The following is a 143,666-nucleotide window of genomic DNA, read 5'->3' on the forward strand; positions in this document are numbered from 1 at the left end:
AGAATAGTTATCGCTTGATGAGACTTCTCTCTTCTTTGTCAAGAATGCTTCACTCTTCAAGGGTGGATGGAGCTCTTAATGACTCTTGGAATCTGCTCAACCACTTTCTTTTGACTCTTGAATGAAGCACTTGGATGAAGAAGATTAGGGCACTTGTCTTTCTTGTGTAATCTTTGATATTTTGCAAAAGGATGTTTTCTCTGATGAATAGTGCCACTTTAAATAGTTTCCTTCATCCATTGGACAAGCCCCAATGGTTAGAATTCAAAAACTAGCCGTTACTCACTGTTGGAAGGTCAAAAAGTACTTCTGCAGAACTAGCCGTTATGCTTCTGCTCGTGCTTGGGTCGACTCAATTTTTACTGGGGTCGACCCAACTTTCACTTGGGTCGACTCAACCTTTTCTTGGGTCGACCCTCTCAGAACCACAGAACCTTGCATTTCAGCCTTCCTTCACTTGGGTCGACTCAACATCTTTTTGGGTCGACTTAAGGTTCAGTTGGGTCGACTCAACTTCCACTTGGGTCGACCCTCTCAGGGTTTCCAGAGAACCTATTTTTGAATGTTATTGCCTTTGGGTCGACCCTCTCAGTGTTTGGGTCGACTCAAGTTTGGGTCGACTCAACTTCCTCTTGGGTCGACCCTCTCAGGGTTTCCAGAGAATTATTTTCTTGAGGCTTGAGAGGCTTGAGGTTTGGGTCGACTCATTCTTTACTTGGGTCGACCCAACTACTGTTCATCCGTGCCATTTTTGCAGAAGTGTGCCAGATGCTTTCTTGATGTGCCGGGGTCGACCCAATCAATCTTGGGGTCGACTCAATTCACACTTTGCTGCAACTTAAGGTTAGATTCATCCATATAAACAATGAAATGCATCTTTATCTTATTATACGAATGTACTGAGAGTAACAGACTTATAAATGATGTATCGAATTAACTTGTAACATACTCTTGATTATTGTATTAATCATCAAAATACCACTATCATCCTCACCCTCTAACTATCAAGTTGGGGCCCTAGCCACCAAGCCCCGGAGGTCTAGAGCGTTTACTCTTGACCTCCCAGAGCCACTTTAGACCTTCCTGTCCGCTTTCACCTCCGCTGCTATCGATAGAGCCAGGACTCTTTCAGCCAGGGCCTCCCTAAAGGCTTGCCGAATGAGGCCCTCGTCCTACCTCCGCTTTTCTGGAATGAAGCGATCATAGACTCTACGCCCTGCCAGACACCCCGAATCAAAAAATGTGGGCCAACCACTCAGCGGCATCTCAGCCATCCAACTGTCCTCGAGAATATCAATCACTTGTCTGTCTCCAATCTCCCACTTGATCGCAACGAGGATAGAAGGGCCTCGAGCACAAATCTCTCTCTAGATAAACGAGCTATAGCGTCCGATGTGGACGGTGGATGCCTCAACTGGAGTCTTGTACTTGGCCCTCATCAAAGAACTCCAAAGGCGGTTGCTGGGGGAATTTCGTCGAACGGGTGCTTGCTTGGTGCTATGGCCGAACCGGGAGCTAGGACGTCGTTGTCGACGTCGTCGGCGCCGGGGCAGGGGACGGCCGAAGCTCCGAGGAACGATGCCGCGAGGAGTCCGGTCAGACCCCGGTCGTGGGCGGAGGTGGCTAAAGGAGCTCCGGGGCAATCATCGGCGTGGACCAATCATCGCATTTCTCCCCGCGAGTTGGAGGTGTTGCAGGAGAGGTTCTCGGAGGCGGTCGAGATTCCGGAAGAGGAACTGGAGGAGATGCGGTCGGAGTGGCACAGCTCCACGGTTCTGGTAAGGAGCATGGGGAGGTTCATTCCGGCGGACTGGGTGGCGAAGGAGGTCCGACGGGTGGGAAAGCTAGACTACGACGTCGGCTGCTTCTCGTTGGTGGATGGAGTCATCGCCATAAGGTTTGCCAACGAAGACGACCGGGAGGCTGCAATGGCGAACGGCCCTTGGATGGTGGCCGGTCAACTGCACGCCATGGAGAGATGGCGTCCCAACTTTGTTCCGGGCACTGAGGGCGTCGGGCGGGTGGTAGTCTGGATCAGGCTACCGGGGCTGCCGCTCGACTATTGGAAGAAGGAGACGATATTCCGAATCGCGGCGCAGGCGGGGAATCCTCTGGCGTTGGATGAATGCACGGAGAAGAGGCGTCGTTTCGGCTTTGCGAGGGTGAAGGTGGTGGTGGATGCGGCGGCTCCGCTCAAGCCGGGGACGATGGTGCTAGGGAGATCTGCGGGCAGAGAGACTAAGTTCTGGCAGGGTTTCGTTTATGAAAACCTGCCAGCTCCATGTCCCAAATGTGGGCGGCTAGGGCACCCAGCGGCGGCTTGTGGTTTCTCTTCCTCGGCGGCGGCGGGTGTGGACCCGATGATGGAGGCTTCCGGATCTGAAGGGGGTGCTAGGGGAAAGCCGTCCGAGGATGTCCCGGTTAGTATGAGGGAGGACGGTAAGCGATCTGGGGCGGAAGGCCTCTATGGACCTTGGCTAGTGACGAACCGCATTGGTCCGTCCTTGAGGGCTTCTCGGAAGAAGGAGGCGTCGGGCAGCGGTGCGAGGAAGAAGCCGGTCAGCTCCCCTCCGAGCCCTGGATCGAAAGGAGATACTCAGGCAACGGCGGCTTCTCCAGTGGACCTGGATGGTTGGCAGAAACCGTCTAAGGTGGCCCGCCGGAGAACGCCGGAGAAGGACGTCTCGGTGGCGAGCGCGGGCGGGACGATGGGGGAGACGAGTCAACTCGGTCTGCCATCCGAGGTGGAAACCGAGTCAGGGGCTGGGTCTGACTCAAGCCGGTCCGTTCTGGGCCGGAGTGAGGTGAGGCCCAGTCCGAGTGATGGGCTGCGCCGTGGTGGGCCGGGCCTGAGCCCGCTGAAGCGATCCAGGAGCATGACCGGATTGCCTACGGTGGAGGGCTCGGTTGATGGACAGTTGAAGCCGAAAGGAGGGAGGATGCCTTCACTTGCGAAGGGCGGTCGTCCGGTTCTTCGTCGGCGGAGCAAGAGCTCGCCACCGCCCCTCGCGCCGGCGCACGGGCGACCTCCGGTCGTGCCAGGTGGAGGCTGTTCACGGCAAGGGGTGGAGGAATCCCACGGACGGCGGCTGTTCCGAGCTCTATCGGAGGCGACGGGACTGCCGGAGCAAGTTCCGGCGGCGACACTCGGGCTGTGTTCGACGGAGGCGACGGGGAGGTGGTCCGATGTGGATGGTGGTCTCGGCGCTGGTCGGGGAAAGCAGGTCAATTCTTCATCCCCTGTCTCTACTCCGTGCCATTTGGCACGGTTGAACAGTCCCAGCTCCTCAATTCTTAGCAAGGGGAAGGGGAAGTTGGTTGAAATGATGGAAGGGATTAAGCCGGATGTCTGTGAGAAGGAGTTTGGTGAATCTGGGGTTGGTGGCACGGTTTCCATGGGCACTGTGGATTCTATGGCACACGGGAACAGTGGTGGGCAGCATCAGCAAGTTCTTATCCAATTGATGGCTGTGGCGAAGGGAGCGAGTAGGGAATCTCAAGGTGTTGAAGAGGGTATGGTTGTGGACACAGGTGGCAGCAACAGCTCGGGGGATGCGGGCTGTGCGGTCTCATCCGGTGATTTATGAAGATCCTTTTGTGGAATTGTCGTGGTGCGGGGAAACCATCCTTTGCCCCGGCTTTTCGCAGGATGGTGCAGCTGCACAATCCGGATATTTGTGTATTATTTGAGACCCGGCTTTCGGGAGGCAGTCTACAGAAGGCCAGAAGGGCGATTCCGAGATCTTGGGGGTTCTATGCTGTAGAATCCCAAGGCTTGTCAGGAGGCATTATTGTTACTTGGGGACAAGGACGGTGTCGATTGGATTGTTTCAATGTCTGCAATCAGGAGGTGATTATGGTGATCACAGAGAACAACCGCAGCCCTTGGGTATTGTCAGCGGTATATGCGAGCACTGATTATAGGGTGAGGAGGACTCTGTGGGAGGAGGTTTCACAGATGATTAGCCAGGGCTATCCTATGATGGTGGCAGGTGACTTCAATTGCATTGTTGATCCCCAGGATAAGATGGGGGGTAAACCTTTCTCCCATGAAAGGAAGATTAAGGAGTTTCAGGACTTTCTTATATCTAATGGTCTGATAGATTTGGGATTCACGGGCCCTAGGTACACATGGTGCAATAATCAGCAGGGACAGGCACGTGTGTGGGAGAGACTAGACAGAGCATATGCAACAGCTGGGTGGATCCAGAGTTTTCCTGATCATCATGTTAGACATTTGCCGAGGATAGCTTCGGATCACAGTCCACTGTTGGTTTGCACTGAGGTACACATCCCTGTTCGACCCCCCTTCAGATTTGAGAAGTTCTGGCTATGCTACCCACGGTCCTGGGATATGGTGCGGGAGGCATGGAGTACCCCAGTGAGGGGTGATGCTATGTATCGGGTGTCCAGGAGGTTGGAGTTGACTAGGAGGCGGCTGCGTAGGTGGAACCGTGAGGAGGTGGGGAACATTTTCAGGAGAACAGAGGAGGAGGAGGCGGCTATCGACAGATTACAGCATCAGGAGGTACAGAGGGGAGGGTTATCGGCGGAGGAGATGGGGGAGCTCAGATCGCATTTGGCCTTGCATGATTCCCTTCTCAGGCAGCAGGATACATTATGGAGACAGAAGTCCAGGGTCCAGAGATCGGAACACTAGATTTTTTCATCAGGCGACAGTGATCAGAAGGAATCAGAACAGGATCAGAGTCATCAGGAGTGAGGATGGGCAGCTGTCGGAGGACCCGGACACGATCCGGAGGATTATGGAGAGTTTCTTTAGAGTGAGGTGGACGGAGCCGTTGGGTGGGGGGAGTCGAGTGGAGATGCCGATGCCTACTGTGAGGGTGTCGGAGGAGGAGACAGAGGCACTGATTAGACCGGTATCAGAGGAGGAGATCAGGGCGGCAGTGTGGTCCCTCGAGGGGGAGAAGGCACCAGGGCCAGATGGTTTTCCACCATTGTTTTTCCGTAGGTACTGGATGGTAGTGGGATAGGATGTGACGGCGGCCATACAGCAGTTCTTTTCCACAGCTGTGATGTCACCGGACTGGCAGAGGACCTTCGTCACCTTGATTCCGAAGCAGCAGGATGCTACTGAGCCGGGTCACTTTCGACCGATCAGCTTATGTTCTACTTTGTATAAGATAACGGCGAAGATTCTTGCTGTCAGGATGAGGGACTTACTCCCGAGATTGATTAGTGTGGAGCAAGGTGCTTTCATAGGTGGTCGGAGTATCTCTGACAATGTATTGATTGCTCAGGAGTTCATGTATGATCTGGGGAGGGCCCCGATGAGGAGGAGCTTGATGGGGGTCAAGCTTGATATGGAGAGGGCCTATGATAGGATGCGGTGGGACTTTGTCCACCAGTCTCTGCATGTGTTTGGCTTTCCGGAGATTTGGATTCAGTGGGTTATGGGTTGTGTCAGGGCTCCTTCTTTTGCCATCTTGGTGAATGGCACACCCTCCCGCTTCTTTGTGTCGTCAGGAGGTTTGCGACAGGGGTGCCCGCTTTCTCCCCTATTGTTTATTATCTGTGCGGATGCCTTATCCAGATTCTTGCATCAGGCTGTATCTTCTCAGGAGTTGGATGTTTATAGACCGGCAGTGGATGCTCCCTCGATCTCTCACCTGCTGTTTGCGGATGATCTTTTGCTACTGGTCCGGTCGACACGACAGGATGCCCGAGTGCTGGGTAGGGTTCTACGGGACTACTGTGCTATATCAGGTCAACGGGTTAACTTATCGAAATCGGCAGTCTGCTTCAGCCCGTTGACCAGACTTGAGGAGAAGAACTCTATCATGGAGATTTTGGGGGTGACAGAGCAGGATGGCTTATTGAGGTATCTGGGGGTTCCGCTGTCTGGTCGGAGGCTACGCGGCAGGGACTGTACTTTCTTGGAGGCTAGCATTCGGCAGAGGGTGGAGGGTTGGCAGAGGCACTCACTGTCCATGATGGGGAGGATCACGCTGGTTCGGTCAGTCCTTTCCTCGATCCCTACCTATCTACTTTCTACTTCATTCATCCCGGTGGCGGTGCTGAGGACCATTGAGCAGCTTCTCAGGAGTTTTATATGGGGGAGGCAGGATGGTAGAGATGGCATTCATTTGCTGGCATGGGGGGTGGTGTGTCAATCGACAAGGAGGGGTGGTTTAGGGGTGCAGTCTTTGTTGGTGAGGCGGGAGGCTTTAGCGGCGCGATATGTCGCTAGATTTGTTATGGAGCCCGATTGCATGTGGTCCTCGTTGTTGAGGGCTAAGTATGGAGCTTTGATTCCTGGAGGGAGAGCAGCCCGTCACCACTCTCCAGTGTGGAGGGAGATGTGTGCCAGAGCGGGGGCGGTACTGTCGGAGATCAGATGGGCTGTTGGCGACGGACGCTCGATTGATGTGCTGGAGGACTGTTGGGTGACTGCTCAGCCGATTAGCCGCTTGCCCACTATGGTGGACTCCGGACGCTTAGCCGGACGCAGGGTCAACGATTTGATATTCCCGGATGAGAGCAGATGGAGGGAGGGGTTGGTCCGTGAGGTGTTTGGGGAGCAGCTGGCAGAGATGATCTTGGCTATTCCGGTGCCTTCCAGAGGGGAGTCTGATAGGTTGATTTGGGTACCGTCGGGGCGGTCACAGGTGCGGGCTCGGGATCTTATGGTACTTTTCAGTGGGGAGCCAGTCAGGCAGATTGAGGGGGGATGGATTTGGAGGATGCGTATCCATCCGCGGGTGGCACTTTTTATCTGGAAGGTGGCCTGGGGTTGCCTACCTACCAGATGTGTGCTAGTCAGGAGGGGAGTGCGGATTCCCCAGTTTTGTGTGTTGTGCACTGATGTCGTGGAGACTATTGAGCACGTCCTCCTGCAGTGTCCCAGGGCTAGGGAGATATGGACGAGGTCACCTGTTCCTCTTCCCAGTTCTGTGGAGTCGGCTCAGGATCTGTTACAGCTGCTGCAGGCTTCCATGCGGAGCCCTAGGCTCGCCCAGGTGGGTATTCTTAGAGCATATCTGGCCTACCATATATGGTTGGATCGGAATGCACGTTTGTTTGAGGGTAGGAGGCTCACGACGAGGATGGTGGTGGACAGAGCTGTACTTCAGGCTGGGGAGGTTTCTTCCAGCCTCGACTTGTGTCCTCCCGGGACGGCCAGGGACATCTGGGGTACTCATTGTGCTGTTATAGCGCCCAGGTTTGTGCTTGCTTCTTGGGTGCCCCCACCCTCCGGCTATCTCAAGGTGAGTTTTGATGGTAGTGTTGCATTAGAGGGCAGGTCCGGCGGGGTTGGGTTTGTCATCAGAGATCATTTTGGATGGCTGGTAGTGGCGGGTGGCCGATATACGCCTGGACTCACAGTAGTGGGAGCTGAGTTACGGGCAGCTTGGGAGGGTGTGTCCTATGCGAGGCGGGTGCTTGGCGCTAGGCGGGTGCACCTCGAGGGGGATTCCTCTATTGTGATCGACTGGATTCAGGGTGCGGACAGATATGGAGATGGACATCCTCTCATCAGGGAGACCCGCAGGTTGGCCCTAGAGATGGACGACTTCGAGGCAGTACATGTGTTCCGGGAGGCGAACAGTGTGGCAGACTGGGTCGCCTCTTACGTTGCACGTCACTCAGGGGACTTTTGTTGGACTTCCACGGCAGGGCTCCCGCCCCCATTGTATTTTTTGCTTTCTTCTGATATGGCAAGGTGTACTCACGTTAGAGTAATATGAAGTTGCCGTTTCCACCAAAAAAAAAAAAAAAAAAAAAAAAAAAGAACTCCAAAGGCTGTCAAGCTCAAGGAGGAACCTGGGCGCAAGTATGGTAGCAAGAACCTCCCACTGCTCTAACAATAAGTGAACCCCAAACCACCCCACTAGTCGGCTGACAGATCACGTCCCAGGCTAGCAAATGAACACCTCTTCCTTCCTCTCGATGGCTCTAGATGAAGCTTCTAAATAGCTGCTCCATTGCCCTTAGTGGTGCAAGGGGCACAATGGTGTTGGAGAGGAGATATATCGAGATCAAATTGAGGACCGACCGCATCAAGGTAACTCTACCCATCATGGACAGGGAGCTTTTTTGCCACCTGTCCAATCTGTGCCTAATGCCCTGCTCTCAGGAGGCACACTCTCCCCAGCAAAATCAACGCTCAGTAATCGGCACCCCAAGATACACCAAGGTGCCCTCCTACTCTCCTAGCCCCAGGATCTCCATGATGAAAGACTTCACCTTTGGCTTGCTCTTGGAGCTGAAACAAATAGGCGACTTGGCCAAGTTGACCTGCTTCTCAGATGCTGCACAATACTCCATAAGAATCCTCTAGATCGCCTGCGCCGAACATCTCGTCGCACGGGCCAGCAGCATGCAGTCATCAACAAAGAGAAAGTGTGAGATCTGAGTCGATCTTGATGCTGGGCTATACGCCTCCATCATCTAAGTCTCCATGGCATACCAGAGCACTCTCGATAGTGCATCCATACAGATAATAAATAGTAGTGGCGAGAGTGGGCACCCCTATCTTAAGGATGGGGGAGCCATTCACAAGGATGGCGAAAGACGAGGGCTCGATGCAGCCCAAGATCCATTTGATCCACACCGAATAAAAACCGAAGGACTCTAGAGAGTGGACCACAAAGTTCTATCTTATCCTGTCATAAGCTCTATCCACGTCCAGCTTGACTCCCGTCAGACTCCTTCCCTCGGGGCTTGTTGGAGGTCGACCATAAACTCGTAGGCAATCATCATGTTGTCGAAGATGCAGTGCCCCCCAACAAAGGCCCCTTGCTTAGGGCTAATGATTCTGGGTAGGATACCCCTCAGCCTGTGCACCAGAAACTTTCCAATGACCTTATACAGAGTATTACAAAGACTAATCAGACGAAAATGGCTCGTCTCCGTAGGACCCTGTCTCTTCAAGATCAGAGTGATGAATGTCTGCTTTCAGTCTCGAGGCATCTTGGAGGTAGTGAAGAGCTGCAAAACTGCCGCCGTCACATCCTGCCTAATTATGTGCCAATACCTTCTAAAGAAGATAGGGAGAAAACCATCCGGCCCCAGGGCTTTATCCTCACCTAGGGACTAGAGAACCTCCTAGACTTCCAATGCTCTGACCAAGGCTTCATTCTCCTCCTTCGAAACTCTCACCACAGGTGCCAGCTCACTCGCTACTCCTTCATCACCCTTCTAATCTGTCCACCTGGATCTAAAGAACTATTCTAGTATCCTCCTAATGGCGTCCGAATCCTCTATCACTTGACCGCTAGCATCTCTAATGCTGCTGATTCTGTTTCTTTGTTTTTAGATGATGGTTGACTCGCGGAAGAATCTAGTGTTCCAATCCTCCTCCACAATCCACTGTATCTTAAATTTTTACCTCCACAGTACCTCCTGCTGCCTGAGAAGAGAGTGGTGTCTGGCCAGCTGCATCCTGAGCTCTCTCTGCTCTCCCTCGGTCAGCGCCCCCCCCCCCACCGCGTTCTTCATAAACCTTTTGTCTCCTCCACCCTCCTAAAAATATTGGTCACCTCCTCCCGGCTCTACCTACGCAGCCTATGCCTGGGCATAGCTAACTTGCAAGTCAATCTATGCATAGGATCACCCCGCAGAGGCAGCTTCTAGACCTCCCGAATGACATCCCATGACCGACGATAGGAGAGCCAAATCTTTTCAAAACGAAAAGGACTATGATGCAGAGTAAGGGTTGAGGTACTCACCAAGATTGGACAGTGGTCCGACACAATCCGAAATAGGTGACTCACCCAAAAATTTGGGTAGCACTAAACCCAACTAGTCGTGGCAAAGGCCCACACTAGGTGAATTGCGGTCCAAAGAAGCCAAGGTCGACCAGCCCACACCATAGGAGAAAGTCTTGGAACTCCCTGACTTCAGCTTTGTTGGAGAGGGCCTTCTCCCACGTTCTCCTCAGGGTTGTCAATGCAGTTGAAATCCCCAACAACCAAGGATGGGTACCCCTGCTAGATCAAATTTGTTACCTCACCCCACAACACCCTCCTTTTCCTGTAGTCCGTGCTAGCATAGACAGCAGACAGGACCCACGGTGTTTTGCATCCTTCAGAAATGACCAATGTGACATGCTGGTTGCAATTGTGGAAGGATCAAGGTTACAGGAGCCCACTCTTCACGTTAGGATTATACCACCAGATAACCTTTGGGACTCCAAAGCATAGAACCCCCAGGATCTGGGAATGACCTGCCTCGCACATTGGAGACTATCCTTGGACAGGCGGGTCTCGAACAACACACATACCTTAGGATCACGCAATTGGACCAGTCTTCTAAAGGCTGGGCTGAAAGAAGGTTTTCTAGCTCTCCGACAATTCCAAAGTAAGATCTTCATTCAGAGTGGGTGGCAAGGGGGTGTTGCACCTTGTCCTCCGGCCCCAACCCCTCCACAGCCTTCATCACGCCCTCTAGGGCCCAAGCTCTTGGTTGGCCCCTGTAGGGCCCACTATGGCACCTAAACCGCCTGTTCATAAGTAGGCCCGCTTGGGCCTATTTCGGCTCGAGGAGGAACAGGGTCCCCACACACAGCCATAGGTCCCTACAACGAGCACCCGCCTTCCAGGGTCCCCCCGATGGCTGGCTTCGGCTAGGCTGATGCGCACCGGTTCTCCGCAGCAGCCGACTCCCCCAGTTCGAGACCGAGTCCGATCACACCCTCTGGGGGAGGAGCCCCCTCGGTGTCCGTCCCAAATTTTCTTGACTGTGGCTGAGGAGGGAGGTCGGCCTTCTCGCCTTGCTTGACGTCCACGCCACTAGTCGCCTCTCCCCTCACTTCTCGTGGTCCACCCCCTGGGTTACCGCCGAGGGGCTTTGGCTCCAAAGACGAGGCCGATCGTCCCTGAGTGCCCTTGCCCGCTCTCCCGGCCTGGAGGATGCGGGCCTCTATGGGCTCAACCTTGATACCACTAGCCCACAAGCTCGTCATTCCTTCGGTGGGCTTTTGGCCCGCTTCCATGGGCCCCAACCCGCAATAGCATCCGCCATAACCTCGTTAACCCACCTTAGCTCGGCTTGCTCCAATGCTTGGTCGCCCGTGGTCCAGCTTGCGATGGCCTCTCCACTCAGCTGACTTGGACTGGACTTCGAGTTTGGATGGGCCTGAAAACCCTCCACAGATGACCTCGACCCACCGACTGAAAACCCTTTCTCCAGCAAGCTCCTCCGAGCCACTTTCTTCGACTTCTACCAGCCGTCAGAATCCGGCGGTGACTCGGGGGAACTTGGTTGATTCCTCAAGGAACTTGGCTCCGACTGGGAGGAGGCCGGCCCTAAGGTTGACTAGGGGGAGGGGACCGCCTCCTTCCTCAACTTCGCCTTGACGTTGACCATCCTTGGCTGGCGGATATGGTTGGTGGCTAGCTAGGGGCCATGCACCGCCCGTCACCCTCGTCCGGTTGCGCCAATTCTCCAATCGGTGCCTCCTTTACCGTTGGCTAGCAGGGGGGGACAAATCTGCTTCCTCCCTTGCCTTCGGCATGAGGGTGGGCTGCTAGCAACTACTCTCCAAGTGGCCGATCTGAGTGCAGGAGAAGCAGAAGGCTGACAAGTTTTCGTACACAAACACCTGCCAAAACCACTGCTCCTCCCCTTGGATGAAAATCTATGCCTTTAAAGGGTCGAGCGTGCTGATCTTGACCTTCACCCGGGCGTATCCCAACTTTCTGAGTTGGGTGGTGCAGTCGTCGATGGGCAGCGGCCGGTTGGCTGGCCGCTGCCGCAATGTCCAAGATGGACTCCGGCTCCCAGTATTCTAGAGGCAAGCATGACAACCGGATCCAGACCATTGTCCGGGTGATCGTGTTGACCCCTGTCATAAAATCGGCCTTCCACTCTTCTATGGCTAGCAGCTAGCCCACCACCAGCCATGGCCCGTTCCGGAGAGCGGCATCCCGATCCTTCCGACACCAGAAGCGGATGGTAGGAAGCTCCACTGCCATTGGGAAGACATCACTTCGTACTCCAACTTCCCCTTGGCCCGTAACTCTCGGGCCACCTAGTCCGCCGGCACCCTCTGCCCCAAGCTCCGGATCACCACTGTCATCATCGCCCAGGCGCTCCGGGCCCTCTTCACATGCTCCGACGGTAGCTCCAGCACCTCGGTGAAGTGGCGCTGGAGCACCTCGAGTTCCTCCTTCGAGATGCGACGGCTGGTCCAAACCGGCAGCAGAGGAGGAGCCTGCGCCACGTTCGACCACAAAGGGGTGGTCTCGGCCACTCTCGGCACCGGCCTTGCCCCGCTACCAAGCGGCCTCTTGCCCGCCCGCTCATTGCGACCCTCGTCGGCCTCTTCTTTAGCCCTCGCTTCCATCCTGCTCACCATCGCCGATGATTAGAAGCTATTCAATGAAACACTCCACTCAATGCACGAAGATTGAAGCAACAATGGTTAGTTCGCACAAGGCATATAACTCCAATACTTGAGAATCCATCTTCTCTTCAGAATAGAGAAAACCCTAACCCTAACCCTAATCCACTATGGTTGAACTTTCTATTGCACGAGCCTTTTCTAGAGTTCAGTAAAATAGACTAGTTGCAGTAAAATTGCATGCAACTCCTTGGCTATGTTTGTCCCTACCGACTCACCGGTCTGCATTAAAATGAGAACTAGTCCCGTCAGTGACAGTGCCAAGACTGGTTCATTTTTTTTGCGGGGTTAAACTTACTTTTAGGTCAAAAAATGGACCTCAAACTATTTTGAAGTCCAGTACCAAACTACCTGGCTAAGGGTTGAACTAGTCTCGGCCCACCAGATGGCGAGGTCGGTTCATTTTTTATCACAGGGAAAAATTACAAATAACCTCCTTCTTTTAACTTAAATTGCAGATAAGTATAGTAACCAAGCAACAGCTAGAAAAGTTAAACTAGTTCCGGCAATCAGGTTGACGGGACTGGTTTTGCAAGGATTAAATTACAAAGCATCTCTAAGTGCACATAAATTATTGTTTGGTCCACCAATCAAACCAGATATTGTAAAGTCGAGCCAGTACCCAAAAAGTAATCGCTAGGCCTACCTTATCACTGAAACCCCCTAAATTGACTACGAATTACTTTTAAGTAAGATAATAAACTTACATCTAGAGTCCTCAATATCTTACTCTCCGAATACTATTTTAAGGACCTCTTCCCTTTTGTTTATTGTTTAAAGAAGCAATAGAACAAAGAGGTCTTACGTCAGGAGAAAAAAAAATGACTCCAGAAGTCCTGAATTAGAAATATTCATCTTCACATAGAAAACGAACCTTGTGAGGTTCGAAGCCCAAATAGATGAAATATTCTTCTCTATATATATCGCACCAATAGGAGAAGAGAATCTCCAATCCTCTCTCTAGAATATTCAGTCAACATCAAGAAAAGCAGCTTCTCCACGTTATCATCGAGGAAAGGAGGCTGTTTGAAGTCTTTGTCATATTCGAATCGGAATCCAAGTGGCTACGCTCTTAGTGTTAGGATTCTAGCTAATTTGATACGCTTTAAAATTACATAAATAAATGGGATACTTGGTCTTTGAATTAGTATATGATGTAACGGGTATCTCGGAATCATACTATTTCTTGTCACAAATCGTATTGTTTTAATATAATGGAGTAGGTGAGATACATGGTGTTGAGTGTTGATGCTTTTTGCCTCATTTGTGTGGTCTTGGCCACATGGAATTGGGATCAATAAGCCTGGATATAATTAGTGAATGATGCATCTAGTGTTGTTTAACTGTACTAGTTTTGACCCAGCCAGGGGCGTTCGGATACTGGTAGTTATCAATTGGGGTTATCTTATTCCCTTTGGCTTCATGTTTGTGATGTGAGACAAATAGAAAAACAAGTTCTATAATTTATGATGTTGCATAAGATGAGATATTTTTTCCTACATACAGCAGTTTGTGTATCATTGTGTTTTTTATGTGAGGACTTATGGTTTGAAGGTGATAACAAGAGCAATCTCACCCACAAAAATTTGTATGTAAATACAGAAAGGGAAAAGTTCTTTGCTGTGCTGAAAGGAAGCTCTCTTGATTTCTATTCATAGTTCCTCAGTGTTCTCCTTCAATCCAATTTAAATATGGGTTTCGAAATTTAATCCTTTTGTTCTTTCTTTTCTTGTTATTTTTTTTATATAGTTTCCTACTGAAGACAGTTAAGGAAGTTGGCTATGGAGGATACTGATGAGAGTGGGAATGTTCCTTCTAGCTGGAGTTGGGAAGACAATAAGTTGTTTGAGTTAGCGCTGGCGGCGGTCGATGAAGGAAATCCTGATAGGTGGGAGGCAGTTGCATCCATTATTGGAGGCAGGAAGAGTGCAGAGGAGGTGAAGAGGCATTATGAGGTCCTTGTAGAGGATTTGGATATCATTGAATCTGGTAGATTGGATCATGCAGTCAGTGCAGTGCTCAATGACACACAAGATGCCTGTTGGACAGATGAAGACCAAGAGTAAGTTACTTCAAGGGAAAAAAAAGGAAAGAAACTGAGCATTAATTTAGTTGCTGTATTTTTTGTCAAATTCAAAGCTTAAGCATGTTTGCATGATTTGTTGGCTGGTTTTTCTTATTTCATCTAAATAAATCAAAAGAACTTCGATTCTGCTCTGCAGTATCCTGGCCACCATAATATGCCCTTTTTAGTTATTCCTCTTTACATATACTTTTCCACCTTTCATTTTGTGTTAATCCACTTTCTGACAATCATAACTGAAACTACCTTTCAAGCTATAATTTGCTTGGTTGTCTTGATGACGATCCAAGCGATTTCAAGACGAAGATCACGAATTATTCTTTTTTGCTTTTCGTATGCCCTTTGCCCTTTTTTGACTATGTCATGCATCTAATCAGGCTTCCAACAAAACAAAATTTTCTCTTATGGAATTCAAGATTCATGCACTGAACAATTTTTATGTTGGATGGTACATATGCGCATAAGTTATTCTTGCTGTCAACACTTTGTCGCTGCCTTGCTACTTTGGACCTCGTTCTCTTAACCTATGCCCCAGAATGTATCTAACAGAATATCTGCCTTAAATATAGGTTAAATACTTGAATTGGAAGTTTTCTGCTTTTCATGTTCTCAGCCACTCATAAGCTTGATGCTTCTTTATTGCTAGAGCATCGCATAACAATTTCATACTTCGGATTTTCACGAATCTGGGAAAAGCTTGTAGTAACATTTGTAGTACTTCTTATTAGGAAAGGTGCAAAAACAAAAATTTATCGTCATAGTCTGCATGGTGTTGCTTCAGTTATAACATCTCTCTTTGTTATCCCCTGTATTGTTCTTGTTCTCCCCCAAGAATAATTCTCTATGCACTACCTCTGATTGCAATTCTTCTAAGAGTACCTGATAGTTCTTCACTTAATATGTCCTATAGGAACTGCCCTTCCTTTCATGTAAGGCTGGGATTATGAAGAGGTACCCTCCTAGCATGTGCTAACTGCTGCTCTATATCCTTTATTCTGCTATGCATCTTTAACAAGCCATTTTCATTTGTGGCAGCTCCTTATTCCATCTAGATATATGTTTATTCTTTATAAGTTCTGTCATACATCTTCTCTTGAGCATTATTTTCTCACTAGATCCTTGATGAAGTTATCCAAAATGGTACGAATTGATCTTACATTATCTATTGCTTAGCCTTCGCCGACTGCTTTCTCGTTTCTCGAGAATGACAACGTCAGTTGACTCAGTTCTCTATGTTCTTCTTCCATTCATAACCTTTACTTCATCCTTATCATGATTTTCCACTTTAATTTGCTTTGCTTCATAATTCAGTCATGGGCAGGCTCATATCCTATTCTGAACTTGAAATAATATGTAATTGCCATGTAACATCTACATGATTCACCTCTTTGTTTGTCATGAAAAAAAGCTCTATATCCAATGATGCTATCAACAGTGTACTAAATTCTAGTTTGATCAGCAAAGACTCATTCTATTTCTCAAATAATTCTATTCTTTTCCTTATGTGTGACTCACTATCCTAAACCCCCAGGTTTGTCAGCCTTGTGAGCCATTTCTAAGATGTGCTTTCAAAAATATCTTTGTCAAGATTTACTCACAGTTTTATGAGCAAGCGTATAACATGTATTCTTGTCATGTAGAAGCATCCTCTGTATGCTGTTCCTGTTTCTTCAAATACTTCTCAGTTTCTGTGTTAAGACAAACTGTTTTTAGAGGCGCATGGCAATGGCAGTATGAGCATTCGTGGCCCTGAAAAATTTTCTCAATGACCTCAGCGTGAGGTTTCCTCATCTAATGCCTGCCTATATCCCATTCATTCCTTCATGTGAGACTAGTTTGTGTTTCTCATCGAACTTGTTTCACACTTGACATTCTTATGTGTTACGAAACCATGTCTACATATGCACTTCACCTGTCAAACTGAAATCTTTTCTGTCCAAAGAAAAGAGAACTTTTTTGTCCATATTTTGTAAAAATCATTGTAGTTTTTTGGACTTCTATGTTTTCAAAACAAGTTCATCATCAGTGTCCTTTTAATAAATCACGGTAGCCTCTATAAAGTGTCTCATGCAACCTATGTATGAACTCATAATGCTTGTTTCACCAAGACCACTAATTAGGACGGATGTCAAGTAAAATATTATTTTTTTTTAATTTGTTATATTTATCAGGATATATATTCCACTTATTTATCCATATAAGTTAAGAAACTAGACATTTATCGTTCGAGGAGACCCACACTATCTCCTGTTTTTTCTTAAAGATAAAAGAGAGAGGAGAAAACTCTTTTCCCCTCCCATTTGATAATGTGCGTAAGTGGACAATCAGAGAAGGTAGTATTTATTATATAAAAGCAGATTAAATAATACCTATTGCTTATTAAATTAAGATCTGCACCCAAAAAAATCTAATGCCAATCAAACACATCTTAACATTTGTTTCTCAAAAATCTATGATGATCCTAAGTTCCTATTGAATGTTGCATCATCTTCTCTTATTTCGACAGTCTTCCTCAACTATCAGGCTGATATATCACTGGTTTTTTCCTGCAGGATGCTTGCTCAACTGAATATAAAATGATCAACTGCAGCCACAAACTCAACTTTGCTGCTCTTCCGAATTGCAAAAGCCGATCACTGATTTACTGTATACAAGTAATTTTGCTCAAAGCTCAAGCTTGGCACTTCATTCATTACATATCCTTGACACTTGTTTAGGCAACACTGATATACTGACATGTAAGTTGTGAAATTCATCCATCAGGTTGAGGTGGATTCCAATATCAAAGTATAAATAAATGTACACATCTAAAAGTTAAACCACGCATTGTTTAATACTTGTTTCAGTTTTCGATGATGAAGATCCCTTCCAACTGGTGCCTGAAATGTTTACAGTGCTTGCCAAAACCCAGCAGCAATAGAACTATCCAACCATATCTAGTTGTTGAGCATGTTGCCTAATTTGTTGAATTGTAAGCCACCGAAAGATTGGTAGGAGTTGAACTGGTGAGCAATGGTTTGTAATAATATGACAAGATGAGTGAATTAGGAAGTCATACAATGAATTATCTTATTAAAATAAATTTCAATACTAGATGAAAATTCAATGTCAGATTTTCTAAATTTGTCCCTAGTTAACCCAATTCATTGGAAGCAAATTGCAGGTTACAAACCTGAGAGGTTGAGACCCTCCAAGTAAAACAACATGCTAGCTTGGTGTGACCCTAAGTTTAGAACTCTCAATATGGAGGAATTTGTATATAACTTGACCATAAAATCTTCAGAAAATGGCAGCGTACAAATGTAAGAAATGCAAAACCATCCCAAACCGTCCGATTCGGGATATACCAAATTATATTGGTGGTAGATCAGGACAGTTCCGGCGTTTTGACTGACGAACGGAGAAGAGAGAGAAGGAAAGAGAGAGAGGGAGGGAGGAGGGAGGGAAAGGAAGAGGGAGGGAGGGCTGCCAAAATATTAAAAAGAGCTGCAAACAAAATAAAGGTCCAAAGGGCAGAACTCCTCTAACTCTCTACGGTCCTCCGGCACCCTTCGGAGTCTTGAGAAACTCTCTCTTCCTCCTTTCTTTTCTCTCCCTCCTCTCTCTCTTTTCCTCTTTTCCATTCTCCCTCTCTCTGGCCTTCTCAACTATATTAGTATGGCATGAAACAGCACAGCAATCTTGTACCAAACTGTACCATTGGCCAACCGATACAGACTTCGGTACAAGCACAGCAATCTTGTACAAATGCTTATATTTGAGATGGGACAGACATCAAGTTTATACTTAGCATCTTGTTGCATAAGCCCTTCTTTTGCCCAACAAGTGCATTGTTTTTTATCAGATAAAAGCAACGTTACCTGTGCTACATATACAAACGACTGAACTGCAGGATCAACAGGTGGGTCGTCCTTTGAGTATCAGAGTGATGCCAATCGCTATCTACAAGTTCATGAGATACATTGCTCACTTTGCTTCATCTGATCCTCACTGAAGCAGATGGATATTCTCACAAAAATATTTATATATATAATAAATTCTGGGGCAGAACAAAACAATTCATCCTTTCCAAAATTTGTACATGTCACACCATAATTTAATACGACAATCTGCTTACCAACTTTTTTGGGAGGCAAATGACATGAAGATTCATCTTTGTAACATTGAACAAATGAAGCAGTAGAATTTTTGATGTATATTTCTCAACAAAAGTTAATAACACAGCCACTCCTAAGAAATTGAACAATTATGTTGTATTTCCTTCTTGTATCTTAATCCCATATAATCCCATAGATTTTCTTTGTTTTTGCTGTCGGCCCCATAGACTAATGATTTGTAGATACATGATATAGGATCGACATAAACCAATAAGACGAGGCAAATTCCCATCAAACGAATTTTTCCGATCTAAGTTTCATCCTCTGTTAGGATATAATAAAGCCCCAGGAGCAAGACAGACCATGAATAGCATATGATTGCTCATTTTAATAACAAATTGTCCCAACAATTTGCCCCCCAGCTTTTTAAATTTATGGAGTATCATGTTTTACATGAGCTCTATTTTCTCCAATGTGTCTCACAAATCATCTAGACGTTCCTTTCCATTACAGGAGGGCAATGAATAGAGTGCATCAAGAACACCTAAATGATTCACAGGATGCTGCAAATTCGGGTGACCCTACCAAGTGAAAGAGACTAGCAAAATTTCATACAATTACAGATACAAATTAGGTGAACTTTTCAGACTGCATAGGCATAGCATTGCCGTCAACACTCAAGGCTTCCATATTTTCATGGCACAGTCTTCACCATATGTAACAACCATATTTCTATGAGGATGATGGGTAACACCAATCACATCTTTGTCATGAACCTACACAGAACACCAAAAGAGAGAGAAATCAGGCAAGGGATCGTGAATTTAACATCTATCACCATATACCATATAATTGCAGTAAAACATGACCTCTAGCCTAACTTTGTTTGAGGACTAACATACATGGAATCGTGCAAAAAATGTTTTGGCATAATCACAGATCAATTTGCTGTATAGGAAAAAATTGGTTGTCTCAAAGATTGGCCTGCTGTCTGTCAGTACCAAGAAGTATTTGGAACAGTCAACCTATTCTGTACAACTAATTGGATTCTATGTTACCTTTCTAAAGAAGGTAGCTATGTCCAACAAACGTATAAAAATTTCTGAAGAAATTCTTTTCTAAAGTGAACAGACTAAAAAAAGTGGCCGTGACTAGTAATTTGGCTGCAACAACATCACTTTTCAAGTTGTTTTCACATGAATAAATACATTTAATAGTGAAAAAACAGACTTCAAGGTATGCAAGTAAGTGAAAACAAATATAAGCACAGCAACAAAATTAAGATCCCAATCAACTGGAAAAATCAGATAGACGATGCATACCTTCATAAGATGTTCTAGCTTACCAGACTGATGGCTAAAACAATACAAATTCCTGCACATTATTGAAAGAAATTTCGTAAGCAAAACTAACTCATGCCCCAAATAGATCAATGCATGAACCAAGACTAAAAAGATAAACATATACAGAGGGGGGGGGGGGGGGGGGGGGGGGGGGTTGCGGGGGAGAGAGAGAGGTGAAAAACAATTGAAACAGAGATCACCAAATGTCTATCATACAAATCTGCCTGGGAAATCATCTCGCAGAATAACATCTATAATGATATACATAAAATACATGTAGAATAAATGTAAACAATAATCTTATGCATGACTGCAAACTCTGAATTGACCAAAGAGAACGAGGCAGTGTCAGCGTCATACATATCTTCACCAACGCAGTAGATCCATTCTCCTTTAGGAGATACACAGGCTGCAACAAAATCTCCTCCCTCCCGCTTACCAGAGGAGAAACTCTTTACAACCTGCATCATATTTTTATTTTAAGAAGCATGACATAATGACATACGAGCCTTCAATCCACTAAGAAAATGATTACAAGAATTCTATGTCGGAGAAATATTTATTTGTGAGAACGATGTGAGGTGTTTCAGACAGTAAAATAGCCACCTACTGTTTAAACATCATTGTAGTATATGCTCTAGATTCTGTTTCCGTGTCAAATCGCTTTCGACATTTACGTGACAGCAATCTTCCTGCCCCCAGAACAAGGTAATGGTGCTGAACGAAGCCGAACACTCATTGAAAGATAAAGTCATATTTTTTAAATCGATTTAGTTGATTTAGCCATGATGGTTTTGGCATGCTAAAATGCCGTTACGTATACTGAGCTGGTAAATATCAAACACTCAATGCGTCATGGTTTGTTGACTTTGTGCAATTCCTTTTATATTTGATTTGTCTTGATAAAAATAAAGCATTCATTCCAACACATGCTTGTTTAGAAGGTTCAGGTAGTTACTTATTATTTTTTTCCTCCAGATCTATTTTTCTATCCTACCTATATTCATGATTAGTAATCACAAACCCTCTTACAAAAGGATAAAAAAGTGAATTTCTCTCTTTGAGAAATTAGAATTAAGGAAAAAAATCTCCTTCTTATGTATTAATATAAACAATAAAATCCAAAATTAAAATAAAAAGAAATAAATATAAAACAGAGAACAGATTATGTTGTTACATAAAATTGGAAAAAGAAGATATCCACTTCAAAATAGAAATTGGCCAATAGAACATGACCACATCTCTGTATAGCTTTGTAAAATAAAAAATATACAAATACCTGTAAGCAATTATCTCCATTGATTTTGCTGAATCCATAATTAGGTTCAAAATAACAATAAATGAAAAACCATGTTTAATCCAAATAGCAAAATAAAAGCTTATATACATGTGCCAAATCTTTTCATCTATAGAGCACAAAAGTATCGGATAGGTTAGTGAACACAGATAAAAAAAGGGAAGCCAATGCACTTTCCCATACATAACACAGTTAAGCAAATTTCTTTACACTAGTTGAACCTCCAATTAACATGTATAGCACCAAAGTGACCAATCACAAGTTAAATTGCTAAGGCTAAGACAGGTAGCATCCTTCAGTCGCCTACCCTTGTTCAATAGGTAAGTTTGTAATTTTCAGATGAACTAACACAGGAACTTCTATAGGTATGGTGTGATTTGTAAGTGGTCCAGAAGAATTAAAGGAGGAAGTGAACTTGTTTAGAATGCACAGAAAATAAACAGAAGGGGTTATTGCTAAAATTACCACCACCCTGTGGAATCCTCTACCCACAACGAATGGTCAGCTGGTTCGGTTATACTCTTTCTTTGACTATCTAAGCACAAGAAGTTAGAGGATTAGGCCAGGCTCTCTAAACACAAACTATTCTCCATGTTATTGGTGAAGAGAATATCATGCCCTTCAAGCAGTTTCCTATCAGTTTTTTTCCCTGTAGACATTGCACCAGTTTCATTCAGCTGACCACACACAAACTTCCAAGTTTGCATTGTATATTTGCAAAGATCATATAAATCTATGTATAACGTAAATTTTTACAGTATTCATTAAGTTAAGTGTGTTTATTTTGTAAGGATTAATTCTTCAAGTAATTATACTGCCCTAATACCATCTAGGGACCACCAAAGAAACCATTTTGTGGCAGGAAAGCTCATAACTATAAAAATTCCAGCCAAAGTTTCACATACGTCAACAAATGATGCGTAGCATGCAAACAAAGGGAAAGTGCATTCTTAGATTAGTCACATTCCATTGTTTTAAGAGCATCAAATACCTGTCCTTGGAGAGTCATGATGTATATTGATGATGTTTTGTTGCACACTATTATGTGCTCAGTATTTTTTGGAAACAAATGGACAGAGTTCACAGATGCATCACCCCCCTGAAAAAGAAGATAGAACAAGTTACAGATAAGAATCAGTTATACCGATCAAGGAAAACAGAAATAGGAAAATACATATTTGGATAGAAAGCAGAGTAGCAGAAAACAAGGTGCACGTATGAGATACAAAACAATACCCTCAAAGGAGGTGGTGGCTTGAAAGTCTGTAGACAATCTGTAGTTTTCATATCCCACACCTAAAGCAAGCAATAAAGTATGGAAGAGATTGTGACAGCAGTCAGATATAATGTAAGAGAAAAAACAAATTTTAAAAGGAATAAGAAGGTTTATACCTTTACAGTACAGTCACTGGAAGCAGTAATAACACGGCTACCATCATTTGTAAAGATCGCATCATTAACATAAGAAGTGTGTCCTCGAAACTCTTTCAATAGTTTTCCCGACTTGAGGCCATGGATTCTGCCATTTATGATAAAACGAAATTGTAAGACATTATGAATATACTGATGTAAGCAATACTAAGTTTGCACTCATCAATCCACCACTAACATAACGAGAGACAGCCTGACACTTGTGCATGCTTAAACTCATAATTCTATCCACAATGATTAATGCTTGTCCTTAATTTCAAAGTATTGCTCATTAAACTTCATTCCTTGATACCCCCATCAAAAAAAATACCCATGACACTATCATGTCTTCTCAAGGGTCCATAAGAAAATAGAAATGGTTTATAGGTTCCTTTCTTTCCAAAATTGTCTAAGAAAGGAGCATGGTTTACCTTTGGCTTAGATCCAAATTGGTTTTTAGCAGAAAATTAAAAAACAAATTCAAAGTATATTCCATTGAAGTCATATGGTAATATGAACTGCTGACACTTGGCACCATTGCTGTGCCATGTTAATAAGAACTACTGAAGAGTGCTCTTGATTAAAAGAAAACCTGGCAGTACTGTCAAAGGATGTACTTAATAGCTGGCTTCCATCACGAGAAAATGTAAGACTAGTAACACCTTGAGAATGCGCTCGCTCAAGACGTCGCAAGCATTGACCTGTTCTAATACGCCAAACCTGGAAATAAATAACAAAATTATGGATTGTAAACGAAGGGAAGTTCAAAATCAGAACAACACAAATTTCCAGAAGCTACAACATTAACCAGGTCAAGATATATAAACCAAAGTGAACCAAAAAGCTTTTGATAAATGGTTAACAAATTATCTCCCAGGAAATTATGGGCTCGTTTGGTTCGCAGGAAAGGGAGGGGGGAAAGTGTGGTCAACGGGAAAGTAATGAAATGCCTCTTGTTTGGTTGGAGTTTTCAAAGAAGAGAGATGGAAAAGTTGTATTCCCATGGGAATATGATTCCCACATTTCATGGGAAAGTCTTTCCCATGAGAAATATGGGAAAGTTACTTTCCCATGAGGTGGGAATCACTCCTTTTTTATTTTTTCCCAAAAAGACCCTTCAGCATTAAAGAAGCATTAAAGAGGCATTAAAGACCTAATTTTTATTAAGGGCATAATAGGAATTATACATAACTTTCCTAGGAAAGTGGATGGTCAACCAAACATAAGCACTTTGGAAATTTGTCACTTTCCTATGGTTAACCAAACATGCCAAAAGTGCTTTCCTAGGTATCCTCTTCCTAGGAATCTGATTCCCAGGAATCATATTCCTAGAAGGGAAAATACTTCCCGCGAACCAAACGAGCCCTATGTGTATTTACAACCAAATTGATTAAAAACAGTTAGATAGCAAGCATAGTATGATCAGGAGCCAAAGAAAACCATCCAAAAGAATGTTTGACCATCACAACATATAGTGTAATACCTCTCTTCACGACTCTGGAGTTATTTAAGTGGCCTTTCAAGAGGTTAGATTAGGCAAGAGAACACCAAATTAAAGAAAATACATCAAGCATATTATTATATAGAGACACTAAAACCTTATGAAGCAATGACAAGAAAAATATCTAACCAGAAGGCAAAAATCACTTTTCGCCTTGAGCTCAAAGTTTCAGCCATATGCAATATCTTCAATGCACACATATTCTGAGTAAAATAGCAAATTTTCTAAACCTTTCTAAGCTACTTATTTTTAAGTTACTCCATCACTCAAGAGGTTCGATGCCAAGCACTTAAAAAGTAATAACAAAAGAATGTCATGGGATCAGTCAACTGTATGTTATGAACCTGATAATGAATGACTGAACATTTCATTACCCCTTCTTGTTTCATGTGAAACAAACTGAAACTATGCTATTCTCTTGGTAAATGAAAACACAAAGCAAAGTACAAGCTGATAGATACTATAAGATACTATTTCTGAACTACCTCACCCCCATTACTTAGATGCGAAATTATCCAGAATAATTGGTCAAAGTGATAGTTTGAGTTGCCAGAACATTTTCCTTGTTCGATAAAAGTGGCTGGAATATTTTTCAAGGCTTACCTTACTTGCACCTGTCATATTTAGTGCACCTGGATCAAAACTTTTGCCTTGGCCAAGATATCAGTTTTTGTCTTGATATCAGGCACTCAGAGCCAAGATACTTAAAATATCAGCCCTCACAATCTCAGCTATTAGCAAAAGAGATATCCCAAAATTTCTACTAATACAATGTATAAACATATGCTCACATATGGGGTGGTATTTTCTAATGATCATCACAAAGACTAAGTGCTCCCTAAGGATGGCTTCCGAGCCATCAGAAATGAGCAGGTTGAGGCTAAAGGGAACTGGCAGAGCTTGAAGATGACATTCTCTTCGTTGAAGCACCAGTGAATATAATTGGGCATTAGGATCTGGGAACCCAATGGTCAGATCTAGCGATGCCTTCGGAATGTGAGGTGGATAAGGAGGATAGATGGTGGAGGGACGACCACTACTATGTAGGTGGTGGAGGAGAAGACTACCCTTAAAGAGGATAAAGTAGACATGGTGGTTGGTGGACAGCGTTGTGGTGTCAGCGAAGGAAAACATTATGGCTGGAGGGAAGGGAAGGTTTGAAGGTAATGAAAAGGTGAAGATAGGTAGGATACCAACAGCTGTGGTGATAAAGGACTGCAAGTCCCCATGGCTGGTTGATGGGATGGAAGGTTGTTTTGGAAAAGGGGGAAGAGAAGGGGAAACTGAAGGAAGAGTAAAAAGATCCCATCGAGGAGGAGAAAAAAAAACGACCAATAATATGTCTTCCCAAAGTCTGGGGCCTTGTATATTGCTTTAATTATCAGAGATTGCAGTCGATTTAAAAGATGTCCAGCATTCAAACTCAACTGTGATAAACCAACACCTTGTTTCATCTTGGTATTGATCTCACACCTAGAGTAACAGGATTCAAGCTAATCAATAAAACAGCAGCACTTGCACCGACGCTTTGTTTTCAAAAAAATCTCAAATTATTATAGCTTTTTAATCACTTATACGGTACCATTCACTTGACTGCATCTAGGAAGATGCATTGCCCACTTGCATCCGAGCATAGCAGAATCATAAAGAAGGATCTCTGTATTCAGAAACCAAAATAAATAAGTAATTTGATACTAAACTGCAGAGTTTGAGTCTATGAAAAAAGAAGACTAACAACAAGAAATTCCGACAATAGAGAGAAAACACTGATAGGAAGATGACGGTTATTGACTCCATAACTAATTGCAGGCAGCAATGTTATGAGCCTAACCTGTCGAAAACAACATGAATAGTAGTGCTGGAAGCACAAGATAATAATTGACTCACACAGGCATACACAAATCAACATAGATGATACCTTAATCTTTCCATCTTGTGATCCAGATGCCAGCATCTCCGAGTCTCTGCTAAAATCAACACAAAGCACAGCATCATCATGCATCATGAAAGCATCCTGCATGGTTTTAAGAAAGCCAGGTGCAAAAAAGCATCATTATGTATCGCATAACCATGATATAAAATTTTGAAACTATTTAAAAATTTTACTATCATTGACATATATGAACAAATGATGAAAGAAAAAAAGATTGCCAGCATCCATTTTTACATGCCTTGGATGTGGTATACAGAACAATAAATGTAAGGCGCCGGTCAAGACAACACCCACTTGCTTGAAACTACAATAACATATTGGATCTGGTACAACTAAATTATTTTACTATATTAAAACATTGCTTCTTTTGATGTAGCTAATATAATGGTATGTGTACGTCAATAATCTCACAATTCCAGCACTCAGACACTTGACGAAATCTTATTAGGGCTAATTTGCTATTCATGAATGCACACAACAACTATATGTGAATCGAAGAGTTATGTTCTTCTAAGCTGTGACAGTTGACAAGTTTAAAAAGTTACATCAGCCTGATACTGCAGATCCTTCTTAAGCTTCCCACTTATGTAATCCCAAACCTGCAAAAGAGTCCCTAATTCAGAAAAGGTCCGCATATCCTCTTGTATGACCTTATCAAAAACTAAAATATTCATTAGACACCTCACCTCTACAAATCCATCAACCGAACATGAAACTAAGTACTGACCATCTGGAGAGAATCGAGAACATTCTGGGTGACTTCTCTTTCCAAACTGCAACAAGCCAGATAACAAAGTAAAGCCCTAGAAAGAATAATGCAACCCTGAAAAAAATACAAATAGTTGCACCTATTCAGTCTAACTGGCAAGGAAAAGAAGATATTAGGTTGAACTTTACCTTTATTTGATGCGCTAGGGTTGTCGGGTACATATCATCTTCATCTTGCTTCATTGCAGCTGTTCCTCGAAACAAATCAAATTGTGTGCCTGGGGGCAGCAATCCTAAAAACAGTAAAAGATAAGAAAAAAGCACACGTCAGCAATGAGAGTGGGTACAACTTAGCCCCAGGTCATTATGATAATATTCAATCAGGCAAAGGTGGTTATCAAAGTCCAATAACCTTGGTGTTGCTGCCACTTCAGAGCCTGACCAATCAATGCCATTAGTCGAGATGGCGGTACCACAGAAACTTCAGCAGCAATAGCTGGAACATGAGTGAACAAAATATCAAATTTGGCTGAGGAAGCATAAAGGATTTAGATGGAAGAAGCATATACGACAAACTATGACTATTGATTTCAATGACCATAAGCATGTCGGCAGAGTATGATATAATATAACAGCAAAATTTGATGACGGGCAAAAGTATGGCTTATAGATAAAACATGAGATTGAAGACAAATAGAACATTTAGATCAAAAATTATTTTTCCAAAATTGCCTCATCATCTTGTGCTTGTCCAGAAGCAACTAATAGTCAAGATTCACTTTTTAAGCAAGGAAGAAAGAGGCCACTGTTGCCCTTTTAACTGCTAGCCAAATAAATCCTGGTTGACAAATTTCTGGTTAGATTAGTAGATGAATCAGTAATAGCCAGCCCCTCTACATAATTACGGCAAACACAGTTAACAAAAAAGTAAAGTAGAGAAAGCAATTCAACAATCAAAAACTTAGCAAATGCATGTTTATTGAGGAAGCAGTTCCACAAGTATATAGGAGGTTTGATTCAAAACAAACCTTGAGCAATTTGTGCCCGCCGCTTCTCCTTAGTTGACTCTTGGTATGCCTGTCATGTGCCATTGCATGATGACAGAAGGATACTTAGAAAAAAGTTATTCCCAAAAAAGTTTTTTAAAAAATAAATTAGTATAGGTAATTTCATTTACAGTTTTAATCAATCGTTTCTATTAACCAAAAGAAGATGCAATAAAGTTGGATAATATTTATCATAAATAGGAAGTTTAGGTATGCTAGAACAATTGACAGAAACTGGAAACCAGCACAAGAGCCAAACTATATCAGACAAATATACTGCTGAATATTAAACCAAAGAAGTTGAGGACCAGTTTAGATCCTCCCCCTCTTACTCAGGATAGCTAGCGAGAGGAATACTACTGATTATCCGGCTTTGAAGAATTAAAACAGAAATTTCATATTATAACCATAGATATTACCATGACATGTCACCGTGAACAAAATGGCATTGACTTATTGAAGCCTCTGTTGCCATCTATGCCTACTAATGGCTAGCACATTTCCTGGAACAATATATCCACCCAACATCTAACTAGGTCACTTAGCATGTCCATTTGTCTTCTTAGATCTTTAAAATGACAAATCTAATCCCTTTCCTTATAGCAGTCTTTTCTGATCTCTGTTGCACATCCACATGACAGCTTAATAGACTTTCCATTATACTATTACTTGGGGTGTTTTGTACACTTAATATAGTCATCTCTAACAATATGCTTCATGATTTTACAACAAAATCATCTTCTTTAAACAATATATCAATCCACATTAAACATAGACGCTTACCATGAATATATATTTATATATATTTAACAGAGGCAAGCAACTATCATGCACATGCCACAGGCACCATGTACTTCATCAATACTAACCAGATTCTATATTCTCATCAATTGTAGAAGTCACGTATACTGTATTGACAATCCATGGCTTGTAATAGTTAATCCCTAATAGATGAACTATTTCACTCTACTCAACATGAATTGGACAAGTTAGGCATATTGACAAAACATTTTGTATATCCCTGCTAGTATGCAAACTTCTGCACAATGTTATGTATGTTACCATCATAAAATAGCAATTTAGCAGAAGTCAAAAGTATCTGGGCAAAAGTAACCTGGCAAGTGTAATTATGCACTAATATATACATGGATTTCAGATAACTAGATGAGAGAATAAACATTAGAGGACTGAGTAGTCAATAGCATCATGAGAAGTTATGTATGTTAGATATAATGCATTCAGTGAAATCCAAGGATCATAAAATCAGCATATAATTCTGGAAGTTCCAGATTCAGGTAATCTATATGGGAAAGAAACAGGATATAAAACATGCGAAAGGTCAGCATAGATATATCAGCAGAGAACAGCTAATAATAAGAATAGATATGCACACCTCATTGGGGTCAAAGTATGTTCGGACCAAGAGATGCTCAAGACGTAAATATCTCTCAGGTTGCTCTTGTTTCATAACACCCATGACCTGAGTTTGTCTAAGAATAGCACGTGCTGTGTCTAGCTCACGAAGCTCAATCATTTCTAAAACAATCTGCCATAAAAGATATATATAATCAATCGTCACTCAAACCATAAAATCAAAAGGAAAATGAGGAAGAATGGAATGGGTGTTTAATAAAAGCCAACAACTTAAGTAGTTCAATTTTGCAAACAATGAATACAGTCGAAAGGCAGAAAAGAAACCAGTATTCTAGCCTATATAGTCCAAGCAACAGTGCATGATTTTTTATGATGTAGGAGACCCGATTAAAAATATATTGTTTGGGGTGGGTTGGGGGGGGGGGGGGGGGGGGGGGGGGTGCAGAATTTAATCAGTAATAGTCAATTCAGGAAACTTTTGTTAAAATGTGATAAAATTAAGTAAGCACTCTAGAAGAACCAAATCTACAAGAAAGCAAAGAATTCACTGCTTAACATAATCAGGCAGAAAGAAGCATGCAGTATATGAAATTTGTGCTACAGACCTGTTCGTATAGGTCTTCTAATTTCTTCCTAGGAAGCTTAAGCTGCGCCACTTGAGGCAATATTGCATCCCACCTTCCACTGTTGATATCTGCAACAAACGTTTCAAGGCTGTCCACTGTATTCAATGAGACTTGGCACTCACTCTGTAGCGTCTGGAAGGTCTGGTGCAATGAGTTCTCTTTGCAGAACTGCAGGACTATTTTGATAACGCTGCAAATGAAATATATGATTAGACAATTTACTTTAATCCAACAATTTGAGTAAAAAAAGAAAAACAAAAGCATTCCCAAGGATCCTAGGTAAATTAACTCATGTCAAATTTTTAGCTCATAACCAGCATATGAAAAAGAAAAACATGTCAGATAAACAAAAGCATATGATTGATAAAATAATCAAAACAAATAGCCCATTTTTGTCTATCTGAGAATTCAAGATTATTTAGAAATGTAACCGCTGGCTGAGACCTTCCCTCGTTCCCATAGAGTTTTTTTCTCTGAATTCTATCCTCCACTGCAATAAAAACCCTAGCTTTTCCGCATCAAGCCGACATTTTCCCTCTAACCAACTCCGAGTCCACATTTCACACCTTATACTCTTCACTAAAAGTAGAATTGAAAAACCAGTTCTCTTTTCCAAATCCGTCGCTTCAGTCACCTCTTAGAAACAACCACTCTCCGCCCCAGAGTTAATGCCAAATCCTATTCCATAATGCAATTAAAACCCTAGCTTTCCTACATCTCATGCATCGTTCTTTCCACCCAACTCCAAATCCACGCAATACACCTCCACCAACGGTAAAATTAAAGAATCTTCTCTCTTAAACGACCAAATACCAAGCTTCATTCGACCCCAAACTATCATCCATCAAGACGGACAGAGATAGAAAGAGAGAGAGAAAGTAGATATGGGCTTAGGGTTGAAGATACGAAAAGCAGCAGGAGGAGGAGGACTTACTCCCGAGCTTCGATCTCCAGCGTCGACATGGCCGGTCCTCGCGGAGGCCTTCCTGCCTTTTTCGCCGGGGGAAGAGAGAGAGGAGGGAAAGAGACGGAAAACCCAAAGAGTCCCTCTTCTATTCTAATACTGATAGCGTGTTTATTATCTAAAATGGCGTCAAAATATCATCATCCCAGAAGATCCATCAATCTCGACCGTTCAATTAGCCCGAATCGAGAATCACGTGCTTGCACGCGTTAGCGTTAAATAAGCTTCGATGGCTCTATCGAAGTTAGGGTTTTTCTTATTAGGGTTTAAAGACGAGAAAGGGAGAGAGAGAGGAAGACGACGAAGAAGAAGAGATGGGGAAGACGGTGTATATGAGATTGAAGGGGAGCCACCACCTCCGGCAGCGGCTGGTCCTGGCTACGCTTTCCGCCACCCCGATCGTTGTCGAGGAGATCCGGGCCGACGACTCCTCGCCGGGGCTCCGCTCGCACGAGGTCTCCCTCCTCCGCCTCGTTGAGAAGGTCTCCGACGACTGCACCGTCGAGATTAACGAGACCGGTCCGTAATAAAACCTCTTTCCCTCTATAAAGATTTTTCAATATCTAAATTGTCTTGGGGATCTCTGGGTGCACCAGGAACGAAGCTTAGGTACAAGCCGGGAGTTTTGATTGGAGGAAAACATTTGGTGCATGACTGCGGCCTGAGCCGTTCCATTGGGTACTTCCTCGAGCCACTGATTCTGCTGGGCTTGTTCGGGAAGAAGCCCCTTTCCATAAGGCTCAAAGGTTGGAACACATTTTTTCCTCCAAATTTTTGCTTTCATATCACAAAAAATTGAATTCATCAAGTTATTTCAGTCCTGGATTACTACATGTGCCTGGCTAGTTGATTACTTACCGCAGAATATCCAAGTAATCTCTTCTTGGAATGTGTTTATAGCTAAGTTTAATGTTATCTAAATATATCATGAGTCTCAAAAATGTCGCCAATCTGCAGTAAATTGTTGGATTCAAAGACTTATCTGAATCTTTTTCACTTCCCGTGTTTATTTGATCAATTATTCACCAATATAAACAGTTAACTTTTGAGTGGTAGTGGTTTTATTTAATAGCAACCAAGTTGTAGTGCATCCTGTAATTCTGGAATTAAAAGTTGAGGAAATTAAACTTTCACTTCTGGCTTCTCCTACTATTTAGCTGCCTCATACATCACCAGTCATGAAAATTGGAATATTGGTGAATCTATTTTTGTAGATAGTTTACTTCTGCCTAATGCATATGATTTATTTTCTACCAGTAACTACCAGTGTTGCCGATATTTCAAAGAAAAAGAGAGAGAAAAACTGAAACATTATGCTTTACTTGCAGGAATTACAAATGATTCGAAGGATCCAAGTGTTGATACTTTTAGGACAACCACATTGCACATGCTCAAGCGTTTTGGTGTTCCTTTAGAAGGATTGGAGTTGAAAATTGAAAGCCGGGGTGCTCCTCCTCTTGGTGGTGGAGAGGTTATTCTTGGAGTTCCTATTGTACCTAATACTTTATCGGTGAGTATAGTCTCTGTTTAAACATATGTTAAAAGTTGTTTTGTTTGTTCTTTTGATTTATTGTTTGCTTTCAAATGAACTGCTGACAGGCAGCCCATTGGGTAGATGAAGGAATGGTAAAGAGCATTAGGGGAGTAACATTCTCTACCAGGGTGTCTCCTCAGATTGGGAATCGTATGATATATGCTGCTCGTGGAGTCTTTAATCGCTTTATTCCAGATGTTCATATATTTACTGACCATAGATCTGGTCCATCTGCAGGGAGGTTCGTGTCCTATACCAGCAAGTCCCCTGTCTGTTAACCTTTTCATTTATCATAGCTGATGCCAATTTAAATGTCTTTTAAGTTACTGGATGGTCCTATAATTCTTGGAATTACATGACAAAAAGCATTTTTTCATCTATATATACTTTGAGAACGTCCCAGCAAGTCCCCTGTCTGTTAACCTTTTCATTTAACATAGCTGATGCCAATTTAAATGTCTTTTAAGTTACTGGATGGTCCTATAATTCTTGGAATTACATGACAAATAGCATTTTTTCATCTATATATACTTTGAGAATGATAACCAATTCAGCTATGTTCTTTTATTAACACGTGTTAAAGTTCTCTTAGAAAAGTGGTATAACATCCAGGTCTAACTTGTTGTTACATCATGATAATGAGATATAAATACCAATTATGAATCAAAAATTTCCCTCATCATTATTTTCATACTGAAGTTTTTATATGTCTAGCTCATTAATCAGATGGCACCTGAATATGCATGGTGTAATAACAATCACTTGTCATAAGCAGGAAGAATTTAGATAGAGCTGAAAAGGCATCAGAATTCATAAATATGTTTATAGTTATTAACATTATGTTCAATATGTGTGGTTGTACCTATAGTTGCCATTACCAAAAGAGACAAGATTTCAATATTGAAAAGGTTAAGGTGATTGCCAAATCATTAGATTCATGATTCACCAACATATTTTGGAAACAAAATATCAGTTTTATGTTTATCATGCATAAGTAGTTCATGTATTGATATATTTCATGCTTTCAGTAAATACGTAATGCTTGAGTTTCTTTCATGCTAATTCTTTCTTCTTCTCTAGTTTGGTCCTTCTTTCTACAAGAAAGGGTATAGTGGGGTACTTAATAGTTCTCCCTCACCACATAAGCTTTCTTTGACACGTGTATCATTAAGAGCATTCTTAGGCTATTGTATCGGGCTATAGAGGTTTTTAGGAATGCTTGTCATCCACTAGTCTTGAATCTGAGCCTCCTGCTGCAAGGACATGACAACCAAGGGCAGGACCACTGGGTGCATGGCTCACCATAATACAAAAGCCCTTTGAAGCTTCCTGACATACATCTATATGAGTCTGTGTCTGTGTTGTTTGTCTGTCCATCTGATTTTCCCCTGATAACTTTTTATTGGCAACCTAAATAAATCAGGGTCCATTTCCTTACTGTATTCCAAATGCCTGCAAAATTTGTTATTTGGAACCTTATCCAACCATTTGGAGAAGTGGTCGTAAACCTTTCTTGATAAATCAGATCACCTAAATTCGTGGAAGTATTCTCCACCTAAAAGTCACGAGATAACTTTGTGACTAACACCATCCCAAATTAAACAGTCAAGGGACTATGTCAAACTTTAACTCATGGTGGAGAGCTTAGCTTATCATATATTGGCTTAGCCTTCGATATTTCTTACCTAAATGGCATTGAGTATTTTCCGCATATACGTCTCGCCACCCTCTCTGTCTCTCTCTTAGCAACTCATTTTGCAAATGCATATCATGATCCCCATTTCTTTAGCCCAAGGGTTTCCTTTCGGAGGTGGGTTTGAAGATTCGCCATCTTGCTAGAAGGTTATGGCTAATATTACTTGAGGTTAATGCCCTGCTTTTTGGCCAATATTCTTCCTATATGGAAAAGAAGGCTTGTTTTGTCATTTCCTCCCAATGTGATTTATATTATATATTTTTTATTACTGTTTTAGTTTCAAGTAGCTCTGGTATTTGTTTAATTGCTATAATAATGTGTAAAAGCATGATATTGAAGGTAGAGAAAAGATGTTGATGTTGTGTATCCCTTTAAGAGCAATTTAGATGGATCTTTTCTAAGGGGAATGAATATCATGTGAGTTGTTAAAGTTCCATCACCAAATAAATGGCTGTTTGTCTTGACCTCACAACATTTTTGTTGGATTTTTTGGTCTAATGACTATCCGATTATGGCATTGATACAGCATCTGAAAAATGAGGTTTGAGTTCACAACATTTTACGCCTGTTTGAGGTCAATGTTATCATTATTCATGATGCTTCACTAACAAATAAGATATGCCAGACAAGTAGATCTTTCCCCCACATAAATTGATCCAAGTAACTATCACTGTTTCTGCCCTTCATGCCAGCTGATTATTTGATACTAATTATTTGTTATTTAACCTTAGAGTGAAATCTCCAGTTTTAGTTGAAATGTAAATTTATCTATGCCCCATGCTTGCTTGGTTCTTAAATTAATTCAACGTTGACAAGTAGCTCCATTATATGACAGGTCTCCAGGCTATGGCATATCTGTAGTTGCGGAGACTACTTCAGGCTGCTTGATCTCTGCAGATACTACAGTGAGTTATCCAAAAGCTGATGAAATGGAAGAATTTGAAGATTCTGATGAGAAACCAGAGCTGATGCCGCCAGAAGATGTTGGCGTTCAAGTTGCTTCAATGCTGCTTGGGGCGATAGAGCAAGGAGGGGTGGTAGATTCAACACACCAGGTCTGCAATATGCTCTTCTGCCCCTTGTAATAAGCATCATATTGTTGCATAAAGTTCCAACGATTTTTTCATGTAGTGAAACTTTTCATGATTAGGGAATCAACGGTTCATCAGAAATTCAGGAATGCAAACATGATATTCTATACACGGTCTGATGGATGATATCCTTTTAGATTGTGTTCAGTAATAGGAAGTCAAATATAAAAATGATGTTTAAGGCTTCTCATGATTAAATTGAGAAATGAAAGTACAATCTGAAAAAAGTGCAGACACGAAGTTCATAGTCTGTTAGTGGTTTCATATTTAGACATTTGTCTTTGTCAGGTTTACCTAATAACAAATAGTTATATCTCTGATTATATTGCTTGATTAGCCTGAGCTTTATGTGAGATCTGGTTACCAAGGTTAAAGTTTATCAGAAGGCATGTATGTTTGGACATAAAGCATTGGAAATTTTCTTTTTAATTAATGTGTGTTTTGATGTTGTTTGCAGGGCTTGCTATTTCTTCTTTGCGCACTATGCCCACCGGATGTGTCCAAGGTTCGTGTGGGAAAGCTCACACCATACGGTATAGAAACACTTAGAAATATTAGTGATTTTCTTGGTGTCAAGTTTGTAATCAAGCCCGACCCAACGACAGACACCGTCATACTCAAATGTGTTGGATCTGGAATGAAGAATCTCTCGAGAAAGATCTCGTGACCAGCCAGTGATGCTCATGGAAGGTGTTTTAGATGCTCTCAAAGATGTAGCAACGTTGGCCCGATTTTCTCCTGACTCTTCTTGTACTAAGTATTTGCCTTTTGAGGCTTGGTTATGAATCATTATAAAACTGAGATGTTATTTAAAGAGAGTGTGTCCATTGTATAGTAGCAGTTGCTGCTAATGCTAGGAAAGAGGCTTTAATGGGTAGCAGCATGGTGGTTAGACGAATCTCTTGCTACTAATTTCTGTGTCAACTTCTGATATATTCTTTTCTACCTATTCTAGTCGTTGGCGGGTAGAATCTTTTGTTAACGAACTTTATATTTTCTTTAAACCAAGGTGATTTAACTCATATGAGTTACAAGTAAATTCATTTGGCCAGGTTCCACTCTATGGAAGCATGTCTTTTTGAAGTTTGGAAGGCTTTATTGGGCATTGCATTTGGAGGATTAAAAAATATATTTTGGAGGATTAGAATTTTTTTGGATAATTTTAAAATGTTTAATAAGTATTCTAAAACAACATTTTGGCTCTTCCAAAAATTAAAAAAAAATCTGCTAGGAAAATCTTGCGTTGTGCAGATAAAAGCTCAATTGGAGGAATGCTGCAAAACTTTTTTTCTCATATGGAAAATTGAGTTTGAATCCTGGCAATAATTTTTTTTTAAAAAAAATAATTTTAAAAAAATAAATTAACAATACTTAATAATAATAATTTTTAATACGATAATGTAATAATAAAATAATATATATTATATTATAATAATGTAAGTATTATTATCGTCATCACTATTATATTATAATAATCATATTATAATAATAGAACACTATTATACCATAATAATATTATGATATAGTACTTCCATAATAAACTAAAAAGTAATATCATATTACTATATTTTATAATTCTATTATAAAAATATAATTATATTCATAATAAATTTAACAACTATTATGTATTATATTATTTAAATTAGATATTAAATAAAAATATTCATTAAGAATACATTACAATAATAATTTTTAATGGCATAAAAAATTAAATAATTGAAGCACTATTTAGTATCCTTTTTATCATTCTAGACATTAAAATCACTTTCTTAGGAGATATATATATATATATATATATATATATATATATATATATATATATATATATATATATATTTCTTCTCTAGTACCTGTCTCTAACACCCTGCATGCATGCCCGTGCACATACTCGTAGATCATGGCTATTTGGTACCATTTTCTATATTTTTACAAATAAAATTAAAATTTTAATTCTATTTTATTTTATACTTTTAAAAATATAAATATATTTAGCACAGTCAATTACTTTTAGACACAAAAAATAATCATGGTAATCGGTATAATAGTAAAGGCTATAATGATGGTTGTGGCAATGATGGTGGAGAGGATATATTAGGAGGATATACTAGCAATATGGTGATGGCAATGGCAGAAGGGCACCAATAATACGGTGACGGTGGTAATGATAATGATGGTGTTACAAAGACCAAAATGGCAACAATAGTAATAGGATGGCAATAGTTATGGTAGCATAGACAATAATAGTTACAACAATAATGATGGTGAAGAATGATAACGATGGTAGTGCTGGTGTCATTAATAGTGATAAAAGATAAATTTCTTATTTTAAAAATAATAAAAAGAAAAAAAATTCTTACTTTTATTTTTCTAAAAATAATAAAAATGTCTTTTAAAAATATAAAAATAAAAATAATAGCACAAAATATATTTTTATCTTTTTTTTTTAGTACACCGGCTTCTCACACTACACGTAAATATTTTTGCCTTGATTTTCATATTTTTATTCTTAAAAATAAAAGTAAGAAATAAAATCAATACCGAACATTATTAATAGGACAAAATAGTGAAAATCAAGAGATGCGTATGCACAAATTGGACTCTTTGGTTGCTTTTTTTTTTCTTTTATTTTGCACGAAGAGGCCGATCCAATGAAACAGGGATAAAGCTTTCTACATCTAAGCTTTCAAAATCCTGCAGCGGCAGAAACTTTGTGCACTAACAAGAGGCACAACAGTTTTCCCATAGATAGAGTAGATTAGGGCATATAGACCATTTAATATGGCGATTAATTGGGGATGGTGGAACATCAACTGCAGCCCATGTCAAAGAGACAGCTCATATGTCCATCAGTATGATATCATCTGAGCTTGTACATTTTTCTTTTTCTTTTTTTTTTCCGCTGCGATCGGCTGCATTATGGAGCACACAATGAGCTCATGCATTGAGCCCACAAATTGATGTTATCCTGATATGAAAAAGCTTAACCGGTTAAGCTGTTCACCAAGTCTCTCCCTTCAGAATTTGCTTGGCATTGCACGACTTGGATTTATTACTATGATAACATTTGCCATGTCCAAACAAATAACAGGGTGCTCCAGGATTCAACTCCTGCTGTGCAAAATAAAGATTGGAATCCCTTCCCAAATAAGATTAAAAACGTTAAAATACTGATCACAAAAAGGAATAGCAAGCGTACGCTCGTCCTTGGAGAACAGAAATGCTTCAATCAACATCGAAGAAAAACGAGCATGGCGAACCCATCAATCATCTATTAAAACTTACCAAAAGTTCCGACAGCATGCAGAATCGTAACTATATAGTATTTAATCATTGACAGTACGTATAGTGCTTCATGCTATGTCAGAATGAAGGATTTGAAGATTTGATGATGTTCAGCTGAGCAATTGGGAAATTTAAGCTGGATGCAAATTCTGTCTTCACAGATTATGCAATCTACTGCATTTCTATTTTAATCCGTAAGAAAATTACTGCAGCATAATCTTCAAGCCCAAATATATCTTATTCTTTATATTTTCTTATCATATGCACGTACAGAAGGATAAGGAAGAATTCTATCACAAGGAGGAACCATAATTCGTCTTCATTACATTAAAGAAAAATCACAAAATCTGCATATGGAAACAGAAGTACATATTCAAATGCCATCGAACCTGTCAACACTGACTTCTGATGAGAGTGTCTCAGAAATGTGAAAAATATCCCTTTTTTTTTAATCAAGATTCATCACTCTTCCCTGTTTTGCAGATTCTCAAATCTAGGCGAATTTCAGACGGTTGTTCCTTGGTGGCATGAGATTTAACTGTGAACAAACAGGTAAATCTCCTTCCCTACCATCTGGCCTTTCTGGTCTAATCTTGCCCCTTGTTAGGAACTTAGCACCAATTTCTAGAGGTTGGGCATCAAATTGACAGTTAATCATAGGATCTGCCTAGTATTTCTATGTAGAACCTTCACAATTTATAGTTGTGCTTTATAGCCAACCTTGTGATGGTAATGATATTGGGTAAAACCTAGGTCTTTAAGTGAATATTAATATACTCATATCACATCACTTAATATATAACTAAGCAAACTAGGTGGGCCATACCTAGGCAACAAATCTTGTGTTAAGTTCCTAGGAATACTCTTGACCACTCCTATGAGTAGTGAAGCCAAGGGAGAGAGGTTAAAATGTTAGGATTCAATTCCCTCTTTACTTACCAAAAGTGCAGGTGTGGGAGCAGATTCAGGTTCAAATGTAGGGAAGCAGGTCTTTTATTAAAAAAATGATAAGAAGATGGAGGGACAAGTTTCCAAAGGATATCAAGAAGCAGGTGCAGTATCCTACGTGAAGACTTCTACTACTGAGGTTCCCACTTTGAGACTATTCTTAGTGTTTTACAGTAAAGATAAAGAATCAGGATAAATCTCATGTCCATGCTGCATATTAATCTATGCTACAAGCCTATATAGTGTATACATGGTACATAACTAAACATTATCCCAAACTAGTTGGGCCCGGCTAACATAGTGCATACCTATATTAAAACAGAATACGATCCATACAGATACAGTGGGATGCATTGCAACAAGTAAACACATTCATCAACCATCTCTGACAATAAAAATGGTTGTTAATATTCGTAAGATTATAGTTAGAGATGACTAACAAAATATTGGTAGATGTTAGAGAATACTAGTTTTCAATCATAGAAACCAACATGATTCCAAAAATATAATAAACTGTCACAAACATTAGAGAGATACAAATACAAAATTGATGTTTCCTAGGAACAGTGCTCTAGTTCATTTCAGTAATGCATCACAAAATGATATAGAAAATAGAAAAGAAAAAAATAATAATCCTAAGAGAATAAATCACTTCCAGCTATGTACATAAATGCTCCTGCATTATTGCACCAGAATAGTTTTATAGATGCGGCCATCAAGTACAGAAAAGAGAATAGGGCATGGGGAGACTCATAGAAGTAACAATAAAATGAGTCCCTTTGTTTTAGAATTCATGATACTAAATCCATGCCCTAGTATGAAAAAAGAAACTAAAACATGGAAAAAGAAAATGATTTTAACGAACTACCAAACATAAGAAATATATTTTGAAGTTCAAAGCATTAACTAATGAAAAATGGCAGCACAATTAGGAAACTCTAGTTCAATTGAAAGATGCAATTGGATCAAATTTTGACACTTGACTACGAAAAAGAAAAAATGGAGTACATACAAAATGTTCTCACCAATCTCCAAACGATTGCAGGCATCCATCAGGGACTAAAATCAAAACATATAAAGACCCACAAAACCCACTCATGAATGCAGAGTCACGTTGTTCGGCGAACCCATGAATATATCTCTGAAGTTGGTCCAAGAGATTGATGCATCTGCAGCAAGTGTAAACAATTAAAAATTGAACAATCTCTCAGATAATCAATAAAAAAAAATGATGCTGACACGAAGTCAAACTTCTATATGACTTCACATATTTGCAAAACATACCAATTACTTCCATAGACACAAACAAGAGCTTTGTAAAGGAGAAGAACACATTTTTCCCCCAATAATAATGAACTAGTAAACTAACAATGAAATAATAATTATACTATTTCTTAGTATTCACAAGATACTAATATTTGAAGCACAAAATAGTGCAATATAAGATGCCAAAGTCTTCACCTTGAGTTGGTTGAGGGAACCTAGGACCACTATCAGCATCTACCCACAGCACCATCCTCCTCCTTAACAAAAGCACCCTGAGTACCAGAAAGAACTCCCCTTTCCTTGCTCTCCATTTGGCCAACATTATTTCCAGCATGCGGCACACTCCCTGAATTGCCTTTCATGTCACCATTATTAGCATGGTTGTGCATCCCAGTTAAAGAAGCCACCTTGCTTTTATCATCTACAAGACATTGAACTGGCTTCGGTGCCATTGCCACAGGCTCCTGGAACTTCATCCACCTATCAGTATCCCTGTTCTGCACGCTCTTCTGCCCCACCATGGTGAACACCGTGCTGCTCAACTTTGGCATCTTCTTCTTTGGCTCCGTCACCTCCGGCACGGGAACCACCACGGCCTCATTAGCTTCCTTCATCTTCTTCTCCTTCTCCATCTTCGAGAGCGTGAAGACCCTCTCCAGCATCTCCCTCGCTCTCTTCCTCGACAGTGCCGCCTCCCTGACCTTCCTCTCTGCTTCGGCCCTCGCAGCCACCGCTGCCCTGCTCATGGAGGCCACAGACAGCCGGGTGGCGGCGAGGAGCACCTTCGCCGACGTGAGATCAAACGATCGCTGCCGTCCATCCTTGCTGACGCGAAAGTAAGAGAAGCCGTCGGGGTCGGCGCAGCTAGGGCAGAGGTAGGTGGATGCGCGCTCGGCTTCCGGGAGGCAGGCGGAGTGGGCGATGGACGGGCACCTAGAGCAGCGGACAAGGGCGGGCGGAGCCGCCGCCGGCGGCGGTGGGAGGGCGTCGAGGAGCTCGAAGCAGGCGACGCAGAAGGATCCAGCGTGGTACTTGAGGACGCAGGAGGTGCAGAGGCGGCAGAACACGGTGCGGTGGCGGACATGGTGGAGCGGCCAGGGGTCCTGGGCGTCGCAGCGGTCGCCGCCGCAACCGGCGGGGCGGGGCGGCGGCGGCGGTGGATCCAGCCTCAGCGTCGTTGCTGCCACCTCCGTCGTCATGGCCGCCACGGCATTGGCCGAAGCCGTGGAGCCGGACCTTGGGCAACCCTAGAAAACCCTAGATGGACGATTAGCGTTTCGAAATTCGAGATCAGTGTTATAAGGATTCGAAATCGAGAGAAAGAAGCGGGATCGGGAGCTAGTGGGAAGATTTGGAGGGGCGATGGGGGGAAAGAAATGGGGGGAATTTGTCGAAATTTGGGAGATTTCCTCTCTCTTTTTCCCTTTCCCTCCAAGAAAAAAATCGTCCTTTTAGGGTTTGGGTTTTCTCGTCTCAAACGCCTCTCTCTCTCTCGGGTTTGTCCTCTATGCGATCTGCCGCTCGAATGCGGAGGGTTTGGTACGGTGGGCCTCCGCGGCCGATATGATAAAGCTGGTCCGTCGGATCCGTCCGCTTTGAAATTTTAATAACCGGTTTATTTATTTGAAACTGGTTGGGCCGGTTCAGTTAGCTAAGTGGGGTCTAGAGTGATAATATTTTAATTCTTCCGCAATGATTCTGTAATATTCCAGTCCTGTGAAATTAATGTAGGTGTTAGTTTACAAATAGCAGATTAGGTGCCTATGAATGTATTTTTTTTTTTTTTTGGAGATTAAAAATTTCAAAATGGATCAATGAAGTTACTTGTTGGATTGGTTTAATTGTTTCAAATTTGTGGTGTTTGAGGACAAATTATCATGATATCAGTCAAAAATCTTATGCTCATCTCCGCTCATATGCATGTGTTTTTTTCACATGAATTCTTATGAACATACATTACTTAAGCTCTTTTCCAACTTGGACTTTTTCTTGAGACAAACAGGGGAGGTTCTACCCCAGAAAATTGGTAATAGATCCACAATCTAATATGAAAATCTCGTGCCATAAGGATGTCATAACCATCCAATCTACTACTCACATACATTGCATAAGCTCAACTCTAGTTTACAAAAGTAGCAAGCAGCTGTTTTTTTTTATAGGTTTCCTTCAAAATCAAACAATTAATCTTCTATAAGGATGCAAAAATCTCTAAAATTAATGAGGTCCAAGGATCTTGCAAACTATTTGGGGACTTTGCCCTTTTGAGATCAGCGATCATACGAAAAAGCAAAACCTATAAAGTGGAATCTAGTACTTATCATAAGAACAAGGAGTTTTTAGAGTCACATCTTGTTATCCAAAGATATCATGTTTTGAGTAATAACTATATTGCGAAGCTGCCAATACCTATATCATAACAGCCAAGACAAAAATGTACTAATGTAGGTGCATGGAAGCATGCCTTTTTTTTTTTTTTGCCAAAACGAATGATTCATGCCATTCTAGTACGGACATATCTAAAAAAAAGTTAGAAAATGGCAAATCATGGAGTACTTCAGGCAACTTTCTTTTTCCAACTCACAGGGCACCCCCAAAATGATTAACCACATACGAGGCTACTCAGTCTGTAGTCCTGCTAGCCTCTCTATAAATATGCTTGGACTGAAACACCACACTGTGACTAGTCATGGCTTGGATGAAAGCATGTCTTTTTGGTGATACTTTTTTGCTTATCAAATAGAAGTTTCGGTGTTGACACTTAAGAGATGTATCTCTTCTAAATATATAGATGTGGATAATTATAGTTTAAATAGGTCTCCTCTCTTTTTTGGAAAAAAAAATACTCATCAAAGGATCGAGAGTACACTATCTTTTTCTTTTCAGACTCAAAGGTCTCCTATCATTTTTGCTATATAACACAAATTCAAAAGAATGAGGCTCAACGAATTTCATATATTATTGTCAGACTATCAAATATTCTTTGCTTGAGTAGGTCACAATGCACCCCATATGCCAAATAATAAAAAGGTACAATCATTTGAGTTGCAACTTTGGGCAGGACAGCCATGAATAATAAGATAGATTGAATGACAAACTAAATATTTTTCAAAATTGTTATCGAATAGATGATGGATATCGAAGAGAGAAAACTAAGCCTAAGCTTGAGTAAATACAACTCCATAAGCATCCGCTGCAAGAATTTCATCCAAAGCTTTAGCAACCATCCAATCTAGAAGATTAGTCAAAATCTTGTCTTGAAATGTTTACAATGTTACTCATACGTGCTGGTTGATAGTAGCGACCCTAAGTTTTATTAGGCCTATGTTTTATCCTCATGTGGCTTGACCTCCCTCCCTTTCTCTTCCTTTATATGTGTTTGTGTGTGTGTGTGTATATATTATATAATTTAATAAATTAAATATATAATATGGAAGCAAATTTAGGTGGACTGATATTAGAAATTTACTATATTTAGGAATTAGTGAAATTTATACTATGCCACCTTTTAATATTATTAAGCTGTACCATAAATTGATTGATTTATATCAATTGGCATTTCAAATTAAATATACAAATTAGGTCAACTATTCAAAATACCCAACTTGATGATTTTTAGCTGATATTTGAACCTTGATATGATTCCCGTGCATTTGTGAGTGGACTGGAGTTAAATCCTGTAAATAATGGGTGTTTTAGATACTTCCAGAAGTGAAGGATGTATGAGATATCTGATATAAAACTTTTAAAAGTGTCAAAAGTGAATCCATGTATGCATATGGCCAAGGAAAAATCCTCATACAAATTTGATACAATGTCCTATATGATTTTCTTTAAAAAAAACTGAAAATGGTTTATTATATACTTTGTCAAGTATGCATGTAAAGTTTTTATCTTCATTTTTTTTGGGGGCTGCCACAAATTATGATGTCCATTCATTCCCCAACAGCAATAAGGGCTGCAAGGTCACCCCCTTTATTTGCAAGCCCAAGGCCTCTGCATGGGACTAAATCCACTTATTAGCAATTAAATCAACCAGATCCATTTGAATCTATTTTTATATTCGAATCAATGTTGATACGGATACAAATTTAAACATCTGCTTAATATCCATATTTTTATATATATCAAAGATAAATAGATATAAATATAGATAGATACTTATCCAATTTGAATACCTGATTCTATTTGTAATACTATTTAATTATGTAGAGCACTTATAAACTTTTAAAGAAAATAATTGACTATATTAATATGATATGAACTTAATTTACCTTCCACCCAGTGATATTTTTGATTTGGTATTCATAAATCTTTTAACTATTCAAGTTATATCTGTATTTCTAAATATCTGATTTGTATCCTTATTCATTTAAAGCAAATATAAATATAAATTTTTGTATTTAATTAACATCGTATCCGTATCCATATTCATCAAACAAAATGGATATTGATATAGATATAATGATATCTGATCTGTATCCAATCCTGTTATAGCCCTAGAATCGACTTCAATAATTAGTGATTACTCCCATCCGTAGAACCAAGGAGCCAAGAAGCCAAGGAAGCTAAGAATACTGCCAAGAAAACCAGTATATATACTAGGTGACCAAGACTAGTCAGTTGATTCAGGAAAAACAAAATAACACCACAAATAAAGGAATGAAGGTAATAGAAAATAGAAATTGGATTTCCATCTCCATTGATGTAAAGCTTTCCGTGCATCTCAAGTTGCAACTCTTCCAATATTTGTCTCACTGGATATTTGGTATGCTAGTTTACTAATAGGAATGGAAAAATTATTTGAGTTTACAACAAAACTAAATGGCCATTCGACACCCAACATGAGATAGATCCCTATTTAAAGAAGAACAGCTTGTTGCTCATTCTATTAATTTCAGATATCAAAAGATCGAGCATATGAGGCACATATAGATCGAAGAAGAGTAAAATTTGTGACCTTGATCATCCTGGAACTAAAAAAGATGTAAAATTTGAATAGCTTCTCAAAAAATAATCTTTATTTATATCCTAAGATTGTTCAATATCACAAAACACCAAAAATATGCCCTGTAGAGAAGACGAAAGGTGGGATCTTTGAAGCCATCTCGGTGAGCTTCTCTCATCGAAATGAGAGAATATGGATGAGAAAAAGGGGTTAGAGTTGAAAGCTGAACTGGACCGCTCATTTTCCATGCAGATCCTCTCTTCAGAGTCTCCAGCTTCACTTGCTTTTCTTTACTGTAAATGGTGTATTGGTGCTCCAACTACATGGGCATAAAAAAATTGTGCATTGCCACCAAAATGATCATTTCTTGATGCCTGCATTTCTTCTTCATTTCCTTCCTTTGTTTCTTGTATTGCAATTCTGAACAATCATCTTAAAATCATAATCATAAAAAAAATCACCAATTTTACGAAATCCACAGTCAACTCCTTCAAAGTTTGTGGTGTCATTGCTCAAAATATTGTCTTAAGATTGTAGAAACTAGAGAATGAAAAAGTAAGAAAGGAATACGACGTCATTTTTCTTAAGACAATATTTGCTTCCAGGACTTGTGTGTAAAAGGGATAAGCAAATTTGTCTCCAAGATACGATGGAGCCCAAAAAAATTTGTTTGTTTGATAGCATTTTGCACTACCAATATCAAGCCAGAAAACTCTAAGAATTTGGCTATGATGACAAGACTAAAAAGAGACAAAATTTGAGAAGGAAAGAATGAATGTGTTGCCATCCATTTTTCTGCAGTAAAGAGGCCATTTTTTAGTGTTCTTGGTGTCTCTTCAAACAATCACAATACTTGTTGGAATAGTCATTACTTTTCAGACGGTAAAGTCACCTCCTTTTAGCCTAAAGAATCATGTCTTTTCATATAACTATCATTTAAGTCTGTTTAAAGAGACATTTCTAAAATTGCTGCTATAAATATGCACTAGTTCTCTTCATGATTGTTTTGATCTTTATAGGTTTGGGTTTGCTCTTTTTCCTTGTTGCTATCTTCATAGGTTGTTTGGTTTTTTTTAATTAATTTTTTATTTTAATATGGAAAGGTGAAAGAAATCCATCCAAAAATATTCATCTAGCAAAAACCTATAAAAAAGAACAACAAGAACACATGATTTAAACAGTAAAAATCATCCAAAAGCATTGGATATGTGTTCTATTTCTGGTCAACCAATCAAGTTCAACGCGACTCCATCTGTTTTTTTTGAACCAATTCTCTTATATATACTTCTTTCTGTTAAATTATTAGCCATGGGCTAGAGGCAACGCTAAACTCGCTAACTCGTTATTAAATCGGGCGGGTCGAACCGGATGGTCCAGTCTTGGACCGGGTTCGGATGAGATCCGAGTCCACAATCTCTAGTATTGACTCAGCCTATATCCCCTTCCGAGTCAACGCGCGAGAACGAGAATCAGCGGCGATCGAGATGGAGGCCCCCCGAGGGGATGGAGCGCGGTAGGGCAAGAAAACCTCCGATTCTGAGCCAAATCTTCTCTCAGGTAGTTACAAAAATCTCATCTTTTTGAGAATTTCTATGATCTTTGAGTAGTCCGCTTCTTCTTCCTTTCGTTTAATTTGGTTCGGTTTTGGGAGTAGTTTCCATCTCTTTTTTCTTCTAGGGTTTCGTTTTACTTGATGTTCTTGGTTTAGGTTTTGCTTTCGTTGAATTGGGGATCAGGGGTCTCTAGTTTTGGAATTTAGAATGATGGTTGTCGGAGGTTTGGATTTCTGGGAGAGATTTGAAGGATTGGAAGCTACTTTTGGTGCTAGTGGATCTAGATGGCATGGGTGGAGAGTTGCAGTGGGATTTTGTTGGTAGCACCAGTTGAGGATTTGTCTATTAAAGATCGGGGCTTGCAAGTGGCTTTGTGGACTGTCATCACCATAGATTCGATCACAGTTTAGTCGGATTTGCGATTAGGGTTTTGTTGTTCTGAATTCCGTAACGAAAATTTTTTCAAAGGTTTAAATTTTAAGGGAAATGTATAATTTAAAGCTTCTCTTAGAGTCCAATTCATATAAATAAAGGGTTGTGCAGATCATAGTACAAATTGGGGATTTAGGACCTGCTGCAAATTGGAGCACATGACTGGGTCTTCTTATAGTGTTATCGAAATAACTGCATTCAGTGTTGGGAGAACACCTACCTGGCCCAATCAGCTCTTGTGGGTCAGAATTTGGGAAATCCAGATATTCAATTTAGAAGAATAAAGCAACACTTTTAATATCTAGCTGCAGTTGAGTTGTAACAGTGTAGCTAGATAAAGGAGTATATGACGAGAGCTTGAGCTCAAGCTTGCAGGATAAGATCACCATGTAATGGAATTTATACTTATACAAGATGTGGATGTCTTGTTTGGTGGGTCATGGAATGACAAATTTCAAATGGGTACATATTGCCAGAGTTAAAGATACGTGAATAGGAGTGACAATAATCATACAGGATACCTAGGATAGGGACTTTGTCATGGGAACAAGCCTCTGCTAGTGATAAACTTTAAATCCATATAATTTTTGACTTTTTCAGTGCACTAACAGCTCAAATGCTAGAGGAGACTCTTTGGTTAAGGTTATTTGAGAATGATTTACTATTGGTTGATGAGAGTATTGGAAGAAGTGCATATGGACTTGAATTATGAATAGAATTTTAGAGAATAAAGGTTCACAAATTCTTATTTGGATGAAACTAGGGTGGGCATTGGCATAATGGTAAGGTTACGCCATTGTGACCTATGTGTCATGGGTTCAAGGCACAAAAATAGCCTATTTGCGCGCGGCCGGGGGGTGGGGGGGCAGAAGGGATGCAAGGCTTCATACATTTAACTCTCCTCAAACTCGGCAGAGGAAGGAGCCTTGTCCATCGGGATGGCCTTTTTTAAATTCTTTTTTGGACCAAAAACATATTTTATGGAGTGCTAGAGTAGGAAAGTGGATGGGCCTGGAAATTTAAGGATTTAATGGACGACTGGTAAAGATCATGCTATGTAAATTAGACCTTAATGCATGAACAAATTGAAAAGTTATGATATTTGCAACCACCATTCTCCAAAGTGTATGCTTCTCCATTAAACTGAACTACCACCACAATTTGCCCTAGGAAGAATAGTTAAGAGGGATACACTCCCTTGGAAAGAGATTTGCACGTTAACTCATCAATATTTGTCCTCCGAAAATAGCTGAAGCCTTTGAAAGCAAAGCTATATGATGCTAATGGTTTACCGGTGCATGATCATTCTTTTCCAGATTTGCATTATCAATTTTAATAACTGTATTTGTTGATCATATTAATGTCTTGAGTGTAATTTGGTTTGCCTCCATCATCATCTCACTCAATGAATGGTGCGTTCTTCATAATGGTCATAATTGGCAGCAGTCTTTTGTAAGAATGTTTCACTCAGTCTGCTTCCAATAAAAAAATAAATAAATTCCAGTTCAGCTGTATAATGATTATACAATGTCAGCTAGTTATGTACTTGCACAGAAATATTCTTGTTGGTAGGTATCTACAATAGTTACTTTACGTTCCTCTGAGTTTTTAAGTTACACTCAAATGGACTTAATAAGGCTCTTTGGTTCCTTTGTGTTTTATGCATGCTTAATAGAAAATCGATCACATCTGAATTACTGACCTGAAGCAGTGAACATAAGAACATTAATGGACTATATTAATTTAGTTTTCGACTTTTTTGAAATTGCAGTTTGTCAGAAGGCTGTAAATTTCCATGCTGTTCAACATGTTCCATTTTTATCCTTTGTTATCTTCCATTGTTTCTACTGAGGACTTGTGTTTCTTTTGGCACATTTCACATTGATTATGTCTGTCAGTTAAAACAGGTTTAAGTGAGAGTTTTCAGCTTTGCTCAAGGGTTTTCAGCTTTGTAAGAATGTTTCACTTAGTCCGCTTCCAATCAAAATATAAATAAATTCCAGTTCAGCTGTATAATGATTATACAATGTCAGCTAGTTATGTACTTGCACAGAAATATTCTTGTTGGTAGGTATCTGCAATAGTTACTTTACGTTCCTCTGTTTTTAAGTTACACTCAAATGGACTTAATAAGGTTCTTTGGTTCCTTTATGTTTTATACATGCTTAATAGAAAATCGATCGCATATGAATTACTGACCTGAAGCAGTGAATATAAGAACATTAATGGACTATATTAATTTAGTTTTTGACTTTTTTGAAATTGCAGTTTGTCAGGAGGCTGTAAATTTCCATGCTGTTCAACATGTTCCATTTTTATCCTTTGTTATCTTCCGTTGTTTCTGCCGAGGACTTGTGTTTCTTTTGGCACATTTTGGATTGATTATGTTTGTCAGTTAAAGCAGGTTTAAGTGAGAGTTTTCAGCTTTGCTCAAGGGTTTTGTTTGGAGAATATACCTGTTTCTTGGCTCCCGGATTTGCAAAGTGGAGGTGTTATTCATCAAGGAATCTGCAATAGTAGAAATACCAGAATATCAACCAAGCAAAGTACAATACACAAGAAGCAAGGAACTGGTGATTTTTCAGGCTGTATGAATTTTTTTCAACTTCCACTATATTGAGGTCTTTTTGTGGATATCTCCACCTTAGAGATCTTAGTATATATATTGCTGGATGGCTTCAGGTCAGGGCATGGTTCACCTTGACATTTCACTTGTGAAGTCTTGATGTCAAAACAATATTACGCTCATCTTAAAATCTCCACAACACTACATAATATTTGTGATGGATTAATCTGGCAGAAAGTTGGCATGAACTGGAGCAGGTAAACTTTTGTATCATGTTTTCTTGCATAAATTTACTTTCACTAATTATGATATGCAGAATTTAACCAACCAATTAAAGGTGGCTAAATTTGTACATCAAGCAATGGAGCTTCTTCTCTTACTTCTGTTTCATGTTTTGCTTCTCACTTTTAGGATGCAAATGACATTTATAAACCAAAAATCATAATATCTAAGTTTTATTTCTAGTCCCCAATGTAATACCCAACACATGAACACTGGTATGACGCTCAGACATGGAGATGGACACTGGTATGACACTCAGATATGGCTCCACGAGGAGAAATTCATAGGTATTGAAAGGATCAGACATGAACATGCAGCCGCACCCAGCACATGAACCCGAGTCCATGTAGTATAGCTCTTTCCTCTCTGTTTAGCAATCCAGATACTTTTCAGTATACACAGTTGCATATTCCTTGACAAACCATACATGAATTAAATGTTAGTAGCATCAGAAGAGTTACAGTGAGAGTCGTGGATGGATGTTTCACATAATCAAAACATATATATTTCATGGTACTTAATACTATATATGTGTGTGTGCTGGCCCGAATACACAATGTCTCAACATTCTTCTTCCTTCTTTTTAGTCTTACAATAACTCATGAGTAGGAAAAATGTTTTCTGTTCTTTTTTCTCCTGGCTTGCTGCCAAGATCTTTATGAGGATGCTGTTAATGACAAATTTCTCAAAAATTACTAGTGATGTCAGGAAAACATCTCTTCTTGATTCGAGTTTTATCGTAGGTGTACTCTTTTTTCCAATTTTGTAGAAGCTAGATCATAGGGTGCAAAAGGCTGAAGCTGTTGTGCTACATGCTTAATGGTTGAAGAGATGGTTCCGCTTCGTTCAACAGGGCTTACCGACCCTGGATGGGAACATGGTGTTGCTCAAGATGAGAGGAAGAAAAAGGTAAAGTGCAATTACTGTGGGAAAATAGTAAGCGGGGGAATATACAGATTGAAGCAGCATTTGGCTAGAATTTCTGGTGAAGTTACATACTGTAAAAAGGCTCCTGAAGAGGTGTATATGAAAATGAAAGAAAATCTTGAAGGATACAGGGCTAGCAAAAAACGACAATCAGAGGATGAAGAGCAATCTTTTGATTTACATTCAAATGATAACAACGAAGAGGATGAAGAACCTGTTGGTTATAGACGCAAGGGAAGGCAGATCGGAAATGATCAAAGCTTGGTCACATTTATAACCCCACTACGGTCATTAGGGTATGTTGACCCAGGATGGGAACATGGTGTTGCTCAAGATGAGAAGAAAAAGAAGGTAAAATGCAATTATTGTGAGAAAATAGTTAGTGGGGGTATAAACCGGTTCAAACAGCATTTAGCTAGAATTCCTGGGGAAGTTGCATACTGTAAGATGGCTCCTGAGGAAGTATATCTTAAAATGAAAGAAAATATGAAATGGCATCGCACAGGAAGGAGAAGAAGGCCTGAAGCCAAAGAACTTGCGGTGTTCTATATGCATCCAGACAATGATGTGGAAGAAGGGATTGCAAATGGTAAAAACAAAGCAAATCGTATGATTGGTGATCAAGATGTTTCTTGTAGTAAAACCATAAGAAAAAGATCTAAAGGGAGGTCACTGGAAAGTGGTACAAGTGATACTGAGCGACAACAGAAACAGATGAATTTGGATGCTGTAATTGCAAAGACACAGAAAAGCCAGGTCCCATTATTGTACAAGCAATCAAAACAAAAGGCAGGGTCTGAAAAAAAGAGCCGTAAAGAAGTAATCTCCGCAATCTGCAAATTTTTCTATTATGCTGCAATACCTTTCAATGTCGCAGATTCTCCATACTTTCACAAGATGCTCGATTTGGTTGGTCAATATGGACATGGATTAAAAAGCCCTACAACCAGATTAATTTCTGGTCGATGCCTGCAGGATGAAGTTGGAAGTATTAAAGAATATCTTGTAGAAATCAAGGCTTCTTGGGCTACAACTGGGTGTACAATTATCGCAGATAGTTGGAAAGATGTGCATGGAAAGACAATAATCAATTTCTTGGTATCTTGCCCTAGAGGGACATACTTCATTTCCTCGATTGATGCATCTGATATAATCAAAGATGTTACAAGTCTTTTTAGCCTCTTGGACAAAGTTGTGGGGGAGGTAGGCGAGGGCAATGTTGTACAGGTACTCAACTCGTTTTCTTTCAATTTCTTAAGTTTTTGGCCGATCACGTACATTATAGAGTGAAATCTTTATTCCAAATTTGAGCTTTTTTTTTTGAATAATTCATTAAACTTTGATGGTAATTACTTGGTAGCATGTATATTGCAGGTAATCACAGAAAATACTGCAAACTATAAAGCTGCTGGGAAGATGCTAGAGGAGAAGAAGAGAAGTTTATTTTGGACGCCCTGTGCTGCCTACTGCATTGATCAAATTCTTGAGGATTTTGTGGAGATAAAATGGGTCAGAGAGTGCATTGACAAAGCCCAACAAATTGCTAAATTTATTTATAACCGCATGTGGTTGTTGAACCTCATGAAAAAGGAATTTACAGCTGGAAAGGAACTTCTTAGACCAGCTGTTACAAAGTTCGCAACCAGCTTTCTTACTTTACAAAGCTTGCTGGATCATAGGGCTGCTCTCAGAAGAATGTTCCAATCGAATAAATGGATTTCGTCCCAATTAGGAAAATCAGATGAGGGCAAAGAAGTTGAAAAAATTGTCTTCAACTCCACATTCTGGAAGAAGATGCAATATGTAAAAAAATCTGTTGATCCTGTTGTACAGATGCTTAAAAAAGTTGATAGCAATGAAGGCTTGTCCATGCCATCTATTTATAATGACATCTACCGAGCTAAGCTTGCTATTAAAGCCATCCATGGTGATGATGAACGAAAATATGGTCCCTTCTGGAGTGTAATAGACAACCATTGGAGTGCTGTTTTTCACCATCCTCTATATGTTGCAGCTTACTTCCTTAATCCATCATACCATTATCGTCCAGATTTCATGGCGGTAAGATTGTAGCATTGCATGTTTAAATCCTATGAGTACAATGTTTGTATTCTAATTATGAATTGTTATTTTCTAATTGTAGCAACCAGAGGTGATCCGAGGTCTAAATGAATGCATTACTCGACTGGAACCAGATAATGGAAGAAGAGTTTCTGCTGCTTCGCAGGTACTCTCTGTCCGACTTAAATCAGTTTTTAATCGTTATATCATGATAACCTGTAAATTTTCTAACATATTCTTTTCTTAATATTTCCTGTGATCTCATGTTGTTCATCCTAGATTTCTGATTTTGATTTTGCTAAAGCTGATTTTGGAACTGAACTGGCTTTGAGTACAAGAATGGAGCTGCATCCAGGTGATAATTCCTATGATCAGCACCCGAAACTATATGGCTTATAAACTGTATAGCCTTGTGCATGCTTTGTCAGATGCCGCTGTTGTCTTATTGTTGATGGTAGAATGGAGTGTTGAACCATTGCTTCTTTTTCTTTTTCTTCCTTTTATTGACAGCTGCATGGTGGCAACAACATGGGATAAATTGTCTTGAATTGCAACGAATTGCCATTCGGATATTGAGCCAGACATGCACGTCCTTTGGTTGTGAGCACCATTGGAGTATATTTGATCAAATTCATAGTACAAGGCATAACCGCTTGGCTCAGAAAAGATTAAATGATTTTGCTTATGTCCATTACAACTTGCGTCTTCGAGAGCGGCAATTAAAGAGAACTACTGATGACTCCATATCTCTTGACAGCGGCATGCTAGAGAGCTTACTAGATAATTGGGTTGTTGAGTCTGAGAAGCCATCTTTGCAAGAAGATGAGGTACCAGTTATATTTATCTTTTACCTTTTGCTGTGCTTATTTTTTTCGCTTGATTATTAACTGAATCAAGTTGCTCTCTTGTGAATATAGGAGATTCTTTATAATGAGGCGGAGCAAGGAGAGGCATATGAAAATGAGGTGAATGAGAATGAGGAGTCAGATATAGCGTCAAGGAAAGCTCATACAGAAATTGCAGCATTTACCGAAATAGTTGAGCCATTAGAGGTTCATCCTGCCACTATGGGTGCTACAGCTGATGAAGATGATGCTGATCTTGATTTCCTGGAGGATGATTTGAGTGATTAGTCAATGTTTTTGGCTCATTACTTCTAAATGAATTGTCTTAGAAAAGGAGCTTCACAGTAACCAGTTATTAGTTGTAAATTAATTGTCTTAGAAGAAGAGCTTCGAGGAACCAGTTTTTGCTTGTTTTAATTGTTCTGCAAATGAGTCCGCTGATGTAATTTGTCATGTAATTTGTGAGTAAAAAAGTAAAATATTCATCAAAATAAATTGAAGTATCTGTGCCTGTCACTGTCTTCGTATCTTTTTCTGTTTTAGATGGTCAATTGGGAGATATTGCAGCTTCACCGCTCTTAGCACATCCTCCTTGTGTGCTTTGACCTCAAAATTGAGCCTATAGGTAGCATCTTCATAACCCAACTTTCAGTGTGTTTGCTGTATGTTGAAGATAAAAGGTCGCTAATATATCATCTACTTTGAGAAAGGTCATTACTTAAAACAGAGATGGTAATAATTTAATTACTTGACACAGCATGCACCATATACTGTAAAATTGGCCGACTCAGAAGACAACAGGTATTTACAGAGAGGAAGAAAAAAAGCTGCAGTCCCTCTAAGAGGTGAATGGTGATGACAGCTAGAACATCGAGGGCCAAAATCAAAATGGATCATTACTGATTTGGTTCCAGTTTCCACCGCATGTATCCATGTAGCATAAAGTTTACTTGTCAAGGAACTCCCAGTAGATACAGATATAGGAAATAACGAAACGACCAAGCCTATGACTTCTTGCTAACTAAAAATTATGAGTGAATTTCACATCATAGAAGTGGAGAAAAGATGATGCTTTAAAAGATAATGGCTGCCAACCAGAAGATAATGGCACTACAATCCACTTCTTCACATTTATTACTGCAAGCAAAATCTAAAGTATATCATCCAGACCAAGATGATTCGAACATGATTTCTTTAATATAATTGCAGCTTGATACCTGTAAACAAGCAATAAGCGGCATTAACAACAAATGGTAACAGCAGAATACACACCACTGAGCAGCAGTTTGTGCCTGCACTGGGATGCCATTATTGCAGAACGTCCCTCACTTGAAGATAGACATTTCTGAACTGCATCACATGTAGCTTTTGGATGCTTGACATTACCATCCATAATGTTGGCACATTTCCAAAGCCTATCAGGCTCCACTCGGTGTTTTTTGTGAGGCGTTGTGTCGGGGAAGGAGGATCAGGCCCCTGTATGATTCAACTGGGTATTGCCCTGTGCTTCACAACTTGAAATACTTGGCAGAGACATCTGATTTGGCTGTTGCACACTGTGTTTGGGTTCTGCATCAAGATTATCAGAATTTCCATTGACATATCCTGCCTTTATTCTGGATAAAGGCTGCCTTGGATTCATTTGAATTGAGTTTCTCCATGTTTGCTACATTTTATATTCGGCCTTTCCATTGTTGTACATATTTCAGTTTGCCAAATAGAAGCTATAGATATCTGCATTGCCCGAATATTGTCTGGAATAAATTTCTTGGTTGTTTCTGCATATAATACATATAAGAGCGCTCTAGCAGCCATATAACATCTGTTGATAAGGAACTCTTATTCAATCACATAAGTTCCCTCCCACCATTCAATTACAGGGAGAGAAGAGAGTATAAAGCACAAGGAATAAACAAGAAATACATGGAAGAAAAGGGACTTAAATAGGGTGCTGAAGCAGAGAAGAGAACTTTCTTCACACCAAATCATGCGCCTGCTGAGATCTAGAGGAACATAAGGCGACCCAATCCATGAATCCACCACTACATTCCTAAGCGCCTGAGTCACAGGATGGCTTCTCTTCAGAAAAATTCTTGCATTTTGTTCATTCCATAAATTCCACTAAATGGTCAAGATCCATCCTCTCGTGAAGCATCTTTTTTGATTCTCATCGATCTACATGACATCCACAAAAAAAGTAGGGATGGAGGGTGATCTTTAATTTTCAGACAAATCTTGACCACGAACCAGATACTCTTGCTGTAAGAGCAATGCAAGAACAAATGGCTCCCTGACTCATCAGCTACACCATAGAGGGATCACAAGTAAAAAACTTGCCATCCCTTTCTTCTCAGAAAGTCTACTGTATGTATCAATTTTTTAGCGCCAACCAAGAGAAGATTTTGATTTTTCAGGTGCATTCACTTTCCACATGGCACTATAACATGGGCAGAGAACACCACCACTGTTAATGGAATGATAAAAGGATCTCATTGAGTGGTTTTGCAAGCTCCATAGTTGGAGTGCAATTATGAAGCTCCATGTCTCTGCATATGCGAGACCACATGCATCATGGATGCCATACTCTAGTATTCTAAGATCATAAAGTGCAGCAGTTACATTTGGAAGATCATAGAATATATAGACTCCTAGGGATTTAGATTTACTTAATAAAAACTCCAGAGTGCATGCAAATATCCAACACAACTAACATAACAATAACACGACTGTAAGGAAATTGCCAACCATTTCTTGCATAACTGGCAGGGAAAAGGGTATGGAGACTAGAATTTCATCTTCAAGAAGCAATATCCCGGACACAAACTTTCAAGGGTATCTCATACATTTATTTGTATCTTTTTTTTTGAGAGAGAGAGAAGACATTCATTTTTGTCATCTACATCACTGGAGCCTTCCATTTATTTTTGTTTAGACGGCATGATTATTTACTTATTATTTTCCCCCAAGACAAGTAGGGGCTAACACCCCACCTTTTCTACTCTATACAACCTTAGGGGCTCACTCTAACCAGAACCGAACTACCGAATTCTTGCGCAAATGGCAAGAGATGATGCTATCCGAGTAACTACTTGGCAGTACGATTGTTTAGTAATTGATCCTTCAAACTTGTGTCAGCTCTTCTTCTTACCATGCTATCCTCAAATTTTTTTAATGCTCCTTTGCATTGTTTATGCAGAAACTCTAACAATGTTTCTCTTAAATTATATACCCAACACTGCATACAGTTCATGTTATTCTACAATTTAACATCCATTCATTTCACATTTTTTCCCTAAGAGATGCTCATCTTATTTCCTTTGGCTCTTTGTCCTGTGGTATAGGACATGAAGCATCATATCATATTTTGGTTATGACCCTCCTGATCAAATATGATCTATTTTGTAGTGACTGTATCTAATATATGGGTAACCAAAAATTGAAACCATGATATATCAAACAGCCACTTAGCTAAATCAGTTGGCTATATATAGAACCTTTTATTTGACCACATGTTTATATCCTCTTATCTTTATTTCTGGAGTTTGCCGGTTCATTGTTCTGCTTAAACATCATAGAATATATGAGAAACTGGATCCTTATATTATCAAAATAAGTTTTTGTGATCACATCTTGTGTCTCAGCTACAGCTACTATAAAAGATTCGGGTTGGCTTCTAAAGCCAAACATATAGTAGTTTGAGCAAATACTTAAAAGAATTTAGTAGTGCTCAATTGCCTAGGAAAAAATTAGCAGCTCTTGATGCGTTAGGTCCTATTATATAACTTATTGAAAGGTCAAGCTGAAGAAAAAATTATGAAATGGATAAAAGGGAAATAAGTTGTTTCTCTTATCTCTTGTCCATCTACATTGGATAAGTCTGGCTAAATCTATGTCCTTCAAAAATCGGATTTTGTTTCTGAAAATTGTTCCAGAAGTAAAATGGCTCCTTCTTACAAACAGAATGCCTTGTCCAATCAACTTGAGATCCAATAAGCAACTGAGCCAATAGCTTCATGGCATCTATGTAATCATGTTAGGATGAATGGTGCATCTCATTATGTTCTAAGAAGAATACAAATTTTGCTACAGAATTGGACCCGCTAAGTAAAGATCCTGCAAGTTCATAAGAGAAGCAGAATAATCACATTATGTCCTCCCTAGAACAGCATGATCTGCAGGAATCATTAGATGGGGTTAAGATTAGAAAGCATTCATCTGTGACGTTTTGCCTAGAATATAATTGCCATTGCATCTTTTTTCAATTCAATGTGTGGTTAAGATTAGAAGTTTCTCCACATCCTAATAAACTCATGTCTTGCCCATAATTGAGAATCCTCACCATGGTTGTACAATGTTCTTAAGCCAGTGAAACTCGGCTAAATCAATATATCATATCACATTAATGATTGGTAGATTCTATCACTTACCATGAACAACTAGCTGCTCAGATTGGATTAGGTGCTTGCGGTGTTTTGAACTACTACTAGTTCCTCATGAATGGGTTCAAAGATCGCTTAAAATTCCAGTCCTTTATATAAGCATGTTAAAATTAAGGTCTATGCATACGATTGTATGTGTCATGACCGAAAAAACAGATTGCTTGCATTATCATCAATTTGCAAGCTATAAAACATAGCAAGTAGCAATCAGAAGCTACCACTCTTACCTTATAAACCTTACTTTTCAACAAAAACAGCCACAATAGTGGAAAAACTGTACCTGAAGATGCTTCTGGTCTGAACCCGCTTGCATTACAGGTGCTGCTTAGTAAGATCATTTAGGAATTGATGCCAAGACCATTTTCCCAAAAAAAAAAAAAAAAAAATTCCAAGATAATTCCAATAAATGAACAATCAAGTTGGAGAAGAAACTAATTTTGTATTTAACACATTATACATTCTAAAAAGATGACAATAATTTGGTTAATGTTGACAGGGATTTAGATATCAGTGCCCATACCCTTGCCAGACACCTACCGCCAGCACATGTTCAATTCCGTATCAAAACTAAAAAGAATATAAAACTTAAAATTCTTTCTTAGTTAAAAAATTAAAAATAGATTTAATAGGGTTGTGCCAATCTATACTAATGGGTCTGCATTGTTATGTACCAGAGACTGCAAGCTGCAACCAGAAGGGAGCCCAAGCTTTAGGAATCGACCCATGCTGCAATCAGTTGCAACATCAAATATTGGCGATACAGCACCGTTGTCTGCCCTCTAGAATAGTAAGATTGTAGAATTAGAACCACAGGTATAAGCCCTTCATTGGTTTCTCTTTCTTTTTATGTGCTTAACTCTGTATATGACTAATTATATGCTCTTACTCAAAATAAGCAGCTAGAAAAAATTTCTAACACCTAGAAAAAAAAACTTCATACAAGGGAAAAAATTAATAAAAAGTTAGAGAACCATTTCAAGGTTGCCCAGGAAGTTAGGAAAAGAGCAGTGAGACTAGACTTCCTTCTTCAAGAAGCAATATCCCGGACACAAGCTTTAGAGTAGGGCAGAAAGCAGGTCTGATATAACCTGACAGCAACCATTTCCGTATCCAAATTAGATCAGATTAGAAATTTTGAGATCTAAACATATCCAGATCCAAATTTGGAAATCTATTTATAGATTTTGATTTTAAATATTTTTCCAATCTAGATCCAAGTATTTGGCAAAAAATATAATAAAATAAATTGTATAACCAAAGATTCAAGCCAACGTTCTTTGGTTTGAATGGTAAGCCTTCAACCAGGATCAGCGGAACCATCCCGAACCGGGCGGTTCCGGTCGTATCGAGCCATCCCGGTGACGGACTAGGACGGATCCGACAATGGAAACGAACTCTATTACTGGAGGAGAAGGAAAGAGAAGAAAAGAGAGCGAGCGGGGGAGGGAGGGAGAGGGAAAGGAAGGAAGAGATAGGGAGGTGGAGGCCGGCGAGCTGCGCGGAGGACAAAACTTTACTTAAAAATCACGAAATTAAAAAGCGGTCGGATCCCTGTTTCAAATGAAATAGGAGACCTAACCGCGAAACCTTCCTCGGACTCCTGCCCGGTCGCTGGCCTTCGACGACCCTCTGCCGACCTCCGCCGGCCTCTCTCCCTCCCTCTGCCCCTTCTCTTTTCCTCTCCCGCCTCCTCTGCCATGTCGGTACAAGCCTGGCACGGCATGGCGCGGGCCTGTACCGACCTGTACCGTTGGGCAACTGGTCTGGTGCCCGGTACCGACACAACAGACTATGCTTTCAACCACTAGTCTACAACATGATTATTGCTTTATGTAAGTAGTTTATTTTTCTATCCTTAAGTATCATTTGATATATATTCTCTATTTTTTTATAAAAACCCTTCTCTTTGATAAAAAATGAAAAATAAATATATTTTATTTTTATGATATTTTCAAAGCTAATTTGTTTAAAATGTCAATATTAATAACTTTAATATATTTTCTATATCTATATATAATATTTGTCACAAGCTCTTTAAAAATAGATAATTCATGATCCAAACACTTAATAAGGCTGGTCACCGTGCATGTTTATAGATAACCATGCCTTAAATCCTTGTTTACCTATGTACCGTTGCAATCTACATCGTAAATTCTATTCGTGTCCTTATGATTATACAAATTAATATTACTTTTAATCACTGAATTCTGCTACAAATTTGACTTACAACCAAATATTATTTGACTTACATTTATATTTAGATATCAAAACATGGATACGAATAATATCCGACATATATCCATATCTGTTCAGAATGACTATATATACACTTAACTCTAAATTGTATCCGTATCTATTTAGAAGAAATATGGATACTAATTTTGGAATCCATTTAATATCCGTATACATATTCATCGAAAAATATGGATACAAATATGGATATACCAATATCCGATCCGTACCTCATTCATTTTCAGCCCTACATTACAGTGTATCTTATACATATATTTTTTCTTTCTTAAGAGGAGACAAACATTTTGATCTTTTACATTATTGGAGCCTTCCATATATGTTTGCTAAGATGGCATGATTGTTTTTTTTTGACACTAGGAGGGCCTAACTCCCACCTTTCCTAACATATACCCACCCCATCTTGGGGGATATCTCCAACTGAAATCAAACCCTTGACCTCAAGCTCAAGTTGCAAGATGTGATGCCATCAAAGAAAGCGCTCCGTCATACGACTCTTTAGTAGTTGATCTCTCAAAGTTGCCTCACCTCCTCTTGTTACCATGCTATTCTCAAAATTTTATTATGCGCTCTACATTGTTTAAGCAGATACTCCAACAATGTTTCTCATTTGATAAATCTTCGTACCCAACACTGCAAACAATTCAAGTCATATTATTCTACTATTTAACATGCATCCATATCAACATTTTTTCCTCGAAGTGATGCTCATCTTATTTGCATTGGTTCTTAATCCTAGGATATAAGACATGAAGCATCAATTCATATTTTCATTACAACCCTGCTGATCAAATATAATCTATTTTTTCAGTGACCATATTGGATATTTGAGTAATAAAAACTTGTGACAATGCTATATCAAAAGGCCAGTTAGCTAAATCAGTAGGCTATGCAACCTTTTATTTGACCACATGTCATGTGTAAATCCTCATCTTTATTTCTGGAGATTGTCTGTACAATGTTATGGTTAAACACCATAGATTATATAAAAAACTGGACTGCCTCATATTATCAAAATAAGTTTTTCTGATCACGTCTTGTGTCTCAGGTATAGCAACTAGAAAAGATTTGGGTTAATTTCTAAAGAAGAAAATACGATAGTTTGAGCAAATGCAGAAAAAGAATTTAGTAGTACTCTTTTGCTCAGCGAAAAAAATTAGTAGTACTGTTGATGCGTTAGGTCCTATTACATCACTTATTGAGAGGTCAAGCTGAAGCTAACATTATGAAATGGCTAAAAGGGCTATAAGTTGTTTCTCGTTTCTCTTGTCCATGTGACTTGGACAAGTCTTGCTAAGTCTACCTGTCCTTGAAAAATGGATTCCTGTTTTTGAAATTTCTTCCAAAAGAAAAGAGACTTCTTCCTGCAAATAGAATGCCTTGTCTTATCAACTTGAGATTTGCTATGCAACTGGGCCAGTAAATCTATGGCATGTATGTAACTAAGTTAGGATGAGTGGTGCATGTTATTATGTCATAGGAAAAATATACATATTGTTACAGAATGGGACAAGAAAGTATACATCTTCCATGTTCAGAAGAGAAGCAGCATAATGTTGCTGTTCGCCCCTATCCTTGAGGAGTCAATCATCCTCCCTAGAGCAAAATGATTTGCAGGAAACCATGGATGGGTTCAAGATTGGAAAACATTATCTGTGATATTCTGCCTAGAATGTAATTGGCAGTGCATCTTTTGCCAATTCAAAGTTGGCATCATATGCCTGCCTTTCTATCTTGTTTTTCATGGATTTCAGAGAAGGTAGTAGTCCTTGGTATCAATGTTGATTTCTTCTTTTAACCTAAGTTCTTCCGGTGTTTATAAGGAATCTTGAAGAGAGGTTTGGTACTCACATAAGTTTAGTCAATATAAGTATAAGACAAGTCTCACCTCTCCTGACCGTTGTATTTGGTGTGCAAAATGCTGGGGAAAAAGAAAAGAAAAGAAAAGATCAATGCACACACATGACATGTTGACACCTATAATGTCAGTTATTCTAAGACCAATCCTAAAATCCATGCTTGTCAAATGTATACTTGTAGATGTCTGTTAACAAATTTTGATAGGTTCTAGATACATGTAGCATTGATTATTGCAAACATCCAGATGTCATAATCATTAAAATCATCAAGCCTTTTCCCAACTATTTAGAGTTGGCTTTATGGATCCTCATTCATATCCTAATTTAGAATATCTCTAATTTAGGATATCCTAATTTAGGACTATCTCTGAAGTTATTCCAAGTTTCTCCATTTCTTGCCAGGCACATGAACTACCCATAACTTAGAATCCAATTACTGATTGGTAGATTCTGTCACTTACTATGAACAACTAGCTGCTCAAATTGGATTTGGTGCCAGTTGTGCTTAAACTACTAATAGTTCCTCATGAATGGGTTCAAAAGAATGCTTAAAATTTCTGACCTTTATATAAGCATGTAAAAATCTAGGCCTACTCATGCCTTATATATGTGTGTCATGACCCAAAAAAACAGATCGCCTGTGGTATCATCAATTGCAAGCTATAAAACAATGCAAGCAGAAATCAGAAGGTACAAGTGCTTTTTTATAAACCTTAGTTCTCAGCAAACACAACCACAACCTGCACCCATTGTGATACTGTTGACTGTTTGTGAAACCACTCCCTTTGCATGGTGCTACCAGTTAAGATCATTTAGGAATTGATGCCAAGATCATTTCCCGAAAAATAAAAAAGAAGATGCCAGGATAACGCCAACAAATAAACAATCAAAGTGGACAAGAAACTGATTTTTATATTTAATAGATTATACATCCAAGGAAGATGACAGCAATCAAACTTGGTTAACGTTGACCAAGGATTTAAATATCCCATACTCATGCCAAACACCTGCTGACACATTATGTCTGTGTGCCATGCCAGCACATTTTTAATTTTGTTTCGAAGCAAAAAAGAAATAAAAAAATTAAAATTTTCTTTGGATAAAAAATTAAGAATAGATTTAATAGGGCTGTGCTGATCCATACCGATGGTTTTGCAATGATTGTACCGGGGACTGTGAGCTGCAACTAGAAGGAAGCCCGAGCTGTAGGAATTGACCCATGTTACAATCATCTGCTGCATCAAATATTGAAGATACAGCACTGTTAGCATGCTCAATCTTCACACAATCCAACACTTGTTTCTCCTGGGTTCCATCATCAATTGTTTCTTTGTTCTCTGTTTCCGCAAAGAGAGAGAAAGAAACAGAGCAGTTGGTGCCAGTACAATTATTAATTGGGCAATTAGCTAAAATGCAAATATAGCTCACTTAAAAGAGAACCAAAGTAGCAATTTCATCTCTAATACTCTTGTACCCATATGTACTACCTGAATGTGGAGGATAGAATTTTGTCTCCAATACTCCTGCAATTTTGACACGTGGAGGAATAAATGGCCGCCGATCATCTTGTGAAAGCGGAAGTTGAGGGCATTGTTCTATTGTTAAGAATTTTGGGAAGAAAGGGCAATTCAGCCCTTGCACCATAGTGATCTTTGGGCAATTCACAATCTGCAGCTCCTCAAGTGCATCTCGATTCTGCTGCACCAACTGCAAACACCTTAGGTTCTCACAACTATCAACTACCAAGGTCTTGAGCATGGATGGGAGCAGTTCATCTCGCAGGAGTCGGACACCAGGACAGTCCTTTATAACCAAGCTTCGAAGAGATGTGAGCTCGGGCAGGTACTCTAGTGGTAGGATGTGCGTGCAACTCCATATTGTCAGCTCTTCAAGTACAGATATGGAGTTTGTTTTCCAAAAGAATTTCCAAGAACTACTGAAATAAAGATGCTCAATGGATGTCAAATCACCAAATCCATGCATTATGTTCTCCCATTTGTTCGATATAGTCAGTTTGTTGCCCGAAGTGACCTGGTATATTAGCAAAAGAGAATCAAAGAACTCTGTTAGTGCATGAGTTTCATACAGAAGCTTTAAAACAAACAATTAGAGAATGTACGATTGTGTAAGTCTTCGAGTAATCAATTGGAGCACTTCAAATTTAGGATGGAGGGTACCTGAATGCAGTTGATATTTTGTATTTGACACCAGTTAATCGATCCAGGGCAATCAGCAATTTTCACTTCGTCAGGCATAGATGAGAGCTGATCTTCTGCCATGATCTGAAGTTTAGGACAATTTTGTATAAATAATGCTTTGAGAGAAGTAAGATTTTGCATCCCTGACAGTGATGTCAATTGCTGGCACTCCTCAATATGCAGACATTTAAGCTTGGATGGCAGTCTTTCCTCTGATAAGAGTTGGAGTTGAGGACAATTTTTTATAGTTAATTTTTCAAGAGAAATAATGTTTTGCATCCCCGGTAGGGATGTCAACTGCTGGCACTCCTCAATATGTAGATCTTGAAGATTGGAAGGTAGTCCTTCCTCTGATAATATCAGGAGTTGAGGACAAAAGGATATCTCCAGTACTTTAAGCGAGTGGAGATAATGCAGCCCTGTTATCGATGTGAGTTGCCAGCAACCAAAAATGGACACCCTCTCAAGCATGGATTTTGATATGGGTGCATCCAATTTTCCAAGAGAGTCATGAATGTATAGAGGAAGAGACCGTATTTTTTTACAATTAATTATACGGATTTCTTGAAGTGATGCAAAGGAGAAAGGATCTCCCACCCATTTTGGAAACTTGGAACCACCATATCCTTCTATAAGCAACTTTTCGAGGTTGGCGTGAGGTTGGAGATACTCAAGCATGGCTTCCTCCCTTTTTTCATCGGCTGGGACATCCTTATGTTCCTCTGAAAAAGCTTCTAGATGTAGTAATCCGTAGTAATCCTTATTTTCCTCATGATACGGATCATTTTTGCAGTCGACCGCATTCCAAGCTAGCATCAACCCCTCGAGTTCATGCTTATATTTAAGACCGGCATCTCTGGCATCCTCTATGTTGACCATGTTCATGAGCCCTGAGATGATGAGAGTTTCGAGGTTCACCAAATCCTTCAGCACTCCTCCTATCCCACCCTGCACTTTATAACATCCAAGCAAGCTCTGAAGATTTGTTAGTTTTCCGATCCTAGCTGGCAGGCAGAGAATTACTCTGCTCACAATTTGTAGGTGGTGGAGGTTAGCAAGGTTGCCTAGACCATCTGGTAACTCTGCAAGATGCGGGCACTCAAGTACCAACGTCTGTAGGTGATAAAGGGGACATATTGATTCAGGGAGCTTCTCAATTTTGTTGGATGTAATATGTAAGTAGCGCAAGTGCTTCAGGTTACCGAGTAAATCTGGGATCTCATCTTCCCTTTCCCAACAAAATTCTAGAGCCCGTAAACATCTTAGTAGCAGCAGAAACTTGATTAATTTTTGGATTGCTGTTGGAAATCTAAACTGATGTTGTATTAACAAGGTCCGTAAGGCCCTAAGATTATACGAGCACAGTGATTTCCCAAATTCCTTTTCATCTTCCACATATAAATGGCGAACCTCATCGGAGAGACTGGGTAGCTTCTTATCCACAATTGCCCAACACTCATTTCCTGCAATAGATTTTGCTAGATCATGTATCATATCATGCATCTTAAACTTAGACCAATAGGAATCAAAGAATGATCTTCTTTCCAAGTCATTGAAGTATTCATTGCCAATGTCTGCCATTCTTCTTCTACCTCCAGATGTTTGGATGTAACCTTGTGCCATCCACAATCGGACTAATTCATCTTTGTCAAACTCATAATCCTTCGGAAACATGGAACAATAAATGAGACAAGGTTTTAGACGTGCTGGCATGCGGCTATAGCTTAATCTAAGAGTTGGCAAAATCTCATTAACATTCTCGTCGACTTCCCATACATCACTTTGTATGACATCCATCCAGCTATCTTCATCTGCCATGTATCTTAGAAGGCTTCCTATTGACTTCACAGCCAATGGTAAACCGGAACATTTCTTGACAATCTGCTTACCGATATCTGCCAAGCGTGGTTGTTCTTCAGGGTCTCGACCACCGAATGCATAATGTCTGAATAATGACCAAGACTGCTCTGGAGACAAGTAGCCAGGATGATAAGGACGAACTGTCTGCATGATCTCGGCAACCGAATCATTCCTACAGGTCACGATAATTCTTACTGTTTCTGCGCCAACGAAGGGTTTTCTTAAGCATTCCCAACAGCTTTGCTGATCATTCCAGACGTCGTCGAGCACGAGCAACACTCTCTTCCTCTTCAGCTTTTCCTTGAGAGTATCTTGAAGTGTGCTTAGTTGTGCAAGATCACAAGAACTTCGAGTAAGAGACTCAAGGATGGCCTTTGTTAGCCTTGGAACATCGAAATCATCGGATACACAAATCCATCCAGTTAGATTGAAATATTCTTTTACCTTGGGGTCATTGTAGACCAGCTGGGCGATGGTGGTTTTTCCCAGTCCCCCCTTGCCGACAATCGGAATGACAGAAACACCATTTCCCACACCCTCGGAAAACAGCAAATTAATTACCTCCTGCTTGTCGCGTTCCCTTCCATAAATACTCAACTCATCCACCATGTGGCTGGTTGGTGCTGGGCACGGAGCTTCGAGAACCCGTCGCTCTCCATCTTCCTCTCTTAAACGGAGGCGATCCCGATCCTCCGAGATATAATCAAACCTCTCCCTGATCTTCCTGATTCTATCCCCCATGCCGTCCGGAATTGAAACCTGTTGGAGTTTTAAATTTATAAAACGATTTAATTTTGTTTTAAAAAATAAATCAGCCTTACCCCCTGAATTTTAGATGATTTAAATACTTTAAAATATTTATTTTTTCAGACGCTTCTATCCCCCATGCCGTCCGGAATTGAAACCACTATGGTGGAAAGAGAACCACCTACCTCTTCCTCATCGTCCCCTTCCTCTCGCTTCCTCTTGCGGGAAGCTCGGCCTTCCACTTGGGCTCGCAGTACCTCGTACTGGTACTCGTCCAGCACGTCGTCTGCTTCATAAGCGACTTCTTTAAGCTCCTTCAGCCAGATCTTGACGGATTCGTCTCGTATCTCCCTCTCCTCCGCGTCATGGAGCACTGCCTTGATCCTCCTCAATGTTCTCTCCAGTTCCTTCAGATCTTCCAAGACACTGCTGCGTGGATCCGATGATGAAGACGGCGAGACTGCCCAACTTCGAACACAGCCGAACACTTGGCTGGTTTTTGATAGGATGGAAGAGAGGAAAGCGCTCGCCATCGCACAACCTCGGTTTCCTCCTTGCTCTGCTCGGATAAGACACGGCAAAGAGGAAAGAGGGCTTTGGCTTTTTTTCTCGTCCCCTTCTCAGAAAGAGCGAACCGGAGTCAAGTCAAACGGGGAGGATAGCAGAGACCAAGTTCACTTTCGACGATTCCGTCCTTTTGACAGCTCGTATTAGCCGTCTTGGTCCGATCATCGTGCCAAAATAGTGTTACAAATTTCCAATACTATTTGGTGGGTTTGCTTCATCCGCATTCAATTTGTAGGACAGCGGTTTAAATTCCACCCAAGCCCACAACGTAAGCGAACCAGCACTCGCACTCTCGATGGTAATGGCGTGGCCGCGGGCCTAAACTTTCGGACTTTCTTCGCTCGAGTTGGAACTCGGACCCTTGCTTTTTTTGGCAGATTAAAAGATCATTTAGATCCCGCACATAGTGCGATAAAAAGAAGAAAAAAAATACAGCTACAGATAAGCCTTTTAAATATTAAAAAAATATAAAAGAAAAAAAATAAAGACAGCTGCCGAATCTCTTTTATATAAGTTGGTTCCATTGGCCTGCAAGAAAAAAAAAAAAGAAAAAGGTTTTAATTGATCACCCAGTAAAGTTTTAGTTGATAGGGAAAGCCCAAAATAATAATCTGAATACAAACCTAACCCTGATCCAATCTCATCTTCTCCAAGGAGCTTGGTTGTATCTTTGCACAGAAGAAGAATATATCTTCCTACATGCTTGCGACCATTGGATCATCCCCATTGCGCTTTGAGATTTGTGCAATTGTCACGGTGCAATCAGCAAGATAGGGTAGTGGTGGTGGGTCCCACTTTCACCCTCAGCATTGTTGCCACCCTCTCTATTGACATGGCCACTGTGGCAACTAGGGGTGGCAAAATATAATCCGACCCGCCAACCCGACTCGTGTTCGACCCGGCATAAATAGATTTGGGTTTGGCCTAAACAGATTTGGGTCATAAACAGGTTGGCCCATTTAACCTATTTATTAATTGAGTCGGACACATATTTTAGATGTCTGATCCGTTTAACTCGTATAACCTGTTTAACTGTTGGGCTGATAGATAAGTGCCACAAGACAAGGCCTTCCCAGGGCCGGCCCAACTCCCCACCGCATGCCCGCATCGCACTTCGCCTCGGCCCCTCGGCCTGATTTCACCTCAAGGGCACGAGCGACTTGTCCTTACTCCTTAGGGCTTCCCTCAGTGTCCCTCTCCCCCCTCCTCTCTAGCTCTCCTTCGGATTCTTCGCCTGGCGCCGCCCGAGCTCTCTTCCCTCAATGTGACTTCGAGCACTAGCTCATCATCATCGAGCCCCCCGATCCCAGTCTCACCCGGGACGAGATCATCGACGGCTACATCAAGAGATTCAAGACCCTCGCAGCCTTACTTAGGTCCTCGGAAGGTTAGGGACCGCATGTCAAGGGAGTGGAGAGAGAAAGAGATGGGAAAAAAGGCCATGGCTCCAACGGTGGCGGCGGCCGATCTTGCTCTCGAATCACTTCCTTGCCGAACTTGATCTTTCCATCTCCGCTGTCGTCGATCTCGGCCTCACCCTCTCCACTGAGATCTAAGGATTGCCGCCCCTGACCTCGTCGCCGCTGACTTCAGAGGCGCCCTCTCAATCGGTATGCCTCACTCCCTCTATCCTTCCCCACCCCACAAACCCCACCACCAAACCCTCCTCCAGCGCCACCACTACTAGTCCATCCCCCTCAAGCCCTAAGCCCTGAGCCAGGCCTAATCTATCGAAGCAGGCACCCTCTCTCTCTTGCCAAAGCCCCAACCTCTCGACATCTCTCTTTTGCCGAAAGGAACCCAAGGTCCCTAACCCCCACCTCCCTCTCTCTCCGTCGAACCCTCCCACCTCTCTCTCTCTCTCTCTCTCTCTCCATCGAACCCTCCCACCTCTCTCTCTCTCTCCTTCGAATTCTCCCAACCTCTCCACATTTCTCTCTTGCCGAAAGAAACCCCAAGGTCCCCAACCCCCCCACTTCTCTCTCTCTCCGTCGAACCCCCCACCTCTCTCTCTCTCTTGCCAGAAGGAATCCCACCCTCCCATGATCCCATCTCTCTCTCTTGCCGGAAGGAACCTCTCTCTCCATTTGGTTAAACGGGTCAGAAAAGCAAACCCGACCTGTTTCATCGACCTGTTTCTTAAACAATTTAAATGAGTCAGGTCGGATTACCAGTTTAATAAACAGGTCAGGTTCAGGTTTATACTTTTCTGACCCGTTTAACATCTGACCTGACTCATTTATATCTGACCCGACCCGATTGCCACCCTCAGTGGCAATGGCCATAGCCATAGATCCGAACCTCGAGAGACCCTAGAAAACCCTAGATGGATGATTAGCATTTCGGAATTCTAGATTAGTGTTACAATGCTTCGAAATCGAGGGAAAAAAACGGGATCAGAATTTAGTGGGAAGATTTAGGGGCGATTGGGGAAGGATACGAGGAAATTTGTCGAAATTTAGGATAATTTTCCTCTCTCTCTCTCTCTCTCTCTCTCTCTCTCTCTTTCTCTCTCTCTCTCTCTCTCAAGTTTCTCCTCTTTTCAAGCTACTACACGAATGCAGTACGTTTGGCACAATGAGCCTCCGTGGCCAATTTGATAAAGCTAATCCGTAGGACCCGATCCACTTTGAACTGGTTTAATAACCAGTTTATTCATTTAAATCAAGTTGGGCCAGTTCAGTTACGTGATTGAGGTATAGTGTGATAATGTTTTAATGATTTTGTAATTTTTCTATTTTGTGAAATTAGTGTAGTTGTTAGTTAAATAGGAGACAAATTAGGTGCCTATGAAAGTCTTTTTTTTGAAGATTAAAATTTCAAAATGGATTAATGAAGTTGCATATTGGCTTGGTTTAATAATTTCAAATTTGTAGTGTTTGAGGATGGATTAGTTTCCTTCAAGATTACTTAGCATCTTCCAAAAAGATCCAAAAATCTACTAAACTTCATGAAATCCAAGGACCCTTGCAAACTACATGGAGACTCTGCCCTTTTGGGATCATGCATCATATGTAAAAGCAAAACCTACCAGTTGGAATCTAGTACTTCTCTTATGAATAAGGTATTATTAGAAGTCCATTCTTGTTATTAAGATGGAAGGTTTTGAAGAAGAGGCCATGTTGCTAAGCTATTGATACCAATATCATCAATAACAACCAACTAAAATATTTACTAATGCAAGTGAACTGAAGCCTGTCTTATTGGTAACATCTTTTGCTTAGCAACTAGAAGTTCTTGCATTGATTCTTAGGAGATGCATCTTTGCTAATCTTGACTTAGATAATTATAGTGTAATTAGGTCTCTTCTTTTCTTTTGGAAAAAGAAAAAACATACTTATCAGAGGATCTACAATCTTTTTCTCTTCATACTGAAAGTTCTCCTCACATTTTTACTCCTATAACACAATTTCAAAGGTGAGGCTTAATGAGATTCACATAGTATTGTCAAACATCCTTACCATCAAATATCTTTTTTGCTCAAGTAATGCATGCCGTAATAAGTAGGAAGAATAACAAAATAAAAAAAAAGAAAAAAAGAACGAGAGCACACAATATTTATGTGGTTCAATCTTTTGACCTATATCCATAGATAGAGAATATAAAAGCTTCACTATAAAAACATAAAAATGGAGATTATATAGTACAAGATTACCTTACAAACTCTAATTCCCAATTCACTCGATTTCTAGGATGCCCAATTGCTATCTTCCCATGGGGTTACAAAAAATATATATAACAATATAAACTGATTTAGAGTTAAACTAGTATTTCTACAATAATCAGCTTAAATTAATATATAATTGGTGTCCTAAGCTGACGTAGATTTGAACTAATATCCTAAGTTGACATTCTAGAACTGATGTGGATTTGAACTTCTAGTTATTGTAAATTTATGACATGCTTGGCAATGCACCACATGCCAAATAATAAGGCGCAATCCTTTGAGTTGCAGCTTTGGATGGCATAGCCTCTTTGCCACAAATAATAAAACAATGAATGACCAACTAAATATCTTAAAAATTGTTATAAAACAGATGATGGATATGGAATATAAAATCATTGTTGCCATTTTTAAAATGCACAAAATTTTTCTTGATGGCTGATTGTAGCCGGTTCAACTTTTATTAGGCCTCTGTTTTTTTCCTGGGGCTTGACCTCCCTCTCTCTTTATATATTGGAAAAAAAAAGAAATAGAGTTTCCATTATCTATTTTATATACAAAAGCACCAATAACTTTTATCAAGATGAAATCCGAGCCATTAAATTCTTTTGATTTAACAAAATCATTGGATTCGGCCGTCGCTTTTCTTGAATCTTGAGATCCAGCGAGGACAGGTGGATTTGAGCCCGTAGCCTGTTTATTGAGTTATATCTGTTAAAAAAAATCGGATCCGTTAAATTTAATTGAAAGCGTCTGAACCGTTTAACCATGCTGATAAGCTAATATTGCCCAATCCCGATTCGACTTCGGTGATGGCCTCCGCTTTGCCTCTGGCTTGATTGGTATGGAAGTTATCGCAATTTAGTCGGTGGTTTCGTCCGTATTCCTTCTTGGCTGTTGCCGGCATTCCTCTGATTGCTTGATTAGAAAGAAACGACACGGTTTTTAAGGAAGAGGAACTCAGCGTATTAGAACTTACAAGTATGACACTGGTGGGGAAGTACATTGGAAATTCTCTACATGGTCTGCTCCTTAACATATCCAATTTATCTTGCTGTGTCAAACTTTCATTTAGCTATATCACTTATCTAAACAATCTTTTCTTTGACTATTTCTTTTTTTTAAGAAAAAACTCAATAGTGTTGGATACGGATTATCCTTTTTGGATTTCCTTCGAGCTCATCGATCTCGAGTTGAAGGGTAGAAATTTTAGCTGGAGTAATGGTAGAGAACAGCCGGCGCTTGCCTGACAGGACCGTTTTCTGATGTCTCAGGAGTGGGAAGATTTGTTCCCAGCCTCTATGCAGAATGCACTTGCTTCCCATTACTTTTAACTGCCTCTTACAGTTCAGTCCATCAAGAATTTTTTAGATTCAAGAATTGGTAGCTGAAAGAAATGGATTTGGATGATGTGGTTTCTTGCAGCTGGGAGAGTGTTACAAACGCGTCAAATCCTGCGGCAAAATAGGTGGAGAACTTACGGAGGACGAGAGCTGCACTCAAAGTTTGGGCGGCCGCTTCAAAAAAATCAGGAATCGAGAATTGACATTGAAGCTGCTTTATGAACTTGATGTTCTGATTCTGAACAGGAAAGAAGAATATGTTGACCTCACCCCAGTCGAAATAGATTCTAGGAGATATCTAAGATCTTGTCTTGATGACTTATATGAAAAGGAAGAGATTTTCTGGTTATCAGGAGATCCAAGCTGCACTGGCTCAAGGAGGGTGATCGTAACACTGCACACTTCCACAAGGTAGCTCTTTGGCAGCAAGTTTTATCATTCCAAATCAAGAACTGGTCCTTCTCCAGGATTTTCACAATAAGAAACTTGACCTCTGCCTTTATCACCTTTGTTTCGAAGAAAGAAGGCACTCACTCTCATGGCAAGAGACTATAGACCTGTCAGCCTCCTAAACAGCCTGTATAAACTCATTTCTAAGATGCTTGCAAGTAGGCTTGCACCTTTTCTCCCCCTTCTGATCGATGAGTCCCAGTCAACTTTTGTTAAAGGCCGATCCATAATTGAGAACTTCCTCTTCGCACACGAAATGTTGACACGCTATAATTTGGAGAGACATTGGCAAAAATCTATCTGAGTTTTGGAATTGCACAAGATTTCAGCTAGGAGATGGACAATGTATAGGCTCTTAAACAAGCGGGCAGGATGAGCCTTATTGAAGGTATTGGTAGCAAGCTAGCCTTGCTTCAGTGGTATCAAAAGCCTCGATTTTGCTGATGATACGCTTCTATTTTGCTCTGGATGGTCGGAAAGCCTTAGAGGTGCCTTTTGTGGGGCAAAACCGTGCGTTAGGAAAAAACTATGAAACTCCCTTCAAAGCGGACAATACCTCTGAGGAGAAGCAGTGTCCTCATTACAAGAAAATGGGGTTTTACCGGCCCTTTTTTGCCGACGCTTTTTACAAGCGTCGGCGATTTTCGGTCCAGCCCCAATATATGCCGACGCTTTTTAAAAGCGTCGGCCATAGACGACGCTAATTAGCGTCGTGGTATATTATGGCCTAAGACGACGCGTATACGCGTCGTCAGAACACAAATTCACAAGCGGGCCGTTCCCCTCCTCATTCTGCTCCTCTCCTCCTTCCTCCTCTCCGGCGACGAACTGCCACGACGCAGCCCACGTGACCCTCTGTGTTTGGTGCGCCCGTCGTTCGCCCCTGCAAGCAAAGAGGGGCTCCCTCTCGGTCATAAGCATTCTATGGTCGGTGGGAACTCAAACCACCTTTTGAAGAACGGACAAAGAGAAAAGGAGGAGGAAATATCTCAGCCGATAAGGAATCGAGAAAGACCGGAGCGGAGCCCTAGAAGAAGATCCAAGAAGAAGAAACCGTAGGAGAGGCTCACAGAAGGAGAAACAAGGTCACAAGAAGCAGGAGAGTAGCAGAAATGACAGAGCCAGAAAGGTAAGAAATCCGGTTCTCGTTTCAGTGATTGCGATTCCATCATCATCTTTGCTCAAGATTTACTTTCTTTTTTCTTATCCTTTGTGATCTCGAATTAGGGTTTGGGTTCCCTCTTTCTCATCGTCACCTAGTAATTATTTCGATAGTTTTTGTCTGGGATTTGGGTTTCCTCGAGTCTTGATTCCTTTTTTTGGCGTTGATCCTCGAGGCCTAGGGGTTGTAAGTTATGGGTTCGATTCGGTAGTCGTGTCATCAAGTTTGATGAATACTGCGGTGCTACTTTGAGGACTGGAGTTTTGATGTTACAGAAAAGGGGAAGATTAATTCGGTAGTACTGGAATTTGTTGAATCTGGGTATAAAGTTCGCTGTCTAGCATTTCGATTGTGAATATTTCTTTATCGGGTTGAAATTAAAGATCCGGATTGGAAACCCCCATTTCAGGAGGCTGTTCAGTGGGGGGATTGCCGGGGCGGTCTCGCGAACCGCGGTCGCTCCCTTGGAGACGATCAGAATGCATCTCATGGTGGGTAGCAATGGGAACTCGATGACCGAAGTGTTCCACACTATTATAGGGACTGAGGGGTGGAAGGGGTTGTTTCGTGGCAATTTTGTCAACGTCATCCGAGTTGCTCCAAGCAAGGCTATCGAGGTAAGTGACTGTTGATTTTGTCTTGAGCTTGTGTTTGCTTTTTGTGGCTCTCTTTCTGCCATTACTGTTTACTCGGTACAACCTATGCTGGAGTAAGTCTTTTTGCTTGGAAAGAAAATTCTTTTTCGATTTTCTTTTCCTCGTTTTCTTCTGACTCGTTTGTTGTCGATTTATTCGATCAGCATGAGGCCTTTGAGTTTTCAAATGTATTCACCGTATGCCTTATGCTTTAGTATATTATACTCGAGTTGATTCTGTGTGTAGTGCTCCTTTCCTAAAATTGATTTTCTGTTATTCTAGTATTCTGAGTTAGCAAGCTTAAATATGCCAAGGATGCATGGACTTAGACAATAGGGGCTTGTACTAAAAATAGAAAAAAATGTACCGTTTTGCTTTTTCTTTGTTTTTTATTTGTGGAACAATTTTGAATTGTTCAAAGTGTGAGTTGCAGGATGCATCTGAGTCATTTGATTGAGTATATATCGTCACTGATTGCCTTCTCTTTGTTTCTCCTGGGTTCCATCATCAATTGTCTCTTTGTTCTCTACTTCCTCTGCAAAGACAGATAAAGAAATAAAGCGGTCGGTGCCAGTACAATTATTAATTTGGCAATTAGCCAAAATGCAAGTATAGCTACCTGCAATTTCGACATTTGGAGAAATAGATGGCTGTCGATCATCTTGTGGAAGCTGGAGTTGAGGCATCGTTCTATTCTTAAGATTTTTGTGAAGAAAAGGCAATTCACCCCTTCCACCCGTTCGAGCTTAGGGCAATTCATAAGCTGCAGCTCCTCAAATGCATCTAGGTTCTCCTGTGCCAATCGCAAAAATGTTAGATCCTCACAATTATCAACCACCAAAGACTTGAGCGTGGATGGGAGCAGATAAGATGGCAGACAATGGATTCTAGGACAGTCCTTTATGACCAAGCTTCGAAGAGATGTGAGCCGTGGCAGGGAAAATAGTGGTGGGATGTCCGTGCAACCCCATATGGTCAGCTCTTCAAGTATGGGTATGGAGTCTCTTCGCAGAAAGAATCTCCAATGATTACCGAAATAAAGATGCTCAACGGATGTCAAATCGTCAAACTCATGCATTACGTTCTCCCATGTGTTCGATGTAGTGAGCTTGTTGCCTGAAGCAACCTGGTACATTAGCAAAAGAGAATGAGAGAACTCTGTTGGTGCATGAGTTTTATATAGAAGATTTAAAACAAACAATTTGAGAATGTACGATTGTTTAAGTCTTCAAGTGATCAATTGGAGCACTTCAAATTTAGGATGGAGGGTACCTCAATGCAGTTGATTCTTTGTATTTGGCACCAGTTACTCAATCCAGGGCAATCAACAATTTCCACTTCGTCAGGCATTGATGAGAGCAGATCTTCTGCCATGATCTGAAGTCTAGCACAATCTTTTATACTTAATTTATTGAGAGAAGCAAGATATTGCATCCCCCTCAATGATGTCAATTGCTGGCACTCCTCGATATGCAAATATCGAGCATTGGGCAGCAGTCCTTCCTCTGATAAGAGCCGGAGTTGAGGACAATTGTATATCTTCAGATCTTTAAGCGAGTGAAGATGATGCAGCCCTGCTATGGATGTGAGTTGCCGACAACCAGAAATGTGCACCCTCTTAAGCATGGATTTTGATATGGGTGCGTCCAGATTTCCAAGAGAGTCATGAATGTATAGAGCAAGAGATCTTATTTTTTCACAATTCCTTACAGTGATTTCTTTAAGTGATGCAAAGGAGAAAGGATCTTCTACCCAGAAAGGATCTTCTACCCATTCTGGAAACTTGGAACCACCATACCCTTGTATAGACAAAATTTGGAGGTTGGCGTGAGGTTGGAGATACTCGAGCATGGCTTCCTCCCTTTTTTCATCCATTGGGACATCCTTATTTTCCTCTGAAAAAGCTTCTAGATGTAGTAATTTGTCATGATGTGGATCATTTTTGCAATCGATCGCATTCCAATATAGAAACAACTCCTTAAGTTTATGCTTATGTTTAAGACCGGCATCCCTGGCATCCTCTATGTTGACCACGTTCCTGAGCCCTGAGATGATGAGAGTTTGGAGGTTCACCAAGCCCTTTAGCACTCCTCCTATCCCACCTTGCACCTTATAACATCCAAGAAAGCTCCGAAGATTTGTTAGTTTTCCGATCCCAGCTGGCAAGCAGAGAATTTGCCGGTTCGCAATTTGTAGGTGGTGGAGGCTAGTAAGGCTTCCTATGCCACTGGGAAACTCTTGAAGCCTTGTGCACCCTTCAATAACCAACATCTGTAGATTGCGGAGCTGACAAACTGTTCCAGGCAGCCTTTTAATACAATATGTGTGTAGTTCAAAGTATCGTAGGTTGGTAAGGTTGCCTAGGCTATCTGGTAACTCTGCAAGATTCCAACCATCAAGTACCAATGTCTGTAGATGATAAAGGAGGCATACTGATTCAGGGACCTTCCTAATATTGTCGGATGTGATACGTAAGTATCGTAGGTTGGTAAGGTTGCCTAGGCTATCTGGTAACTCTGCAAGATTCCAACCATCAAGTACCAATGTCTGTAGGTGATAAAGGAGGTATATTGATTTAGGCAACTTGTCAATTTTCTTGGATGTGATATGCAAGTTTCGTAGGTTGGTAAGGTTGCCTAGGCCATTTGGTAACTCTGCAAGATTCTCGCAATCAAGTACCAATATCTGTAGGTGATAAAGGAGGCATATTGATTTAGAGAGCTTCTCAATTTTGTTGGATGTGATTCGTAAGTAGCACAGGTGCTTCAGATTATCGAGTAAATCTGGGATCTCATCTTTTCTTTCCCAACAAAACTGTAGAGTCTGTAGTAGCGGCAGATTCTTGATTATTTCTGAAATTACTGTTGGAAATCCAGACGAAGGATGCCATATTAACAAGCTCCGTAAGGTGCTGAAATTATACGAGTGTAGTGATTTCACAAATTCCTCTGCATCATTCGTGAATAAATGGCGAACCTCATCGGGGACACCAGGTAGCTTCTTATCCACAATTGCCCAGCACTCATTTCCTGCAATAGATTTCGCTAGATCATGTATCATATCATGCATCTTAAAATTAGACCAATGAGAATCGAAGAACGATCTTCTCTGTAAGTCAATGAAGTATTCATTGCCAATGTCTTCCAGTCTTCTTGTACCTCGAGATGTTTGGATGTAACCTTGCGCCATCCACAATCGGACTAATTCATCTTTGTCAAACTCATAATCCTTTGGAAACATAGAACAATAAACGAAACAAGGTTTTAGATGTGCTGGCATGCGGCTATAGCTTAATCTAAGAGCTGGCAAAATCTCATTAATATTCTCGTCGACTTCCCATATATCACTTTGTATGACATCCATCCAGCTATCTTCATCTGCCGTGTATCTCAGAAGGCTTCCTATTGTCTTCACAGCCAATGGTAAACCGGAACACTTCCTGACAATCTGCTTACCCATATCCGCCAAGCGTGGTTGTTCTTTAGGGTCTCGACCACCGAATGCATAATGTCTGAATAATGACCAAGACTGCTCTGGAGACAAGCAGCCAGGATGATAAGGACACACTGTCTGCATGATCTCAGCGATCGAATCATTCCTACAGGTCATGATAATTCTGACCATTTTTGCACCAACGAAGGGGCTTCTTAGGGACTCCCAACGGCTTTGCTGATCATTCCAGACGTCGTCGAGCACGAGCAACACTCTCTGCACCCTCGCCACTTTCTTAAGAGTATCTTGAAGTGTGTTTAGTTGTGTAAGATTACATGTGTAATGTCCGGGCCCACAACCTACTAGGCCCAATAAGAAGTAGGCCTAGTTAGGGGTTTGGGCCCAAATTTTTACTGTGGGCAGTACTATTAGAGTGACAACCGGGAAGAGGTTGCCACCTCATGCTGAGAAGAGAAAGGATAAGGCCACAATTGGCCGACAGGGGAGGGACACCTCATGCCCCACGTGGCAAGGCCAGACGCAACGGCAGAGCAAGGGGGGGCAGCTGGAAGCTCCCGGAGCTAAGAGGGCAGGGGGGATGGGACCTCACTGAGGGGCCCCCAGCCATGCAAAACCTGGAGCCGCCACCTCAACCCCCTACTGGCAGCCGATTCCGGCGCGCCTGAGACCGGGGGAAGCAGCTGTCAGTCCCGGAGCAAGGAGGAAATTAGGAGAGGATGGGACCTCTCAGAGGAAGCCTCATCCCTCAAACAAATTATATAAGCCTCTGTCGATAACCAAAAATCACAGACCCCCTAGAACACAGAGAGCCGAAGCCCTGGAGCCGAAGGTGAAGGAGCCATGAAGCTCCAAGAGGAAGGAGGGACTACCAGGGGGGAAGAACTGCCCAACGGTAACCGGCAAAAATCCAGGTAAGAGGCCCCTTTTTAATAAAATTTTAGGGAGTGGAGAAACCCTCTGTGGGGTATTCTCCCCTCTGTTTCAACTATGGGACAGAGAGGAGGAGACCGGCAGAAGGGAGAAGGGTCACGGGCCGGACCCATAGACCTCGGACCGGCCTGAGAACGGCCGCGGCCCAAGGCCAGGCCCGATGACCACTCGGGCCGAGCCGCCTGCAGGGCACCGCAGCCTCGGCTGCGGCTACTCTAGGGCTCGGGGGGCAGCCCCGGGCCGCCGGTCAGGTTGAGCCGGCAACCGGCGTGGCCACAAGGCCGCCAGCCCCGGCTGGACCACTGCCTCCTCTCCGGCAAGAGGCGGTGGTGCCGGAGGGAAGGACCAAAGAAAAGAAAAGGAAGAAGGGAAGAAGAAAGAAAGAAAGAAAGAAAGAGAGAGGAGGAAGAGGCCGTAGATCCGGCCGGAGGAGAAGAAGAAGGCCGGAGGACCGGCCGAAATGGCTAGGGCTTCCGATCGGAACCAAGGAGAGAGAGAAAAAGGAGAGGAGGAGGGGACTTGCCCGTGTACGGCCGTGAGCGTCGCCGGTGCGGGCTCGGCCGGGGAAGCCGAGAGCTCGGCCGCGGGCTCGATCGAGGAAGCCGAGAGCTCGGTTGCGGGCGTCGCCGATCGCGGTCCGACCCCCTCCCCGTGAGGAGGAGACCATCGACCTCCCTTCGCCGGAGAGGAGAGGAGAGGAGGAATGGGAGATCGGGATGAAAGGAAGCTTCGGGAAGGAGAAGAAAAAAAAAAGAAGAAACGGTGAAGAAAAAGAAAGAAAAAGAGAAACAAAAAGAAAAGAAAAGAAAGAAAAAGAGAAGAGAAAAGAAAAGAGTGGGTTAACGGGCCGGAATCGGGTTCGGATCCACATCCGAACCCGCAACCCGTTAAGCCTAAAAATCGAAATGGGTTAAGTTGTTGCCCAAGGTGACAAGCCAAGAGGGGGGGGGGGGGGTGAATTGGTTTCTTTTAATTTTAACTATCTTACTTGTGTTAAATGATGAGTTAGTGAACTTAAACAAATCACAATACAAACAACAAGAAGTATAGTGGTTCGGTGCTCTCCTTAGCACCTACGTCCACTCCCCAAGCGACCCCTTGGGAATTCACTATAATCCCGCGGATTACAGTTGGATTGTTTTCCGGGCTCACAATCCAAAAACCTTTGTTGGTTTTACGGGCTCACCAACGAACCTAAACACTTTGGTTTTCCGGGTTCACCAAAAACCTTTGTTGGTTTTGCGGGCTCACCAACGAACCTTTACACTTTAGTTTTTCGGGTTCACCAAAAACCTTTGTTGGTTTTACGGGTTCACCAACGAACCTTTACAAATAGTTCGACAAACAAAAAGAAAGATTCAAACTCCTAAATGAGCAAATGAAACAATATTAACTACCAAGAAGAGTTAGAAAGTATTTATCGCTTTGAAGTGGCTTTGCTCTTCTTTGTCAAGGATGCTTCACTCTTCAAGGAAGGATGGAGCTCTTGATGACTCTTTGAATCTGCTCAACCCCTTTCTTTGATTCTTGAATGAAGCACTTGAATGAAGAAGATTAGGGCACTTTTGTTTTCTTGTGTACTCTTTGATATCTCTTTCAAAAGTTGTTCTATCTGATGAATAGTGCCCCTTTAAATAGCTTCCCACATCCTTTGGACAAGCCCCAATGGTTAGATTTGAAAAACTAGCCGTTACTGACCTTGGGAAGGACAAAAAGTACATCTGCAGAACTAGCCGTTATGCTTCAGCCCGTGTTTGGGTCGGCTCAACCTGTCCTTGGGTCGACCCAACTTTCACTTGGGTCGACTCAAATATTCCTTGGGTCGACCCTCTTAGAAAACACAGAAACTTGAAATTTCAGCTTTCCTTCCCATGGGTCGACCCAACCATTCTTTGGGTCGACTCAAAGTTCACTTGGGTCGACTCAACTTCTTCTTGGGTCGACCCTCTCAGTAATTCCAGAGAACCATTTTCTGTCTGCCTTTCTGTCTTGCCTTTGGGTCGACCCTCTCAGGGTTTGGGTCGACTCAAGCTTGGGTCGACTCAACCACTGTTTGGGTCGACCCTCTCAGTAAATCTAGAGAACATATTTCTTTCATGTTTTGAGGTTCTTGAAGTTTGGGTCGACTCATGCTTACCTTGGGTCGACCCAACTCACTGTTCATCTGTGCCAATTTTGCAGAAGTGTGCCAAATGACTTCTTGATGTGCCCGAGGTCGACCCAATTATCCTTTGGGTCGACTCAATCTACACTTTGCTGCATCTCAAGGTTAGATTCATTCAAATGAACAAAGACATGTATCTATATCAATTCATACAAATATACTGAGAGTAATGAACTTATAAATGAAGTATCAATTTAACTTATAATATACTCTAGATAATTGCTTGTTAATCATCAAAATAACACTATCATCCTCAATCTCTCCCTTTTTGATGATTACAAAATAAAGAGTATAAGCCTATTGATACTTGTCTTTAAAAACAGTTTATAAAAGGGTTTAAATTGCTGAATTTCAGCTTTTCATATATAAGAGTGGAATCTCCCCCTATATTATTTAAATATTGCCAATTTGACTCTTTGAATTGCTCCCCCTTTCATTTATAATTTATTAGCGATGAAACTTCAAAAATTTGAGATAAAATATGAGTTTCAGGTTATGTATCGGGGTGCGAGAGGTGCGTGCCAAATTCTGAATTTATATGTGCCAAATTCTGAAATTTGATAGAAAATTTTTGATTTAATCAATTTCATTGTTACAAATTGCTCCTCCTTAGATGTATAAGCTTTCTTATATGATTTTTAATTTGTTTGCCCAATTATTTCTCTTTTCTTGCATAAATTCTTATTTCTTTTTCTCTACTTCTCCTTTCTTTAACTTTCTTTACTTTTGCTCTTATTATTCTTTCTTTACTTACTCTAAAGATATCTTTACTTCTCCCCTTTTTGTTGCTTTATCTAATTTACACAAAATCTTTACTTCTCACCTAAGATCTTTACTTCTCCTCAAATAAATACTCCTTCTTTACTTCCTAAAATAAATAAATACTCTTTCTTTACTTCTCCCCCTTTTTGTTATCATCAAAAAGATACATGGGAAAGATGCAATAAACAACAAACTTCAAACTTCATTGATCAAAATAGGAACATTTTCATACATTCATGTCCAAAAACAAAAAAACAGATACAATGTTCCTTAATCAAGATTTAAAGATACATGATAAAAGCAAGATACATATGAGAACTAGATACATATCCTAGGCTCTAAACAGGATCGTGAGACTCTCCCGGATCGCTTGGCTACGGCTCTCTTGGGTCCCATTTCTCCAAGATATTGAAGTAATCTACTGTTTGGAGATGATTGGAGAAGATTTGAGAGTGGGAAATAGGGTTTTCGGAAGAGGACAAAGGGTAAACAGTGCCCTAGATAGCTCACGTTGAGTCGACCCTATTCTGGGTTGGGTCGACCCAAGTTCAGAAATTTTTTTTTTTTTCTCTTCCTTTTTGCTTCTAAAAATTTTCCTTGCTTCCAATCCTTACAAATTCTTTCTGGGACAATGATACATGAGTAAGGAATCTATAGATTACAAGTTTGACTCATGTTTCATAGATTTTTAGAAATGGGAGGAATGTATCATGAGACTGCTTGCTCCCTTTTATATCTCTTCAATAAAAAGGATCACATATGCCTAATTCTCTCCTTAGCGTGCAGAATCTATCTTCACTCAAGGGTTTTGTGAATATGTCGGCTAATTATTTTTCAGTGCATATATGCTCAATACATATGTTTTCATTTTGCACACGATCCCTAATAAAATGATATCTTATTTCTATGTGTTTGGCTTTAGGAATGAGATATTAAGGATGTAAGCCAGAAATGATTTCTAAATGTAGATTCCAAAGATAGTTTTGAAATCAAGTGTAGATGGAATCTTTTTCAAGTTATTTCAAGGAGTATCAAGAATAATATTCAAAGAAAGCACGAATGAAAATCCAATACCCTTTTTTTTTTTAATATATTAAGTATATAGCAACATGAGAGCAATCTAATTAATTTTTAGAGTATAGTATAAGAGCAGATAAAGATCAAAACTTATATACTCGAAAAACATAAGATTATGTTGAATCTTTAATTCTTAATGACTTCAAAGTTCTTTCATGATATAAAAGTATTGGAGCATAGATACCAAAATATGAATTTATGCAATGTAGGATACATAAAATTCAGGGCTTTGAAAGTTCTTTTAAAGCTCTCTTAAAGACTTTCTTTTACTCCTTTAAAGATCATAGAATCAAAATCAATTAAAATGAATTGGCTCAGGATTGAAACACTAAAGTGCAAGCCAATAAGAACTCATAAGTAGATTCCAAGAAAAATTTTCGAAACTAAGACAGATGGAATCCTTTTCAATTAAATTTTTAGAAATAAATGATTTACCGATGAATACAGATGGAAATCCAACTTTCAAAAGATATTCAATGAAGCACAAAGTTTAATACCACTTTACATTTAGTATTCTTTGTCTCATCTTTAGATGCAAATTTATACGATTAAGTTCTATATGATCTCTCACTCTGAAATTTTCTTTCTCCCCCCTTAATTAATCATTCCATTTGAGAGTTTAGAGTTTGAAGATAATTTTCAATAAAGAGATTGAGTATTTAAAGCTCCCCCTCAAAAGATGCATTTTCTTTCAAACCTTTTTTTTTTTGTTCTTCTATAATATCAAGAATGTAGAGTGATCTAGAATTGAGGATGATAGTGTTATTTTGATGATTAACAAGCAATTATCTAGAGTATGCTATAAGTTAAATTGATACTTCATTTATAAGTTCATTACTCTCAGTATATTGGTTAATTGAAAATAGATACATTACCTTGTTCATTTGAATGAATCTAACCTTGAGAATGCAGCAAAGTGTGGATTGAGTCGACCCAAAGGTTGATTGGGTCGACCCCGGCACATCAAAAAATCATTTGGCACACTCCTGCAAAAATGGCACAAATGAACAGTGAGTTGGGTCGACCCAAGGTAAGCATGAGTCGACCCAACCTTGAAGAACCTCAAAAACACAACTGAAGAATGCTCTCTGGATTTACTGAGAGGGTCGACCCAAACAGTGGTTGAGTCGACCCAAGCTTGAGTCGACCCAAACCCTGAGAGGGTCGACCCAAAGGCAAGACAGAAAGACAGACAGAAATTGGTTCTCTGGAATTACTGAGAGGGTCGACCCAAGAAAAAGTTGAGTCGACCCAAGTGGACTTTGAGTCGACCCAAAGAATGGTTGGGTCGACCCATGGGAAGGAAGGCTGAAATTGAAGTTTCTGTGGTTTCTGAGAGGGTCGACCCAAGGAATGTTTGAGTCGACCCAAGGCAAAGTTGGGTCGACCCAAGGACAGGTTGAGCCGACCCAAACACGGGCTGAACAGTAACGGCTAGTTCTGCAACTGTACTTTTTGTCCTTCCCAAGGTGAGTAACGGCTAGTTTTTCAAATCTAACCATTGGGACTTGTCCTAAGAATGTGGGAAGCTATTTAAAGGGGCACTATTCATCAGAGAGAACAACTTTTGAGTGGAATATCAAAGAGTACCCTAGAATACAAAAGTGCCCTAATCTTCTTCATCAAGAGCTTCATTCAAGAATCAAAGAAAGGGATTGAGCAGATTCAAAGAGGCATCAAGAGCTCCATCCCCCTTAAAGAGTGAAGCATCCTTGACAAAGAAGAGCAAAGCGACTTCAAAGCGATAAATACTTTCTAACTCTTCCTTGTAGCTTATATTGTTTCATATGCTCATTTAGGAGTTTGAATCTTTCCTTTTGTTTATTAAACACTTTGTAAAGGTTCGTTGGTGAGCCCGCAAAACCAACAAAGGTTTTTGGTGAACCCGAAAAACCAAAGTGTAAAGGTTAGTTGGTGAGCCCGCAAAACCAACAAAGGTTTTTGGTGAACCCGGAAAACCAAAGTGTATAGGTTCGTTGGTGAGCCCGTAAAACCAACAAAGGTTTTTGGATTGTGAGCCCGGAAAACAATCCAACTGTAATCCGCAAGATTATAGTGAATTCCCAAGGGGACGCTTGGGGAGTGGACGTAGGTGCTAAGGAGAGCACCGAACCACTATATATTGTTGTGTTTGTGTTGTGCTTGTGTTTTCATTTACTCTTGTATCATCTTCTACTCTTACGTTAGTTTAACTCACTCAAATAGCTTAAGAAAGCATCCACCGCACTTAATTAAGAAAACGTTTAAAGCATCAAAATTTAGAAGAAACCAATTCACCCCCCCTCTTGGCTTGTCACCTTGGGCAACAAGTGGTATCAGAGCGAGGTGCTCTAATAGTGCTCATTGATCTAACAATCAAGAGTTAAAGATCATGACAACCCAAGTGGGATGTGCAATGAGTGAGGGGCAATCCACAAATAGACCACCTCTATTTAATGGCACAAACTACACATATTGGAAAGCTAGAATGAGGATATTCATTCAAGCTTCGGACTATGAACTGTGGCAAATCATCACTAGAGGACCTCACATACCCACACTTAACATAGATGGCACTATCATACCCAAACCAGAAATGGATTGGAATGAAAGTGATAGAAGATTAGCACAGTTAAATGCAAAAGCTGTAAATACACTTTACTGCTCTTTAGATGTAAATGAATTTAATAGAATATCCACTTGCACCACCGCCAAAGAAATTTGGGATAGACTTGAGGTCACACATGAAGGGACCAATCAAGTTAAGGAGTCCAAGATAAACATATTAGTACACAAGTATGAACTGTTTAAAATGGAATCTACTGAGTCCATAACTGATATGTTTACTCGTTTTACTGATATTATAAATGGGCTTAAAAGTTTAGGAAAGTCTTATTCTAACTCTGATTTGGTGCGTAAAATTCTCAGGTCTCTACCAAGGAATTGGGAGGCCAAGGTAACCGCTATTCAAGAGGCAAAGGACCTCAACACACTGCAGTTAGAGGAGCTCCTAGGATCTCTCATGACCCATGAGTTGACAATGAGGCAAAATTCAGAAGATGAGGTCAAGAGAAGAAAACCCATTGCCCTAAAGACTACCACCCCTAGACAACAAACTGAATCGGAAGATTCAGATGATGATGAAGATATTGATGAAGAAGGGATGGCAGTGCTTGGGAGAAAATTCAGAAGATTCATGAGAGGTAAGAATAAGTTCCATAAAAAGAAACCCTTTCTTAAAGGTAACTCAAGCAAAGAAAAGGTTAAGGATAAGGAAAAAGAAAAGGAGACTCCCATTTGCTATAAGTGTAACAAACCCGGGCATTATAAGATAGATTGCCCAGATTTGAAGAGGATGGCAAGAAAGTTGAAAAAGAAGAATTTTATGGCCGATTGGAGTGAAAGTGAGGAATCAAGTTCGGAGGACGAAGATCATCAAGACACGGCCCAAATATGTCATATGGCCAATGACGATGAGGTAGATTCTGAACTTGACTGTGATTTTACTGTTGATGAATTGCATGATGCATTCTTAGAACTCATGGAAGAACATAAGAAAGTAATTAATAAAAATAAAGCTCTAAAAGAAGAAAATCAATCTCTCATTAAAGATAAGATAAAACTGTCTCATAACTATGAAACATTAAGTAGGAAACTTGAAAATGAAACCAAAAATCTAATTGCTGAAAATGTCAAGCTAAAAGAAGATGCTGAAAAATATAAATCTTTGGTAGATAGATTTATTCTTAGTTCTACCAAATTAAACTTGATTCTTGATAGCCAAAAAGCTGTATATGATAAGGCCGGTTTAGGGTATAGAACAAATAGGAAACAAAAACTCTTAAAGAATATTTTTGTAAAAGCTAAAAGGGAAAATATTACTTGTTATTATTGTAATAAGATAGGACATAGAGCATATGAATGTAATTTTAGAAAGTCTAGTCAAAACAGATCAAGTAATAATCAAAAGATAAAATTCAAGAAAGTTTGGGTTCCAAAAGGAACATGGAGTACTAACCCTAAAGGACCCAACTTAGCTTGGGTACCTAAAGGTTCTTCTTGATCTTGATTGCAGGTGTGTCTTGCAGCTGATAAAATGGAAAAACGATGGTATCTAGATAGTGGCTGTTCAAGACACATGACCGGTGACGAAGATCAATTTGTCACCTTGGAACCAAAGAAAGGTGGAGTAGTGACCTATGGAGACAATGGTAAAGGGTATATCATTGGAAAGGGTAATATTTTCATTGCTCCATCTATTTTTATAGAAAATGTTTTATTAGTTAAGGGTTTGAAACATAACCTTCTTAGCATAAGTCAATTTTGTGATAAAGAATTTAAAGTTACATTTGAAGCATCTGTATGCATAATCACAAATCCTAAAGATAATAGCATTGTACTTGTAGGACAAAGGCAAAGAAATATTTACTTAGTAGATCTTCATGAGTTAGGCAAGAAAAATGGTTTATGCTTAATTACTAATGAAGAAAAGAAAATTGAAACTAGTTGGCTTTGGCATCGAAGATTAGGACATGCTAGTATGGAATTAATATCAAAACTAGTTAAGAAGGAATTAATAAAGGATGTGCCAAAATTGATTTTTGAAAAGGACAAAATATGTGGACCATGTTCATTGGGAAAACAAACTAAGTCATCTTTCAAATCGAAAAACGTAGTATCAACAACTAGACCATTTGAACTCATACACATGGATTTATTTGGACCTACTAGAACTACAAGTCTAGGAGGAAAAAAATATGGACTAGTTATTGTTGATGATTTTTCAAGGTATACATGGGTTTCATTTTTGGCACATAAGAATGAAGCATTTTCAGAATTTTTGAAACTATATAATAAAATCATAAATGAAAAGAAACTCACCTTAGTAGCCATTCGAAGTGATCATGGTACTGAATTTGAAAATCAACACTTCGAGGAATTTTGCACTAAAAATGAAATATCACATCAATTTTCAGCACCTAGAACGCCTCAACAAAATGGGGTTGTTGAAAGGAAAAATAGGACATTGGCAGAAATGGCACGCACAATGTTGTGCGAGTCAAATCTTCCAAAGTACTTTTGGGCTGAAGCTATAAACACCTCTTGCCATATTCTAAATCGAGTTTTAATACGACCTATAACTAAGAAAACTCCTTATGAACTTTGGAAGAATAAGAAACCAACTGCAAAATATTTTAAAGTGTTTGGATGTAGATGTTTTATCTTAAATAATGGCAAGGAGGACTTAAGTAAATTTGATGCCAAGTCAGATGAAGGTATCTTCTTAGGATACTCCACATCTAGCAAGGCATACAGAGTATTCAACAAAAGAACCTTAGTAGTAGAAGAGTCAGTCAATATTATATTTGATGAGTCTGATAGTGAGTCTGCTAGGAAAGAAAATACTATTGATGATGATACAGGAATTATCGACTTTGAAAAGTTGAAAATTGATGACGTGCCAAATCAAGATAAGGGAGATGATTGCGTGCCACCACAACCCCAAGACGTGCCAAAAGAATGGAGGTATGCACATGGACATCCTAAAGATTTAATCATTGGTGATCCATCTCAAGGGGTAAGAACTCGATCATCTCTTAGAAATTTAAATGATTATCTTGCTTTCGTTTCACAATTAGAACCTAAAACTTATGAAGAGGCTGAAAAAGATACTAACTGGATAAATGCCATGCAAGAGGAATTAAATCAATTTAAAAGAAGTAATATATGGACATTAACTGAAAGACCAAAGCATAATTCAGTAATTGGAACAAAATGGGTATTTAGAAATAAATTAGATGAAAATGGATTAGTTATAAGGAATAAGGCTAGACTTGTAGCTAAGGGATACAATCAAGAAGAAGGAATAGATTTTGATGAGACATTTGCTCCTGTAGCTAGATTAGAGGCTATTAGATTGCTTCTGGCATTTGCATGTTTCATGGATTTTAAATTATATCAAATGGATGTGAAGAGTGCATTCTTAAATGGTATTATTGAGGAGAAAGTATATGTAGAACAACCTCCAGGATTTGAAAATCATGAATTGCCAAATCATGTGTTTAAACTACATAAGGCATTATATGGATTAAAGCAAGCACCTAGGGCTTGGTATGATCGACTAAGTAAATTTCTGCTTGAAAATGATTTTTGTAGAGGAAATGTAGATAAAACTTTATTCATCAAAAGAAAGGACAAAAATCTATTAGTGGTGCAAATATATGTAGATGACATAATCTTTGGTGCCACTAATGATACTCTATGCAAAGAATTCGCTGATTTAATGCATGGAGAATTTGAGATGAGTTTGATGGGAGAACTAAGCTTCTTTCTAGGATTACAAATCAAACAAACCAAAGAAGGCATTTTCATTCATCAAACTAAGTATACAAAGAAAATACTGAAGAAGTTTGGGAATGAAAATCATAAGGAAATTGGCACTCCAATGAATCCTACTAGTAAGCTAGACAAAGATGAAAAAGGGAAAAGTGTTGATATTAAGCTCTATAGAGGACTAATTGGATCCTTGCTCTATCTTACTGCTAGTAGACCCGACATTGTATTTAGTGTAGGGATATGTGCTAGATACCAATCGGATCCTAAGGAGTCACATTTAAGTGCTGTTAAGAGAATCCTTAGATACTTAAGAGGAACTACCACCATTGGATTATGGTACTCGAGAGACTCCTGTCTAGATTTGCTTGCATATTCAGATGCTGACTTTGCTGGATGCAAGTTAGATAGGAAGAGCACAAGTGGCACATGTCAATTCTTAGGAAATAACTTAGTATCATGGTTTAGTAAGAAGCAGAACTCAGTGGCACTGTCCACAGCTGAAGCTGAATACATAGCTGCTGGTAGTTGTTGTGCTCAAGTATTATGGCTCAAGCAACAACTAGAGGACTATGGAGTCAAACTAGATAATATTCCTATTAAGTGTGATAATACTAGTGCTATCAATCTCACTAAAAATCCAGTTCAGCACTCTAAAGCCAAACACATAGAAATAAGGTACCATTTTATTAGGGATCATGTGCAAAATGGAAATGTATGTATTGAGCATATATGCACGGAAAAACAATTGGCTGACATATTTACCAAACCATTGAGTGAAGATAGATTCTGTATGCTCAGGAGGGAATTAGGCATATGTGATCCTTTTTATTAAAGAAATATAAAAGGGAGCTAGTAGTCTCATGATACATTCCTCTAATTTCAAAAATCCCATGAAACATGAGTCAAATTTGTTATCTATAGATTCCCTACTCATGTATCATTGTCCCAGAGAGAATTTATAAGGATTGGAAGCAAGAAAAATTTTTAGAAGCAAAAAGGAAGAGAAAAGAAAATTTCTGCACTTGGGTCGACCCAACCCAGAACATGGGTCGACCCAACGTTGAGTCGACCCAAGAAAAATCTTGAGTCGACCCAACGTCGGGACCCCACTGTTATAAGGGGGCCCGAGAGCATTTCTAGGGCACTATTTGGCCTTTGTCTTCTTCCGAAAAACCTACTCCCCACTCTCCAATCTCCACTAAACTCCTCCAAACAGTAGATTTCCTAAAGATCTTGGAGAAATGGGACCCAAACGAGCCGTGGCCAAGAGATCCGAAAGAGTGACTCGGATCCAACGGGAGGAAAGGCAACCTACCGAGCCATCTCCCGTGTCTCCACGACGTGAGGCACGTGCGGAGGCCCCTCCTCCTCCTTCCCCCTCAGTGATCCTTGCAAGATTTGCGGGGAGGCCGGTTACTACCGGGAGAAGGATCCATTCGGAGTTTTTCAATCAAGAAGGGTTTCGAATTTGGGAATGGATCCAAAGACAAGGTTGGGAGTATCTTTGCTCCCTAGATGTGGTAATCTACCCCGGTTTGGTACAAGAGTTCTATGCCTTCCTCAAGACTGGTTTGGGAGGGCTTGTGTCGGAAGTTCGAGGGGTTCGAATCCGAGTATCCGAGGAGAGCTTGAGTGAGCTACTTCATCTACCCTGCATAGAAGCCACTCCGGAAAGGCCAGAAAACAAAATGAGAGCTCTACAATTGATCATGGAAAATGAGAACTTCGATTTCTCCACGAAGGTAATAGCTAGTTCTCTTTCCGCTGAAATGAGATTACTGCTCAATATGATCAATAGGATTTTGTTTCCAAAGACCGGGAGATTCGATCTCATCACTGAGCGAGATCTAGCAGTGATGGAGTGTATGATTCGAGGGACTCCCCTAAATCTTCCGGCTATGATATTGAGACAGATGAGGAAGGTAATGTGCAGCAACAGGGTATCACTACCTTATGGTATGATACTCACTTTGATATTTAGACAGCACGGTTTACCTCTCGAGGAGGAGGCATCCAAGAGTCTGCATCACACTGACACGTACACTGCACGGACACTTATACGCATGGGATATGAGAAAGTGAACGGGCAGTGGATTCACACAGGTGCAGGCATTCAGGGTGAGGCACCAGAGGGAGATGCACCAGAGGATGAGGATGAGGAGCCTATGGATCATCCTACTGTACCCTCAGAGGCTGGACCATCGTCATCCGCTCCTCCGACAGATACGGATGACTTCTGGAGCAGGATGACAGAGCTCATGACAGCTCAGGCGAGGACTATTACTGACGGGCTCACGAGCCGATTGGACGCCCGGTTGGATGTCATGTCTGCTGAGATCAGTGATCTGAGGCAGCAGATAGGAGCACTCCGGAGAGAGAGAGAGACACATGGACCATCTGTGCCACAGGCTGCTGAGTCAGAGATATCGACACAGAGTCATCCAGCTCGTCGTGCTCCACGCCAGACACAGTCTCACCAGGCTCGACCTCCCCTCGCCACGTATGCTAGGAGGATGAGGACTAGATCCCAGCCATTAGATTCTCCCTAGGCTGATCTTAGCGTCTATGTTTAGAGCCTAGGCTAGATATCTAGTTCTCACATGTATCTTGCTTTTCTCCTAAGTATCTTGTTTTTATCTTACGTATCTTTAAATCTTGATTAAGGAACATTGTATCTGTCTTTGTTTTTGACATGAATGTATGAAAATGTTCCTATTTTGATCAATGAAGTTTGAAGTTTATTATTTATTGCATCTTTTCCCATATATATATTTTTGATGATAACAAAAAGGGGGAGAAGAAAAGAAAGAGTATTTAAGAAAAGAAAGAGTATTTAAGAAAAGAAAGAGTATTAAGAAAAGAAAGAGTATTCAATTGAAAGAGCATTTTATTTAAGAAGTAAAGAAAGAGTATTAATTTTGGGAGAAGTAAAGAAATATAACAAAAAGGGGAGAAATAAAGATAAAAGTTATGTAAAGAAAAGAGAAATAAATGGGCAAACAAATTGAAAATCATATAAGAAAGCTTATACATCTAAGGGGGAGCAATTTGTAACAATGAAATTGACTAAATCAAAAATTTCCATCAAAGTTCAGAATTTGGCACATATAAATTCAGAATTTGGCACGCACCTCTCGCACCCCGATACATAACCTGAAACTCAGAGTTTATCTCCAATTTTTGAAGTTTCATTGCTAATGAATTATAAATGAAAGGGGGAGCAATTCAAAAAGTCAAATTGGCAACATTTGAATGATATAGGGGGAGATTTCACAAGTATATATGAAAAGCTGAAATTCAGCAATTTAATCCCTTTTATAAACTGATTTTAAAGACAAGTATCAATAGACTTATACTCTTTATTTTGTAATCATCAAAAAGGGGGAGATTGAGGATGATAGTGTTATTTTGATGATTAACAAGCAATTATCTAGAGTATGCTATAAGTTAAATTGATACTTCATTTATAAGTTCATTACTCTCAGTATATTGGTTAATTGAAAATAGATACATTACCTTGTTCATTTGAAGGAATCTAACCTTGAGAATGCAGCAAAGTGTGGATTGAGTCGACCCAAAGGTTGATTGGGTCGACCCCGGCACATCAAGAAATCATTTGGCACACTCCTGCAAAAATGGCACAAATGAACAGTGAGTTGGGTCGACCCAAGGTAAGCATGAGTCGACCCAACCTTGAAGAACCTCAAAAACACAACTGAAGAATGCTCTCTGGATTTACTGAGAGGGTCGACCCAAACAGTGGTTGAGTCGACCCAAGCTTGAGTCGACCCAAACCCTGAGAGGGTCGACCCAAAGGCAAGACAGAAAGACAGACAGAAATTGGTTCTCTGGAATTACTGAGAGGGTCGACCCAAGAAGAAGTTGAGTCGACCCAAGTGGACTTTGAGTCGACCCAAAGAATGGTTGGGTCGACCCATGGGAAGGAAGGCTGAAATTGAAGTTTCTGTGGTTTCTGAGAGGGTCGACCCAAGGAATGTTTGAGTCGACCCAAGGCAAAGTTGGGTCGACCCAAGGACAGGTTGAGCCGACCCAAACACGGGCTGAACAGTAACGACTAGTTCTGCAACTGTACTTTTTGTCCTTCCCAAGGTGAGTAACGGCTAGTTTTTCAAATCTAACCATTGGGACTTGTCCTAAGAAGGTGGGAAGCTATTTAAAGGGGCACTATTCATCAGAGAGAACAACTTTTGAGTGGAATATCAAAGAGTACCCTAGAATACAAAAGTGCCCTAATCTTCTTCATCAAGAGCTTCATTCAAGAATCAAAGAAAGGGATTGAGCAGATTCAAAGAGGCATCAAGAGCTCCATCCCCCTTAAAGAGTGAAGCATCCTTGACAAAGAAGAGCAAAGCGACTTCAAAGCGATAAATACTTTCTAACTCTTCCTTGTAGCTTATATTGTTTCATATGCTCATTTAGGAGTTTGAATCTTTCCTTTTGTTTATTAAACACTTTGTAAAGGTTCGTTGGTGAGCCCGCAAAACCAACAAAGGTTTTTGGTGAACCCGGAAAACCAAAGTGTAAAGGTTAGTTGGTGAGCCCGCAAAACCAACAAAGGTTTTTGGTGAACCCGGAAAACCAAAGTGTATAGGTTCGTTGGTGAGCCCGTAAAACCAACAAAGGTTTTTGGATTGTGAGCCCGGAAAACAATCCAACTGTAATCCGCGAGATTATAGTGAATTCCCAAGGGGACGCTTGGGGAGTGGACGTAGGTGCTGAGGAGAGCACCGAACCACTATATATTGTTGTGTTTGTGTTGTGCTTGTGTTTTCATTTACTCTTGTATCATCTTCTACTCTTGCGTTAGTTTAACTCACTCAAATAGCTTAAGAAAGCATCCACCGCACTTAATTAAGAAAACGTTTAAAGCATCAAAATTTAGAAGAAACCAATTCACCCCCCCTCTTGGCTTGTCACCTTGGGCAACAAGAATTTTTCAAAATTTATAGCAATCACTCTTTTTAATCTTTCAGGAATAAATTATATTTTCTCTTATTTTTTTTTGAATATGTATGGAAATATTAATCAGAAAATAATTCTTTTGAAGCTCAAATTTCTTTCAAAAGTAATTATATTTTCTTTCCTATAAGAATTATTGAAGTGAGTTGAAATATTCTAAGCTTTAGGATCATTAACTCTCTTCTTAAAAATAGCTTTTCTTTTTAATGATAGAAGCATTTAATTATGTAGGAGTGTATATTCAAAATATTAATTTCTTAGTCATAGTTTTTCAGCAATGTATATATGAAGCACCATAAATTTTTTTAATATCAAAATAATATCATATGTTTAAAACCATTTATTTGCAATCAAGATCATTGAAAAACGCATCATTTAGACTAATTTTAATAAACTTATAAGATAGAAAATGATATGTTTCAGATGCGTATCGGAGCAAACAATCAAGGCATCAAAATTAATTCTATTTTTCTTAGACCGTAGTTTTCATCCAGGAATCATATTGAGTTATTCCTCAAAATGATGCAATCATTGAAGTATATAATGAAAGTTACAAAAAAAAAATGCAACGATAGAAGAATTTTTAAATTAAGTTTAAGCTTTTATCCTTAAGGTGTGTTTTCAAGTGATCGAAACTTCATTTGGCTTTTCACAAGCTTTTTATATACTTTCATTTATCTTGTCATTCATTTCCTCATTTTTGAATTTCTTCCTTTAACCACTCAGTGAATATTCTAATCTTCATTTCTTTTGGTTTTACTTTTCTATGCTCTATACTCTATTTGCTCCCTATCCGGTGGAGTTGGAAGGGGCACGAGGTACTACCACTAGCCTCCCTCTTGTGCCGTCCCTAATATACCCTACACCGAATAGTTGGGTCAAATAGTGCCGGGTACTACCACTAGCCTCCCCATTGGCACCATCCCTATGATGAGCAATGTAGAAAGGTTAAACTTTTCTCTTTAAAAATGTTCACTCCAAACTCTTCCTATTATAGTTGATTATGGATTTTATCCCATCCAAAGGAATGCTCACATAATTCTTATAAATGTGCTGAATATATTATACTTGTTTTGCTTTTACCTAAGATTGGAGTACTTACTTAGTTTTATTATCTTAACAGATTTTTATGAATCTTTTGATATCAATTAGATGTGATTCATTAGAATTAGTTTGATATCTTTGCATATAAGCACAAAATGAGCATACAATTTGGCCTACAAGCTGCATGATATAGTAATACAGCTTCAAACAATAAAATTACCTTGCTCATTATTTTTAAACTCTACAATATGGGGTCATAGATATACCTTTCTTCATGCCAAACTTCTGTAAGAATATTCTTGTGAACTTACTTTGGCCATGAAGATCCCCTTTCTTATTTGTCTTAGTTTGGAGTTCGAGAGGAAAGATTAGTTCATCCATTTTACTCATTTCGAACTCACCCTGGATGAGCCTAAAAAAAAAAACATTACATAAGGCTTCATTAGTAGCACCACAAATAATGTCATCAATATATATTTGAGCAATTATGATATCAGAATTTTTCTTTTTGATACATAGTTTTATCACTATTGCTTTCTATCAAAAAGTTACTTAATCATTCATATCATGCTCTTGGTTCTTGTTCTAAATCAAATAGTATTTTATCATGTTTGTGATGAATATTTTTCAAATATAGATGGTTATTTTTACATAAAAATTTTAATAATATAACCACACAGAAGTTCATTCTACACATTCATTTGACAAAATACAAATCTCATAAAACAATCAAATGAAAGTGGTTATCTTTGGCTTCTAATTATGCAAAGATTTCATCAAGATCTATTTCATCTTTTCTGATTAATTCTTTTAGTAATCACAAATTCTTCTTAATTTAGTGTGTTTCTGAAAAACTCAGTTTTGTTCCAAATATAAAAAGTTTTCAGATTCTTCAATAAGATTTCAAATTTTATCCCTTTCAAAATGATTTAGTTTAACTTAACCAATTATCCTCTTGTTCAATCTTCTTAATGTCTTTTAAATAGAAGCAAAAATGACAAACTATATTCTCAATAAAAGATCTAGTTTTAATAAGAATAATATGAATTGACATTTCTACAACTGGTATCTTTTCATTGAATATTCTATATGCATTGCTTAGAGAGTAATATCCAAAGAAATACTTGTTTTATCAGATTTGGCATATATTTCATTCTTGAGAACATAACATGTATAACTGAAAACATGAAGGTATGCACCATTTGATTTTCTGTTTTTCATGAGTTCACATGGGGTTTTCTTCAAAAATAGATTTAATAGAAACCTTATAATATGACAAGCTGTGATTATAACATTAATCAACTGCTATCACAAAGCATTGTCCTTACACAACAAAAGTTCTATTTTTATATTTTTATAACCCCTATATGTAATAGTATTCTTGGTGCAAAAATAATTGTATTCAATACCGTTTTCTGTGCAAACCTTATTAACAAATTGGTTTTCAAAACTGTGCCATGATACTTTCACAGTTTGCAAACCTTTTTCATTTGAAACCTTTTGTAAGTTTGTGCCAAAGCAGAAAATATTTCAATTTAAGTGCCAAGAATAAAACCAACGTTAGCTTTGAAAAATCATCCATAATTACAAAGTCAAGAAGCTTATCTCCTAGGCTCACTATCCTAGAGATCCAAATAAGTTCTTATGAAGAATTTTCAAAGACTAAGAGGTGGAAACAATGTTTTCAGATTTCGAAATGATTCTAGTTTGTTTTTCTAGATGACATGCATAGCAAACTTTGAACTTGTAGAAATTAATTTAAGTAAGCCAATGACAAGGCCTTTTGAGATTAAGTACATACTAGTATGAGTTGATTTTATATGCCAAAAGTGGTTTCTTTAATCTTGGTATTCATAGTACATATATTTAAAGTCATACCAAGTATACATTCTCATGTCTATGATCAATAAAAGATAATACCATTGATAAAAACTCTCAATCAAGCATATAGAGAATTCATAGAGTTATTCTTGATAAATTGATTAACCATTTAGCAACTTATCCAGCAGTAAGTAAAGCATACTATAAAATGAAGTGATTTGATTATGTTTTTAAAAATATTACCTATATCACAAAATTGATTAATACCTGCAATTTATGTTTTAATTAGATACTAAGGCAAAGAGAATGATGAGATGCAAGGATTACTAATTTCATTATTCTTTTCATTTCAATTACTTTTCTTAAGTATATTTTAAGTTTCATTATCTAATATATGTCTAGAGCACCCAATGTCTAGATTAACATCTTTTGTTGGAGCCTTGAATGCTAGACACACCTATAGAAAATATTCAGATTTTCAACTTAGGAACCCAAGCTCTTTTGGGTCCTTGTAGGTTAGCTATTATTGTTCCTTTTGGAACCCATATTTTCTTAATAGCTATTTTGTCCATAGGCTTGCAGATTTTAGGATTATAAGGAATGTATTTCTGCATACTCTTATTAAATTTAACAAACATCGATTTAATATAAGTAGATGATGGATTTTTAATTTTCTATTTTTGTTCATTAGGTTCATCAGATAAATTAGAATCCATTTTATGATAGATAGTGGAGGATTTATCACATATGTCATTAATGGATTTTTGTGTGTACCAAGATTGATATCCTAATCCAGCCTTTTCAAATTCAGCTCTTTGATTATTTATCATTAAGTTTAGTTTTTCAGAGCTGATAGTAAATTTTTCAACTATAGGCTTAAATTTGTTAACTTCTTTAGTTAGCCTTTCATTGTCTTCTGAAAGTAATTTATTATTTTTCTGAGTTATATCATAGCTTTCAGCAAGAGATAGATTTTTCTGATTTAGCTTTTTATTCTTTAAACTAAGCTTCTTATATTCTAAGTATAGATGAGAAAAAGCATCATGAAGTTCATCAAATGTAAAATCAGATTGAGTTTCAGCATGTACTTTATCTTGGAATGAGAAATCACTTTGTGTTCCAATACATACCTTATCTTCATGTGCCATAAAGCAAGAATTTTTAATTTCAGTTTGCTGCTCTTCTTCTTCAGAGCTAGTTTTAGATTCACCAAAAATGTTAGTGCATTCATATTTACCTTCAAGCATATTCCAGATTTCCTTAGCAGTTATGCAAAAAGATATGCTATTAAGTTCACTATCATCCAATGTACAATATAGAATATTCATGGCTTTTGCATTTTGCTGAGCCATTTTCTTATCATGATTAGCATTTGTAGATAGCCCATTGACTATGATACTCCATAAATCGTAGTCATGTGCTTGAATGAAAATGCGCATGCGTGCTTTTCAATGTATGTAGTTTATACCATTAAATAGTGGAGGTCTATCAATTAATTGTCCCTCACTCATAGAACATCCCACTTGGGTTGTCATGATCTTTAACTCTTGATTGTGAGATCAATGAGTACTATTGGAGCACCTTGCTTTGATACCACTTGTTGCCCAAGGTGACAAGCCAAGAGGGGGGGGGGGGGGGGTGAATTGGTTTCTTTTAATTTTAACTATCTTACTTGTGTTAAATGATGAGTTAGTGAACTTAAACAAATCACAATACAAACAACAAGAAGTATAGTGGTTCGGTGCTCTCCTTAGCGCCTACGTCCACTCCCCAAGCGACCCCTTGGAAATTCACTATAATCCCGCGGATTACAGTTGGATTGTTTTCCGGGCTCACAATCCAAAAACCTTTGTTGGTTTTACGGGCTCACCAACGAACCTATACACTTTGGTTTTCCGGGTTCACAAAAAATCTTTGTTGGTTTTGCGGGCTCACCAACGAACCTTTACACTTTGGTTTTCCGGGTTCACCAAAAACCTTTGTTGGTTTTACGGGTTCACCAACGAACCTTTACAAATAGTTCGACAAACAAAAAGAAAGATTCAAACTCCTAAATGAGCAAATGAAACAATATTAACTACAAAGAAGAGTTAGAAAGTATTTATCGCTTTGAAGTGGCTTTGCTCTTCTTTGTCAAGGATGCTTCACTCTTCAAGGGAGGATGGAGCTCTTGATGACTCTTTGAATCTGCTCAACCCCTTTCTTTGATTCTTGAATGAAGCACTTGAATGAAGAAGATTAGGGCACTTTTGTTTTCTTGTGTACTCTTTGATATCTCTTTCAAAAGTTGTTCTATCTGATGAATAGTGCCCCTTTAAATAGCTTCCCACATCCTTTGGACAAGCCCCAATGGTTAGATTTGAAAAACTAGCCGTTACTGACCTTGGGAAGGACAAAAAGTACATCTGCAGAACTAGCCGTTATGCTTTAGCCCGTGTTTGGGTCGGCTCAACCTGTCCTTGGGTCGACCCAACTTTCACTTGGGTCGACTCAAACATTCCTTGGGTCGACCCTCTCAGAAAACACAGAAACTTGAAATTTCAGCCTTCCTTCCCATGGGTCGACCCAACCATTCTTTGGATCGACTCAAAGTTCACTTGGGTCGACTCAACTTCTTCTTGGGTCAACCTTCTCAGTAATTCCAGAGAACCATTTTCTGTCTGCCTTTCTGTCTTGCCTTTGGGTCGACCCTCTCAGGGTTTGGGTCGACTCAAGCTTGGGTCGACTCAACCACTGTTTGGGTCGACCCTCTCAGTAAATCCAGAGAACATATTTCTTTCATGTTTTGAGGTTCTTGAAGTTTGGGTCGACTCATGCTTACCTTGGGTCGACCCAACTCACTGTTCATCTGTGCCAATTTTGCAGAAGTGTGCCAAATGACTTCTTGATGTGCCCGAGGTCGACCCAATCATCCTTTGGGTCGACTCAATCTACACTTTGCTGCATCTCAAGGTTAGATTCATTCAAATGAACAAAGACATGTATCTATATCAATTCATACAAATATACTGAGAGTAATGAACTTATAAATGAAGTATCAATTTAACTTATAATATACTCTAGATAATTGCTTGTTAATCATCAAAATAACACTATCATCCTCATAAGTAAACCCAATTAAACCGGACCCAATCTAGTTGGGTGAACCCGGATGAGGGATTGAGTGGGATCTGAACCCAATTGAACCTGAACCCAAGCCCAATTTAATTGGACTAAGTCTGGACGAGCCCAAACTACAAATTGGATCAAATCCGAACCAAATTAGGCCCAAATTGATTTGGGTCCGAACCCAGTTGAGTGGAGTTAATTCCAGCAGACCCAATTAAACTTGGGATTAAGCCTAATGACTAATTAGAAGGCCAATTAACCCATATGGACCCAATCAAGGCTCCAATATGAACACATTAGACTTGGGCTAAATTTCGGGTAGGATCCAAACAAGTAAAAAGAAAATAATATGCTTATTATAATGTGTTTTTAGGTGACTCAGGATCCGTCACCAGGACGTAAGAAACTTGGGATAACGAATTTGCTGTAAGTAATCTGTCTTAATCTTATCTTATAATACGTTTTATAAGATGAACCAGTGTTTTTCATACAATTTGAATTGTATACATGATTTGTGAAGAAAGTAAGTAACCTGTTCTAATCCTGTTATGGATCATGTCATGTTATTAATATTTCCTAAGCATTTATTTTAAGTATGTTTCATGCATGATATGTTATAATGCATAAGTAACTTGCATGATCTCAGAAGCTACGGCTATGTATGCAACATGATGATGCTTATATTTTAATCATGCATGCAAGTTAGTATAATGAAATACTATTTAGCCGAAGGGCACTATAAATGGGCTCAAAGATGCTACTGATCGAATGCAACTGAGCTGGCCTTGCTAGTGGCCGAGAATAACTTCGCTGGCCTTGCTAGTGGCCGAGAATGACTAGCTGGCCCCGCCAGTGGCCGAATGGACTTCGCAGTAGCATCCGAGAGAATGGACCACGGCATGCCGGGGGCACGGTTTCATATGCATACTTTATGAAAATGATATTTGAAGCATGATCATGAGGCTCATTTCAGAGCCTGGGTATATGAGGCGGGTGTTTCCAAATCCTGCAGATGCGTTTTGGGGAGAAGCAAAATCGGTGAGGGGTGAAGGACGCTTGCGTGAAGCCCCGGAACCGGCCAACATCTGGCAGGGGAGCCCCGTGTTTCCCCCTCATGTGGGCCCGATAGTCACGTGCCCTGCGCAGGCGGGCCGTGACATTTATGAACGTGCCTGGCCAAAGCATACATTGTTTTACAATGGGTTTTTGAATATATGCTTATGAAATGTTGTATTTTGCTAAAACCGCTATCTCCTTTAAATGATGCTAATCGCAAGAAATTCTTATGTTTTATGAAAATTCTGTTTGACTGAAAATACTGCTTTGTTTTCCAAGCATACATATTTTGCCATGATAAATTATGAGATAATACGCATGTCAGCTTCTCAAACCCTGCATAAACATGGTTACCATTATGTTCGATCCGGTAAGATTATGTATGATTACTTACTGAGCCGTGTAGCTCACGTCTGTTTATATTTCATTTTCTTTCAGATCCTCATCACTGATAGCTTCCAGAGACACGTTAATTTGGTATCAGGGCTTCTTTCTTTTGGGGTAAAGCAAGTATACTTTTGTGTACATAAACTACATAGAAGCTCTGTATTTGGGTACTGACCAGCATGTTGTATTAAGAATGCTTTCAATGAAAAGATTTGGTTGGTTTGACTACCCTGTTACCCAGGTATGAGGCTGCGTGCTATTGTGGGCGGTAGTCGGCAATAGCACGGCCGTGTCACGGATCTGGATCCGGGGCGTGACAACATGAACTTAGAGTAAGAGACCCAATGATGGTCTTTGTTAGCCTTGGAACATCGGAATCATTGGATACACAAACCCATCCAGTTAGATTGAAATATTGTTTTACCTTGGGGTCGTTGTAGACCAGCTGGGCGATGGTGGTTTTTCCCAGTCCCCCCATGCCAACAATCGGAATGACGGAGACATCATTTTCCCCACCCTCGGAAAACAGCAAATCAATTACTTTCTGCTTGTCGTCTTCCCTTCCATAAATACTCGACTCATCCATCATGTGGCTGGTTGGTGCGGGGTATGGAGCTTCGAGGACCCGTCGCTTTCCATCTTCCTCTCTTAAACGGAGGCGTTCCCGATCCTGAGAGATCTCATCGAACCTCTCCCTGATGTCCCTGATTCTATCCCCCATGCCGTCCGGAATTGAAACCTGTTGGAGTTTTAAGTTTATCAAAATATTTAAATTTTTTTTTAAAAAATAAACCAGCCTTACCACATACCTCTTCCTGGTCGTCCCCTACCCCTCGCTTCCCATTGAGGGAAGCTCGGCCTTCCACTTGGGCTCGCAGTACCTCGTACTGGTACTCGTCCAGCACGTCATCTGCTTCATAAGCCACTGCTTTAAGCTCCTTCAGCCAGAGCTTGACGGATTCCTCTCGTATCTCCCTCTCCTGCGCGTCATGGAGCACTGCTTGGATCCTCTTTAATGTTCTCTCCAGCTTCTTCAGCTCTTTCAGGACGCTGCTGCGTGGATCCGATGATGAAGACGGCAAGACTGCCGATCTCTGAGCAAAGCCCAGTACTTGGCTGGTTTTTGATAGGATGGAAGAGAGGAAAGCGCTCGCCATTGCACAACCTCGGTTTCCTCTTTCCTCTGCTCGGATCAGGCACGGCAAAGAAGGAAGAGGGGTTTGACTTTCCTTCTCGCCTCCTCCGTATCTCGTTCGCGGAAAGAGTGAGCCGGGGTCAAGTCAATGACGAGCAAGGCAGAGACCTCGTTCACTTGGCATGCTTCCGTCCACACATTTCAGCTTTCTAAAGCCAAGCAAAAAAATCTTACCAAAAAAAAAAAACACGCACACAACAAAACAAACAAACAAAAAAAAAGATTTCCCACCCACTAATTAAAAAGAAAACAAAAATCAAAAGAAACAGAAATAAACGAAAAGTCAAAAGAAAGAAAAAAAAAAGTTGAGATGTATGCCCACGACCATCGGACCATCTTTATTTCACTCTGAGATGTGTATTGGTAGATGAATGTTGACATTTGTGATCTATACAATGGATAATCCAGCAGCCGATGTGATGCAGGATAGATATTCACCGCTGGGCTGAAGCGTTTGGAGGAGTGCTTGGACGCGGAAGATTCCAGGAAATCCGGAATAGATGGCGATGGGATGAAGACGCTGCTCGTGGAGTTTGATCGTGGTTGAAACCCAGCTGTGGATGATGCCGATGCTAAGGAAGAGTCCTTCTGAATCTGAAATTATGTTTTGTTTGAGTCCAGTCAAGAGTCCTTGTTTTGTTGCTGAATTAAGTCATGTTTTGGTTTTGAATTAAGTCGGGATTAGGAGTCCTTGTTGGTTTAGAATTGGTTTTAAGTTGGGTCGGGTTTGGTTTACTTTTATTTCTGAATTTTGGTTGAATCCCGGTTGGAGTAGGAGTCTGTTTTTTATTTCTGAATGCTGGTTGAATCCCATTGAAGTGGGTTTCTTTGTTTTGTTTGGGTTAAAAGGGTTAGGGTTGTGTAGCCCATATGAGGCATTGTTAAAGACCTTAGGCCTTCTTCACGTTCTTTGCTTTTTGAGCCGTCAATAGGAAGGAAAAAAAACTCTGTTTCGGGAATTTGCAGAACCTCTGTTTGAGGCCTGTTGCAGGTTCAGCTGTGGCTGAATCTTTATCCCATGCTTCCCTCCACATCACGATGGGTGCAAAGGAATGTGCATCAATCTTTGATGCCAAGGGCACAATCCTGACGCCTTCATGAAACGAGAAGAAAGAAAATTTCAAATATAGCAAAAAGCTTTTTTTGTAGTAAATCTAGATTGGGCTTTGCACATATGCGATTTATTGGGTTCTAGTGCTCACTAAAGAGTTAAGTGTAATTCTTCGAATTTGAGGTAGAGACTATAAATTTGTATAAAATAGTGAGAAAACCTTTAGACTAAAGTCCAAGTCTTTAGGGTTTTGTCAATTCATATACTTATAGCCGATTTTTTTTAATGCAGAAATGGCTACTAGTTTGTTACTTCGTTCATTGTTGGATAATGACAAGTTGACTGGACCCAATTTCAACAACTGGCTTAGAAAACTTAAGATTGTGCTAGAGCATGAATGGATCCTTTATATGATAATGGATCTGGCACCTGAGCAGCCCGCTGCAAATGCACAGGGTACAGTCAGAGATACTTATCAGAAGTGGCTCAGTGACCGTATCACTGTCCGCTGCATTATGCTCGCTGCAATGAACGACGAATTCAGTCGTAGGTTCGAGAATGCCCAGCCTGAAGAGGTCGTTCAAGTGTTGAACAAATCTTTTGGCACTCCTGACGACGTTGAAAGGCACAAAACCAGTTGTGCTACTTTCAGCGCACGTATGAAGGACGGGGCTTCGGTGACCGATCATATATTATACATGATTGAGTTAATCGAGCGTCTAGGCACTCTCGAATTTTCCCTACATGATCAATTAGGGAAGGATGCCATACTGAACTCTCTTCCTGATTCATACCGCCCATTTCTCACTCATTTTCGTATGACGAAATCGGTAGTAAATTATTACCAATTGTTGGGTTTATTAACAAACGTTTGAGAATGATCACCAACTCCTAAAAGGGTCGGTGAATTTAGTGGAAGGTTTGTCCAGGGGTCGTGGTCCCTTTAAGAAAGGAAAAAAGAAAAATAAGAATCAAAAAAAAAAAGGTGCAGCATGCTAGGTCATCTTAGCCAAGTCAGACCAAGAAGGTGAAGGCTGATCAAAGTAAGGTAGAGTGCTTCTACTGTAAGAAATAAGAGCATTGAAAGAGGAACTGTCCTCAGTACATTGCCTCTCTTGACCCAAACATGCAAAAGAGAATGATGCAATTAGTTGCTGATCAAGGTACTTATATGCCCAAACATGCAAAAGAGAAAGATGCAATTAGTTGCTGATCAAGGTACTTATATGATAACACCTTGTAATTTCTCAATTTGTGATAATTCGACCTGGGTATTGGATATTGGAAGCCCATTTAATATTTGCAATTGATTGCAGGGACTTCAGGTCAATGAGAGATTTGGAGAAAGCAAAAGATTCCTGAACATTGGAGATGGAAGATCGGTTCCAGTTCTAGCTTTAGGAATTCTAAAACTTGTATTCAACTCTCATGTAATAATCTTAAGTGATTGTCACTTTTGTCCTTTTTTCTATTGAATGTAATTTTTGTAGGCCTTTTGGCCATGTTCGGTTATAAGATTTCAATAAAGAAGAATTATTGTGATATCATTTTGAATGATGTTACTGTAATGCATGGACAACTGATTAATGGCATTTACATATTATCACAGCCTGTTCACAGATGTCTACCTTTAGCATCATGGCTAGGTCATATTAACAAAAACAAGATGAACATGTTAACAATTGAGGGTATCCTCAACATTAATGATTGTGAATCATTGACAACCTGTGAATCATATCTTCTTGGTAAAATGACTAAATCACCTTTTACCGAAAAAGGTGAACGAGCTAGTGACTTATTGTTCCTTGTACATTCAGATGTATGTGGGCCAATGAGCACTAATGCTAAAGGAGGATACTCATATTTCTTTACGTTCACAGACGACCTTTCGAGGTATGGTTATGCCTATTTAATGAGACATAAATTTGAATCATTTGAAATGTTCAAATTATATCATAATGAAGTAGAAAAACAAACTGGAAAGAGTATTAAAACTCTTCGGTCAGACCGAGGAGGAGAATATCTCTTCAGTGAGTTCTTGACATATCTAGGAGAGAATGAGATTCTCTTCCAATGGACTTCTCCTGGTACACCGCAGTATAACGGAGTATCAGAAAGGAGAAATCGAACTGTTTGACATGGTTCAATCTATAATAGGGTTTGCAAGTTTGCCCATATCCTTTTGGGGATATGGCTTGAGTCAGCCTGTTATATTCTTAATAAGGTTCCAAGTAAATCTGTGACTAAAACACCACATGAGATGTGGACGGGACGGACCTTAGGGTTTGGGGGTATCCGACTTATGTCAAACATTTGAAAGCATACAAACTTGAAGCCAAGTTTGACAAATGTTTCTTTGTCGGTTATCCTAAAGAGACTAAAGAATATTATTTCTACCTGGCTGAAGAACAAAAGTTGTTTGTAAGCTATAGAGCTGTTTTCTTGGAAAAGAAATTCCTTGGAGAAGGAAGTAGTAGCTCTAATGTAGAACTTAGGGAAGTTCAACATGTAGAAGATCCAACACCATCTACTGAACCAATTGAGTCATATTTGGTTAGATCAGATCCAGAACCCATCTTAGATACACCATTAAGGCGATCAGGTAGAGTACCATGTCAATCGGACAGATACTATGGTTTCTTGGTCCGGGATGGGGATCTTGTCGAACTTGATGAAAATGATTAGGATCCGATCACCTATATGGATGCAATACAGAGGTATGACTCTGATAAATAGCTTGGAGCCATGCAATCCGAAATGGAATCCATGAAAATCAATGATGTATGGACATTAGTTGACCTATCCGAAGGGATTAAACCTAGAAGGTGTAAGTAGATTTTCAAAAGAAAACGGAGCGCAGACGGAAAGGTGGAGACATATAAAGCCCGTCTGGTTGCCAAGAAATATTGTCAGCATTATGGTATTGACTATGACGAGATGTTTTCTCTTGTGGCAATGCTCAAGTCCATTCGGATTGTGCTTGCGATAACAACACATTTAGATTATGAGATTTGGCAGATGGATTAAAAAACTGCTTTTCTAAATGGAGATTTAGAAGAAGAGGTGTATATGATACAACCTGAAGGTTTTACATCTACAGTAAGTCTAAAGTGTGCAAGCTTGAAAGATCCATTTATAGATTAAAGCAAGCTTCACAGAGTTAGAATATACATTTTGATAAGGTGATCAGAACATATGGCTTCATTAAGAATGAAGAAGATGTTAGATGTATGCCCTAGAAGCCAATTTTGGCTGACACATTATTAATTCTAGGACATAATTTGTACTTGACTTTATTATTATTGAATAAATGAAAGGCATCTTTTTCATTCATAATATTGTGTCTATGAATCGTCCAAGGAATTAATAAGATGATGATGCATATTCTCAAGAGTTGAGAATTTGAGCCATGTATCATTAGTGATTAATTTCTGAACGCTCCTGATCGATGGATCATCACGAGGACGGTGATCGATCCGATGAGATCAGTGCACAGATTACTTTCCTTATGGATGGACGAGACTCGAGTCCACAGTGTGGCGACACTAAAGTAATAGTGCAGGTGCTTGTTAAGAACAAGGGTACTGAGCGTGACCAATACAAGAAGTCACTTGGATGTCTATCCACTCGTCAGTGACTTGCTTGATGTTGCAGTAGTGTGACTGGTCCTTTGACCTACGGTGCTTCGGCTACTCACAGTGAGGTTATTGTAGTTTGACTGCACACATACATGGTCTCTAGCCATATGGGTCCATGCAGTGTAGATTGGCTGCAGTAAGTTCACTGTAGGAGTAGGGTATGCACCTATAAGGAATCTATCGACCTTGATAGATAAGGAGAGATCCTATGTGATTTATAAGACTGAGTTCGTAAGACCTCGGCCGGGGCAGTATGCACAGTGGAGAAAGAGTTTTCCACTCTCGAACTTAAGTTGAATAAATCTTCACATATGACAGACGATGGGGTTTGACGAGTTGTCCATGACCTCCGTCCTATAGGGATCCACGATAGTAGGACTGTATCACACGATAACTGCACCTAGAGGTTCATCATTCTATTCTACTGGATAGCCACTACATCCTGCTAGGTGTCACTGGTGGATGGTGGGACTCACAGGGATTATCTCGATGATCGATAAATCCTAAAGAGTAGAGTTGGAATCGTTCCAATCCATTGAAAGGAGTTTTCAATGATATTGTGATAGAGATCATAATATATCTCACTGCCAGTCAGAGTAGAACCTATGGGGTCACGCACACTAGTAGTATTGACCGATCCGATGGTTGAATCGTGATTAGGAATCACTAGTAATCAATTCGATTGATATTCAGTTGAAGAAGGAACAAAGGGAATTGATTAATTGGACTTAAACACAAATCCTACTTTGAGTAGGATTCCTAGAGTCCTAATTGGATTAGGACTGGGAATCCTAGTTGGAGTAGGACTGGGATTCCTACTTGAAATAGGATTCCTATAATCCTAATTAGATTAGGAGTTTTGAATTAAGTTTGGATTCCTACTTGGAGTAGGATTCCTAGAGTCCTAATCGGATTAGGACCCCGAATTCAAATTAAAGTCCTAATTGGATTAGGACTAGAATTAAACAAATCCTAATTGGATTAGGATTCCTTAAGTTCTAATTAATTATTAATCTAATGAATCAACATGACTCCTAATTGGATTAGGATTGAAGAGTTCAATTGAGTCATGGTTCATTCAAGTTCTAATTGGATTAGGACTAGCATAGATTGAACCCGATTGATTCATGATTTGGTTAATCCTAATTAGATTAGGACTAAACCATGAGAAGGGCACCCAATTCTCATTGGAAGAGGATTAGGTTAACCAAGTGAGAGGGGCATGAGCCCCTCTCCTCTTGATTGGTGCGGGATGAAGAGAGAAGGGGGCCGGCGCCCCCTCTTAAGGAATCTAGTCTAGGGCTCCTAAATTGTAGGAGCCCTAGATGGCTATAAAAAAGGGAGGGATCATGGGCTGACGCCCTAAGGTGCTTCCTCTCCTCTCTTCAGCCGTCATCACCCCCTCTCCTCCCTTGGTTCGGCTGCAAGCAAAGGAAGAACAACTCCAAGTGTTGGCGGCCTCCTCCCCTTCCCTTCCTTCATCCAACGCAAGGAAGAAAAGAAGGCTGCGTGGGGATTCTTCTTCTTCCTCTTCTTCATCCTTCTTCTTCCTTCTCTCAAGTACATTCAAGAGTTGAAAGAAAGAGAGGAGATCAGCCATCAAAAGAAATCTTTGCAAAGGAGCTAGCACCCCGGGAAGACGAGAGAGTTTTGATCGGATCTCTGCTTCGTGTGGATACCTGTAGAGGCCGGACACTTGAACGGTTTCAAGCGAACCCTCTTCCTAAAACCACGAACTCAGATTTGCGGTGATCATCTACCCGCACAAGGTGAAGATCTGATCTTCTTAAAGTTATAAAAAGTTTTTAATCCTTATCTATCTACGAACGGTTATCAAACGACGTTCATGCGATGAACGTCGATCCCGCGCATGCCCCTTCCGCTGCCATCTGATTTTTGTTTTGAAATATCAGCGGCATGGGCGGGTTTCTAACAGTGGTATCAGAGCCTAGGCTTCGTAGATTAAGGTAAGAATTAATTATCTAAAGGCTTATTAGATATGAAAATTGAATGATCATGCATGCTGAAAATTTCTGCATGCAGATTTTTCAGGGTTGCTGAATTTTTGCATGCTGATTTTTATGTAATAAGATGATGATTCTAATTGCATTGATAATGAGATTACAAAGTTTAGAATCATGATTAGCATGATCAGCAACCTATGTCATAACATAATCAATTAATTCTCAGATCTGAAAATTATAATTGTTGCATATGGTGATGATCATATGATTCAAACCCTTTTGGTATTAAATGTAAAGACCTGCGATGTGATCTGCAATGTCATGTAATTTTTTAGATGCTTGCATGCATCTTATTTAATATTTTGAGAGGCCTGTGTGCCTCCTAAAAGGGAGATGTAATTTATTTTGTTTTTATTTTATATCTGGTTGTATTTCTGTGATGTGATGTACGTCAACGATCAAGTCGAAGATGATGCATGAGATGAGCAGGGGTCTAAGCGGTTGATGGCGATTGGATCAAGAGTTGGTCAAGGATCGAATCAAGGAGGCTTGGAACCAATTCAAGAGTTGAAGACCAGTTGATCGATTGACGTGCATGTGCTTGTAATACGACCTACTAGAATCTATGATCATCACCTATTTAAAGTTTAGCTTTAATTATTGCTGCGATTATAACTGCCTGCAATGTGCCGTTTGCATGTGACGTGAATGAGAGTCGGGTAGATAGGTTTACATGTGATGTAACAAACCCAATTGAGACCTAAATTAAAACCTCCTCAATCAAGTCGAGAGTGAACCGACATGAGCAAGTCATATTAGATTAATTGATCTAATTGGTGTCTAGGAAAGCATGAAAGGTGGTTACTTAATTAGGACCTTACTCTCTGAGTAAGGGGAGCCTCCCACCTGCTTACCTGGCCAATTGTTCGATTACCTCTTATGAAGAGCTCAAGTTGCAAACTAGAGGATATCCTAAAGAGGCTAGGACAAACTAGAGGCTAGGACCATAAGTGCTCGTTTTATAGGATATCCTAAAGAGTCATTAGGATACAGTTTTTACGTCTCAGAGGATCACAATGTGTTTGTGAGCCGTCATGCCATCTTCTTGGAAAACCAGTTTATCCTTGATAGAGGCAGTGGGAGAAAAATTGAGCTTGAAGAGAAAGTCTCTGAAAAGCAACGAGTCATGGATCCTATCGAACCCATTCATACAGAGCCAGTACACGATGTCCCTCGACCACCTCGTAGATCTAGTAGGGTCTCCCATCCTCCCGATAGATACTTAGGTATACTAGAAGAGGATACCGAGGAAATGTTCCTAGTGGGAGATAGGGATCATACACAAGATCCCAAAACCTACGACGAGGCGATATCTGATGTCGATTCCGAGAAATGGCTGGAAGCCATGAAGTCAGAGTTAGACTCCATGCATTCCAACCAAGTCCGGATCTTAGTAGTCTTTTGACGTGGGCCGGACATCCCCAAATCTTGAGATGACCAAGACTTGGTTTTTTACCATACCATATCTCATACGGTGTGGTAGGAACGGATTTAGAGAGAACTCTATTCAGTAGATATACTGCGGTAAGTAAGGCATCTCCCCAAAAAAATATAGGTAAAACAGTGAAGCTCATCATGGACCTGACCATATCCAATAGGGTCCGATTCCTCCTCTCTGACACCCCGTTGAGTTGAGGTGTACCCGGAGGTGTCCACTGTGAGACTATGCCGTTTTTCTTGAGATAGTTCCGGAATTTCCCACTAAGGTATTCTCCTCCTCGATCTGATCGAAGAGCCTTAAGAGGTTTTCCAGTTTGTTTTTCTACTTCATTCTTGAACTCTTTGAACTTTTCAAAAGATTCAGACTTGTGTCTCATAAGATACACATACCCATACCGTGAATAATCATCGGTAAAGGTAATGAAGTACGAATAACATCCCCTGGCTAGCACATCGAATGGGCCACATACATCTGTATGTACTAGGGTAAGTATTTCAGTGGTCCTCTCCCCATGTCCTACAAAGGGCAATCTAGCCATTTTTTCTTGAAGACAGGACTCGCAAACTGGATATGACTCGGAAGTCAATGAGCCAAGAAGCCCATCTTTATCCATTTTGTTCATCCTATCCTCTCCAATATGGCCAAGTCTGAGGTGCCACAAATATTTTTGGTTTATCCCATCCCTGGATCTCTTGGATCCTTTGGCACTCACTTCTTGCTCGGTAACATTCACAGATACATCCATATGTAAATGATAGAGATTGTCAATCATAAAACCACGTGCAACTATTTTATTTCTGAAATAAATATAACAGCAATCTTTGTCAAAAGTAAAAACATGACCTTCATGTGCTAGATATGAAACAGAAATCAAATTTCTACTAGCAGTAGGTACATAATAGCAGTCTCTAAGCAATAAACTAAAACCAGACGGTAGTCGCAGATGGTAGGTGCCCACAGCCACAGCAGCAACTTTTGCCCCGTTGCCAACCCGAAGGGTTACCGCACCTTTCGCCAGCCTTCTACTTTCCTTTAGACCCTGCATGGTAGTGCACAAATGAGCACTAGAACCAGAATCTATAACCCAACTAGAAGTAGAAGAAACCGTTAGATTCGTTTCAATTATGAGCAAGTCTATACCTTCTGAAGGTGTGTCACCTTTCTTGTTCTTCAGGCTCTCGAGGTATGAAGGACAGTTTCTCTTCCAGTGGCTGTCGACATTGTAGTGGAAACATTTTCCTTTGTCGTTAGCCTTTTTCTTTTGAACTTCCTTCTTTGGCTTCTTGTCTTTCTTGTGCTTCTTAGCAGGCTTCTTTTTCTTCCAAGTAGACTTTCTTTTGGAACCAGAAGTCAACTCAGCAGCAAGGACATTGCCCCTTGAACCTTTCAAGGCTCCCTCAGTAGTTACCAACATGTTGATCAGTTCAGTCTTAGTGCATTCAATCTTATTCATGTGGTAGTTTACTATAAACTGACCAAATGAATCAGGAAGTGACTGTATGATCAAATCCACTTGCAATTCCTTGTGCATGTTCATTCCGAGCTTCTCAAGCTCCTCTAGGTCCTTGATCATAGTCAGACCGTGATCATGGACAGACTGCCCTTCGCGCATCTTTGTCTTGAAGAGCCTCTTGGACACTTTGTTGCCCAGAGATGGTCACCCAAGAGGGGGGTGAATTGGGTGTTTTAAAACTTTTTGTCCAATTAAAAATAAAACACACAAATGTATGAGCTAAGGTAAAAATAGAGGTATGAAAACAGACAATCGCAAACACAAGATTTTATAGTGGTTCGGAGCTTCCACTGCTCCTACATCCACTCCCCAAAGCACCTTTGGGAATTTCCACTATAATCCAAGATTACAGTCCGGTAGTTTTGCGAGTGCACTACCCAACTCGTTGTTTTACACCGGGCTAACAACGAACCCTACAACCCCCAATTTCACCTAGGCTTGGGACGCCTTTCCCTTGTTCCAAGTCCCTTGACTGGAACAAGCACAATAACCAAAGGTTTTACAAAAGATTTGAAAGCTCTAAATAAGCAGATAAAACAGTGAGAAATAACAAAACCCGGAAGAACCCTTTTAGCCGTTGGAAGCGTGGAAAATGGTGGTTCTTCCGATGTGGATCGCGTTGTCTTGAATGTGAGCTTTGAATGCCGATCGGGAGAGAGTAGTTGAGCTCGAAATCAGTTGGGAAGCTTGAAAGCACTTGATTTCTTTACTTGAATGCACTAACCCCCTTGAACCTTTTTCTCTTACTTCTCTCTTGAATGATCTTGTGTTGGGTTGGTGAGAAGTTGTTGGAAGGCACTTAAGAGCTCCCTTTTATAGCCCAAAAAGCAAATATAGCCGTTAGACACAAAGAAAGAAATGTTTGGAATTCAAACAAACCTGCAAAAAGGTGTCAATCGCGTCCCAGGCGCTCCGGAGACGTCTCTGCTTCAACGCGAGACGTCTCGACTGTAAGATTTTTCTTTTGACGTTGTTTGGGGTCGACTCGGCGCTTTACGGGGACGACTCTGATGATGAACCGTTTGAATGCTTGTTTTTCTGTTTTTCTGAGAGGGTCGCCTCGGCACTTTACGGGGACGTCTCGGGATGTTTGCACTTTTTGCATGGGGACGACTCCGCTGCCTCGGGGACGACTCCGCTGTTTTATCTTCGAAAAACAAGTCCTCTGGAATTCTCTGAGAGAGTCGACTCCGCTTTTTCAGGGGACGTCTCCGCTGTTTTATCATCGAAAAAGACATCCTCTGGAATACCCTGAGAGAGTCGACTCTGCTACCTCGGGGACGACTCCAGAAGTCTGCTTTTTACTCGCGGGGACAACTCCGCATCCTGTGGAGACGACTCGCACGCATCCCTTGAAATCGGCCTTTCTGCCGCCTCTGAGAGAGTCGACTCCGACCCTGCGAGACGCCTCGCCAGGTGCCGGGGACGTCTCCAGACGTGCCAGTTCTTCCTGTTTGTGCCAGAGACGTCTCTGAGACAACCCGGAGACGTCTCGGCTGTCCCTGATCTATTTTCTTCAACTCAAAAATTCTTCAATAAATCCTTAAAAATTATGGGAACTTGCCTAGACATTTCTTAACAATATTGTTAATTAATCACCTGAAATTCTCAAATAAATTGTTAAGATAAATGGAATTATACTCTAGTATTTTGTATTCATCAAAATCCATTAGGGGGTCAACAATCTCCCCCTTTTTGATGATGACAAAACACTGAGTATATGCAAAATTCGAAATTTAAATATATACACAGTATTTGATCAGATGTACAAGTATAATGTTTTGATTTGAGCTAGATACAGTGTGCATAATTCAAAATAGTCAACTTTCAGTTCCATCCTTATGCATAAGATTGATCTTAATAGCTCTTAAGCAATTTTAGCATATCAACTGAATTTGAATCAAGTTAAAATTTAAATTAATGAAATATTGATGCTAAAGACAATTGAAGGCTAAGTTCTTTTTGACTCCCCCTTTCTTTTTCAGAAGGGCAATTATCTTAAGGCCAATATTCTTCAATTATATCTTTTTCTAATTCAATTTTTTTAAGTATGAGTGTAAATTTTGCATTCCATATTTAGGTTCTACTCCATATACTCCATATACATATATCGACTCAATACACTCCATAAATTTTGCATTCCAATATATCCAATATCCATATTGGTTCTACTCCCCCTTTTTGTCATCAACAATGAAGGGGACAAATTATCCTTAGGTACTTAAAACTCAATTCCTAGTAGAATTCAGCATATTACCCTGAACCACTCAAGGATATTCAAGTTATTTTTATTAAAGAATTCAGCATTCATTTCACTCCTCCTTTGTTTTGGAATTCATTTCAGACTCCTCTTTTTGTTTAAAATAGTTATCACAAGATGTGCTCCCCCTGTTTTATATGCATTGATAAATTGTGTCAAAATTGAACACTTAAGGTATGTTATGAGATTTTTATGGCACAACACAGAATCACATACACAAAGTTTGATTCCACAGGATTTGAAACAAACATTTGAAGGCATTTCAAAAGAGATTGTATGTCATTCATATGTCATTGCAATCATTTGAAGGCATTACAAGGTAAAAAAAAGGAAATCATTACAAGTATTGATTCCTAATACAAAAGAAGTGTCAAAATGAGCCTAGGGTTTTACAAAGACAGATGAACCCTAGATGTCTACAAAATGTCCCTCATCGGCGACGTTGCTCATAAGCCCTAGCAGCTGCATCTATAAATGCATTAATTGAGTCCAGTAGAGTTTTGAACTGCTCTCCTTGAGATTGATGGAAGGCTGCCACTAGTGCTTCAAATTCAATGCTTGCCCTTTCAATTCTTCCTCTAAGTTGGGCAACCACAGTGCCCACATTGCCTCCAGGGCTTGTCAATTCTTGAAGGCTTTTTGATATGCTCTTCAAGTCATCCTGTAGCTCAATTGATCTGAAGGATTGGGTGGCACTCACATGAACTAGTTCTGTCGCTGTAGCTTCTATCTGGGCTCTAATTTCCTTCAACTCTTGTAGAAGCCCTTCATGTGAGGTTCTGATGGGGGCCAACTCCGCAGAAATCATCGATCTCATCTCCTCCCTCATCTGCTGGCATATTACAGATGCTAAAGTGCACATCTGTTCTTCTGATAGGGAGAAGGGCCCACTGACTGGAGGAGGAGGAGGCACAAATGTGGAAGGTCCAGCTGAGCTGGAGGGAACATCAGGGAAGGCCATGTGGCTATGTGGAGGAGAGTGGTGGTCAGGCTCCTGATGTGGGATCTCGGGCTCTAAGGTTTGAGATTTTCTTTTTGGTATCTTGACCCAAGACCCATCTACCTTGTGAAACTCCATTCTACGCATTGTGCTTTCATTATAGTAGTCGGTGTTTCTCAAGGGTTTTGCAGGCTCATTTTCTGGAATTTGAACCTTGAAATGTTTGAATACTAGGGTAAAGATCATCCCATAGGGTATGCTAAACCTAGAATACCTATGACATATAGAAATGTAGTTCAGCATAAGTCTAGGGAGATTTAGGAGAATCCCTAGTAGGATGTGGTGCATGATGACTAAATCTCGCTCCAAAACAAAATCGAAGCGACCGGTTTTTGAAAACAAGACCCGGTTGACAATACTCAAAAGTAGTCTCATCTCGGCATTTAGGTCTTGTGAGTTAACCACATCAAGAGGGCCGCAGTCCTCTCGTCCTAAAACTAGGTTTAGGGCTATTTTCCTTTGGGGATGTGAGGTCGGAGCCTCACCGTCTTTAGGGATTTGTAATACACTAGATAGGGTATCCTCATTGATCTCTATCAATGTCCCTCGGACATAGGCAGTGTACCCCGAGTCCCCTAAGGCCATATTACTAAACATCTCTCTAACTAGACCGGGGTAGGTTGATGTGTTGAGAGTACAAAGATATTTCCAACCTTGGGCACGGAGTCTCTCTCCAATAGAGAACCCCTCACTTTCAAAAAAATGGAAATCTATAAACCTACCCGTGGTTACTGTGCGATTCGCACAGGAAATGGTCGTGGTTGGCGGAGCAACCGGAGGAGACGGTGCGGAAGGTTCTTCCCTCCGTTCCTCGGCGTCGGTCGCTACCCTAGGACGCCTCCCACTTGTTCTCCTAGCTCTTTTAGGTGCCATGGCTCGGAAATCCTAGGAAAATGGGGAGTTTTGGTTCGGTTTGAGGTGGAGAGAAAAATAGAGGCTAGGGTTTTGTATTTTGTTGGGGACGAAAGAGATAGCTCGGGTCGGCTCGAGCTGTTTCGACCTATTTTAAAAACTCTCGTTCGGTCCCCGAGACGTCTCCGCGACTAACGCGAGACGTCTCGCCGGAGGGACGTCTCTCCGATTTGCCAGAGACGTCTCCGGCACTGAAAAATTTCAGACTGAATTCTATCTTTTCCCAATTTATTTTATTTAACCACACTAATCAACATGATTTCTTTTGGTGAATATAGAGTGAGTTTGTTTGTGATCCTTCCCTTTAATAATATACCCTATAAAAGTTTGATAATGATTTTTGAATTATTAATATTGAAATGAGGAATGTTTGACCAAATTTCAAATACCTATAAAATAGGCTCTGAAAATATCTCCATGAAGAGTCCAAGGGAGGGTAACCATCCTCCGGAAAGTCAAACAGTTCGTCATTTAACTTAGATAGATTCATGCTTTCACTTAATCGATACTAGGTTTGCTATTTGTGACTTTGAGGTGGATTATTAGTTTGAGTAGCAAAGCATTGCAATACAAGTTCAATTTATTTGCTAGGATCATACAAGCTCAAAGCATTCCTTAAATAGTTGAACCTATCTTTACAAAGGGGCTTTGTAAAGATATCGGCCAATTGATTTTTAGTACATACATACTCAATCATCACATCATTTTCAGCACATGATCCCTAATAAAGTGATGCCTAATCTCTATATGTTTTGATTTTGAGTGTTGGACAGGATTTTTTGTTAAATTAATTGCGCTTGTATTATCACATCTAATTGGTATATTGTCCATTTTGATACCGAAGTCTTCAAGTTGTTGCTTAATCCATAGAACTTGGGCACAACAGCTTCCAGCTGCAATGTACTCAGCCTCAGCTGTGGACAAGGCAACTGAATTCTGTTTTTGCTAAACCAAGAAACCAAATTAGCACCCAAGAATTGACATGTGCCACTTGTGCTTTTTCTGTCGAATTTGCACCCGGCAAAATCAGCATCGGAATAAGCAATTAAATTTATGTCAGATTGTTTAGAATACCATAAGCCTACATTAGATGTCCCTACTAGATATCTAAAAATTCTTTTAACAGCTTGCAAGTGTGATTCCTTAGGACATGCTTGGTATCTAGCACACATACAAACACTGAATAATATGTCTGGTCTACTAGCAGTAAGGTAAAGTAAAGAGCCTATCATACCTCTGTACAATTTGCAGTCTATACTTTTACCTTTTTCATCTTTGTCAAGCTTGCAACTTGAGCCCATGGGTGTGCTGATTTCCTTTGCATCCTTCATCTTGAATTTTTCCAATATTTTCTTGATATATTTGGACTGACTGATGAAGATGCCTTCCTCTGATTGTTTTATTTGTAGCCCAAGGAAGAAGTTGAGCTCACCCATCATGCTCATTTCAAATTCTCCCTGCATAAGCTTGGCAAACTCTTGACAAAGACTATCATTAGTAGCACCAAAAATTATATCATCCACATAAATTTGTACAAACAATAAGTCATTTCCTTTTCTTTTAATGAAGAGGATTTTGTCTACATTTCCTCTCTTAAATTTATTTTCAATTAGGAAATTGCTTAATCTTTCATACCATGCCCTAGGGGCTTGCTTCAGTCCATACAATGCTTTATGTAATTTATAAACATAATCTGGATGTAAGTGGTTTTCAAAACCTGGAGGTTGTCCTACATAAACTTCCTCCATTATATAACCATTTAAAAATGCACTTTTTACATCCATTTGATAGAGTTTAAAATCCATGAAGCAAGCATATGCCAAAAGTAGCCTAATAGCCTCTAACCTAGCAACAGGAGCAAAAGTTTCATCAAAATCTATTCCTTCCTCCTGATTATAGCCTTTGGCAACTAGTCTAGCTTTGTTTCTTATAACTATTCCATCTTCATCTAGTTTATTTCTATACACCCACTTGGTGCCTATGATTGAAACATTAGGGGGTCTTTTCATTAGAGTCCAAACTTGATTTCTTTCAAATTGATTTAATTCCTCTTGCATAGCATTTATCCAATTTTCATCCTTTTCGGCTTCCTCTAGTGACTTAGGCTCTATTTGTGAAACGAAAGCAAGATAATTACTAGTATTTCTTAGAGAGGATCTTGTCCTTACCCCTTGTGAGGGATCACCAAGGATTAAATCCCTTGGATGACCATGTGCATACCTCCATTCCTTCGGAAGATCTTAATTTCTTGCTTGAGGTTGATCTTCTTCATCTTGCTGAATTGTATCTTCCTTGACTTCTGATGACCCAAAGATTGATTCATAGATTGATTTTGATGATCACAAAATCTTGAAGTATAGATACTAATGTTTATGTTGCAAGGAGAAAGATATTTATGTTGCAAGGAACATAGCAAGTTGGAAGAACACAAGAAGGCCTCCAAAAGCACTCAAGAAAAGTTAGAAGAAAGCTACAATTCATTGGCCCAACTTTAAAGTTCAAAAGATTCAAATTGGAGGAGCAAATTCAAAGGAAAATAGTCGACTCCTGAGGAATTCGAGTCGACTCCAATGGTTGCCGGGTCGACTCCAAAGAAAGCGAGAGTCGACTCTCAGTGGTACACAAGGGAAAACTCAGAGAAGCAGTTTTTGGACACTGAGATTCGAGTCGACTCCCACAAAGTCCGAGTCGACTCCAAAGACAGCGCAACCCCAAGACAGAAGACGGTATTTTCGTCTCTGAGAGGCGAGTCGACTCCAAGACAAGTCGAGTCGACTCCAAGGCAGCGCGGCTCCAAAATACAGAGGATCAGTTTTTCCGACTCTGAGATTCGAGTCGACTCCCAGACAGCTCGAGTCGACTCCAAGGCAGCGCTACACTAAGATGGCACATGGCAGAAGACCAACTTTCGGAAACTGAGAGCCGAGTCGACTCCAAGGAAGTTCGAGTCGACTCCAAGACTGGATGAGCCAAAAGACAGAAAATCGAGAGTTCGGGCTCTGAGATTCGAGTCGACTCCCAGGACAGTCGAGTCGACTCGAGTGGACAAAATTCAAATTAGGATCCACGGACTACAGAGGATGAGCCGACTCCAAAAATTGCCAGGTCAGCGCCAGAAGTTGGCGAGTCGACTCCGGGTTAAGTCGAGTCGACTCCCAGTCAAGACGGCAACTTTAATTCAAACTTGGAACAGTTGCCGAGTCGACTCCGGAAAAGCTCGAGTCGACTCCTGCTACAGCCGAGCCGACTCCTGATCGCGTGAGTCGACTCCAAACCCAACGGTCATATTGTCAGGAGCTGCAGACTGGTTCCAACGGCTCTATTTTTGTCTCTAACGGCTATATTCTTGTTTCCACTCCATCTAAAGCTATAAAAACAAGAAGAGAGCTAGGGGAGAAGGCATGGAAGTGGGAGAGATCATCTAGGAAAGAGATCTCAAAGAGATTGCAAAGGAAATCTCCCACAAGCACAAAAGGGCCATCCAAAACGAAATAGAGAGAAGAAGAGCATCCAAGTGAATCCGAAAGCTTCCTCTCCATCCGTGTGCTGCCTCGGGGATCCTCTACTTCATGCCAAATCAGAGGAGGATCAAGTAAAGAAGAAGCCGAGCTCCTCCATCTTCAAAACTCGTTTGAGGGCTTCTCTTTACTCTATTTTTTTATATTGTCATATCTGCTTGCTTAAGAAGCTTTGATTTGTTTTTATTCTTTGTTTTAATATCTGGTAACTTGATTCAATCAAGGGATTGAATCAAGGGGTTAAAGGTTTGTTGGTGAGCCAAAGGGAAAACTAACGGTGTAAGGTTTGTTGGTGAGCCAAAGGGAAAACCAACGGGATTAAGGTTTGTTGGTGAGCCGAGGGTAAAACCAACGTGTAAGGGTTTGATTGTGAGCCCGGGAAAACAATCGGGGTTGGTTCTAGTCGGTGAGCCTGGGAAAACCGACCGAGTTCGTTGTGCGCTCGTAAAACAACAAGTTGGGTTGTGAGCTTGTAAAACAACCGACTGTAATCTGTAGGATTATAGTGAAATTCCCAAGAAGTCTTGGGGAGTGGATGTAGGTGCTGGGGTGCACCGAACCACTATATGTTTGCTGTGTTTGTAATGTTTTTTTGTCATTATCTAACTCACACACTTACTCACTTAGATAAATTGCTTGCTTAACTATTATCCGCGAATTCTTTAGTTGCAAGCATACTCAATCAAGTCACATTCTATACATCAAACTGTCGCTAAGTTTAACTTTCACTGCGCATATATACAACTTAGCATAATTAATCAAAAAGTGCTAGAAGTAGCTTAAAAGTTTTAAAAGACCCAATTCACCCCCCCTCTTGGGTTGTATCTACTGGGCAACAAGTGGTGTCAGAGCAGGTGCTCAACTATTATTCGTAGTCTTAACCGACTAGAGCCAAAGATCATGACAACTCAAATAGATAGTTTTCTAGGAGAAGGACAATCAATTGATACACCTCCACTATTTAATGGCACAAACTATACACATTGGAAAATACGCATGCGAATTTTTATTCAATCACAAAACTATTATTTTTGAAAAATTATAATAAATGACCTTCACACACTCTCTCAAACCTTTAATGAAAAGGACTTAGCACAATTGAATGCTAATGCTATGAACATATTGTATTGTGCTATTCAAGAAACAAAGTTTAATGAAATTTCTGCATGCTTATCTGCTAAGGAGATCTGGGATACATTAGAAAATATTTATGATAAATCTCAGATTAGCTCTCATGTGCTTCAATCATATACTAACGATGAGATTGCAGAAAAGGGTGTTGAATCTCCCTCAGTCGAGTCGACTCCAAGTATCTCAGAGTCGACTCTCAAGTTAACCGAGTCGACTCCTATAAGGTCCGAGTCGACTCGAAGGCAAATCAGCTTTCTAAAGACAAAGAAGAAGAGGAAGCAAGAAGAAAGGAAGAAAGAGATAAAAAGAAAGAAAGCCTTGACCAAGAAAGAGTCAAGCAAGAAAATAAAAGTTAGGAGCAACAATGAAGATATTAGCTCCAAGGAACTACAAGAGGTAACTAACCTGTGCTTTATGGCACAAGAAGACAAGGTAAAAACTGAACCTACTTTTACATCAAATGATTTTCTAGAAGAATTTTCTTATGATGAATTATTAAATGCTTTTCATGATTTGTATGATGAATGTAGAAAATTAGCTGTGAAGAATAAACATCTTAAGAAACTAAATCTAAAAATTTCAAAAGAGAGAAATTCTAATGATGAAATACAAGATAAACTAAATTCTGAAAATGAAACCTTACGGTCAAACTCAGAACAGTTGATCCAGAAAAATCAGAACCTAATTAAAGAAAATCAAAACTTAAGCAAAGAAATTAACCAATTAAGATCTATTATTAACAAATTCACTGTAAGTTCAGAAAGATTAAAAATAATGTTTGAAAGCCAACATGCTGATTTTGATAAATCAAAACTTGACTTGACTCTTTTACTTAACAATAAATCTTTAGATAAAAGGGTTATCAATTCACCAAGGAAACCCTTAAATAAGATAACCTATTTCAAATATGAAAAGAATGGGCATAACAACTTTTCCCATCATTCTAACACAATTAAATCAAATGGTAAAGTTATTAGAATTAAACAAATTTGGGTTCCAAAAGGAACCTTATGTCCTAACTCTCAAGGACCCAAGCAAGCTTGGGTACCCAAAATGAAAATATGAGGATGTAGACATAGGTATGCCAAGATACCCATGGACCAAATAGATTCATACAAATGGGTGTTCTAGACACATTGAAACTCAAAAAAATATAGTCTTTTAGTAAACGTAATAATAATAAGAATAAGGAAATTAGTAATTCTTGCATCTCATCATTATTCTTGTTCTAGTATTTGATTAAAGTATGAATTGCATGTGTTTTGTGATATAGAAAATATTTTTGGAAATATAACCAAATCACTTCACATTATAAGATACTTTACTCACCATTGGATAAAGTTGCTAAATGATTAATCATTATTAAAGATAACTCTATGAATTCTCTATATGCTTGATTAAGAATTATTATCCACGGCATTATCCTTATTGACAATAAACACGAGAATGTGTACTTGGTGTACCTTTTGAATACATGTGCTTAAATACTAAGATCAAAGAATTCTTTTTGGCATGAAAACTTACCTTATGCTAGTATGGACCTAATTTCAAAAGACTTTGTCATAGGCTTACTTAGATTATATTCTGATAGGTCAAAGTTTGCTATGCATGATAACTAAGGAAACAAACAAAAATTATTTCTAAATCTAAAGATGTTGTTTCCATCACTAAGTTTTCAAAAGCTTACATTGGATGTGTTCTTGGCAAATAAAATTGAAATATTTTCTGTATTTGCTAAATCTTGTAAAAATGTTTCAAATGATAAAGGTTTCCAAACTGTGAAGATAAAGAGTATCATGGCACGGTGTTGAAAACCAAAATCCTGATAAAGTTTATACAGAAATTAATTATTTCAGCACCAAGGACACCTTAAGTAAAATAGGGTTAATAGAATTCTTGAAGAAATGAAAAAGACAATTGTGTATGATAGTCATCTACTTAAATGATTTTTTTTTGGGCTATCATCACTGCTTGTCATACATATGACTTCTATTAGATCTATTTTTGATGAAAACTTCTTTTGATCTTCTGAAAAATAGAAAATGAACTATTGCATATCTCTCATATTTTTCAGTCGTACATACTATGCTTGATATGTTCTTATGAAAATAATGCCAAATCTGATAAAGATATTTCTATCCTTGGATATCATTCATCAAGCAATGCATATAGAATATTCAATGAAAAGATTCTAGTTAAAGAAATATCAATTCAGTTTATTCTTTATGAGACTAATGATTCATTATCAAGATACTAAAATCAAATTATATATGGATATGTTTAATCTTTTACATATGACAATCTGAAAACTTGTTAATAATTAGAACCAAATTGAGTTTTCAGAAATGCACTTAATGAAGAAAAATTGGTGACTACTAAAAGATTCAATCAAGAAAAGATGAATTAGATCTTGATGAAATTCTTGCATGATTAGAAGTAAAGATCACCATTATCATTTGCTTGCTTTATGAGCTTTATATTCTGTCAAATGAATGTGTAGAATACACTCTTTTGTGGTTATTTCATTAAAAAGGGATCTATGTAAAATAACCACCTTATTTGAAAACACTCATTACAAATATGATAAAGCAATTTGTGATTTGGAACAAGCATCAAAAGCATGATAGAATAATTATTTAATAGACCAGACTGTGTGATCATTATGTGCCCTTGTGCAAGACTTCAATCTAACTCTAATGAATCATAATTTATTGATAACAAATGAATCATAATCTGAATTTTGATAGAAACAATTGGTTAAGGCAATTTGATCAAAACTTAGCTAGCATGCCTTATTGATAATTATCTTAAACAAATAGAATCTAAGCTAAATTGATGTTGAAAATAAGAAATTAATTTGACCTTGATGAATCTTCCTATTGCTTCACATGCTTGTCCTTGAACAGTCTTGGTTAATGAAACTATCTCTTTAGTCCAAGTGACATATGTTTGCTTATATTCAGGCAATCTCTTGAGTAAAGTGACTCAACATTCAATGATTATCATATCTTAGGTTGAGTTACCTAGTTAAGAAATATGCTATATGAATGTTTTGTATCTTGAAGAAACTAATGACTTTCTTTCAAGAAAGAAAAGAATTTTGTTAATAATGCAGGATCCTTGAGCAAGAAAATGAGAGATTTCAACTTGAAGGATATCTCCACGTAAAGATACAATAAACATTCTCATGCAAACAAGAGAGAGGACCTTCTTCAGCCAAAAGTTCATACATAAGAAATCTAGTAGGTATTTGACTGAAGAATGCAGAATGGATTGGTAATTCTAGATACCTCTCTCATAAATTAATTGAGCAAAGTCAATAACTTAAATCTTAGTATGGCATGGTTAAAATCTTTAATTATTAATTTCTTGATATCATGTCTATATATATGTATTGATTGACTTATGCTTTTAGAAATTGTTTCATGGTTTGCCCAAACTAAAATATATCTTTGCCTATGTCATAACCATGAACTACACAAGTTTATGCTTAAAATTTTTGATTTAAAATGACTTGTGAGAAGCTATGAATTCTTGAGCACAATGAAAATGTTGTTTGCATAATATACATCTATATGATACATAAGATTATCTCTTTATTCTACTCTTTCATGTAAATTACTTGAGAATGACAAAAAGAGAGAGAGATAAAGAAAAGAAAATGGACATTGTTCAAGAGATGAAAAATCTGAGCAAAGGCAAGTACTTCAATCTTAAGGAAAAGCAAAACAAGCATAATATATTCGGCACATTTGGAAGGGATAAAATCTATAATTAATTACACTCAAACAAGGAGAGTTTGGAGTAAACATTTTAACCTTTCTATATTGCTCATCATAGGGATGGTGCCAATGGGGAGGCTAGTGGTAGTACCCGGCACTATTTGACCCAACTATTCGGTGTAGGGCATATTAGGGACGGCACAAGAGGGAGGCTATTGGTAGTACCTCGTGCCCCTTCCAACTCCACCGGATAGGGAGCAAATAGAGTATAAAGCATAAGAAAGTAAAAATGAAAGACAAAGTTAATAAAAGTATATAAGAAGAATCAAGTCAATTTTTTAATCACTTGAAAACACACTTTAAGGATGAAATCATTGCAAGATTATATTTAAATAGGGGGAGTTTATTTGAAAAGAATTGATTTTGATCCTTGACATTCTTGTACTTAGTATTTTAATGCATGACTTAACACATGGTATATTTTGCATATGGTATGATGTCTTGATTTATTGATTCTCAATGTTTTGTAATGATTCATCCTTGGACAATTTGTTTGAATGTTTGAATTGCTACATAACATCTTTTGTTTGGTTCTATTGAAAAGAAATTTCAGATTTGTCATTCATAATCATCTCTAAAATCTGAAAGTCGAATAAAATTGTAGAAAGGAGAAGAGAAGAGTATCTCTATTTAGGGAAAATAAATTGATTTTGATCTATCTTTCTAATTGCCTAACTTTGATACATAATGTTCTAATACTTGTTAAAATATCCTTATTTTGTAATAATTTAAGATGAGCCACAATGTGAAAGATACATATCTCAAACTATGACTTAAAAAGCCTCTATTGAAAATCCTTATGAAATTCAGAATATGATTTTGTATAAAAGTTTAAACTCCATATGATTACTAAATAAAATGTTAATGTAAGAAAAACAGAATTTATTTTGATCGCTCCGATACACTTCCGAAACATATCATTTCTTATCTTCAAAGTGTACTCATATTGGTCTAAATGGTGTGTCTTTCAATGATCTTGATTACAAGCAAATATTTTTAAATATATGACTTTATTTTAATATTTAAAATTTTATTGAGCTTCATGTGTACATAGCTGAAAAACTGTGATTAAGAAATTGAAGTTTATAAATATATATACCTCAATGATCATCTATATGTTTTTCCCTCCTACATTATAAAAGACTTCCATTAATATAGTGAATGATCTTAAAGCCTAGAAATATTTCACCTCACTCAAATGAGTCTAAAAGAAAGAAAATGTAAATGGTTTTGAAAGAAACTGAGCTTCAAATGAATCATTTTTGATTAATATTTCAGTACATTTTCTCAAAGTTGAAGAGGAAGCATACCTTGTTCTTAAAGGATTAGAAAGAGTAATTGCTACAAATTTTGAATAATACTAGATTACTCTACATTCTCGATGTCATAGAATTTCAGTGTCATTCACGTTTATCACTATAATCTAAAATTCAACAATTTAAAATGATTAAAAAAGAATGCATCTTTTGAGGGGGAGCTTTAGATATTCAGTATCCTATCCCAAAGACACTTTATTTTGATGCATGCTTTGAATTTTATGGATTGATTTTGATGAACCTCCTTATATTGCAAGACATGCTTTAATTACCTTGAGATGAGTTCTATAAAGGTTGTCTTATCTCAAACCTTGAGTCTTATGAAAATAAGCTGAAACTTATAGAAAATATATTTTTGAGATTGACAATTTTGTTGAACATTATCTTAGGATTCTAAACTCTTAAATGGAATGATCAATTGAGGGGGAGAAAGAAAATTTCAGAAGGAGAGGTCTTATGGAACTTAATTACATGAATCTATAGGAGAGGGAAAGAATACTAAATGAAAAGTGATCCTAATACTCTCCAATATGTATCATCTGAAATTTAAATCTGAAAATCTTTATGATACACCTTGAGGCGTGTTATTTGGTTAGTATATCTTATGCATCACTCATGAACCAAATTACAAATCTTGAGAGCCTCTAACTTAATGAAAAAGGGGGAGAATAACGTGTAATTGACTTGAACTTTAGAACTTAAATTGTGTGCCAATTCATATTGTTATGTATCAAATTGTGCTTACTTTCTACAGAGATAAAAGAAAGTCTCTAAAGAAATCATGTTGCATGATTTCATATTTTGGTGTTTGTGCCCCAATGATCTTATTATCATTAAAGAACTTTGAAGTTATTAAGACTTAATGATCCAACATGATGATGTATCTTTTACATATATAGGTTTTGACCTGTTACTCTGAAAATTAATTAAATTGCTCTCCTGTTGATAAAACACTTAATAGATTGGGCAAAAGATCTTAAATGAACAAGCTTTCATACTTATTATTGAAGAGATGTTAGACTTCCATTCGTGCTTTTCATTGAATATCATTTGTGATACTTCTTGAATTAACCTAAGAGAGATTCCACCCACACTTGATTAGAAAACTATCTGTGGTATCAAATTAGAAAACTTCTTGAAATCACATTCAATGTGTTCTGCTCTGAAATTATCTTAATTGGCTCTGATCTGTGCTCACTAATCTGATTCCAATATTATTGCCTTGAGTTATATGATTCATATTCTTGCAATAATTCAACATTCAAATCAGAGTACAATAAGGAAAAGAAATATTTGAGTATTCTGATCTTTGTGCTTAATGTTTCCCTATTTTTTTTGATGTTGTCAAAAAGGGGAAGAAATATTTAAGTATATGCTTATAATGCTTTTTGTATTGAGTACAAATCAGCTTAAATTGAAATATGTTGATTGTGTTAAGCTGATTGAATCTAAAGCAGTATCATGAAGTATGTTTCAAATATATATGTTTTCTACTTCATGCAACTTAGCTATGTATTACTTCTAGAAAACAATATCTTTTATATTGCATATACTCCAAGTTTTGTCATCATCAAAAAGGGGGAGATTGATGACCCAAAGATTGATTCATAGATTGATTTTGATGATCACAAAACCTTGAAGTATAGATACTAATGTTTATGTTGCAAGGAGAAAGATATTTATGTTGCAAGGAACATAGCAAGTTGGAAGAACACAAGAAGGCCTCCAAAAGCACTCAAGAAAAGTTAGAAGAAAGCTACAATTCATTGGCCCAACTTTAAAGTTCAAAAGATTCAAATTGGAGGAGCAAATTCAAAGGAAAATAGTCGACTCCTGAGGAATTCGAGTCGACTCCAATGGTTGCCGGGTCGACTCCAAAGAAAGCGAGAGTCGACTCTCAGTGGTACACAAGGGAAAACTCAGAGAAGCAGTTTTTGGACACTGAGATTCGAGTCGACTCCCACAAAATCCGAGTCGACTCCAAAGACAGCGCAACCCCAAGACAGAAGACGGTATTTTCGTCTCTGAGAGGCGAGTCGACTCCAAGACAAGTCGAGTCGACTCCAAGGCAGCGCGGCTCTAAAATACAGAGGATCAGTTTTTCCGACTCTGAGATTCGAGTCGACTCCCAGACAGCTCGAGTCGACTCCAAGGCAGCGCTACACTAAGATGGCACATGGCAGAAGACTAACTTTCGGAAACTGAGAGCCGAGTCGACTCCAAGGAAGTTCGAGTCGACTCCAAGACTGGATGAGCCAAAAGACAGAGAATCGGGAGTTCGGGCTCTGAGATTCGAGTCGACTCCCAGGACAGTCGAGTCGACTCGAGTGGACAAAATTCAAATTAGGATCCACGGACTACAGAGGATGAGCCGACTCCAAAAATTGCCAGGTCAGCGCCAGAAGTTGGCGAGTCGACTCCGGGTTAAGTCGAGTCGACTCCCAGTCAAGACGGCAACTTTAATTCAAACTTGGAACAGTTGCCGAGTTGACTCCGGAAAAGCTCGAGTCGACTCCTGCTACAGCCGAGCCGACTCCTGATCGCGCGAGTCGACTCCAAACCCAACGGTCATATTGTCAGAAGCTGCAGACTGGTTCCAACGGCTCTATTTTTGTCTCTAACGGCTATATTCTTGTTTCCACTCCATCTAAAGCTATAAAAACAAGAAGAGAGCTAGGGGAGAAGGCATGGAAGTGGGAGAGATCATCTAGGAAAGAGATCTCAAAGAGATTGCAAAGGAAATCTCCCACAAGCACAAAAGGGCCATCCAAAACGAAATAGAGAGAAGAAGAGCATCCAAGTGAATCCGAAAGCTTCCTCTCCATCCGTGTGCTGCCTCGGGGATCCTCTACTTCATGCCAAATCAGAGGAGGATCAAGTAAAGAAGAAGCCGAGCTCCTCCATCTTCAAAACTCGTTTGAGGGCTTCTCTTTACTCTATTTGTTTATATTGTCATATCTGCTTGCTTAAGAAGCTTTGATTTGTTTTTATTCTTTGTTTTAATATCTGGTAACTTGATTCAATCAAGGGATTGAATCAAGGGGTTAAAGGTTTGTTGGTGAGCCAAAGGGAAAACCAACGGTGTAAGGTTTGTTGGTGAGCCAAAGGGAAAACCAACGGGATTAAGGTTTGTTGGTGAGCCGAGGGTAAAACCAACGTGTAAGGGTTTGATTGTGAGCCCGGGAAAACAATCGGGGTTGGTTCTAGTCGGTGAGCCTGGGAAAACCGACCGAGTTCGTTGTGCGCTCGTAAAACAACAAGTTGGGTTGTGAGCTTGTAAAACAACCGACTGTAATCTGTAGGATTATAGTGAAATTCCCAAGAAGTCTTGGGGAGTGGATGTAGGTGCTGGGGTGCACCGAACCACTATATGTTTGCTGTGTTTGTAATGTTTTTTTGTCATTATCTAACTCACACACTTACTCACTTAGATAAATTGCTTGCTTAACTATTATCCGCGAATTCTTTAGTTGCAAGCATACTCAATCAAGTCACATTCTATACATCAAACTGTCGCTAAGTTTAACTTTCACTGCGCATATATACAACTTAGCATAATTAATCAAAAAGTGCTAGAAGTAGCTTAAAAGTTTTAAAAGACCCAATTCACCCCCCCCTCTTGGGTTGTATCTACTGGGCAACAACTTCATCTTCAAGTTGTTTGTCTTGTATGGAGAACTCCTTCATTCTGTCTTCAAGCATACCTGCATCACTATCTTCTTCTTTTCTAGAAGAATCTCCATTAGCTTCATCAAAAACAACATGAATGGATTCTTCAACAACGAGAGTTCTCTTGTTGAAGACCCTGTATGCTCTACTAGATGAGGAATAACCTAAGAAGATCCCCTCATCTGATTTAGCACTAAATTTACTTAGATTGTCCTTTCCATTGTTTAAAATAAAATACCGACAACCGAAAACATGAAAGTAACATATATTTGGCTTCTTATTATTCAGCAACTCATAAGGTGTTTTCTTTAAAATTGATCTGACTAATGCACGGTTTAAAATGTGACATGCAGTATTTATTGCTTCAGCCCAAAAATATTTTGGTAGATCCGATTCGCACAACATGGTACGAGCCATATCTGCTAGTGTGCGATTCTTCCTTTCTACCACCCCATTTTGTTGGGGTGTCCTAGGGGCCGAGAAATTATGATTGATACCATTTTCGTCACAAAATTTTTCAAAGTGTTGATTTTCAAACTCGGTACCATGATCACTCCTAATTGCTTTTAGTTTGAGATTGAGTTCATTCGAAACCCTATTATGAAACTTGATAAAAGCGGGAAAGGACTCATCTTTATGTGCAAGAAATGAAACCCATGTAAAACGTGAAAAATCATCAACAATTACAAGACCAAATTTCTTACCCCCTAGACTAGCAGTTCTAGTGGGTCCAAACAAATCCATGTGAATTAGTTCTAAGGGTTTTGATGTTGAGACTATGTTCTTAGACTTGAAAGAACTTCTTGTTTGTTTCCCTAATTGACATGCAGCACAAATTTTGTTCTTTTCAAAGTCTATTTTTGGTAGTCCTTTGACTAGATCTTTTGTAATTAATTTAGAGATTAAATCCATGCTAGCATGCCCTAACTTACGATGTCATAACTAACTAGTCTCATTGACTTTGGGATCCATGGCTACAAGACATTGGCCATCCTTCATGGTGAGTGATGAGAGCACAAAAGTGCGATCTATACATCACTTAAATTAGTATTATTGCTAACAAATAATGATAAAATTGCCGCATTAATATTATATTTTTGTGAGGTGCAGGTGATTATAAATCAAAGCTAAGATGCGCATTGGGTCCAAACATCACCGCAGGTGATCAGGCAACCGCATGTTTCAACCCCAGTTGCACACTAGAAGGAGTCTAAGTTCAGCCATCCAGTTCACTGCAACAATTCCCAGCAGCCCGTGCATCTCAGCCCGATGGAGCCCACGTGCAGCCTGATAAGTGCCAAATAATGCATAAATTAATATCTTATTCATAGCACTTATCATTATTTTAATTCACATATTTTGTAAATTCAACTAAAAATTTGTGTTACCTTCATCATTAGAAATAATTCAAGTTTGATTATTTTTATTGATCGAATCTAATGTATGCAGGTCAAGTCAAATTCATTAATTTCTGAACCCAAATCACACGCACTCTGCAAATTAGATCCTCTCAGATTTCGATTCAGTCATTTATCCCAATTCCCCTGCATCACATCTTAGCCATTCGCATTCAATCTGTTCATGCATTCACCCATTAAAACAAGTTCTTTTCACGTGTGCATGAAACATCCCAGCCAACCTCCCGTGCCTTCCTAGCCGTAAGCACGGCCAAGATACAACCGAGTCCAAGCTCCCTTCCGCAAGATCAGCTTCCAACTAAGCTTTAAATCACAGCAGAATTCCAATATCCTTCCGGATCAAGTCCTAAGCATCCAGCTCCATCGTCCGCCGATTCCTTCCACGGCTTGATCCCAGTTCCTCCCAACCGAACTCCCAGATTTCCCTCCAAACGTCCAGCATCATCCTCTCATTCACACGTTTCTTCCGCGTTCATCCTCATCCAAACCGATTTCCCTGTTTTCAGCCGTGAAGAGCAAAACTCCCAGCAAATCTAAGAGTTCCAACTTCTTCCGAGTGGCATCAAACCATCTTCCAGATTTGATCTCTTCCCAGATCTTCTTTCGGATTCCTCCCGTCCAAGATCGGCTTCCACATCAGTTCAAACTCCCTCCGGATCACACATCCTTCTGCATCCAAAGATCCTCTGTTCTCCGTATCCCTCTTCCGAACCGTATCCAACTTCCTCCCAGCTTCCGCTAGATCCCAGCATCCCAAGATCGTTCGTATCCAGCTGAATCTATCCTTCTAATATCCCACAGATCAGCCCTTCCTCCCAACTTCTGAATCCAACTACTCCACGTCTTTCCCAAGCTTCACGGACCAGCATTTCACATCTTCCCTTCATCTCGATCACACCCAGCCAGCTTCCGATCTTTTCTCCTTTCGAAACAGAGTATCAGCTTATCCACTACATCCGGATTCATCCCAGCATCAGCTCCGCATTCATCCTTATCCTTCTCAGCCGAATCAAGCATCTCAGCCGGATTCCCACGCTTCCTCATAGCCGTTCCAACTCCCCTGTTCCAGCTGCAACCTTATCCCAAAAAAAACAGAGCCACATGTGATCTCCTCTTCATCCCGTTCGGATTGGTTCCATCTCCACGGGATAAATTCAAATCCCCTGTTCCGGATTACTCCCAACGTCCCAAGCTTCCCGAACTTCCTCTCGTTCCAGATCAACTTGTATCTGAGATTTCCTCTCACAAATCCAAACCGAACAACCACCCAGTCGCTTTTTCCTCCGCTCATCTCATTTCGTGTTCATCTTCCCATCGCCCAGCTCGCTCCCAACTGTTTCATCCATGACGTCGTTCCATCATCCAGCTTCCACACGCGACGGATTCCTCCCACGCATCACAGCAGTCCGGATAACCCTCAGCCAACCGCAAGTCTCCGCATCTTCCGAGTCCCCTAGCCGTGAGCATCGTCCACGTCGCCTCCACGTTGAAGAAGTGCATCTACCGAACAGAGTCCGAGTTCCCAGCATATATTCTTCCCAACTCCCGGATTAGATGTAGCTCCCATCATCCGCGGAAGAGATGAAGCCTCCACAACCTTATCCACCACTCGGAACAGCCACAAGGAAGAGAGAGAGGGAGATGGGCTGCTTATATAAAGGGAAGACTTTGATCAGAATCATTCATTCCTCCTCTTCCCCACCAGGGGAGGGGACTGCTCCCTTTCTTCCTTCTTCTCCCACCAAGCCCTTCACAAGGGAGTTCCCACAAAAGAATAAAAAAAAGGAGAGGGAGAGAATACTTTGTGATATTTTGGGAATAGAGGGAGTGGAACGAAAGCGGAAGATTTTCATATCAAGATGGGAGCCCGCTGCTGTGCTGCTGCTACCGTCCACCACTGCATGGAAGCCTAAACTTCTCACTAGGGCTGGATGCAGCCCTAACAAAGGGACATGGGTTTTATAACACAAATTTTTAGTTGAATTTACAAAATATGTGAATTAAAATAATGATAAGTGCTATGAATAAGATATTAATTTATGCATTATTTGGCACTTATCACAGCCCATCCTCTTCTCCCGTGAGTGATCCAAAGCGTCCAAGGCCATGCTATCAGCTCCTTCAGCCATCCGCATGTGAATCTCCCAGATCTCAGCTTCCTTCCGCCTCTCCCGCAAGCCAGAGCATACATCCCAGCCGTCACCACCGCATCATCTGCCGCATCCGCAGCTTCCACCGTTCCTGGAGTTCTCCCACGCATCTCAGCATCCCTTCACGTTGCAACCCCACGTTTCCTCCCGTTCACGATCATCACCAGCGTCCGTGCCCCATTCTCACGTATTCCAGCTCCAGTGCATCCATCTCATCCGTCCGTGAAGTCTCCCAGCATTCTCGGCTTCCACGTTCACAGCACGTCCCAGCTCCATCCGACTTCATCGCAGCGTCCACGTCCGAGTTCCTCACGAGCGCACGCCACGTCCGCACCTCATCCCAGCAAAGATCCATCTTCCCATCCCGTGATTTCAGCATCAGCGATCATCCAGCCGTCTGCGAGGATCTTCAGCCGAGCCTGCCACGCCACGTCCGCCCCAAGGATCCGTGGCGATTCTCCCGCGTTCTCAGCCGACGGATCTTCACCGCGTGCGAGGAAGGAGGGCTGGAAGGAGCTTAATATACCTCTCGGCTGGGTGAGAAGGAGGCGGCTCTCTCGGGTTCAAAGAAAAAAAACAGAGAGGAGAGTCCCATTGAAGAAACAGGGGAAGCCCTGTTTCCGAAAAGAAAAAAAAGAAAAAAAAATAAGAAAAGTGGCTAATATCTTTTATGGAGGGCTGATTTCTTAGGGAGGGAGATGGAGGAACCTTTGATGTATTACTCTTTGAAGTAAACTCTAAACTTTTGCTTTGAATGACTTATATTTATTGATATGTTCTTGATCCATGCATAGTTATTTCGTAGATAGCTTTTTAATGGATTATGATTATTGATATATGGATTGCTTTAGTATTTGATTCGTCGTAGACGTAGAAAGCACGATGAATGCTTAGAAATTGAGTTCATATGTTCATGAAATATATACCATGATTAGATCTATCCTACCATTCATTTTCAATCAAGAACCATAGAGTTTATTTCTTGGATGCAATATCGTCAAGGGGAATTCCAGATCCCTACCATCTTTATTTTATTAAACTTTGTTTATTGCTATATTGTTCTCCGATTTTAATTTTTGAAAATCAAAACATAATTTAATCCACATATTTATTCAACTAAAAATTATGTCTAAAAATTACGCTAATAATCTATAGATCGTTTCCTGAGGATTCGACCTCGGACTCCCGAGATTTTACTACTTGTGCGATTCTCCTGCACTTGGGAGAACAATTTTATTTTTGCATCAAGTTTTTGGCGCCGTTGCCGGGGAACGGCTGATTTATTAGTATAATTTTTAGATTTAATTAGTACTTTAGTAGTTAGTCTTTTTGTTTCGAAAAAAAAAAAAAATCTTTATTGCTGTTTTTTTTATTCCCTGCACAGTCTGCATCAAACTATGATATCTGAGTACTCCACCGTCTGATTGCACTCAAATTTTGTTGGCTGCTGTAGGACACATGTTTCTTTCATCTGAACGGTCTGATTGATATTCTAATACTTTTACAACCATTAAATTAATATAAAACCTTGCTGCTGTCTGCTTTGAATTTTCTGTGTTTAATTTTTTTTAGAATCAGAATTTTATTCTCATCATATCTCATTAACCCTTGTTGCTAATTGAAAATTGATAAGAACTTTAAGAAAAGATCAAGGATAATCATTGAAAAAAAAAAAACAAACAAAACAAAAAAAAACAAAAAACAAACAAACAAATAAATAAACTCTAAAATTTGTATGCTAGGTTGGAATAGGGACAACACTGGGCGTCTGAGTCGACAAACTTTTGACAATTCCTTAGATCATACTATTAAAACTCTTTTGCAAAATCTCAGATCTAGTGAGATGGCTGATGATGATGTAGGAAGTCACCATGGTAATGAAGGTAGACCCCTAGTTATGACACTTCGACAATATTTACATCCCACTAGGACTAGTCAACCTTCATGCATGATTATTCCTGAAAATGTTGGACACTTTGAAATCAAACCAGGGGCAGTTGAAATTGAGAATCCACAGGATGGCAAAATTTTTAAGGTAAATGGACATAGATTAAAACCTTTTCTGGAGAATTTTGCAGATGAAGAGGACTCCTTTCTCTTGGAGGAGCCTTCTTATGACTGAGCATGACGACCAAGGTATGTGTATATTAGTTAGAATTAAATTTTTTTTTTCTTTCTAGTTTTCTTCTTATTTTGTAGGTCTTCTTTTCTGAAAATCAACAGCTCGAGGTATTCTTCTTCTCTCTATCATTTTCTCTATTGTCTCTCATATATAATTTTTTCTGTATCTTTTACATTGAGGACAATGCAATGTTTAAGTTGGGGGGAGGAAAATATTTTGATCTAAAAAAATAATAATAATAATAATAAAAATAAAAACTTGTTTTTGCATTTGATTTATTCTATTACTTTCTTTTCTGAGCAAATGCACATGTATTTTCATATTGAGTTTGTGCAACTATTAAGGCAAGGAACACATGCATACTATGATTGATCAGAGACCTATTATTAGATCCCCACACGTGTACTTAATGACAATAGGAAAGCCTCAGGAGTTCACATTTGTTAACTGCATTTTTGTTAGCCTTATCCGTAAAAGAAGTACGAGTATCCTTGTTCGTACCATAAGGTTCATGATTTGGTTTTCACATAAAGATAGAGGTTGAATATCCCGACTAGATTACTTAGGTGCCTTATGATCCGACTTTGGTTGACCTATAGTCACGATGCAGTCACATATATAATAAAAATATTTATATGGTTCAGTCTACCATTTCTTTTCTTGCATAATTATTATTCAAAAAAAAATATATATAATACTTATGATGACAAGTCTGGCCTCGTGGCGTAGTCTGGTTCGAGTAATTAAGTCCGAGGGGTGTTTCACCTAATGTCTTGAGCCAACTGGATCGGGGGTCATTGACTGAAAGCTCGCTACATAGACCTTACTAGAGCCTAATGAGGTTGGATAGCTGTAGTTGTCATGTGTATTGAAAGAAAAAAAAATGAAATAAAAATAAGCATGAATGAGTTGGTTAGGCTGAACCTAGTGACATGTGGTAATGGCTGGTTTGACTCTATTGTATTGGACCTCTGTGTACCCGGGTTGTTTAGATGAGATTGATAGCTCTTTCTTTACATGCGAACCATTCTTGACAAATTTAGACAACATGTGATATTCTGAAAATTTGATGGATCAGGTTCTAATAAATTGTAAAAAATACTTTTGAACTTGAGTAGTGCACCTAAAACTCAGGCGGTGCCCTGTTGTGGTGGAGGTATTAGTACTCTGAGAAAGTCATGCGATTTGATGCACACTACACTTTTATATTTCCTTGCTTTGACAGTTGCCATACTTGAAAATATATATCAATTAATTACATGTGTATTAGCTTAGGATTTATTTCATATTTTTAATCTCATGTCATACCATTCATGATGTTTGTGGGTAACGTCCCTGAAAACCCTCACGAGACAACACTCGTCCACTAGGGTAACCTAGGGGTTTAACGGCTTGTTGCACGTGCTAAGTGCAATCGTGATTCCTACGAAAGTGAGTACATATCTTAGTTTTATATCTTTAGCTTCAATAAAAAGTCATAGGTTAAACCATACCTTTTGCACTCTCATTCTATTATCTGCTCATTAATTGCTAGAGACTAGCAATAAGCTAGTTGGGGGGTGTGATGAGAGCACAAAAGTGCGATCTATGCATCACTTAAATTAGTATTATTGCTAACAAATAATGATAAAATTGCCGCATTAATATTATATTTTTGTGAGGTGCAGGTGATTATAAATCAAAGCTAAGATGCGCATTGGGTCCAAACATCACCGCAGGTGATCAGGCAACCGCATGTTTCAACCCCAGTTGCACACTAGAAGGAGTCTAAGTTCAGCCATCCAGTTCACTGCAACAATTCCCAGCAGCCCGTGCATCTCAGCCCGATGGAGCCCACGTGCAGCCCATCCTCTTCTCCCGTGAGTGATCCAAAGCGTCCAAGGCCATGCTATCAGCTCCTTCAGCCGTCCGCATGTGAATCTCCCAGATCTCAGCTTCCTTCCACCTCTCCCGCAAGCCAGAGCATACATCCCAGCCGTCACCACCGCATCATCTGCCGCATCCGCAGCTTCCACCGTTCCTGGAGTTCTCCCACGCATCTCAGCATCCCTTCACGTTGCAACCCCACGTTTCCTCCCGTTCACGATCATCACCAGCGTCCGTGCCCCATTCTCACGTGTTCCAGCTCCAGTGCATCCATCTCATCCGTCCGTGAAGTCTCCCAGCATTCTCGGCTTCCACGTTCACAGCACGTCCCAGCTCCATCCGACTTCATCGCAGCGTCCACGTCCGAGTTCCTCACGAGTGCACGCCACGTCCGCACCTCATCCCAGCAAAGATACATCTTCCCATCCCGTGATTTCAGCATCAGCGATCATCCAGCCGTCTGCGAGGATCTTCAGCCGAGCCTGCCACGCCACGTCCGCCCCAAGGATCCGTGGCGATTCTCCCGCGTTCTCAGCCGACGGATCTTCACCGCGTGCGAGGAAGGAGGGCTGGAAGGAGCTTAATATACCTCTCGGCTGGGTGAGAAGGAGGCGGCTCTCTCGGGTTCAAAGAAAAAAAACAGAGAGGAGAGTCCCATTGAAGAAACAGGGGAAGCCCTGTTTCCGAAAAGAAAAAAAAGAAAAAAAAATAAGAAAAGTGGCTAATGTCTTTTATGGAGGGCTGATTTCTTAGGGAGGGAGATGGAGGAACCTTTGATGTATTACTCTTTGAAGTAAACTCTAAACTTTTGCTTTGAATGACTTATATTTATTGATATGTTCTTGATCCATGCATAGTTATTTCGTAGATAGCTTTTTAATGGATTATGATTATTGATATATGGATTGCTTTAGTATTTGATTCGTCGTAGACGTAGAAAGCACGATGAATGCTTAGAAATTGAGTTCATATGTTCATGAAATATATACCATGATTAGATCTATCCTACCATTCATTTTTAATCAAGAACCATAGAGTTTATTTCTTGGATGCAATATCGTCAAGGGAGATTCCAGATCCCTACCATCTTTATTTTATTAAACTTTGTTTATTGCTATATTGTTCTCCGATTTTAATTTCTGAAAATCAAAACATAATCTTAATCCACATATTTATTCAACTGAAAATTATGTCTAAAAATTACGCTAATAATCTATAGATCGTTCCCTGAGGATTCGACCTCGGACTCCCGAGATTTTACTACTTGTGCGATTCTCCTGCACTTGGGAGAACAATTTTATTTTTGCATCAGTGAGATCATCAAGATCTACCATGTAAACATTTCCATACCTATGTTCTGTGAGTATGATCTCATTGTCAATTGGACTACTAATTATGCATAGTGATGATTCAAATGACACTTTAAATCCCTTGTCACAAAATTGACTTATACTTAATAAATTATGTTTTAGTCCATTAACTAACAATACATTGTCAATAAAAGAGGAGGGTGATATGGAGATTTTACCAACACCAACGATTTGACCTTTAGCATTATCTCCAAATGTGACTACTCCTCCTTCTTTTGATTTCAAGGTGACGAAGAGACTCTTGTCACCGGTCATATGCCTTGAGCAACCACTATCAAGATACCACATTCTCTTTCTATTTCCGGCTGCTAGGCATACCTGCAAAATAATCAAGTGATGCTCTTAGGTACCCAAGTCTTCTTGGGTCCTTCTTGGTTAGTATAGTTGGTTCCCTTAGGCACCCACACTTTAGTTATGTTTTTACCTCTTACAAATGTACTCTTGTTAGTTTGAATCTTTCTTTGAATGCAAGAGTAGGCTTTATGTCCACTTTTTCCACAATGAAAGCATGTAGGTTTTTCAGATTTGACATCTTTTGCTTTCACAAAGAAATTTTTTAGATACTTTTGTTGTTTGCTAGTTTTATATTCTAGACCGGCTTTATTAAAAACAGCTCTTTGATTGGATAGAATAAGATTTAACTTTTCAGAGCTATGTGTAAATTTTTCAACAATTGGTTTGCACTTATGTACCTCATTCTTGAGATCCACATTTTCTTTAACTAATTTTTCCTTATCCTTTTTAAGGAGTTCAACATTTTGCGCAAGTAAGGTATTACTATTGAGTAGGAATTTAACTTTTAGATTTAATTCCTTAATTTGTGTTTTTGCGGTTTCATTTTCAATGCTAAGTTTTGAATTTTTATTTTCTAGGTCAATGGTATTAACATTTTTGAAGCTCTCCTTCTCAATCAATAGGTTTTCAATATCATCCTTTAGTTTTTGATTGGAGGCTTTTAATTCTTTATTCTTTGCTCCTAACATACTACAATCACTCATAAGTTCTTGAAAAGCTTCATATAATTATTCTAAAGTAAAATTTGTAGTTGAGCTATGACTTACCTCATCGTCTTCGAATGCCATGAAGCACAAATTGGCGGTCTCTTCCTTCTCTTCCTCGGAGGATGATGTGTCACTATCATCCCATGTTGCTTTCAATGCCTTCTTCTTCTTCTTTCCAAAATGCTTCTTCTGTTGAGGGCATTCGGAACGGATGTGTCCCGGTCTCTTGCAATCATAACAAATGATTGGGTCTCTTTCCTTATCTTTTTCCTTTTTCCAATCATTTCTCCCTCCAAACTTCTTTCTTGGGAAGGGTTTCTTTCTTCTCATGAATTTCTTAAATTTCCTTACTATTAAACCCAAGTCCTCATCTTCGCTTTCTTCTTCACTCTTACTACTTTCTTCTTCACACACACTCGAAGTAGCCTTGAGTGCGATTGTCTTCTTCTTTGGCAACTCTTCTTCATGTTGCTTCATTGTGAGCTCATGCGTCATCAATGAGCCCAATAGTTGTTCAAGTCCCAATGTGTTGAGGTCTTTAGCTTCCACGATCGCCGTGACCTTCGCTTCCCATGCTTTTGGCAAGGACCTGAGAATTTTACTCACAAGTTCTGGGTTAGTGTAGGATTTGCCCAAATTCTTTAGACCATTTATTATATCGGTGAAGCGTGTGAACATGCATGAGATGGTTTCGTTGGGTTCCATCTTAAATAACTCATACTTGTGAACTAGAATGTTCACTTTAGATTCTTTGACTTGATTTGTACCCTCGTGGGTAACTTCAAGCCTATCCCATATTTTCTTAGCGGAACTACATGTGGAGACTCTATTAAATTCATTCACATCTAGAGCACAAAATAATGAGTTCATGGCTCTAGCATTGAGTTGAACTATCCTGTTATCATTCTCATCCCAATCCTCCTCAGGTTTGGGAATTTGAATGTCATTAACCATGTGAGATGGTTCATGTGGTCCCTTGATTATGACCCTCCACAAGGCATAATCTTGTGCTTGAATAAAGATCTTCATTCTAGTCTTCCAATAGGTATAATTTGTCCCATTGAAGAGTGGAGGTCTATTGGTTGCCTGCCCCTCAGCAGGAACATTGTTGAAGGGTGTTGCCATCTAGATCTTTGGCCAAGACGGTTAGGTCTTCAAGAAATACACAGAGCACCTGCTCTGATACCACTTGTTGCCCAGAGATGGTCACCCAAGAGGGGGGTGAATTGGGTGTTTTAAAACTTTTTGTCCAATTAAAAATAAAACACACAAATGTATGAGCTAAGGTAAAAATAGAGGTATGAAAACAGACAATTGCAAACACAAGGTTTTATAGTGGTTCGGAGCTTCCACTGCTCCTACATCCACTCCCCAAAGCACCTTTGGGAATTTCCACTATAATCCAAGATTACAGTCCGGTAGTTTTGCGAGTGCACTACCCAACTCGTTGTTTTACACCGGGCTAACAACGAACCCTACAACCCCCAATTTCACCTAGGCTTGGGACGCGTTTCCCTTGTTCCAAGTCCCTTGACTGGAACAAGCACAATAACCAAAGGTTTTACAAAAGATTTGAAAGCTCTAAATAAGCAGATAAAACAGTGAGAAATAACAAAACCCGGAAGAACCCTTTTAGCCGTTGGAAGCGTGGGAAATGGTGGTTCTTCCGATGTGGATCGCGTTGTCTTGAATGTGAGCTTTGAATGCCGATCGGAAGAGAGTAGTTGAGCTCGAAATCAGTTGGGAAGCTTGAAAGCACTTGATTTCTTCACTTGAATGCACTAACCCCCTTGAACCTTTTTCTCTTACTTCTCTCTTGAATGATCTTGTGTTGGGTTGGTGAGAAGTTGTTGGAAGGCACTTAAGAGCTCCCTTTTATAGCCCAAAAAGCAAATATAGCCGTTAGACACAAAGAAAGAAACGTTTGGAATTCAAACAAACCTGCAAAAAGGTGTCAGTCGCGTCCCAGGCACTCCGGAGACGTCTCCGCTTCAACGCGAGACGTCTCGGCTGTAAGATTTTTCTTTTGACGTTGTTTGGGGTCGACTCGGCGCTTTACGGGGACGACTCTGATGATGAACCGTTTGAATGCTTGTTTTTCTGTTTTTCTGAGAGGGTCGCCTCGGCACTTTACGGGGACGTCTTGGGATGTTTGCACTTTTTGCATGGGGACGACTCCGCTGCCTCGGGGACGACTCCGCTGTTTTATCTTCGAAAAACAAGTCCTCTGGAATTTTCTGAGAGAGTCGACTCCGCTTTTTCAGGGGACGTCTCCGCTGTTTTATCATCGAAAAAGACATCCTCTGGAATACCCTAAGAGAGTCGACTCTGCTACCTCGGGGACGACTCCAGAAGTCTGCTTTTTACTCGCGGGGACGACTCCGCGTCCTGTGGAGACGACTCGCACGCATCCCTTGAAATCGGCCTTTCTGCCGCCTCTGAGAGAGTCGACTCCGCCTCTGAGAGAGTCGACTCTGACCCTGCGAGACGCCTCGCCAGGTGCCGGGGACGTCTCCAGACGTGCCAGTTCTTCCTGTTTGTGCCAGAGACGTCTCTGAGACAACCCGGAGACGTCTCGGCTGTCCCTGATCTATTTTCTTCAACTCAAAAATTCTTCAATAAATCCTTAAAAATTATGGGAACTTGCCTAGACATTTCTTAACAATATTGTTAATTAATCACCTGAAATTCTCAAATAAATTATTAAGATAAATGGAATTATACTCTAGTGTTTTGTATTCATCAAAATCCATTAGGGGGTCAACACACTTCAAAACGAGCTGTGCGACTCTGCACACCATTCAACTCTTGCAGGTGTGCCAGTATGTCCCTAGCAGT

The 143,666-nt window shown here is 39.9% G+C and overlaps 9 protein-coding genes across 31 annotated transcripts; 3 read left to right on the forward strand and 6 right to left on the reverse strand.

Annotated features, from left to right (window-relative positions):
• The first annotated feature begins 13,797 nt into the window (after nucleotides 1-13,797).
• Nucleotides 13,798-17,309, forward strand: LOC113463461 (protein RADIALIS-like 3). 2 transcript variants are annotated; one of them, XM_039123806.1, is made up of 3 exons: nucleotides 13,798-13,958; nucleotides 14,120-14,432; nucleotides 17,006-17,309. In XM_039123806.1, exons 2-3 carry the CDS (start codon nucleotides 14,152-14,154, stop codon nucleotides 17,031-17,033), a joined length of 309 nt encoding a protein of 102 aa, XP_038979734.1. In that variant the 5' UTR covers nucleotides 13,798-13,958; nucleotides 14,120-14,151; the 3' UTR covers nucleotides 17,034-17,309. The 2 variants fall into 2 exon arrangements, with proteins under 2 accessions (XP_038979734.1, XP_026664677.1); XM_026808876.2 differs by having other exon boundaries at nucleotides 13,799-14,432.
• A 1,593-nt stretch (nucleotides 17,310-18,902) lies between these two features.
• On the reverse strand, nucleotides 18,903-30,830 carry LOC103718159 (suppressor of mec-8 and unc-52 protein homolog 1). Its single transcript, XM_008806848.3, has 16 exons — nucleotides 30,723-30,830; nucleotides 29,768-29,978; nucleotides 29,182-29,334; nucleotides 27,771-27,819; nucleotides 27,155-27,238; nucleotides 26,932-27,035; nucleotides 26,721-26,807; nucleotides 26,580-26,633; nucleotides 26,020-26,115; nucleotides 23,193-23,320; nucleotides 22,583-22,709; nucleotides 22,427-22,486; nucleotides 22,182-22,289; nucleotides 20,254-20,354; nucleotides 19,873-19,924; nucleotides 18,903-19,326 (listed from the first exon to the last, which is right to left on the reverse strand). The coding sequence occupies exons 1-16, from the start codon at nucleotides 30,749-30,751 to the stop codon at nucleotides 19,228-19,230; spliced, it is 1,542 nt and encodes a 513-aa protein (XP_008805070.1). The 5' UTR covers nucleotides 30,752-30,830; the 3' UTR covers nucleotides 18,903-19,227.
• A 167-nt stretch (nucleotides 30,831-30,997) lies between these two features.
• LOC103718160 (probable RNA 3'-terminal phosphate cyclase-like protein) lies at nucleotides 30,998-36,093 on the forward strand. Its single transcript, XM_008806849.3, has 6 exons — nucleotides 30,998-31,271; nucleotides 31,349-31,498; nucleotides 32,081-32,262; nucleotides 32,352-32,527; nucleotides 34,818-35,037; nucleotides 35,531-36,093. The coding sequence occupies exons 1-6, from the start codon at nucleotides 31,067-31,069 to the stop codon at nucleotides 35,738-35,740; spliced, it is 1,143 nt and encodes a 380-aa protein (XP_008805071.2). The 5' UTR covers nucleotides 30,998-31,066; the 3' UTR covers nucleotides 35,741-36,093.
• A 4,084-nt stretch (nucleotides 36,094-40,177) lies between these two features.
• Nucleotides 40,178-42,086, reverse strand: LOC103718161. Its single transcript, XM_008806850.3, has 2 exons — nucleotides 40,765-42,086; nucleotides 40,178-40,472 (listed from the first exon to the last, which is right to left on the reverse strand). Exon 1 carries the CDS (start codon nucleotides 41,766-41,768, stop codon nucleotides 40,797-40,799), a length of 972 nt encoding a protein of 323 aa, XP_008805072.2. The 5' UTR covers nucleotides 41,769-42,086; the 3' UTR covers nucleotides 40,178-40,472; nucleotides 40,765-40,796.
• Nucleotides 42,087-46,818: 4,732 nt separating this feature from the next.
• LOC103697008 lies at nucleotides 46,819-54,707 on the forward strand. Of its 14 annotated transcripts, none has more exons than XM_039123853.1 (9): nucleotides 46,819-47,071; nucleotides 49,768-50,087; nucleotides 50,182-50,322; nucleotides 51,117-52,501; nucleotides 52,649-53,335; nucleotides 53,418-53,501; nucleotides 53,615-53,690; nucleotides 53,846-54,168; nucleotides 54,253-54,707. In XM_039123853.1, the coding sequence occupies exons 4-9, from the start codon at nucleotides 51,167-51,169 to the stop codon at nucleotides 54,466-54,468; spliced, it is 2,721 nt and encodes a 906-aa protein (XP_038979781.1). In that variant the 5' UTR covers nucleotides 46,819-47,071; nucleotides 49,768-50,087; nucleotides 50,182-50,322; nucleotides 51,117-51,166; the 3' UTR covers nucleotides 54,469-54,707. The 14 variants fall into 14 exon arrangements, with proteins under 14 accessions (XP_038979781.1, XP_038979822.1, XP_038979797.1 ...); XM_039123894.1 differs by having other exon boundaries at nucleotides 51,201-52,501; XM_039123869.1 differs by having other exon boundaries at nucleotides 49,768-50,072; nucleotides 51,091-52,501.
• A 539-nt stretch (nucleotides 54,708-55,246) lies between these two features.
• LOC103697003 (putative disease resistance protein RGA4) lies at nucleotides 55,247-68,270 on the reverse strand. 9 transcript variants are annotated; one of them, XR_005510771.1, is made up of 6 exons: nucleotides 67,719-68,268; nucleotides 64,906-67,545; nucleotides 64,216-64,759; nucleotides 63,873-64,065; nucleotides 58,900-59,398; nucleotides 55,247-55,914 (listed from the first exon to the last, which is right to left on the reverse strand). XR_005510771.1 is itself a non-coding variant. In XM_039123830.1 (6 exons), exons 1-6 carry the CDS (start codon nucleotides 68,064-68,066, stop codon nucleotides 55,886-55,888), a joined length of 3,795 nt encoding a protein of 1,264 aa, XP_038979758.1. In that variant the 5' UTR covers nucleotides 68,067-68,269; the 3' UTR covers nucleotides 55,247-55,885. The 9 variants fall into 9 exon arrangements, 7 of the variants coding, with proteins under 7 accessions (XP_038979758.1, XP_038979755.1, XP_038979773.1 ...); XR_005510773.1 differs by having other exon boundaries at nucleotides 58,900-59,707; XM_039123830.1 differs by having other exon boundaries at nucleotides 58,900-58,940; nucleotides 67,719-68,269.
• A 7,603-nt stretch (nucleotides 68,271-75,873) lies between these two features.
• Nucleotides 75,874-76,816, reverse strand: LOC120109973. Its single transcript, XM_039123915.1, has 2 exons — nucleotides 76,627-76,816; nucleotides 75,874-76,480 (listed from the first exon to the last, which is right to left on the reverse strand). Exons 1-2 carry the CDS (start codon nucleotides 76,786-76,788, stop codon nucleotides 75,881-75,883), a joined length of 762 nt encoding a protein of 253 aa, XP_038979843.1. The 5' UTR covers nucleotides 76,789-76,816; the 3' UTR covers nucleotides 75,874-75,880.
• On the reverse strand, nucleotides 76,803-103,789 carry LOC120104206 (putative disease resistance protein At3g14460). The gene is made up of 4 exons (XM_039114888.1): nucleotides 103,261-103,789; nucleotides 102,876-103,190; nucleotides 76,969-79,091; nucleotides 76,803-76,859 (listed from the first exon to the last, which is right to left on the reverse strand). Exons 3-4 carry the CDS (start codon nucleotides 78,976-78,978, stop codon nucleotides 76,803-76,805), a joined length of 2,067 nt encoding a protein of 688 aa, XP_038970816.1. The 5' UTR covers nucleotides 78,979-79,091; nucleotides 102,876-103,190; nucleotides 103,261-103,789.
• On the reverse strand, nucleotides 79,591-103,608 carry LOC103699416 (putative disease resistance protein RGA3). Its single transcript, XM_039114892.1, has 3 exons — nucleotides 103,261-103,608; nucleotides 102,876-103,190; nucleotides 79,591-79,689 (listed from the first exon to the last, which is right to left on the reverse strand). The coding sequence occupies exons 1-3, from the start codon at nucleotides 103,606-103,608 to the stop codon at nucleotides 79,591-79,593; spliced, it is 762 nt and encodes a 253-aa protein (XP_038970820.1).
• Nucleotides 103,790-143,666: the final 39,877 nt, after the last annotated feature.

Source organism: Phoenix dactylifera, chromosome 1 (assembly GCF_009389715.1).
Source record: "Phoenix dactylifera cultivar Barhee BC4 chromosome 1, palm_55x_up_171113_PBpolish2nd_filt_p, whole genome shotgun sequence".
Classification (NCBI taxonomy): Eukaryota; Viridiplantae; Streptophyta; class Magnoliopsida; order Arecales; family Arecaceae; genus Phoenix; species Phoenix dactylifera.

Coding starts and splice junctions, on each gene's coding strand:
- LOC103699416 (XM_039114892.1), bottom strand. CDS start 103,608: ATGGCGAGCGCTTTCCTCTCTTCCATCCTATCAAAAACCAGCCAAGTA. Junction 103,191..103,260: donor TAGGGGACGACCAGGAAGAG/GTATGTGGTAAG, acceptor AAACTCCAACAG/GTTTCAATTCCGGACGGCAT. Junction 79,690..102,875: donor TGGTCTACAACGACCCCAAG/GTAAAACAATAT, acceptor ACCGTTGGGCAG/TTCTTCCCCCCTGGTAGTCC.
- LOC103718161 (XM_008806850.3), bottom strand. CDS start 41,768: ATGACGACGGAGGTGGCAGCAACGACGCTGAGGCTGGATCCACCGCCG.
- LOC103718159 (XM_008806848.3), bottom strand. CDS start 30,751: ATGTCGACGCTGGAGATCGAAGCTCGGGA. Junction 29,335..29,767: donor TAGAAGACCTATACGAACAG/GTCTGTAGCACA, acceptor CTTTTATGGCAG/ATTGTTTTAGAAATGATTGA. Junction 26,634..26,720: donor CGGTTGATGGATTTGTAGAG/GTGAGGTGTCTA, acceptor ACTCTTTTGCAG/GTTTGGGATTACATAAGTGG.
- LOC120104206 (XM_039114888.1), bottom strand. CDS start 78,978: ATGGTCAGAATTATCATGACCTGTAGGAATGATTCGATCGCTGAGATC. Junction 76,860..76,968: donor CAAAATCCATGCTTAAGAGG/GTGCACATTTCT, acceptor GGCTCTTATCAG/AGGAAGGACTGCTGCCCAAT.
- LOC113463461 (XM_039123806.1), top strand. CDS start 14,152: ATGGAGGATACTGATGAGAGTGGGAATGTTCCTTCTAGCTGGAGTTGG. Junction 14,433..17,005: donor TGGACAGATGAAGACCAAGA/GTAAGTTACTTC, acceptor TTTTTCCTGCAG/GATGCTTGCTCAACTGAATA.
- LOC120109973 (XM_039123915.1), bottom strand. CDS start 76,788: ATGCAATATCTTGCTTCTCTCAATAAATTAAGTATAAAAGATTGTGCT. Junction 76,481..76,626: donor AAAGAATCAACTGCATTGAG/GTACCCTCCATC, acceptor CTAATGTACCAG/GTTGCTTCAGGCAACAAGCT.
- LOC103697003 (XM_039123822.1), bottom strand. CDS start 68,066: ATGGCGAGCGCTTTCCTCTCTTCCATCCTATCAAAAACCAGCCAAGTG. Junction 67,546..67,718: donor AAGGGGACGATGAGGAAGAG/GTAGGTGGTTCT, acceptor AAACTCCAACAG/GTTTCAATTCCGGACGGCAT. Junction 56,727..58,899: donor CAGACCAGAAGCATCTTCAG/GTACAGTTTTTC, acceptor TCGCATATGCAG/AGACATGGAGCTTCATAATT.
- LOC103718160 (XM_008806849.3), top strand. CDS start 31,067: ATGGGGAAGACGGTGTATATGAGATTGAAGGGGAGCCACCACCTCCGG. Junction 31,499..32,080: donor CCTTTCCATAAGGCTCAAAG/GTTGGAACACAT, acceptor CTTTACTTGCAG/GAATTACAAATGATTCGAAG. Junction 35,038..35,530: donor TGGTAGATTCAACACACCAG/GTCTGCAATATG, acceptor TGTTGTTTGCAG/GGCTTGCTATTTCTTCTTTG.
- LOC103697008 (XM_039123866.1), top strand. CDS start 51,167: ATGGTTGAAGAGATGGTTCCGCTTCGTTCAACAGGGCTTACCGACCCT. Junction 52,502..52,648: donor GCGAGGGCAATGTTGTACAG/GTACTCAACTCG, acceptor TGTATATTGCAG/GTAATCACAGAAAATACTGC. Junction 53,502..53,614: donor GAGTTTCTGCTGCTTCGCAG/GTACTCTCTGTC, acceptor TGTTCATCCTAG/ATTTCTGATTTTGATTTTGC.